Source organism: Crinia signifera, chromosome 4 (assembly GCF_055691185.1).
Source record: "Crinia signifera chromosome 4, ASM5569118v1, whole genome shotgun sequence".
Taxonomy (NCBI): domain Eukaryota; kingdom Metazoa; phylum Chordata; class Amphibia; order Anura; family Myobatrachidae; genus Crinia; species Crinia signifera.
In genome coordinates, this window is record NC_139220.1 from 25,465,981 (window position 1) to 25,610,159 (window position 144,179).

The 144,179-nt window shown below is 45.7% G+C and overlaps 1 protein-coding gene across 12 annotated transcripts; it reads right to left on the reverse strand.

The window, feature by feature from the left end:
• Nucleotides 1-2,189: 2,189 nt before the first annotated feature.
• On the reverse strand, nt 2,190-97,910 carry TCF7 (transcription factor 7). Of its 12 annotated transcripts, none has more exons than XR_014473328.1 (13): nt 97,416-97,910; nt 96,589-96,655; nt 91,616-91,722; nt 36,845-36,977; nt 32,212-32,302; nt 26,990-27,076; nt 17,110-17,208; nt 16,545-16,707; nt 15,142-15,249; nt 14,223-14,271; nt 12,078-12,164; nt 9,832-9,904; nt 2,945-3,110 (listed from the first exon to the last, which is right to left on the reverse strand). XR_014473328.1 is itself a non-coding variant. In XM_083181438.1 (12 exons), the coding sequence occupies exons 1-12, from the start codon at nt 97,611-97,613 to the stop codon at nt 2,775-2,777; spliced, it is 1,488 nt and encodes a 495-aa protein (XP_083037564.1). In that variant the 5' UTR covers nt 97,614-97,910; the 3' UTR covers nt 2,190-2,774. The 12 variants fall into 12 exon arrangements, 10 of the variants coding, with proteins under 10 accessions (XP_083037564.1, XP_083037565.1, XP_083037567.1 ...); XR_014473329.1 differs by having other exon boundaries at nt 3,026-3,087; XM_083181438.1 differs by lacking the exon at nt 12,078-12,164 and having other exon boundaries at nt 2,190-3,087.
• Nucleotides 97,911-144,179: the final 46,269 nt, after the last annotated feature.

Consider the following 144,179-nt stretch of genomic DNA (forward strand, 5'->3'; position numbering starts at 1 on the left):
TCTATTTCTCAGGAAACGAAAGTCAGAGATTCCTGCTTTGTAATAGGTGAATAACAAGACTTGGGCTGTACAAAACAGGGTAGTGCAGCATGATTAATGTTTGGTTGCGCCGTAAGTTTGTGCGAATATCCCCTCATGATAACTAATCAAGCTTAAAAAAAGTAGAGTTTTCAAAGAAAAACTATTAATAAAGAGAATATGATTTAATACAAGGGCAGTTGTAAAGCTGCATGAGCGCGGAGTTTGAATGTGATGTTCGCAGTACTATACAAGCGTCCTCTTGTGATTTTCAACCTTGTTCAACGATCCCAGATGCTCTTCTAGACTCTATCTAATACATAAGAGTAGGCACTGTACGAAGCATCAAGACTAGGCGTGGCCAAACTGTGGCCCTCCAGCTGTTTTTGAAACTACACATCCCAGCATGCCTCGCCATAGTTTAGCATTCCCTAATCGCAAAACAGTGGCAAGGCATGATGGGAACTTGTAGTTTCACAACAGCTGGAAGGGCCATAGTTTGGTCATGCCTGATTCTAGGCGCATCAATGCAAAATTAGCTGGTCTTGTACAGGGCATCCAGGTGCTAGAAACCGTTTCCCTAAACCTGGGTCTATAACAAGTGTCCAGCCATGTGACAGCCCATATAAGCGTGGTCATAATAGAAAAAGTGTTTCCAGACACTGAGGGTGAGAAATACTAATACTTCTAAAACAAACGAGAAGGGATGTTACAATAACCAATCAGATTCTGTCTATCAAAAAAAAAAAGACAGTTAGAATCTGATTGTTTGCTCTGGGCAACACCTTCATTTTTTTTTTTTTTTGAACAAGCTTTAGCAAATGTACTCCTAACTTTTTGTACAATGACTAAGGTAGCACCTGCTAGTGCCAGTTAGACTCTATGGCAGGCTTTCCCAACCACGGTCCTCAAGGCACACCAACAGTGCAGGTTTTGTAGATATCCAGGCTTGAGTACAGGTGACTTAATTAGTACCTGAGTGATTCTGATTAAACCATCTGTGCTGAAGCCTGGATATCACTAAAACCTGCACTGTTGGTGTGCCTTGAGGACCGTGGTTGGGAAAGCCTGCTCTATGGGTATGGATTGAATGGTTGACCTGAAGATGGTCAACAGTCATTAGGTCGACACCACTAGGTTGACATACTGAAAGGTCAACATGGGACAATATCGACAGGTCATTAGGTCAACACAAGCATTATGTCAACATGGTCTTGGTCGACAGTCAAAATGTCGACATGGGGTTTTTCTTTTTTCTTACCCGAATGTTGACATGGACACAGGTTAAAGTGTACCGCTGCGCTCGCCATGCTTCGAGCACGGTGCCTCGCTACGGTTGGCACACTATTTTATTCTCCCACCACGGCCTAGTGGATGGTAGGGCATGAAATACCGCCTGTCAGCACATGTCGGCTCAAAAAACAGTGAAAAACACCATGTTGACCTTTTGACTGTCGACCTAGACCACATTGACCCAATGCATGTGTCGACTTTGTCCCATGTTGACCTAGACCCATGTCGACCTTTCAATATGTCGACCTAGTGGTGTCGACCTAATGACTGACGATCATCTTTAGGTCGACCAGATGACCATATCCCGAATCTATAAACCCGCCAAATACTCCTTTCAAGGAAATGCTGTTGGGGGACATTCAGACTTAGGCGGAATTCAAATCATCAGCATCATCGCAATGTGCCATTCCGGGAACCACACCAAAACCACATTTTCCACCACACCCCATAGAGATGAGCATAGAACTTTGCGATGTTGGCACAATATACCCAGCCGGACACCACATGGCATGGCAAATGAAATCACCTTAGATTTTCCATCCAACTGAATAGATCTTATTTTCCTTCCCAAAATAATATTGTCAATGCCTTGTTGGTCATTTGAACAACACGGACCACCATTGGCTAAAGCGGTGGTCCTCAACAATAAAACCCGAACTGTCAGTGTGCCTTGAGAACCGGAGTGGAGCTAAAAAATAGGTACAAGGGGGCAGATGTATTAAGCCTTAACAAGAGATAAATGCAAGGGTGCTAAGGAGAGATAAACGTCAAGCCAATCACCTGCTAACTGCCATGTTACAGGCTGTGTTTGAAAAAAGTCAGTAAGGAGCTGATTGGCTGGACGTTTATCTCTCCTTATCACCCTTGCATTTATCTCATGTTAAGGCTTAATAAATCTGCCCCAATGGTTGTTGCCAAACCAATCATTTCATCTCAAATAAGAACAACAAAACACACTTGGATTAGGTAAAATCCAATAAAGATACAAACCCAATTAGGAGACAATGGGAGCGAAGGGGGCTTTATACTAATCTTACAATTTTTATGCTGTGTGGAGTAGCTCGCCATATTACCGTATGGCACAGTGCATCACAACCAAATACATACTTCAAGTGCTATTTCTTTTTTTTTATATAATAAATCTTGTTTGACCAGTCTTGTGTAAACAATACTGCAAAAAAGTATACTTTGGAAATTAAAAACTGAAATACGAGATAATACTAATAGATTGTCTTCTGTAAAACGCTATAAAATGTATTTTTGAAAACTTAGGCCATTGGCAGAATTATAAAAAAGCTTTGATCATCGTCCTCTCCATCAATCGATTGTTTCTTCCCGATTTGGCTAAAGGTAGACAAAAAACACGGTGCTCCGCCTGCAGACAGTCTTCGTACCACTTTCATTTAAAAAAACAAAGGCATCCGATGCAGCATTAAAATTGTCTCAAGGGATCATCGAAAATGCTACGTGGTCCCGATGTTGGGACTGGCTCCGGCCGTGGACTCTTCAGAAGCATCAGGTAGGTGAGGCGAGACCACACCTTTATGTCCCGTGGGTATGTGTGTGGCTTCGTGAGACTCGGGCAGAGAATAGTTTTGCTCACGTGGTGCAGAGACGGCGGGGCAGGTAAGCTTGCTGGAAGGATAAGCTGGATTGGCTATGCATTGAAGCGCAGTCACTGGGGAAGGAGGAGAGTCTATAGCACTTCCATCTGAAGAAGCTGGGCTGTCGCAGCGTCCTTCTCCTTGTAAGTACCGAATGCACTTCTTTTTCCTCCTAAGAACAGTGAAGAGAGTTATCTGTAAATAAAGGGTGAATCCATCATTTTAATATTAATATTTCACAAGATTTTACAAATATAAAATATCCAACGGCCCGACTGAAAAAACATTGCGGGAGGTTTCTCAAACCTTCTATAGAGGACAACCAGATTCTATCATTTCATGAAGTGTACTAGCTAAATTCTGATTGGTCTCTGCAGACACCACCTCCACTTTTCCTCTTTGGAAGGTTTGAGAAATCCCATTGTAAGACATGGAGGGGTCTATGGAGAGAAAAAGACCAGCCAATCAGCTCCTAACTTCCATTTTACATTATTTGTAAAGACAAATAGGAGGTAATTGGTTGGTACTGTATCTCTCTCTCTCTCAACTTTGTCTCCGAGTTTTAGTTAATCTGCCCCCAACAGAAAAAAATAAAAAATTTACTTTAAAAAAAAGAGTGGACTGGTTTCTCTCGATGAGAAGTTACCCAAAAAGAAAAACAACTGCGGTGGAATAGTGAAACCAACACGACAGCCTTGGAGTAAAGATAAAGGGAGGAGGAGGAGGAGGTGACATGTCTTCATGAAATGTATAATACATACACGATATTTATAATCTCATTGACTTGGAACTGGCAGGGTATTTCTCTAGGGAAGAGGACAACGTTGTGTAAATCATATTCTGAGCGCACAGAGTTGTTTTGACTCCCAAGAAAAAGCCACTGGTATAAGTCCGCAAACTAACAGTATCGCCCCTCTACCAGTGCCGTTACCCCGCCATAGCCCTCTGTGGATATAAAAGGGAGAACAATGAGGGGGGTAATGCTGAAGCTCATTTCTATATGACACCAACCCAAACGCCCTCTGTAAAGGCAGCCGGGTGATACAATGAGATGGCAGGTTCATTATTTATAAATGGTTATTGTAGTTGTTTCTGCCTCTGCTGTATCTAATCCACTCTCATTTTGTGGGCCCCATAGCAACATATTGAAGGAGCCCCTGTCCCAGTGCTTCTTGAGAGATGCCTCTACACAGCAGTTGTTCATGTTATGCCCCACTGTAGTGCCCTAGTTTACATGATGCCACACAGTATCCCGAATTCAAATTATGCAATACAATGTCGTCAGTTCATCTTTTGCCATATTACAGTGCCCCCTGTTGATACTGTGCCACATTAGAGTGCCCTCCAGTTCATATTACGCCACATTACAGTGCCCTAGTTCTGCTTATGTAACATTATAGTGCCATTCAATGAGAAGGTCAGATTATGACACATTACAGTGGCCTCTAGTTGATATTGTGCACATTACAGTGTCCCGTCTCATATTATGCCACATTACAGTGTCCCGTCTCATATTATGCCACATTACAGTGTCCCGTCTCATATTATGCCACATTACAGTGCCTCAGTTCTTCTTATGTAACAGTATAATGCTCTTCAGTGAGCAGACCCGATTATGACACATTACAGTGGCCTCTAGTTGATATTGTGCCACATTACAGTGTCCCGTCTCATATTATGCCACATTACAGTGTCCCGTCTCATATTATGCCACATTACAGAGCCTCAGTTCTTCTTATGTAACCGTATAATGCTCTTCAGTGAGCAGACCCGATTATGACACATTACAGTGGCCTCTAGTTGATATTGTGCCACATTACAGTGTCTCGTCTCATATTATGCCACATTACAGTGTCCCGTCTCATATTATGCCACATTACAGTGTCCTGTCTCATATTATGCCACATTACAGTGTCCCGTCTCATATTATGCCACATTACAGTGCCTCAGTTCTTCTTATATAACATTATAGTGCTCTTCAATGAGCAGATCAGATGATGACACATTACATGGGAAATGGATATGCAACCTTATAACCTGGGCCCCATGGCAATGGTGCATCTTTGCACCCACTATAGTTACAACACCATCAAATCACAAACATTAATTCCCCGCCATATCTGGTCCACAGGAACAAAGTTGCTGTTACCCAAGGCAACAAACTGAATATGGTGAGTAGATTAAAGCAAAGGTCTGATTGGTTCACATGACCAAAATGTGTGTTTTGGTCACATATCCGGCATGTGTCGACAATGTTCCAGTCACCATGGTGCTGACACGAGTGAAATGCTACTTAGAGCATGAAACCTCTGAAGGTGATATAGACACATACATTCACATTTCTGGGAACGAATATCCTTCTACCTTTTCTAAGATCCTGTAAAGCAGGAGTGATAAACGCTTCCCCACATACAGCTAAATGTCCCCTGGCCTGTTCGGGATTCCTCTGGAGCCCTAGACTCCGAAGGTGTACTGGTAACTGCCCAGAAGCATGGTCTGGTGATGTCACTGTGGGAACGGCCTGTGGGCGGTTCAATTTTATAGACAAAAAAAGGTGTTGCACACACAGCGCTCAGTGTATAGCCTTAAGACACAGTAAAAAAAGACAGAGATATCAGTGGCGTAGCTACGTTTTGGGCGTTTCGATAGTCTTCTTCAAGAGTGTATGCCCTCTCCTGAAGAAGACTATCGAAACGCGTTGAGTGTTTAGTGAAGACTCCCCAGGAAGAAGAGGCTGTCTGGCGATCCACCTGGTGTACAGAAGAGGTCATCCATCTTCTGGTTCCGGACTGGTATATGGACCTATCGATGTTGTTTGTGCCTGATCCATCTGACTGCTAGCAGCTTTGCCTGAGGGGTTTATCACCTATGCTATGTTAAAAGTCTACCATTTGTAAGTGCGGACTTATATTAAATTTCATTTTTAACCAAGGATAATCTGCACTATGTTATTTCTCTATTCCACCCACTCACATGCAATGTGAGATTTGGTGGTTATCTTTTCAGATATTAATCCTGTTACTGAGAAATCTCCAGTGAAAAAACCTGTTTGGAAACAAATGGTGATATCTCTGTCTATTTTTACTGTGTCTTAAGGCTATACACTGAGCGTTGTGTGTGCAACACCTTTTTTTGTCTATTGTATTCCTATGGTGGTATTTTCCTGGATGTTATACCAGTGGTGAATTCACACTAGCTGCACTCTGTTTTAATTGCGCACGCCTGGTTGGTATGCCCTTGTTGTTTCTATCTACTGGCGGTTCAATGTTGGCATGTAAACATAAGTGGGGGGATCTGGGTTGGCATATAAGTACATATAGGGTGCAACGTAACTAATTGAAATTGCATCTCCGGGTCATTTTCTCGATATAGCATTCCAGGCAAGGGTGTACCTCCCAGAGGCCTCTGCTTCCAGTGAAGACGTTTGGGCTCCCCTGCTGTACAGACGTCACAGTCAAGTAACCTTTGACATCATTTCTTTGACAACCTATCTAAAGCGAGTACACGGGGCTTGGCTAGCGGCAGGATTTCCAAATATAACTGCTGCTCAAAGTTTTAAACTGAGCTTATGAGCTGACATTCGTCCAAAAGTAAGACCATTAGCAGCTGGGACATTGTTCGTTTTTTTAAAAAATAAGGATGGGCGGGATGTACTAAAGTAAAAATTACACTAACTTTTTTGAGTTTTTGACACATTTACATTTACCAAGCTCTGGATACTTTCCAAGCTTAATCCTAGTAGTCTATGGGCTTCTTAACGCATTCTACCTGAGAGGGATCTAATCAGATCCCTCCCAGTGCCCTCCACAGCACATGCATCATCTAGCACTTAAATTTTAATGGCATTTCTGTGTACAGACCAGCATTATTAACGCCGGTCTGTACCAGATAAGTGGCGGATTGTATCGCATCCTGCCCAGTATATCTGTCTGCTTCTGCTGTTCACGCAGTTCTATTACAAGATCCTCCGGGTTTCTCTTCTAGGCAGAGAGATGCCAGACAGCGAGGGGCAGTCTAGCACCAGACAGCTTGCCTCAAACATTCACCCTGCAAAAACAATTAGTTAGCGCAGGTCATCAAAGGAGATAATCCTCTGGATGTCTGAGCAGGTTTTACTAGCTGGTAACAACAGAATGACATATCCTGTCATTTTATCAGCAACATAGTAATTACATCGAAATCCCGGTGGACAGGTTCCACCTGCTGAACACACGGATTAATGAGCAGCGTTTAATCAGGAACCGATTTAATGACATGAATAGAGAAAAACATTGATCAGTATGAGGAATGCTTGAATCAAATGTTGCTACAACAAACAGCAGTGACCGACAATCACAGCTGAATGACAGGGAGGTGAACTAACCCAGGGCTCCATTCAATTAGGGGTCAAGTGTGAGATGTGCCATTCCTGGGGAGTTTCTATGCCAGCAACGGCACCTGAACCTACGCCTCTGATTTCAGCCCAAATTTGCCCTATGGGGTAGTGAGCACTTGCGCGTGAGTCCAGACAGCCGTAAAGTGAGGAACATGCCTGAATCAGTCCCTATGTACAGTGTCTCTCAGACAATAGAGCCAATTAATTAAGCAATTTGTCCCCATTACCGGTATCTGTTACCGCTGCAATTTGCAGTAGTAACGGAATAACTAATGAGAATTTTCTTTAATGTTGACATTACAATGTTAACAAGTGAAATGTCAACATTGTTGGAATGTCGACATTAGTTAGGCTGCAGGCTGGAGGGGTTAGACTGTGGGGGCCCATTTTTTATGTCAGTCCTGACCTGGGTTACCAACTCATCCCTTTAATCCGGGACACATATTAATTACATAGGTTCTGTGGCAGTTTAAAAGCAGGTGAAATGGAGTCTTGAGGTGTGGCAGTTTAAAACCAGGTGAAAGCCAGCCACAGAACCTGTGTAATTAATATGTGTCCCGGATTAAAAGGGATGAGTTGGTCACCCTAGTCCCGACGGATTGGGCAGATCGATAGATCTGCAGATATCTCTATTATACCCCTTTCACACTCGCAGAGACGGGTCATACCTGGGAATGTGTTCCCGGATGCTTCCCGGGACTCTACCCGGGAATGTACCCTTTCACACTGCACTCAGACCTGGGATCGACCCGGGACAGCCCCATTCACACTGATCCCGGGAATCCCTGCAAATACATATGCGTGTCATTAGAAATGGACCCCAGGCCTCTGAAAGATGACATCAGCATTTGTGGGCCCAAGAAAGCTCCAATCAGCAGCTTTTTAAAGTCCCGTGAACCCAATCCCGGCTACGGGACCATTCACACTGACCACATCCCAGGTAGATTCTGGAATCTACCCAGGTCTGGACCTAAGTAGCAATCCCGGGATGTTCATCCCAGGATACTCTTTTAGGACCCTTTCACACTGAGCTAAATCCCGGGTTGATGCGCTTTCATGTGCAAAAACCCGGGATATTTTTGCAAGTGTGAAAGGGGTATTAATGGTGAATTGCAGGGATTCTTAAATTGTCCAGAAACAGCTGTTCTCACCCTACATAAAGCGAGCTGATTGGTGTGATATACATGTTAATAAAAATGGCAAATGAACACACAAAAGCAAGCGATTCCTGTCATGAAACATTTAGCGCAGACGCTTTCCCAAATAATGAATATGCAGCTCTGATAACGGCTGAATTTTTTTTTTAAAGCGGCAATCATTTACAAGACAACACAAAGCCGCTTTAAAAAAAAAAAGTCTGAGTTCAATTGACTACCTGAACCTCAGACGCTATTGCATCCTGCACCCAGTGTGGAGTAAAGTGAAAACACGGAAGACTACCAAAGGAATTGCCAAGTCCTTGCCCAAATTTTTCTGAGGGGGCCCAGCAATGCTCCTGATAGTGGCACCCCCTTCTGCAGCTAAATGCTGCTCCATGACTCGTTTAACATTATCAGCTGAAAACAGGAGCTTGCGCAGTCTCCGGCATTACAGCTTCTCATTGGTCCTCCTGCTCACACCCTCAGGTCTGCAGCCATTTTAGTGGCAAAGAAAACATTCTCCATTTTAGGTGAAAATGCAGCTTTCAACTACAGCTAATCACACTGTACATTAGGTATCACAAAAAAAATTTAGTAGGAGAGATGTATCGAACATTGGAAAGAGATCAAGGGCTTTGATTCAGATTGGCTCCATAAGCAGCGTATTTTTGCTGCCTGGCGAGTATGTATACACCTCCCTCCACCCTCCCGGAGATCAATCAAAATCAATCAAGTACAAGCCAATCAGCTACCATTTTACCAGCATTGGGGCAGATGTATTAAGCCTTAACAAGAGATAAATGCAAGGGTGATAAGGAGAGATAAACGTCCAGCCAATCAGCTCCTTACTGAATTTTTTCAAACACAGCCTGTAACATGGCAGTTAGCAGGTGATTGGCTGGACATTTATCTCTCCTTATCACCCTTGGATTTATCTCTTGTTAAAGCTTAATACATCTGCCCCTGTGTTTGAAAAATGACAGTTAGGAGAGGACTAGGTGGTACTTTCTCTATTTCTACTTCAAGCATGTCCAAGCTGTTGTGAAACTACACACCCCAGCATGCTTTGCCATAGTTTCAGTAATTCCTAATAGCAAAGCTGTGGCAAGGCATGATGGGACTTGTAGTTTCACAACAGCTGGAGGGCCATAGTTTGGGACATGCCTGCTCTACTTTATCTGGCTCCAAGCTTTGGTACATCTCCCCCATATTCGATATATATTCAATACAATTATTTACAGGTACATACGACTTTTGGCGTGCAGCGCTATTAAAAGCCAGGCAACAGGTGTTAGACATTGGCATTACGCTCTACGACAAGCAAGCACTGTTAGACGAGAGCGTGCAAAAGAGTGAAGGAAGGAAAGCTACGGAAGCGGACACTACGGTTCGTCATACACACCTGCATGGGCCGCACCAGTCCGTTTGTTGGTTGAGGCCAAAGCGAGCTCTGCATTTCTTAGGGGAGCCAGGATCTGAGTATAGAAACATGCGCAGGGGGAGGTATAGGCACACAAAGGAGGGAAGAAAAGATGCAACATATAATTTAGCCACTTGAAACCTTAAGACACAGACATAAAGATGCAGAAACAACACCGTAAACTTACCACTAATACAAACCTTACTCTGGAAGGGAAGACATGAGCGCAGTACATAGGAATGGTCGGTATTTATAAACTACGTACAACACAGGTGCGGTAACCCTACAGCGACCAATCAGACATTTGCTTCTAGTTAAACTGGTGGTTTTAGACCAAACCGGGCCACATTCATCCCATTTATGGGCCAGAAAATGGCTGCCAATTCTATAGTGGCTGGGTGTGCACACTAGTCTGGCCCCATTGGACCCGAAACAGTCGGCATGAGAACCAAGTGGCCGAGGAGGACTGATCTGCCTGTATATGGGCACCCATTCTCTACATGAGGCCAGTAAGTGACCTAGGACTTTTTAACTTGTGTATGGGCCTCCTGTTTCCAGACTGATTAGAACAAGTTTCTATGAGTTACTACACACTGGGGTATATTCAATCACTGTCGAAACTGCCGTCTTGCCGAAAAGACGTCAGTTTTCAACATGAATAGATCGGGGTTCCGACCTATTCAGTGCTGGCTGTTTTTTTGGGGCAGGTTGAAATGTACCGACCTGCCGCAAACCAGGTGGATTGACAGAATAGCTGCTAATCCACCTGCTTTTGATGGAAACACAATGTTTCCGTCATTCTCGATGCGACATAAAGAGATGCCGGAGGACTGAGGTGGAGAGGACCGCGCTGGGTGAGCAGCAGCTTACACAGTGCCGTCCTCCTGTCCGCCGCCACCTGCACCCTCCAGCCGACTCCCATACCCACCTGCCGACTCCCATACCCACACGCCGCCAGGCCATGTGAGAGCAGCTCAACCAGCACTGTGCAGGCTCAGTCCTGCTGCCTCACGCCATCTCCCGCCGCTGCACTCACCGAGTCCCCATGCCAGCAGATCAGCAGCCAAATCTGGCCAATCAGCAGCAAAATCTGACGTCGGATTTGGCTGCTGCATTGAATAATGGATCCAGCATCAATTGAATATATACCATTGTTTTTGTTAGTAAATAAACCCCCTACAGTTGGGAAGGCATAGGTACATTACATTTTGCTTAACTACATCTAGGACTGTTTTAATAAAGTGCCAACCTGTTCTCTACCTGCCTCCCAAGAAGTTCAGAGCCTTGGAGGACGATACCCTTCTTCTTTGAAGGACCTTAGAACGTGGGGCCCTGATCATCTGCCCAGTTTGTCTATACATTAAGATGGCTCTTGTTCTTCTGTCCTGTTCTATGGGCAACTGCAGCACCTGAGGACTTAGATAGTAGGGCCTGGCGTAACAAGGTGACATGGAAGGTTTTGCATTTCTTTTGAAGTATATTAAAACCTGCTTCATAGTATTCATGACCGATGTCCCAATCCACCAAAATAGGAGATCAAGTGCAAGGGTCCAGAAGCAAAATCTATGCTGGTGCTACAAGGCCAAGGACCACTGGTGATGTCAGGTGTGTGTGTACAACAGTTTCTAGAACATCTAGTATACAGGGGGTTATTCAAACCTGATCGCAAGGCTGCGACTTCACAGGCTAGGTTGATAATCAATGAAACTGCGCATGTCTATCGTGTGTAGTATAGATGTGCGAGACCAGCCAAAGTTTAAATCCTGCATGTTTTAATCACTGGCCATACTCAAATTGATTGACAGGAAACTGGCATTTGTCGGTGGTAACTGGCAGTTTTGGGGAGTGTCAGGGAAAATGCAGGAGTGTGCAGGTGTTTGAAGGGAAGTCATGTGACATCAGCCCCGGCCCCGATCAGCCTGTTTCTATCGCAGCCGCTGAGTAAGTCCTGGGTACCGCACAGACTGCGCACACTGGAAAAAATCGTAGGCTAGGCGGCATTGTCCTGATTGCAGACCTATGCAATTGAGCAGCCAAATGATCAGTGCTGAATAACCCCCAAAGTGTCTTAAAAATAATCTTTTATTTTTTTATTAAATGTTACAAATTGGATAGCTTTACTTTTTCTTGGAAGTCAAAACAACTGCTAGCATATACAAGTTACTCAGTTGGTGCTGCCATATGAGTGAGCGCCTCTGTCACAATGTATACCTCAGTAGAAATGTTACCTGATTACCCCTCCAATGTCATAGTGCAGGGGTTTTCAACTCCAGTCCTCAAGTACCCCCAACAGGTCATGTTTTCAGCATTTCTGTCTGTGGAAACAGGTGGGATAATTACTGACCCAGCAAAACAAATCAACTCACCTGTGGACGATTAAAAGAAATCCTGAAAACATGACCTGTTGGGGGTACTGGCCTTGTACTAGATTACATATTATTGTTATAAACCCCAGTCAGGAAAGACTTGTTTAACATTGATGTATAGTAAATATACATCATCCATTTAGTAATAAAAAAGTAAGGATACCCTTACTTTTGTTTGTTTCTATGCGGTCTGTTTTGTTTAAAAATCATGATATCACTCCCCAAAACTGCACTGAATGTTCTCAATTCAAATTTTTGTGTATTTGAGATACAGGAACGGCGTGCTTTGGTGTTTTAACATTGCTCTATGATGTCATAATCCACATCACTGGGGCACATATTATGTATACACACACGTTTCATATATCCTAAAACTCTGGGTTATATTTAACCACCTGAAAGCATTTTACAATAGATATGTGTAGTAAAAACACACTTACATAATTAAGTAATCCATTGACAAATAAAAAATGCAAGGGTTTTACCTGACCACTTGTATAATGAAAACTCTTAAGCCGGGTACACACTAGTACAGGACAGGCCAAACTGTGGCTCTCCAGATGTTGTGAAACTACAAATCCCAGCATGCCTTGCCACAGTTTTAACAGTCACTTACAGCAAATCTGTGGCAAGGCATGATGGGATTTGTAGTTTGACAACATCTGGAGAGCCACAGGTTGGCCAGTCCTGCACTAATAGATAATCTACAGACGAATCGGGCAGCGTTCTCCGTACATACTGCCCGATCCGTGGTGATTGACATCAAAACTGGGCAGGCGTATTTGCATGAGCCCACCCACTGACCTGTCAATCACCGGTGGCTCCTACAGCGGCTGTACAGTCGGTCGATGGATAGCCTGGACACAGAGAACGATGTGCCGATATATCTGCGATATATATCTGATATATCATATGGGATGTACTGAGCATTGCATTATGGATGTGATACATCCAGACAGTTATTGGGTACATACCAGCGTTAATAACGCGGTCAGAATCACAAAGGACAGCTGTCCTGATATAAGCTGTGCTTTGCGATATAAGGGCGCTGGGAGGGATCTGATTTGATCCCTCTCAGTGCACATTGCGAAAAGCAGCCCATAGGCTTCTACAAGACAATGCCATCTTCAGTTGCCATTGCCTACCAGGCCTAATCTATTGAAAATAGAATAATCCGGAGCTCGGTACATGTGGGTCATGCGTCCAAAACTTTAAATTTACCCCATTAACTTTGAATCTGTTTACAAATATTGCATATTGGCCCGTTGTGCTCTCCGTGCTTCCATGTATCATCGTTAACAGTTTATTGTGCATTCTTAACCTGGGAGGTGCCGGCATGTGGTCCCTGGACTTTGTGCTCGCCCTAGTGTTATACATAGGACGGGAGTAAAAGCTTCCTCGCTGTATAAGAAGTTATTGTGATCACCTTGGCGATTTATTATACAGTTACGCCTCTTGCTGTTTCTGCTGAGAAAAAAAGTGCCGGTAGTCACGTAGGGGGGAAATTCACTAAGATGGGCATTCTGTTTCACATGGGAGGTTCAAATCAGACGCTATCTATTATCTTCTAGAGGGTGCTAAATAAATAAGAAGTAGCTTCTATGTGAAACAGAACGCCCATCTTGAATTTCTCCCGTTATGTTACAAATAGATTTATATTAGCTTCCACGCTCCGGATACACATTACAGCTCTAGTTGCGCCCGTCCACAACTCATCACTAACAACTTTGGGATACTGAATTCCGGGAGGACAGAGAGGGGAGGGGTAACAAATGATGTCACTGCATCCCCGTCCCTGCAGCAATTCTAGGCATGATGTCATGGAGGGGAGGACCACAGATCATAGAGCCACGCCCCTTCCCACCTATTTGGACCTCCCGCTGCACCTTCAGATAGAAACCTAATTTAAATCTTGGATACACATTGCATTTAATTATAGAGAGATCCACATTAAGACATATGGAAAACGTCTAAGTCGTACGATAACGTTGGACATGAAATCCTCACCTGAGCTGGAATCCTGATGTTTTTCTCTGGTTCTTCGTTTCTTTTTGCCCTGTAAAAATGAACAAGAAATATGTATTTGCTGTGTATATATTGTTCTGGATGGCCGGAGTTAACAGCATAGAGACCCAAGTCATGGCCGGATCCGGGGGAGGGGGGGCACTGGGGCGATCTCCCTGGGTGCCGGGGGGGTCCCAACTGTCAAAGCACCGACAGCTGGGTTCCCGACAGCCACCTGCTATTTTCCCTTGTGGGGGTCCATGATCCCCATAGAGGGAGAATAGAATAGGTGGTGAGCGTAGCGAGCCACCGTGCCCGCAAGGGGCTTTGTTGCGCTCGCCCCGCTATCTGAGTCCGGCCAGTCGGGATCCCGACGTCGGGCTAATGACTGTTGGGATCCCGACTGTCGGACTCCTGTACCACACCCGATCCCCCCCCCCTAGACTTGTGTGGTTGTGATCACTATCCCCTGCTATTTGTATTCCCTGTATGGCAGCTTTACCAGGTTCAAAGATCTGACATTGATTAAGCTGTCTGCTACAGTCTAGATTGATTGAGTGCCGAGCTGATGATAAGCGCGGGTGCTCTGAGACCGCTGGGCAGTGGCTGCTGTGCTGTGAGTCAGGATTAACAGTTAAACCACCGCCCTTAAATGAAAAGTCTACATCCACTCCTGACCTAAGTACAAATTCTGCCTCCGCTGGCATGTGGCGTACTGGGGTAAGTGTACAACTCCCACCTGTCCCGGGTTTGGGACCACTACTGTACATTCACTATCAATGGATGATGTAGCTGGTATACAATTTAAATAAAGTTTTTTTTTTTTTTTTTTTACTGCTCTTTTGAGACAATCTATATTACACACGCCAACTGTATAACACACACACATATCCCCAAGGCATGTAAAAGATACAGTACTCACATAGTTATCACGCGCAGACCAGCCCGGATACAGCTGCATGTGGAGTTGCCTCTCTTTCCTGGCCAGTTCATAGTACTTTGCTTGCTCTTCTCTTGATAATGCGTGCCACTGAGGGAATACACGTGAATAAGTCACGAAACCTCCAGTATATTGGGAAATTCTGCAGCGTCATAGCAATATACATAGCTGTAACTAGGGGTGTGTGTGACCCACAAAGCCACACGGGTGCAAGGCTGAGGGGACGGCAACCTCGCAGCACCAGTAGTAACCTGTATTTGGCTTATCTGGACGTTTACCCACCTTGTGTAAAGGACACGCCCATCCTAGTCCCGGCCTCTCTTCCTATCAGCTTGACAATAGTGTCCTGCTATGGCCATTGGGTTGCCCAGAAAAATCAGTGAGTCCAGGGTGAGATTATTGGACTGCGAGGGGGGTGAGATGAGCCGCCATTGCTGGTGTTTCCACACCGTTTTAGCGGCAACTCTTACAGCTAACTGAACCCTCCCTTTAAATTTGATTCAAGTTCTAAAAACTTGAATGTTTTTATTTGCTGTTAATAAAGAAGTTGTGACACATATCCAGAGGAGGGGCTGCAGCACAGTTAAAAATTCAAAAAGGGGAGCCACACCCACTGCCACCAACTGACATTCCGAAATGACTCGCTGGCAGTTGGTGTTTCTCCCCTATTTGAATTTCAAACTGTGCTGCAGCCCATTATCTGGAACCACCGCTGCTTATATCTGCTATTGGTTACCTGAGCACCCAATGACTTCACAATAATAGGAAGCCTTAGGGATCATGGATATAACAGGGCTTATAGATATTTAATGGTGCTCAGTCACTAATAATGGGTGGGGAGCAGGGCCGGCTCACTCACCTGCTCCCAGCTTCTTCTAATTCTTCCTGCTCTCCTCCGCGGGAGCTTTGCTGCTGCTTCTGCTCAGTACCGCCCTCCAGTGCCTAAAGCCGCCTAGTGGTGGCGCCGGCCCTGGTGGGGAGCCAGCAGTCTGCCCATTGTGTTGGGTGTTGACATCTGATGGGTACTAGCAAGATGACACATTGCACCGAAACGTATCAAAGTATAGGGTTATATTTGCAAAATGGACCCTAAAAAGTTGCGTTTGCCTTTAATCTACATTGGGTGACCTCTATAAATTTCATTTAGGGATAAATGGCTATGGAGTAACATAGGGGAGGCTCCTCAGGAGAGACTGCAGTAAATTCAAATAGGGGAGGCCCAGCAACGGCCACCAAGTGCCATTTGACTCACTGGCAGTGGGCGTGGCTCCCCTATTTGAATTTTGGACTGTGCTGCAGCCCCACCCCTGGATCCGCCACTGGAGTAACCATACAACCAAACGGTCAGACCCATAGACCCTCTCTCCTTGGCATCAGAAACTCACCCTCCTTCCCAGAATTTGATTGATAGCTGCGCTCTCTTTTAACGTGCACTCAGCGATAACCTTTGCGCGCATCTCCTTCATATATAACATGAAGGCATTGAGGGGCTTCTTAATGGTCGGCTTCTTGGGCTCCTTCTCTCGTTTTGGTTCCGAGTGAGGTTTCCTGGTCACAAAGCAAAGAACAGGGAAATGTTAATGAGGTCGGGAAACCCACATTAGCTCCTTTCTCGCTCTTTATGTATCTATTACATTCTATACTCTGATCGCTGGAAGCTGATTGGAGGATCTCTCCCCTATTAATCTATCATTAGAAACCGAGCACCGATATAAATGTCACAGCAGTGCAATAAAAGAGATTTATTATGGCTTTCTCTTTTGATCCTCTGTAAAGAAAAAAATAATTATAAAAAAAAAAAGGCAGCGTGGGAATCCGCCAAGGTTTGATTGATTATTATCCGGCTGAAACGTCATATAAGAAAAGGTGACTTATAATTTTTTAACACTATCATTGTTATATAACAAAAAAAAAAAAATCGCTAAAAACCGTCCCGCTATGTGTACTCACATATTGCGTTCATAGCAGTCCATATCTTTATTCCCGATTGCTCCATGAGGGATTACTGTTGTGTGGACCCCAGAACTAAGCATCAGCGGGTGGGTAAACCTTGTGACGACAAAACAATTAGGTTTAATTCACATTTTCTGAAGTTGAATGGCAGTCCGCATGCTGATTGGTGGAAGACTGGAACTATCCACCAATCTGAGTTCAAAATTCTCTACCTGCCTCCCTGAGTGTACTCAGTCGGTAATTGGCTGTCAGCATGTATGGCTTCAGCTATGCACCAATCACAGTGATGCATTTCTGTACCCAGCCGAATGGCTGTCAGAATGCTGACTGGTCGTTGGCTGCAGCTATACACCAATCAGAGTTCTGACAGACATTCTTTTTTATAGATTAGGGATCTATTATCCTGAAATGTTATAAAAAATGTTCTGAAAATCATAAAATAAAAATATTCCTACAAACAGTCACTGTGAGGAGCACTGCTAAATTCTAGAATGGTCAGGGGAATGATAAGTGAGTGTGGTCTACTACAGGGGTCATTTTGTTAAAGCACCATGCTACGGGATAGTTAAGGTGTGCTACTCACGACTGTAAATCATTTTGTGTACAAATGTCTAATCTTTTTATATGATATTATATACTAGTTTCTCCCCCGTTAGACCTACCTCGCTTCTTCTAAAACAGTCTCTAATCTCCTAGTGGTCTGTCTGTATATATGTCATGCTGTCTCAAAGGCAGGTTCATCTGCAAAGCCGCTATTTATAATATAATACGTCTGGCGTTTTTTTTTAATTTCACCTTGAATTTTGGTAGTGGAACCTTCATACTTATTGCACTAACATGGACCAGTAGAAGCCACCTCATAAATTGGTCCTTCAATAAACTGGAGGAGTTTGTCCATCTGAACATGACACGCCCACTTCTGGCAGGCCAGCCCACTGTTACCTCCCAGGCAACGCCCACTGAAATCCACTCTCCCTGCGTTCAAATTCGTTCTCAGGGAGAGCATGCGCATCAAAAATGAAGCTCTTGGTGAGGACGCAGATGATGTGAAGGAGGCTGGCTACCACAATGATTTTGGTAAGGTTTCCATATGTTAAACGTTGTTGATCAATGGGAGAATCCACCGCTAAACCTGAAACTATGTAATGGGTCCTAAATGTAGGTTTGAATATTTCCATTCATCTCAGCCGACACCTGGAGAGCAGCTGCGGAACACGCCAGTGGCTTTTGGAATTGAATCAAAGTAATTTATCTTTAACAGACAATAATCCAAACATTTTGGAAAGAATCATACATACATATGTACAGAGGTTGCCACCGGCAATCACCAGCCTACTTCTGTCTAGACTAGCTCGAGAAGTTCTAAGTGGCACTTAGACAGACACAAGAGAAGCATTCCAGCTGGGTGACATGAATGTCATACAGCAATGCAGCTACACATGTACACAGCCATGATTATACTGCGCTACAACGCGCCACAACCAAGGAGGTGTTATATAAATAAGAAGTAGAATCTTACTGGTTGCTATAGACAACATCCTATCTTTAATAGAACACCCATCTTAGTAAATTTACCAGCCAGAAGGGACGATGGGAGTATAGGGGTAGCAAAAGTGGGTGCAGATGGTGCCTTTGCTATGGGGCCCATATACATAGGGGGCCTGGTTCACTGCACCCAAGTCATTTAGTTCTCTACAAAGCTACAAATCAGGTCACTACAGTGTGGTATAATATGTACTAGGGGCACTGTGTGGCATAATAACAACTGGGGTCTCTAGGTGGCATAATATGAAATGGAGCAATGTGTGACAGAAGAGGAACTAGGGAACTATTATGTTGTATTGTCAGATAAGGGGTTTTAACACTTTTGAATGAGGCATATTGTCATATGTATGTTTTCAGTGTGTAATACATTTCTTTCTTAAAGCATATGCTAAAAGTTGAGAATTATGGTCACAAAGGTTATGTTTGTCACAGTAAATGTAGGACACATGCCGATGTAATAATGCTGCAGCGTTATATCCAGTCAGTGCATTATAAGTACTGTGGTACTGGATGCTATACGAATCACTTTTAGTGCTAGGATTCAACACGGACTGTGACATTTATAAAAACTGACCACAAGAACTTAATTTCCCAACTTTGCAATAAGAGACAGAGGGTGACATTCTATGGGATGAGATAAATGCGCATGTTTTTTTAGCGCACCACATCGCCGCAAATCGCACTTTTTCAAATCGCACTTTTCAGTCAAAATTCTCATATTTAATGTGATGCGTTTTGGAGGCTGAAAAGTGCGAAGTGGTGCGATTTGCGGCGAATTGGTGCGCTGTCTTTAGTCCTGAAAATGTGCGATTTTCATGTCTGAAAATCGCACGTTTGCAGGAGAGCGCAAAGTAAAAAAAAAAACCGAGCGCGGGGTCCCCCGCCCGAGCATAACCAGCCCCGGGCTCATTGAGCCGGTGCTGGTGACATAAAATCAGGGTCCCCGACAAATCGGGGTCCCCTTGATTTCATGAAACCAGCACCAGGCTCAAGGTCCGGCGCTGGTTCCCAAAATACGGGGGACAAAATGACTAGGGGTCCCCCGTATTTTTAGAACCAGCTCCGGACACAATCAGCCAGCAGGGTAATGCCACAGCGGCCAAAGCATTAACCCCCTGGCTGGTCAGCATGGGCAGGGGTCCTGGGGAAGTGGGGACCCCCCAATGAAGGGGTCCCCCCCCTCCAGGACTTACCAGCCCATGCTGATAGTCCGGGGCTGTCCCCGATGCCCCTGGGCGGTGGGCATCGGGCTGATGAATTGTGTAAAAAAAAGAAGTAAAACTATTGTTTTCTATTGGCGAACTATGAGTCCCAGCAAGCCTACCCCGCATGCTGGGACTTGGAGAACCACAAGTCCCAGCATGCGGGGCATTAAAGGGCCCGCTGGCACTTGTAGTTCTGCAGTACAAAAAATAGTTAAAGAAAACACACTGACACCCTGAAAAATAAAAGTTTAATACACACAGAACACACACACACACTGATACTTACCTACCTTGAGCCCGTAGGTCGGTCCCTGGATCCTGGGTCCGGGCTCCGGGGCTCCAGGGCAGAAGAGTCCGGTTCCGGGGCCTTGGTCCTGGTTCCGGGGCTGGTCCTGGGGTTCCGGGGCTCCTGTCCTGAAGAATCCGGGGTCCGGGATCCGAGGTAGTCCCCAGGGGTACCTAAGGAAGGAAATCCTACTCACCTGGTCACCGGCGACGACCTCGGCATCCTCTCCGGCTGAAGCGCTGCTCCCATCTGGTACCCGGCTTACAGGACTTCACCGGCGCAGAGATGTTTCTTCCTCGGCGTCTCTGGACAGAATGATTTCTGGCCAATCAGGAGCCGACTTTCTCGGCTCCTGATTGGCCAGAAATCATTCTGTCCAGAGACGCCGAGGAAGAAACATCTCTGCGCCGGTGAAGTCCTGTAAGCCGGGTACCAGATGGAAGCAGCGCTTCAGCCGGAGAGGATGCCGAGGTCGTCGCCGGGGACCAGGTGAGTAGGATTTCCTTCCTTAGGTACCCCTGGGGACTACCTCGGATCCCGGACCCCGGATTCTTCAGGACAGGAGCCCCGGAACCCCAGGACCAGCCCCGGAACCAGGACCAAGGCCCCGGAACCGGACTCTTCTGCCCTGGAGCCCCGGAGCCCGGACCCAGGAACCGACCTACGGGCTCAAGGTAGGTAAGTATCAGTGTGTGTGTGTTCTGTGTGTATTAAACTTTTATTTTTCAGGGTGTCAGTGTGTTTTCTTTAACTATTTTTTGTACTGCAGAACTACAAGTGCCAGCGGGCCCTTTAATGCCCCGCATGCTGGGACTTGTGGTTCTCCAAGTCCCAGCATGCGGGGTAGGCTTGCTGGGACTCATAGTTCGCCAGTAGAAAACAATAGTTTTACTTCTTTTTTTTTTTACACAATTCATCAGCCCGATGCCCACCGCCCAGGGGCATCGGGGACAGCCCCGGACTATCAGCATGGGCTGGTAAGTCCTGGAGGGGGGGACCCCTTCATTGGGGGGGTCCCCACTTCCCCTGCCCATGCTGACCAGCCAGGGGGTTAATGCTTTGGCCGCGGGACCTTATATAATAAGTGTCCCCCGGCTGTGGCATTACCCTGCTGGCTGGTTGTGTCCGGTGCTGGTTCTTAAAATACGGGGGACCCCTAGTCATTTTGTCCCCCGTATTTTGGGAACCAGCGCCGGACCTTGAGCCTGGTGCTGGTTTCATGAAATCAAGGGGACCCCGATTTGTCGGGGACCCTGATTTTATGTCACCAGCACCGGCTCAATAAACCCAGGGCTGGTTATGCTCGGGCGGGGGACCCCGCGCTCATTTTTTTTTTAATTTTAACCGTTTTTTTTTTATTTTAACACCAGAACCCTGCACAGAACATTGCGATCTGTGCAGGGTTCTGGCTCATTCGCCAAACAGACCCTGGTCTGAAATAAGTGCGATAATTAGACACCTAAAAATTGCGATGTGCAAATGCGCATAGCATTAAATAAGCGAGTTGTATAGTTTTCTGTACGAAAACATCTGGATGCGCTAAAAATGCGAATTAATGTCGCACTTTTGGTCCGCATGCCTTAACGCACATAATATGCGATTTCAGTCCCTTAGCGCATCCCATTAAATTGCCGATTTGAAGGAAAAATGCGATATCGCCATTTTGCTGTCTAATTAACGCAAAAAAAGGCAAATCGCATTCCATAGAATGTCACCCAACAACTCTAATTGTTATCATGATAAAATATAGTTTCATGTTACTCGAGTGTGCCATCTAGTGGTCATAAGATTGTAATATCACCAGTAAACATTCTATCCTTCCTTCCTTCAGAAACTGACAGATTATATTCCTCTCCCTCATCAGCCCTTCCCATCTAAAGATTTTGACAGAACTTTGTGGCAACATTTTGAGGCACCCTGAATGATCCATCTCTCCGCAGAGGTTGTTCATTTTAATGCCCTACACAATCATTGTTAATGTTATGCCTTGTAGTAGTGCCAATATTAAGACACACTGCTCCTTCAGATCACATTATGCCAAATTGTAGTGATCTCTGCTCAATAAATATGCTACACACGATACACTGCTAGTAATAAAGAACAGTGTACAAACTACTCATCAAGATCAAGTGTATGCACTACTATGTGGCATAACATGAACTGGGGGCACTACAATGTGGCATAGCATGAACTGGGGGCACTATAATGTGGCATGACATGAAGTGGGGGCACTACAATGGGACATGAAATAAAGTGGGGGCACTACAATGTGGCATGACATGAACTGGGGGCACTACAATGTGGCATGACATGGACTGTGGGCACTACAATGTGGCATAGCATGAACTGGGGGCACTATAATGTGGCATGACATGAAGTGGGGGCACTACAATGGGGCATGACATGAACTGGGGGCACTACAATGTGGCATGACATGGACTGTGGGCACTACAATGTGGCATGACATGAACTGGGGGCAGCGCAATGTGGCATGACATAAACTGGGGGCACTACAATGTGGCATGACATGGACTGTGGGCACTACAATGTGGCATGACATGAACTGGGGGCACTGCAATGTGGCATGACATGAACTGGGGGCACTACACTGTGGCATGACATGAACTAGGGGCAGCGCAATGTGGCATGACATGAACTGGGGGCACTACACTGTGGCATGACATGAACTGGGGCACTACACTGTGGCATGACATGAACTGGGGGCACTGCAATGTGGCATAACATGAACTGGGGGAACTACAATGTGGCATAACATGAACTGGGGGCACTACACTGTGGCATAACATGAACTGGGGGAAGTACAGTGACATGAACTGAGGTACTGTGTGGGATAAACTGGGCACTACTATAGTGTGTAAAAAGAACTAGGGCACTGCTATAAAAAAATAAAAACAATCATTGTGGAGGGGCCCCATGAAAATGTTACTATGTGGACAGTACTAGATATACCACGGGCCCTGAACATCTATACAGACTAAAAGTTCACCTCAGAAAGAAAAATATAGAACAAGACGGGTGCTGTATATAGCTAACAATGGCTAGTCGCAATCTTTAGCTTGATAGCTGATGTGCACAATGTCGACATTGACAATAGGTTGACACAAGCAAAGGGTGAGACATGAAAAAGGTCAACTTGAGTTTCCCCCCTTTTTTTGGTGTCAGTGTCTACAACTGACCAATTTGCTCACCATGTGCCTCACTGGAGTCGATGTGGATGGTAAAGTATAACATTTAAAAAAAAAATGGCATGTCGCTCTTTTCACGCGTCAACCTCTTCAATGTAGACCTTTTGCTTGTCTCACTCTTTCTTTTGTGTCAACCTTGTGCATATCGACCTTTTGGTGGTGATCACTTGACTGTCGACCTTGACATGGTCTCCCACAATCCAAAAATATACTGTTAGGCTAATTGGCTCTTAGCAAAAATTAACCCTAGAATGTCTGTGTGCGTGTACATGTGGTAGGGAATATAGATTGTAAGCTCCACTGGGGCGAGCCCGCGAGGGGCGGCGGTACACGTCCTACGACCTTTTATACCCCCACTATCCACGTCGGCGTGGAGTTGACACACTTTATAAAATCAACTCCACGCCGACGTGGATAGTGCGGGTATGAAAAGGTCGTAGGACGCGTACCGCCCCCCCCCCCCCTCGCGGGCTCGCTGCGCTCGCCACGCTTCGGGTTCACGTTTATACTGGGGGGGTGGCGTGGGGGTGCATTTAAGCATTGTAAGCACCCATTAGGGTGCTTATACAATTTAATATCGTATATGAGTCAAAATCGCATCGCATCGCATGCCATCGGGTGTATGGCATGCGATGCGATAAAAAATCGGGCGACTAATTATCGTGGGCGCTGTGCTAGTACACAAGTACCGAAACTGTAAATAAATAAATAAATTGTCTGCCAGCCATCCGGATACTGAACAAATAACTGAAGGTGTAATACCACAACATGCCACAAGATGGAGATACTGTACAAGTACTTAGAAGAAAATGGAAAAAAGTTAAATGCTTCAGTCAAACTATTTTCATTGACTTTCCTTTATATCCTGCTGCTGTTCGCAAAAAAGGTAATCACTGGTACCCACACTGCTGGATATTACCATACCATAGTTTAAACATGAAGCATTAACAGCCATGGTACAACAGTGACATGGACATATATTTATATTTGCTTAAGCACATGGGCTAACAATGAGCCGTCCTAGTTGTGTTATGAGCTACCAGTAACAATAGATTAGAAGAAGCCTTGGTAACAAGACACATATGTATATGTTGGCGGGAATGTGCCCCCGGGCTACAATGTGCTCTGATGAATGAAGTACCATATGCAGATCCCCCGGGCTGAGAGAGCAGTGAATAAATTACATAGAAAAATCGCATCGCATGGCACTTAAATGGCTCATGCGTTGCGATTTTCTTACGCAGAATAGCCCACTAAGCAAATTGCTTAGTGGGCGCCATGCTAATACACAAGTACCCTTTTTCTCTATTGCTGCTTCCTTACCTACTTCTACACACCCTGGGCGCCTGTATCCGATCCACAGAGCAGGGTTCATTAACCGGCGGCACAATTCATTCCCCAGATGTGGCGGTTTGCAAACTCCTTAATCCCAAGTGGATCAGGCTGGATGTTACACACCCGGTTGTACAGCTTCCATTTCCCACACAGTGCTAAGCAGTAATGGGTTCAATCCACTAGAACAGTGATGGCTAACCTTGACATTCCCGCTGTTGTTGAACTAGACATCCGAGCATGCCCTGCATCAGTTTTAGCATGGCCAAAAAGTAAAGCTGATGTAGAGCATGCTGGGATGTGTAGTTCAACAACAGCTGGAGTGTCAAGGTTAGCCATCACTGCTCTAGAGGCAAGTCCCAAGCTATGACTCTCCACCAGTATCCAATTCTTCAAGGGTTCCACAAAAAGTCACCTCTTCAGGCAGCTTATCAATTCCCAGAACCAGCCACAAAACCTTCATATACTGTTCCTATCCAATCACATTCTCACTGTACAGTGCACTCATATCTTCTATCCTCCTGACCCATGGCCAAACTGCTGGAGGGTGTGGATTGTTAGGTCTACAACAACTAGGTCGAAAAGCATTGGGTTGACAGGCAGCAAGGTCGACATGGGTCTAGGTCGACATGGGTGAAGGTCGAGAGGACATTAGGTCGACACAAGCATTAGGTCGACACGGGCAAGGTCGACAGCCAAAATGTCGACATGGGGTTTTTCACTGTTTTTTTACCGGAATGTCAACACAGTCGACATGGACACAGTTTGAAGTGCACCGCATCCCCTCACATCGCTCTTGATGCTTCTGGCACACTATTTTATTCTCCCACCATGGTAGGGCATGAAATAACGCCTGTCAGCACATGTCGGCTCAAAAAAACAGTGAAAAACCCCATGTCGAACCTTTTGAATGTCAACCTTGACCATGTCGACCTAATACTTGTGTCGATCTAATGACCTGTGGACCTAGACCCATGTCGACTTTGACCCATGTCAACCTTGTTGCCTGTCGACCCAATGACCGTATCCCCTGCTGGGTCACCGTATCATACAGCCTAACGTTATGCAATAGATAGCACCTACCTTTGTGTATCTATACCTACTTCCCTATAAGATGTCTGTCTGTTATTACCTAGTTTTGCCCTATCACTGTTGTTTCCAATTGTAAAGGTACGGAATATGCTGTACTCTATAATACATAAATAAATATTGATAACTACTAGTTATTTTTCCTTCAATTTCCAATTGCATCCTCATTTTCCCTCCGATACATGCATTGCTCGGTTTGCAGAACCAGACAGGGGCCAGATGCACTAAGCTTCAAAAGTGATAAAATGGAGAGTGATAAACAACCAGCCAATCAGCTCCTGCCTGACATTTTTCAAACACAGTCTGTGACATGGCAGGAAGGAGCTGATTGGTTGGCTGTTTATCACTCTCCATTTTATCACTTTTGAAGCTTAGTGCATCTGGCCCAAGGTATTTGTCACTTTCAGAATTAGTAAGTTTTCACTAGGATGTGACTAAATAAATGACTTACACAACAAGTAGATTACAGTACATTCTAGATGTGATAGTTCCTGGTCCCTGCTGTATTCACAGGGGTAAATTATTAAGATGGGACATCTACTGAAGATGGGAGCAACCAAAGCAACCAATCAGATCCTCTCTATTATCTTCTAGCAGGTGCTAAATTAATGAGAAGTAGAATCTGGTTGGTTGCTAGGGGCAACATCTCATCTTCAGTAGAACTCCCATCTTAGTAAATTTACCGCTCAGAGACAGGGGCCTTAGACTACTAAAAACAGACCAAGGGTCAGATGCACTAAGTTTCAAAAGGGATAAACTGGAGAGTGATAAACAGCCAGCCAATCAGCTCCTACCTGCCATGTCACATGCTGTGTTTGAAAAAATGTCAGGCAGGAGCTGATTGGCTGGCTGTTTACCACTCTCCATTTGATCACTTTTGAAGCTTAGTGCATCTGGCCCCAAGTACTATAAAGTCCATTTCTGGTGATGCACAAGACCAAACAGGCGGCGCGGGATTGCTGGAAGCGGCACCTTGCGCGGCACACTGCAGGTATCAATGTTCCACAACATTCATTTGCAAAAGGGACGCGACTGAGACGCGACATTCTCCTGAAGACGGACAATAGGAAGACACGGATACAACACGTAAAGCTTGAGAATCCTGTTCCTCTGTAGCTCGCAGGACCGACGGCAGCGACGGAGAAAGCTGGAGAGCTGTAAGCTTGCGAAGCTGTGAGCACAATGAGGCGCGACCTCACCGGTCTGATACTCACCTGGAATACGGGGCCCCTGTAGAGAGTGCCGAGGGATAGGGCTGTCTAAATCCACAAGAGGAGACTGGATAGACAGGCTGGCTTTGCCTGCGAGTGGAGGGGGAAAAAACAACCCGTGGGGTCAGTTTCAAGTCTTTTCACATGATGTACCACGGTAATCACTTTTGAAACATTACATACACGTAGACCGTTATATTATTAGGTTCACTCTCTATTAATCAAGAAAGAAAAAAGAAAAGAAAAAGTATAAAAGTTGCCCACAGCCAATCAGCTTCCAGCTACCATTTATCAAGTACCTATAGAAAAATAGCTCGAATTTGATTGGTTGCAATGGGCATTTCACCTCCTGTCCTCCTTAGAACACGTAATACAAGTCCCTACAAATGATTTATTAAACCCATCCAACTATCCACATATTCCCGGTGCCCTGTTCTATTCTGTATTACTGGTTACCCCCTGCTGTACAAACCTGTGATTACATTTCTGTTTTCTCGTAGACACAATTGTTTCGGCTCCATTTATAGGGGTGATCCTCATCTACTAGCAGTACTGCGAGTTCTGCCCCATCCCGATGATTAGGGGGGCATGTGCAGGCCTCCTGTGCGTATGCACGGGGCAAGGCCTCCACGCACCCCGGGTCCCGCCCAGCGATGTGCCACAAAATATTTCAGGTTGCAGCGCCATGTAGCCGCCCCGAAAATGGTGTCCTGACCACGCCTCCTAACTGCTGCAACACCGTCCAGCTGCCCATCAAACTGTGATTGCACTTTGATCTTCGCGCAGAAGTGCCAAAATCGCTTCTGTGGCCTGTACTGAATCAGGCCCATGGAACAATCCACACATGTAGGTTTTGCATTAAAGACACGGCAGATAAAGTACCATAAAGTCCTTTTGCTTACTACTTATCGCAGGGACGTAGGAAGTCTTAAGACTGAATCGTGACAAACAAAAGTTGCGATAGAGGTGGCGGGCAGACTTACCCCAGGATCGCATCAGCACAGAGCGGACTCGATCTGTCGTGCCATGTGTGCCGCCAGGTTGCACAAAGCTATCCAACAGCCACATGCGCCAGATTATAAGGCCACGCGTAAACATTACCTACAGAGTAGTACAGCGGGACATGAGACAAATATAACACTGTACATAGTGTGGCCAATCCCGGGATGGGCGGGATCCTGGGATTTGGCCCCAAAATGTCCGTGATTTCAATTTCGGGATTAGACTGCACATGTGGTCTAATGCTGGTCAGCGCCTTACTCAGACGCTGCCCGGCTGTTCCCGACCCTGGCGTGCGGCCTGCGCAGCGTTATTAGGTCACAGGTCACGCTGTGCAGGCCGCACTGCTGTACCGCCCAAAGCCGCCGGAACCCTCTCACAGCCCGCTCCCGGCTCCACTTAAGAAGCTCAGCTGCCCGGCACCTCATCGTCCGGCACAAAACCCACCCACTGCCTTCACCTAATCCCCCGCTCCCCCCAAGTAAGTTAATGTGGGGGATGGGGTGTTTTTCTTTTAGGGATGCCAATCCCGGAAATCCTGTGACGGAGCATTTTTCTAAACCCGATTCCCGGGATTGAAAAAATTCCCCCAGGATTGGCATCCCTAACTGTACACCTGGTTCCTTTGCCAAATTAATAATAATAATTAATAATTTATAAGCAGCAAAGCAGGTCACCGCCATAGCAGGCGTTATTACACCATACTTATGGCCACCTTAACATACGAGCAAGCTAGGTAGATTCCCAGGGCCCCATGATTCTAGGGACCTTGGAGCATGGGGCAGGCTGCCTCCAGATCTCCCGGGCCTGGCCACCCTGTGAATTTCACCCAAACAGAATGGCCAGCAGCATTCTCTGTGTCCCGGGCTGCAGCCGGACAGCAAATGGCTGTGAGCTTGCTGATTGGTTGTTGCTTGGAGCTTTCCAGCAATCAGCGTGCTGACAGCCAATCACTGTATGGAAGCCTGCTGTGATACGGCGCAAGACCACAGTAAGGGTGTTATTATTATTAGATTTTATTTATGTCTGTGAATGGGTGAGCACGAGCCCCAGTGCGTTGCTTCGCCCAGGGACCTCAATGCTGCTAAGACGGCAGTGACCGTGCTGTAGAATAAATTCCGCGGTGCCCTCGCAGCATCATGCCGTGCATAGTTTTACACTTGTAAGTAGCAGTATTCCTAAGAGCCCTGCCAGTGTCTGCCCATCCGCTGCTAGCAGGAATGCAGCCTGGGTACAAACTGTCACACAGCAATCAGTCCCACACTGCTTAAAAGTTAACGGTTTATGTTGTAATCGCACCAATACCAGCCCAAGCACTGCAATACATCAGATGCCTTTGAAGTCCCACATTCCGACCCCAAAGCAGGACAGAAACACACCAAGTTAATCCAGCAGTGACATTTGTTACTCCGTGGGACAAATTATTACAACGCAAAAGGATTAGGGGCCTCACGCCTTGTCCCTAAATGAGTCTGGCGTGCTAATTACCGCAATTGGAAACTAAACTTGATGAACGAGAAGGAAAGTCTTATTTTCGGGTCGAGCTTTTAAAGGCTATAAGAGTTTTATGCAGCGACAGTGGAATATTACCGATCGGGGACTGAATTCTAATGCCGTAATGCATTATAATTCACAGGCCTGTCCTCTTTCCTTAGCGAGGTCTCCTTATATATATGGATTTGGTGGTAATTCTGTTCCTAGGGTTTAAATCTGTCTACATGGGAATAGGAAAGTGAACGCAGCACATGATTGGATATGTAAGCACTCAATCAGATGGTGCCTTCAGCACACACCTCCTGTAATAGCATACTAACGCTTGGTACACACTAGGAAGGCGGATCAGCTGTTGGGCAGATTCACCAACCTACCTGACAATTGGTAAGTGCATACACACTTACCAATCGGCGGCCCGATGTGACATCCCTGACGTCACTACTGGGCAGACATTTATGTGTGCCCGCCCAGTTGTGATGTCAGTCACTAGCTGCCTCCCCAGCAAGTGTACGGGTGGTAGGCTAAACGCCTACCACCCGTACACGGCCATTGGCTGTGCAGAACAGCCGATACTGTATGTGTGTAAACAACACCGTTCACAGACATATCACTGGAGGTAGACACCCGCCGACACTCCCGGTGTGTACCCAGTTTAAGAAAGTGGTTTCCAAACTCGCTTCTAAGTCAGCATTTTTGAACCAGTGTGCCGTGGTATACTAGCGTGCATTGAGCTGTACTCAGGTGTGCCACCGTATCTAGAGATGTCCACACCTGTTTACAACCACCACCACCACCACCAGTTATTCACTGCTCTCTTGTTTTCATATGAGCACTAATCTATTTTTGTTGCATATGGGGACCAATGTCATTGTTTTTTTCATATGGGAGACAATGGGTTTGTTTGTTTGTTTGTTTGTTTTTCCTGTGGGAGCCAATGTGTTTTTTCCTGTGGGTTTTGTTGGTGTGCCTTAGTGATTTTTAATCTTGTTTGGTGTGTCGCGAGTTGAATAAGGTTAAAATTAAATGTCCTAAGTGATACTGAAGAGAATTATCACTTTGCCACCAGGTTCCGGTCCGTCCCGCACATGCGTAACCTGGTCTAACATGCACACTGCACGGGAAGCCCGGACTAATGGCAGAAATTTAACCCTTTCAGAATTTGTTAAAAAAAAGGTGTGAAAATTGACAAGCAAACATTTTTATTCATCAAAATGACCCGTAATCTTTACCTTATACCGGAAACTTAATTTTTTTGAAATTATATAACAAATGTGAGTTACGCTGGCATTTTTAGTGGATATTTTGAACATCTCTAATTGTAATATAGTTTTTAAAGAAAATAAAATAAATAAATAAAATAATAATAATAAAGCATTCTCTCTGCTAGCACCATCCTCAGGTGGCTACACGGTATATGTAAAGTCACTGTCATTGCAAAACAGTGTGCAAATCAATCAAAGCCGGCAGACTTCAGAAATATGGAGAAGCCCTATCTTTGGCGGAAACACCCGTTATCACCGGAATTAAAGCTTTCACCTTAAGATAAATAAATACCTTATTCCCTACTTGGTTGAGCTCCTGATGTTCTGCATTTCAGAAGTTCCTAAAAATTGTGAGTTCTTGGGAGGGTCCCTGACTGTCCTTTTCCGTGTAATTGGATATTTAAGAAACCTGATTTCTTGCCTAGGGCACCACATTGGTCAGAGCCGGACTTGAGTTTCATATCATCTGTTCTACATAAATAGTCGCTGCAATAACCAATCAGCGGGCTACTGCCAGGCAGCAGGGACATAGAGAAATAAAGGTCCTTCTTCATGATGTCAGATAGCCCCAAGACCAAAAGCTTTACATATATATTGCAAATATCCATAGGACAGTGCACCCAGGTAGTAACGCAGCCTTTAGGAACACTTTCAGCTGTAGGGCCAGAAGCGCTAAGCTTCAAGAGTGATAAAACGTAGAGTGATAAACAGCCAGCCAATCAGCTCCTACCTGCCATGTCACAGGCTGTGTTTGAAAAATGTCAGACAGGAGCTGATTGGCTGGTTGTTTATCACTCCTCCATTTTATCACTTTTGAATCTTAGTGCATCTGGCCCGTAGTTATGCTACTGCCTTATAAAGTAAAGGAAAACTTGGCAGAACCATAGTGACAGGTTTCTAATGAGGGTACACACGGGGCTATTCTGAGTAACTTTCTGTTTTTCCATTTTGACTGTAGTGAAAAGTCGATTCAGGTTTGATCCCGATGCCGGCCCCGCAACATCGGAATCGAAATGCAGAACTAAACTGTGCACGCAAGTCCATTTCTGCTTCAATCTGCTACATCAAAATGAGGGCCACGCCTGTCAGGCCCCGGCGGCCACCGACATCAAATCCCGGCGGCCGCCACATTGCACCGCGTGTACACAACTTCAGGCGCAGATTGAGCTGAAGTATAATAACATTACCCATATAGTCGACATGCATTAGGTAGACAGCGGGCAAGATCAACAGGTACAAAATGTTGACAGGGAGAAAATATTGATATGACAACCAACGGTCAACAATTTTTTTAACTTTTTTGGGTGCCATCTTGTATGTTTCATCATATGTACCAATGCTACATTACATATCATACAGTAATACGCTACCGACACCCAATACCCACCAATGATAAATACGCCCATTAATCCGTTTCCAGTGTTAATGTGGTAAATATGTAGGAGTGACAAATGGAAAGTAGACACTTACCAGCCCATTGAAGGGGAGATTTGCCCAACTCCTCCTGGAGATATTGGGTAAAACGCAGGAATATCTGGCGTTTGGGAGGACCTCTGTGTACCTAGGTGGAGGAGTAACACGTTATATAATGAGATCACCATCAACTGGCATGCAATTATTATACACAATGGGTCCATTACAAAAAACACGGGTAAGGGTCAGGGGAGGCACAGTTCAAAATTCAAATAGAGGAGCCACACCCACTGCCACCAACTGCCATTCCAAACTGACTCACTGGCAGGGGGTGTGGCTCCACTTTTTACTGTGCTGCAGCCCCTTCTCTGGAGTTGCCACTGGTAACAGCCCATAATGGATAATGAATCGGTCCCTTATCTTTCTCCAAATCTTAGTACATAGACCCCGCTGTGCCTCAAAAATAGGAAAATAACATTTATATAGCCATGAAATAACAACAACTATATTTAACATTTCTTTACACTTAAACCCCTCTTTTGTATTTTCTTCCTGGAAGGAGTCACAAAGTTTTATCGATGACGTATCATACACCGGTTGTATTTATACTGGGTACTTGTGTAGTTTCACGGCGGCAGTTACGTCGTCAGCATAGTGTCCCTGTCAGAATCAGCGTAGTGTTCCTACGGCCGCTTAGTGCAGTTAGCATAGTCAGCGTCCCTGTCAGAAGTAGCGTATTGTTCCCACGGCTGCTTAGTGTAGTTAGCATAGTCAGCGTCCCTGTCAGAAGTAGCGTATTGTTCCCACGGCTGCTTAGTGTAGTTAGCATAGTCAGCGTCCCTGTCAGAAGTAGCGTATTGTTCCCACGGCTGCTTAGTGTAGTCAGCATAGTCAGCGTCCCTGTCAGAAGTAGCGTATTGTTCCCACGGCCGCTTAGTGTAGTTAGCATAGTCAGCATCCCTGTCAGAAGTAGCGTAGTGTTCCCACGGCCGCTTAGTGTAGTTAGCATAGTCAGCGTCCCTGTCAGAATCAGCGTAGTGTTCCCGCGGCCGCTTAGTGTAGTTAGCATAGTCAGCGTCCCTGTCAGAAGTAGCGTATTGTTCCCACGGCCGCTTAGTGTAGTCAGCATAGTCAGCGTCCCTGTCAGAATCAGCGTAGTGTTCCCGCGGCCGCTTAGTGTAGTTAGCATAGTCAGCGTCCCTGTCAGAAGTAGCGTAGTGTTCTCACGGCCGCTTAGTGTAGTTAGCATAGTCAGCGTCCCTGTCAGAAGTAGCGTATTGTTCCCACGGCCGCTTAGTGTAGTCAGCATAGTCAGCGTCCCTGTCAGAATCAGCGTAGTGTTCCCGCGGCCGCTTAGTGTAGTTAGCATAGTCAGCGTCCCTGTCAGAAGTAGCGTAGTGTTCTCACGGCCCCTTAGTGTAGTTAGCATAGTCAGCGTCCCTGTCAGAAGTAGCGTAGTGTTCCCGCGGCCGCTTAGTGTAGTTAGCATAGTCAGCGTCCCTGTCAGAAGTAGCGTAGTGTTCCCGCGGCCGCTTAGCGTAGCCAGCGTTCCTGTGAGAGCCAGCGTAGTCAGTCAGCGGTACGCAATGATCGTAGTCATCACCTTATTACATTGTATCAGTTATGGCTGCCGACAAATTAACTATCTTTAACCAGACGGAGGAGGAGTTGGTGAATTTCTTACAGCGACACCACTTTCTCCCAGAGACAAAGACATGTGCAAATGGGCATCCAATGAGACTGAATGTCAAGGAGCGGATGTGGCGCTGCCACATAAGAAGCTGTGGAAACAAGGTTAGTCTCCGGGCCGCACAGTGGTTTCAGGGATGCCATCTCACATTTATGACGCTTCTACGTTTCGTGTTTTGTTGGGCGGAGGAGCTAACAAGTATCATATTTTGTGAGCGCCACCTCTTAATTTCGAACAAAACTACCGTGTTGTATAATAACTTTATGCGGGAGGCCTGCACCATGGATTTAATGTCACAGCCCCAACGCCGGATTGGTGGTCCGGGCAAAATAGTGGAGGTGGACGAGAGTCTCTTTGTCCAGAGAAAAAGTAATGTTGGACGCGTGCACCCTCAACAGTGGTAGTTTGGAGGCATATCCAGAGACACCGGTGAGTGTTTTATAACGCCTGTGGACAGACGTGACGCCAGCACCCTGATGTCCGCCATCAACAAGTATATAGAACCGGGTACGACTATATTTTCTGATTGCTGGCGTCCATGTAACACTGAACAGCTGGAGCAGGCAGGGTACCAGCATCCATGGGTAAACCTACCGGTATAATTTTGTGGAACTGGGGTTCATACCCAAAACATCGACGCCTTTGGGGATCTTGCAAGTGGCGTAACAAAAGGCAAAGGGGCACTGCGCGCCAAAATCTGGACTCCTATCTTCAGGAATTTATTTGGCGCAAAACTGTCGGAGCAGAAAACGCTTTCCGGCGGATTCTATATCCCCTAACTCTGCTCCTAAAGGCTGACAAAGCAGACGACACAGATGCAGACACAACTGCAGCTGCAGTTTCCGTGAATGCAGAAACTGAAGAATAACTGTTTTATTATTTTCTTGGTCTTGTTATTTGATAATATTGTACTTTGTGAAGCATTTTTTTTCTTCTTTATTATTCACTAAAATCCAGTTACCAGTTAACACATGTCGTCATTACTGTCTCAGATGTATGCTATGGCAGGTGTGAATGTTTTCTTTAAACACCCCCGCTGTGTGAGAGGCGCTCACTAGGATTGCCAGGGTCGCCGGGGAGAGAGCTGCAGCTCCCGGGGACAGTACGGTGACTACGCTGCCTGACGGAGACACTACGCTGACAACGCTAGGCAGCCATTGGGCTACGCAGACAACGTAGCGTAGGCTGCCGCCGTGAAACTACACAAGTACCTTATACTGTTATTAGACCGCATAGTTTACTCACAGGGGTTTATTTTCTAAAATAGGAGTTCTATTTAAGATATGTTGCTATGGGCAACCAATCAGATACTGGGCCAGATTCTCTAAGCTTCAGAAATGATAAAATGGAGAGTGATAAACAGCCAGCCAATCAGCTCCTACCTGCCAAGTCACAGACTGTGTTTAGAAAAATGTCAGGCAGGAGCTGATTGGCTGGTTGAAGCTTAGTGCATCCGGCCCTATATCTATATTCTTCTAAAAGGTGCTAAATAAAGAAGTACATTTTGCTTGGTTGCTATGGGCAACATCCCAGAAACAATGGAACTCCCATGTTAGTAAATATCTTGGATTCTCCTGCTGGTCACAGCCGTGCTGCTGCGGGCCAGAAGGAGATAGAGCGCAGAGTACCTGTGACTGTGTCAGAGGAAGCACATTTGCATACATGCTGTATACAGTAATGTACAGAAAGTACCTGGTGTCAGGTCTGCTGCAAATCACATAAGCGGCTTATACAAATCCCCTTTAGTAAAAGTGACCACAATAACCTGCCTACGTACAGGCAGGCGCGGCTGAGCAGTGTATGTGAAATCCACGGGCACACCAAATACACAGCCGCCCCCGAGAGCCTGTTTCCTGTGTCATACAGTGCCTGTCAGAGGATGACTGGTCGCTCTCAGTTTTGGTAAGAGGCACTTTCCATTTTCATCACCGCATGAAGACTCAGCTCCCCGCCCGCTGTCACAATCCACTTCCCATCTGCAGCCCGTGCACCGCTCATTATGACTGGGTGCTGGCTCGCAGGCTGTGTACTGTCTATATGACCAGAATCTATCCCCAGATCTACCCCGAATGCAGGGATGGAACCGCAGGCCAGGTATAGAAGTGCAAAGGAAACATTTGTCTTTCTTATTAACCCCCTCCGGGAAGCCAAGGCTTGCACCTTGCAGGCAGAAAGGAGGTTTATAAGGGTATGGGTCACGGGGTCGACCACTGAGGATCGACAGGCCATTGGTTGACCGCTGAAACATGTCGACAAGGTCTGAAGATCGACACAAACATTAGGTCGGCAATGGGCTGGTCGACAGACAAAAGGTTGACATGAGTTTTTCCCGTTTTTTTTTGTCATCCGTTCGCCATGCTTCGGGCACACTATTTTATTCTCCCATCACGCCGAAGTGGATGGTTGGGGATGAAATACCGCCCGTCGGCACATGTCGGCTCAAGAAAAGGTGAAAAAATCATGTTGACATTTTGACTGTCGACCTTTCCATTGTCGACCTAATGCTTGTGCGACCTTCCGACCCTGTCCACCTTAGCCATGTCGACCTGTTTCAGGTGTCGACCTAAGGTGTAGACCTTCAGTGGTCGACCCAATGCATGTCAACATTAATTGGGTCAACCTATTAACCGTATCCCATTTACAAAGGTCTACATGGAAAATATCGACACATGAGAAGCTCAACATGAGTTTCACCTTTTTTGGGGTCAATGTCGACACACCTGAGCATGTGGCTCAGCTACTATCTATTATCTTCTAGAAGGTGCTCACTAAATAAGAAGTAGATTCTGATTGGTTGCCCTTAGCAACATACTATGTGAAATAGAATACACATCTTACTAAATTTTGGCCTTTTTGATGGTTGACGATGCTCCCCCTGCTATTTTATGGCTTTCAATGCGAATCAAGAGAAACTGGTTCTCTGGATGTGCCTGCCTACATGATGACACAACTGAGTCGGCATGGCCGGACATTGGTACGGCTGCATTATGCGGCGGTTACCTTGTTTCTGGTTGAGGTCTGCGGGAAGGTGCGGCGAGTGCGAGCTGTGGCTGAATGGCTCGTTGTTGTACGGGATGAGAGGCGTAAGCGGGTGGACCCCGTGCGACGGCTGCACCACAGGAACCTTTGAGGACTGAAAGACAAAACAGAGAGAGTTAGGTCAACACATGAAATAAGTCGACGTGGCTGAGCTCGACAGGGTCGGAAGGTCAACACCAGCATCAGGTAAATGCTTTGCAATACAGAAGGTTGCGGGACAATAAGAGAGTGGGGGCGAAGCTTTGCAGAAGTGTCAGGGGCGGAGCTAAGCTCCTTGCCCCGGCACTTTAAAAAAAAAAAAAAAATTCCTTGCTTCTGCATCATCGATGGTGGGAATCCATCTGGTTTTCCACCATAGACGGCAAAATTATTTAAACATTGTTCATAGACCATCGATGATTTTGAAGCACCAATGGTCAATGGCCATCCCGAACCACAATTCACTGAGCCATAGGGAGATAAAAGGACATAGTTCAATTACCGAGAACAGTCTTTATCAATGGGGCCCTGTTCTCTACTGCAATGTTCTGTGCACTGGTGCGAGGACAGAAGAACTCAAATGGAACTATTCAATGGGTCATAATCAGGCCGCTGCATATATGTAGTGTACACAGGAAATACCCACAATTTGCCCCGTGTGTCAAAATTCGGTGAAAATAATTTGATCATTAATTAGCATTTTTTATTTTGCAAAAAATAAATCACAATTTTTATTGATTTTTATGGAGTTGAGTTTGGCAAGAAATGGCAGAAACAGCAGATTCCCTGGGCCGAGGTTGTGGTGAGCGCACGTGCATGACAGCTGGCGAATCAGCATGGAGATATCCAGCGTAAGAAATGTTTTACGTAAGGATAAACCACCTGATGACATCATCCCAAACCTGGCACGTAGAATATACATTACTCATATATAAATCACACCAACAAAGTCACACTTTCCCCGTAAGATAATAGTACAGAAAAAGGAAATCAACAGAGAAATACTGTACGTATGAATCACATATAGAGGCTGATTCCGCCCCGTTCAGAGGGCTGTGAAATTGCAGCCCTACTGATTATCGAATGATCATGCATGAGGATGGGGCGCTGTGGCAGGCGTGGGGTCCCCTTGTGAACAGACCATGTGATGGCTAGTCTGCACTGGCCGTACGCAAGGTGACTGACATGCGCCGGGCGTTTGGGGGCAGAGCGCCGCCGTTTTTTCAGGAGTGCCCCGGAAAACACAGGCATTGCCTGGCCCAATGAGAGGGAAGGTTGACAGTCAAAAGATTGAAGTGGGTTTTTCACATTTTTTTTTTGCCCTGAATGCTAACACAGTCGACATGGACACTGTATTGGTGCACCGCGTCCTCTCGCTGCGCTCGCACACTACTCTATACTCCCTCCATGCCCTAGTGCAGGGGTTCCTAAACTCGGTCCTCAGGACCCCACACAGTTCACGTTTTCCAGGTCACTCATTACTCACTGACCCATTTTAATATATCCACAGGTGGCGTTAATTATTTCACTGTGATTCTGTGAGGAGACCTGCAAAACATGCACCGTGTGGGGTCCTGAGGACCGACTTTGAGAACCTGTGGATGGTAGAGCATGAAATACCGCCTGTCAGCACATGTCGGCTAAAAAAAAAGAAACCTGTGAAAACCCATGTGGACCTTTTGGCTGTCGACCGTCCCCATGTCGATCTAATGCTTGCGTCGACCTAGACCCATGTCGACCTTTTGAGGGTGTTGACCTAAGGCCTGTCGACCTTCAGTTGTCGACCTAATGAATGTCCTTCCTGTGGTCATCATGGTGACCATCAGTGGCGTAGCTACGTTTTGGGCGCCCCCCCCCCCGTCGCCGCCCCACCGAGCACCCCTACCCCGCCGCCCATGCAAACCCCCCCTCAATCCCCCACAGCCTTACCTATCGCGCTGGTCCCGGCGGCTCCGTTCTTCTGCTGAGGACCACCAGAAAATGGCCGCCCCCATACAGCAGACAGTTTCAGAGAACTGTATGCTATATGGGGGCGGCCATTTTGTGGTGGTCCTCAGCAGAAGAACGGAGCCGCCGGGACCAGCGCGATAGGTAAGTCTGCGGGGGATTGAGGGGGGGTTTAACTATAGCACCGCAGCCCCCGGCGCCCCCACATGCACAGCGCCCCCCCGCGGTGGCGGGGGCTGCGGTGCTATAGTTACGCCGCTGGTGACCATATACCGTGAGTAGGGGGGGGGGAATCCATTCGAGGGTGAATATTTCCTCATGGGTGTCTTACAAACTTTAAATGGATGTGGACACATAATTGTATGCGTTGCTGAATACATTTGAAGACATAGCTTTATGTAAGCACACATTTATGAGAAGACATCTATGAATTTCACAAAGGTGTATTAGCCAGATCCATTACCGCTTTGATACATATATATATATATTCTTAATAAAGATATCCTTCTAAAGCCTTATTTCACCACATCAAAGGCTTCCAAGGTAAAAGCAGAGAGGATTCTGAAACAAGCTTTGTTGGTGCACTGCATCAAGGAACATCTCCCTACGGGCGTCTCCGTGAGGGGATTACCGCTCTTTTATTCAATGGGGCCTGAAGAAGATTATCTCAAGAAAGTAAAGTGGAAAAAGTGATCCTCAGGTCTGTAACCTGAACACATTAGTGCTGTAAGTACATTAAAACACCCGCTCACCCAGACCTGCTCAGCCCCAGCGACACAAACATTTTCCTTTATTTAAAAAAAGCAATGTTTTTTTTTTAAAGTCTTCTTTGTCAAAACCTTTGGTTTCCCCGGAAAGTATAATTGTTTTAGGGTTCCGTTCACTTTCTAGGGATTAGGTGAGATACTATTTGCCGTCCCCTGAAGGAATATGGTTTTCTGTTGTGGCCTGAGGCATTGTGCACGTAAAGGAGCCACAGAAGGAACCAAAGGCTGAGGGTAGGTACAGATTTTGGGCCACTCCCATAAAATTCATGGTTACTGCCCGTTGTGACTTACTATGGAAAGTCGTCCACCCCCAGGGGAAAAAGTATGTATCCATTTTTAAATTAAAACTTCCAGGTGTTCTTACGAGATGAGAGCTGATAGGATACATCCCATTTGTTTAGGACTATTAACCAGTTTGAGGAACTCTAAATCCTCTATTATTAAGCCCCCTTCTAGTGTGACCCAATGCCCATTGTTTCATACATTCTGGCGCGTTTCTTTACAAAGACCATATGATTTCATCAGCTCGATCGGAAATCTGAATGCCTTTATTATAACCAAAGAGGGCATTTTTTTTAACTTTTGTTCTTTTAAGTGAATACTAGTTAACAGCCTGTCAAAATGATGTCTTCTGCAATGTACTTTCACTTTGAGCTGTGACCGTTTTTACCTTCACTTTGAGCTGTGACAGTTTTTAGCTTGCACACTACACCCAACGCCCAGTCCCTATCTGCTCCTACCTCCAATCTCTGTCTTCACAGCTCCCTCTTTCCATATCCAGCAAGTTTTAAACAGAACTGTGTCCCTGCAAAAATTGCTTTCACTTTCCGTTATGACATCTTTTAGCACATAAAAGGAGTCATTTGGTCTGCCGAGCGGCCTCTAGTGGTCACCGGCGGTACTTCTCCTCATAGAGGTGAGGAGTAGTTAGAAAACAGCCCGGAGTGACTTTACATTTATTAAAATAGCGATGCCTCGTGTGATTTTGTTTCATACTTAACAGGCCAGAGATGAGATGTACTAAGCCTTGAAAAGTGATAAAGTGGAGAGTGATTAACAACCAGCCAGCTTCCAACTGTCAAGGTACAAGCTGGGTTTAAAAAATGGTTTGAAAAACGTAAGTTAGCAGCTGATTGGCTGGTTGTCTATTACTCTCCACTTTATCACTTTTTGAACTTAGTGCATCCCCAGATGTACTAATCCTTGAAAAGGTGATAAAGTGGAGACTGATCAACTACCAACTGGCTAACTGTCATTTTTCAAACACGCTCTGTAACCTGGCAGTTAGGAGCTGATTGGCTGGTACTGTAATGCTGGGTACACACCAGAACGACCACGATCTGTTGGAGCACGCGATCTGCAAACGATCTGCTCGCGATCTGTACCCAATCCAATGTAGATGACAAATCTTTAGCGCAGCAGATAAAATCTCCAAAGCGACCAGACGTCCGGCGGGGGGCGTGCATCGGATCGGAATCCCATTGAAAACATGCCCAATGGAGCCCAAATCGTTCTGGTGTTTACCCAGCATTACACTGGCCACAGCTTAGTACATCTGCCCCAATAACTGGTATAAATTCAAACTGAAACTAACTTTATTCAGGGTTGCTGACTTTTACAATCTCCTCTCCGGGAGAACCCCGGAGAGGAGACTGTCAACATCACTTCTGGGGGCGGGGCCTGATAGAGACATCATCAGTCCCTGCCCCCAGTAATGCAAATACCGCAATATGCGGGTCTCCTGTAAAGGGGCGGGGCTAAACATGTGTGATTTGCATATGTAGCCCCACCCCTTCCGCCGAAATGCCGCGAATTGCGGCAATTTAAAGCTTCCGCCACCAGGTACATGGGGGGGGGGGGGGGGGGGACCGCCGGAATCCGGGAGGGTTGCCCACCTTTCCGGGCAGCCAGGAGGGGGACCCGATTTATTGCATATGCTGTAATATCCCAAGTGAATGCTGTGCTAGAGTATAGTTAGTTATTAAATAGTGTGTGTGTTATTATCATGGTTATTATTTCCCAGGTACACTCTAGCAAGGGGAAATGAGTTTTAATTCCTTGTAGTTTACCGGCACCGGAAAAGCTGTTTTGCCTTATGCATGTTTCTGTAATGAGCTCGTTCTAGCTGATCATTACAGAGACATGTACAAAAGCCCGACATCAAAGGAACAAGAGAGGTCATGAATTATGGCTTGGGTGACAAATCGTACATGTTGGCTCAAGTGTCCCTTCTCCGTAGCGTAACAGGAAACAAAGATGTCTTCGGTTAAACTCATTTTACAGTAACAAACAAAATAATGTAATAAAACCGAATCTGCAGCTTTGTGTCAGCACCGATGAACCACATGACTGTCAAAACGTTGAAGTTTGGTAAATTCACACAACGCATATACAACGGGCTAAGCTATACTGCACACAGCGCTGTCAGCAGTCCCTATGATCTTCACACTATTCATTGGGTTTTAACCCTTTGAGTGAATTTGTCAAAATAGGGGTGAAAATTGGCAAGAAAACATTTGTTTTCATCATAATGACCTGCAATGGTTACTTATATAGGAAATAGAATCTTTTTTTTTACGCAACATTTTTTATTTGAATTTATATAACAAATGTGAGCGACGCCGGCATTTTTAGCGGATATTTTGCACATCTCTCACAGAGATGTTGGAACTCCGGGGTTCCCCTGCCGCCCCCGCCCCCATTGACAGCAGTGACCAGGCAAGCTCGGGGATGTTCAGGGCTCTCCCGAGCAATGTTCCCTCTAATTTTAACAAGGCTGTGTGCGGCAAAAGATTTTGGCTGTGCAACTTTGGAAGGAAATTGAAATTTTTGTGCGTCACTGATATATAACTGGAAAATGACTTCAGCATTTGTGTTAACTTTACTTCAAAATGATATTAAACATTCAAAACACAGCACACAATGTAATTAATGGGTGAAACACACATTAATTGAGTCCACAACTGCAAAAATGGACCACTGCTGCTTTGTGCGCTCTGTTGTAATGTCTGTGCGCAATCTCGTCGAGTTGTGTGCGCGCGCACACGCGCACAGCTTAGAGGGAACACTGCTCCCGATCAGTTCCGAACATCCTCGAGCCTGCCTGCTGGGACAGGGGAGCCCTGGCATAAGATGGCCGGGATGGGGAGTGACGGAGTCAGGACTTTCTGGAAGTGAGCATGTGGGGGGAGTGACAGGTGGGTGCTCCAGTGGCGCACAGATGGAGGCACCACTGGCGTACACCTACTGTATCGTGGTATGCCCAGGAATTTTCCAAGACAGCCTGCTGCGGCAGCACTTCTGAGCCCGTAAAATATCCGGGCATATCACTGAAGTGGTTAAATGATCACTTTCAGATTCCAATACATCCTAACCCGTAACTTATAGCAGTTTCATATTGCGACAGTTATTTCCAGGATATAGGGGAAAAAATCTATTACTATGTAACAATCTACATAAACAAAACAACGACTGAAAACTGATATATGGAATAAGACGTGGTAGACTAGGCCAGCTGGAAGATCCTTCCTATGCCAGCACAGTAAGCTATATTGTTGTTGGCAGATAAGGTTGCAATTTGTATTTTTACCCACTGCATGGCTGGCTCATATGTACAGGCTTGGATGCTGAAAACGCAAGATACAAAAAGTGCTGACAGCTGCAATGGTTGGGGCAGAAGTGGGACTGACCTGTGTCTAGCAGGCAGACAGTGAGAGCTGAGACTGTAAAGGTCCATACACACTGGGCGACTATATGGACAGCGATGATCGCGTTCATCGCTGCAGGGAAAGCTGCTCAGTGCATACACACTGAGCGGCTTTCCCCCTGCCTGGCGCCGACGGAGGGGGGGGGGGGGGGGGGGCGGCGTTGCATAGGGACACCACTAGTAATGTTGGGGCCCGGAACTGAACTTCAGCCCGGGCCCCCAGCGGCACCCCCCCCCCTCGCGCACACCGGCACCCTGCCTCCCCCAATTACTTACCAGCGGTAGTGTCGGCGGCGCAGCAGCATCTTCTCCTGGGACTCGGGGCACTCACTGCACAGTGCAGCCTGCAGAGCGCCGAGCCCCTCTTTATCCTAGGCTCGGTGCTCTGCAGGCTGCACTGTGTATTGTGCGAGCCTGGCCGCCGGCGCCAGGTGGGGGCATTTGTGTGTGTGTGTGGGGTGCCGTACCACTGTGGGCAGCTGCCCGGGCCCCTCCAGCAGATGAACGGCTTTCCCGGTGATGTTGCGGGAGCGCGCAGCAGCGCTCATCGCCGGGCCATACACACTGAGCAGCGATGAGCTGAAATCCGCTCAAACCTACTGTTTTGAGCGACTTTCAGCTCAAAGTCACCCAGTGTGTATGGGCCTTACACACAAACAAGGGACAGATATTAAGCTCATTATATAATATGTATGAAGCTTCTCGCATTACACAAATAGAAGATAGTCAATATATTAAGAAACTGTCCAATTTTATTGTGGCCAATAGCTCAATGGCAACAGACACGTAATGATTTCCTGGCAGTAACCATGCCTTAGAAATGAGGGTACCTCTCATTACCGGTATGCACCCCAAGGACCCCACCCCTGTATACCCTGTGTACTCAACAGAAGATTCTACAAATCATAAAATGTTTTTGAACCACTTTGTTTTCAGGGATGGTGCTGTTTTAAAAGTAGAGAAGGCTAATCAATTTGAAGAGGATATGGGCCAGATTCTCTAAGCATCAAAAGTGATAAAATTGAGAGTGATAATCAGCCAGCCAATCAGCTCCTGTCTGACATTTTTCGGTACTCTTTACTTAGAAGGGCGCCCATCTCGGCCATCTCGGGCATTGAATGCACTAAAAAATTAGGTGCGATGCGACAGACGAGATGCCCGAGATTTCCCATAGGGAACAATGTTAAATGTCTCAATTGACCCGATTTTCCTGTTCAATGCCTCAATTGACCCAATTTTTCCATAGGAAACAATGTTAAATGGGCCACAGAGGCCAAATAGGCACCCTGAAGTGAATAATGGCCACCCGAATTGTTAACGCCACCCCACGATCAACGTCAACCCGAAGCGTGGCGAGCGCAGCGAGCCCGCGAGGGGCGGCGGTACGCGTCCTACGACCTTTTCATACCCCCACTATCCACGTCGGCGTGGAGTTGAGAATAGAAAGTGTGGCGAGCGCAGCGAGCCACCGAGCCCGAAGCGTGGCGAGCGCAGCGAGCCCCGCGAGGGGACGCGGATACCTTCACAGGTATCCGCGTCCCCTCGCGGGCTTCACAGCTGTCCGCGTACCCTCGCGGGGCTCGCTGCGCTCGCCACGCTTCGGGCTCGGTGGCTCGCTGCGCTCGCCACACTTTCTATTCTCAACTCCACGCCGACGTGGATAGTGGGGGTATGAAAAGGTCGTAGGACGCGTACCGCCGCCCCTCGCGGGCTCGCTGCGCTCGCCACGCTTCGGGTTGACGTTGATCGTGGGGTGGCGTTAACAATTCGGGTGGCCATTATACACTTCAGGGTGCCTATTTGGCCTCTGTGGCCCATTTAACATTGTTTCCTATGGAAAAATCGGGTCAATTGAGGCATTGAACAGGAAAATTGGGTCAATTGAGACATTTAACATTGTTCCCTATGGGAAATCTCGGGCATCTCGTCGGTTGATCGCACCCGATTTTTTAGTGCATTCAATGCCCGAGATGCCCGAGATTTTTTACTAACGATGCCCACGATCAAAATCGTGGGCGCCCTTCTAAGTAAAGAGTACCCATTTTTCAAACACAGTCTGTGGCATGGCAGGTAGGAGCTGATTGGCTGGCTGTTTATCACTCTCCATTTTATCACTTATGAAGCTTAGAGAATCTGGCCCTATATCTGTCTATCACGACATATTTCCGCTTGGATGACAGCAGGGAACGAGGCACTCTGACATACACTACAACAATTTTGCACAATTTCATTCGATTACGACCTTTCAGCCGATATATTGTTTAAAAAGTGTCAAATCGTATGTGGTTTCCATCCGGTCCAATCCGTGGTCCCGTGAGTATCCCGTGAGGAGCTCCTAGATCGCTCTTACTGCACCACTGATTTATCGCAACCGCATGGGATCGGATGGCAGAAGGAGTGCTTTTTATGCATGTGATATATCGTATGATATATATTAGAGGAAGTTTGCCTGATGCTTCCAGAGACTCTAGCTAGGGATGGCCATCGACCAGCAATGATTCTAAATCATCATTGGTTTATGGCCAATGTCAAATACTTTTGCCATCGATGGGAGAGAACAATGGTTTCCCTCCATCAATGGCAAAGCAAAACCGATGTTTTGCTTTTGTTGTTTTTTTCAACGTGCCGCGACATGGAGCATAGCTCCCCCCCCCCCCTGACACCCGTGAAGCCCCACTCCTGTGTTTTGATAGGCCCACAGGCCAATCAGTAAAAAAAAAATGGATGACCATCGATAGGTTAAAACATTGATGGACATCCATTGCATATTTTAACACTATCGATGGCCAGTTGCACTATGGCCATCGATGGCAATGGCAACGGCAACGATGATCATCCCTACCTCTAGCCCCCTTATCCAGCCCATCAGACAACAAAGTGCAAAATATCGCATCCGATATATCGGGCGCCGTGAAACTACACAAATACCTATTCAGTTATGTGTGTGTGTGAGCGTGTCACACCTCTGTACTCTGATTGCTGCATCTCACACCTGTTTTCCAGCCTACACTCCTGGAGGTTTATAGTAAATATCATTCCCACCAGCGTGCCTCTAGCCAAAATCCAGCTATCTGCTAATGGTCTAATCCATTGCTGTTCGGGGTCTGATATCCTTAAACCCTGCAATATTTGGAGTCATGTTTCAGTGTGATGGAATCTGCTTTTGCTGCTAGTTATTTAGTACAATCGCCAGAATTACTCAGCAAAACGTTAAAGGAGGGAAAGAATAATGCAGCAGCCAACTGCTGCCCCGCAGACCATTGCAGTGTCTGATAACAGTAAGATCCATCTCTTGTGGGGCAAGTGGTATCAAACGCAGATTACTAATGCTGATCAATGCTAACCCTACTCCTGGCTATTACTGGCATGGTCAGCACAGATGGTGTAATGGTTAGCATTACTGCCTCACAGCGCTGAGGTCATGGGTTCTATTCCCACCATGGCTCTAACTGTGCAGAGTTTGTATAGTCTCCCCGTGCTTGCGTGGGGTTTCCTCCGGGTACTCTGGTTTCCTCCCACAATCCCAAAATATACTGAAAGGTTAATTGGCTTCCAACAAAAAATAACCCTAGAATGTCTGTGTGTGTGAGAGTACATGTGGTAGGGAATATAGATTGTAAGCTCCACTGGGGCAGGGACTGATGTGAATGTTAAAATATTCTCTGTAAAGCGCTGTAGAATATGTGTGCGCTATATAAGAAACTATAAATAAATAAATAAATGGTCAAATTAGACATGGCCTAGCAACATTAGTCTGTGTTTCAGCAGCGCTAGAATCAACACCGAAGCTGCCACTGCAGAATTTGAGGGATCCCCTTTTTTGGGATGTGTTTAGCATTTGGGATACAGCATTTTACTAAATATATTTTTCTCTTGACTAAAGGAAACATATTGGGGATGTATTGAGCGTTCCAGTGGCGCAAACAGGGGTGGGGTAATCAGAGACGTGGAGACATCTTATAGGCCGGTCGCTGAACGGTTTGCACACACAGACACTTAATGGCTGAGACTGGAGATCATACTCTGACGGAGATTCTGCACGCAGCATTATAAGCGGTATTTCAGCATCTACGGACAGTAACAGTGGGCGTCCCAGTGCTAGCTAGGTCGGACGCATCACGTCACAGCAGTGTGAGCGTCAAAAGACATGGACAAGGTCTCACAGTGTTTACAATGGAACGGAACAGGAGTCGGCCACACCATGGAAATATAAAATAAACAAATACCATAATAGGCCCATATAATATATATATATATATATATATATATATATATATATATATATATATATATATATACATACATTGTGGATTTTCAAACTGACGTAAAAACATATTGCAGTTTTTTTAAATTAGGTTTTCCTAACTGACATTCCTTTGTTTAAACATCCCATCCTACCCATAGGGGTGTCCGATTTACTTGACCATCGATTGACGGTGCCATCAGTGCTTAACCCTAATGACATGAAACCATCAGAGAGCCATTGAAGATTTAAATCGTCAATTAATAGTATTGCCCTGGGGTACTGGGGAGTGGCTTAGTGGGGCAAGACTAAGCTCCTTGTCCCCTGCACCATATACAAAAAAAAGGACAAGCTGCCATCGATGGAGAAGAACCACTGGATCTACACCATCGATGGTTGCTACCCATCAATGGTCATTCCTACCAAGTGAGGCTCTCTGTCCACCATTCACTCGATCCTCACCGTAAATGACAGCACTGTAGCCAAAATATTATTCATTGCTCGTTTGCGCAGAGCTGACAAGCGCATACTGTCCATCCAATCATGTGGCCAACAACAAAGAGGGAGATGAAAGCCCTCTAGGAGCACAACAACCCCTTTTGAAGACACCATCAATCACATAGACTGTGCATGATGTTGGTGCACCTAATAGGGGTCGCTGTCCCTTATGCAAAAATATCGCTTAGTACCTTTGCCAGTTGCAATTAAAGAGAGAATTTCTCTGTCGGAGCATGTTCTGTGCATTGTTCAAGACACACTCCGCATTCCAAACCAACAAAGGGTTGTGGTGCAGAAAGGCCATCGACTAATTAGGGACATCATTAGGCTGAAAGAAAGGAGCCTTGGGTGGGGGGAGGGGAGGGCGCGGAATACCAGTAGTTTTCCCGGACTGCAGTTCACTATTTGTAATCGCCAATAGATTACACAATGTGGCTGTGAAAGAAATTAATACATGTAAGCTAAAATGAGTAATGCAGCTAATACAATAAATAATGTTGTCAAACAAGGCAGTAAATGAGTTTAATTGCATCCTTACTTTGCACTGCAGCTGTGTAAAGTGCTGCAAAATATATCCCCTTTTCTTCCATCACTACCCCCACAAATCTCCCTTCCCATCAGCAGTACTACGACTGTATCTCCTGTCTTTCACACCACTGGTTTGGTGTTAAGGAGGAGAGCGGAGGTGTAAGGAATCAGAAGCTGCTTCAGGTACCTTGGCTTGTGTAGGGCTTGTAAATTCAGTAAGCCCATCTTGATATATATCTGTCATCTTACAGGTAACCAGTATAAGGAATGGAATGAACAAGTGAATTTGCATCTAGCTAACATTTGTAGTACACTAACTGGGTGAGGAGCAAGAGGCATGAAGAAAGTAGCAGAAAAGACAAAAGGAGCAGGAAGGAGAGGAGTGGAGAGGTGCAGAGAGGAAAGGAGTGGAGAGGAGTGGAGAGAGAGGAGTAGAGAGAAAAGTAGTGGAGAGGAGTAGAGAGAAAAGGAGTGGAGAGGAGCAGAGAGGAAAGGAAAGCAGAGGAGCAGAGAGGAAAGGAGTGGAGAGGAGCAGAGAAGAGTGGAGTGGAGAGGAGCAGAGAAGAGTGGAGTGAAGAAGAGAGGAGTGGAAAGGAGCAAAGAGGAGTGGAGAGAGAGAGAGAGGAGCAGAGAAGAGAGGAGTATAGCAGAGGAGTGGAGAGGAAAGGAGCAAAGAGGAGTGGAGAGAGAGAGGAATGAGGAGCAGAGGGGAGTGGAGTGTAGAGGAGCAGGGAGGTGGAGAGGAGTGGCGATGAGTGGAGAGGATTGGAGAGGAGCAGAGACGAGCAGATAGAAGTGGATAGGAAAGGAGCAGAGAGTAGCGGAGCACAGAGGAATGGAGAGTAGCAGAGCAGAGAGGAGTGTAGTGTAGAGGAGCAGAGAGGAGTGGAGATTAGTGGAGAGGATCGCTGAGGAGAGGAGCAGAGAGGAGTGGAGGGTAGTGCAGCAGAGAGGAGTGGAGATGAGCAGAGAGGAGAGGAGAAGAGGGGAGTGGAGGTTAGTGGAGAGGAGAGGAGCAGAGAGGAGTGGAGCAGAGCATGGCAGAATGGAGCAGAGCAGAACGTAGAGAAGTGGAGAGGAGCAGAGAGTAGAGGTGCAGAGAGGAGTGGAGAGGAGCAGAGAGGAGTGGAGCAGAGAATAGTGGAGCAGAGCGTGGAGGAGTGGAGCGAAACAGACCGTAGAGGAGCAGAGAGTAGAGGTGCAGAGAGGAGTGGAGAGGAGTAAAGAGGAGCAGAGAAGAGCGGTCAGGAGAGGACCGGACAGAAGAACAGAAGAGAGGAGAGGATCAGGGAGGAGTAGGTGGAATCATTGTTTATAGAACAACAGAAGGAAAGGAATAATTATAAATACATCTGCTATGACTTTTGTGTCTTGTTAATGCGTGAATGAAGTATGGACCCACAAATACTTCAAAAGTCATTATTAAGTGTAACCAGTAACAGTTCCTCACAGCTCATGATGAATCTATATACCCACACTGTGAAATGACATGTGCAAGTTGGACTAATTATTACCATCTGGCGATGGGGTCGGTTCCTTAATAAGGAAAACAAGTAAGCGTAGGAGTATTTTCTATATAAAAACTTTGACAGACCACAAATGTGACTGAAAGTGTCGATTATTAGCCATTATTGACATAACCAGCATTCGTGTGTGGATCAGGTCAGTGGTCACAAATAAGATCACCATGATTAACATAGCTGGGAACATCCTAAGCCACCTGATCGGGAGACATTTGGTAGTATGAAGCTATATGCGGCTATTCAAGTAAAGTGGATTTGGTCATCTGACTGTTACGAGCGAATCACATGACATTATTTCATCCAATCTCTTGTCAGAAAGGGGCTGGCCTCTTATGACCAAAACAATATTCTTGTTCAGAGAATCTGGTTAGTTGTGGGGCTCTATAACGTGGCATCGATCCTCAACTATCATAGCTATAGCGACACTCCCCCAAAATGCATCAGGCAGGCGGCGGATGGCTCAGGGAGATTCGTGTCACTCTTCCAGGTGTCCAGGAGCACCAGCCGAGATACGGGAGTCTCCCAGTAGTAGGGGGAAAGTAGGCAAGTGTGGTACTAGCTAGTTAGAAAACACAGCTAAAATGTCCAAGTTGTCCAATTGAAATAAGCTAAAATATATCCCACATTCCCCAGTGAAACAAAAGAATACAAACAAAAGAAAGCATAATAACAGCACATTTGTGGCTGCAGGCAAAGCGAGTTGCAGCAAGAAGCCTCTCTTCTCTTTCTGCTTTGATTTATTGTCTATGTGGTTGCTTTTACCACTTTCCCATGCATAAAGTAGGTCTGCGTTTTCTAGTCCAGCATTCGGATCTAAGGTTACTTAGCGGACCTATAAAATGGACAGTGTTCCGGCATGCCACCAGCGTGCACACAATGTGGGCTGCTAATCCCCCAGTTGTGTTAGACACCAACCCCTTAACAGGCCTTAAAATGACTTATTTTATGTGTACCTGACAGAGGCCTGTTCCTGTCAGGAGATCAGATCCCCGTTAAGCCCCTTGTTTGAATTCCCTGTCACATATTATCCCCTCCCTGAAACATGGTTTGAAATCTTGATTAGATGTCTTTGATTTTAAACAGCTTTTAGGCATAAAACGAGGCGCTACCGGCTGCCGGGATTAAGGCGACGGACCCCCCGGTACGTTTTGTCAATCTAATCGCCCTGCAGTAGAAAAGTGTTCTGAGGCATACACACAGAGATTTTTGTCAGCGATCTGTTCGACGGGTGCACGCATTAAGGACAGCGGGCGGGGGGGGGGGGGGAGGGGGGGCGGAGAGGGGCGTGGAGTGGCGGGTGGCTCCATTAGCATATGAGAACGCCCAGGAAGTGACGCGGGTGCGGGGGGCTGAAATCACCGAATGTCAGTTGCCCACCCATTTCCTTCCCAGCGTGCACGCATATGGACATGTTCGGACCGACCTATCACGCACATTGGATTATGGTCCTGATTCTCGTTCACTTGCAAAAGCAAATTCTCTCTCTAATAGACAAAATCATGTGCACTGCAGGTGGGGCAAATGTAACATGTGCAGAGAGAGTTAGATTTGGGTGGGGTTTGTACTGCAGCCAGTATTTACTCTTCACGGAGAAAAAAAATTACACTCAAATCTAACTCTCTCTGCACATGTTACATCTGCCCCATCTGCAGTGCAGCATGGCTTTGTCCATTAGAGAGAGGATGTAATTTTGCAAGTGAACCAGAATCAGGCCCACAATCCAATGTGCGTGATATGACGGTCCGAACATGTACGCGGTCTTAAGGGCATATTCAATTGGACACCTTAAATACTTGTTTCCTATTGAGTGTTCAAGCAACAAGTAACGAACTGTCCAACCAATCTTTTCCTGTCATTTTTCACACACAGGGCCAGATGCACTAAGCTTCAAAAATGATAAAATGGAGCATGATAAACAGCCAGCCAATCAGCTCCTGTCTGACATTTTTCAAACACAGTCTGTGACATGGAAGGTAGGAGCTGATTGGCTGGCTGTTTATCACTCAGTACATCTGGCCCACAGCCTTAAAATGACATCTAGAACTTGATTATTTAGTTCATTATTTCTCTCAACTTAATCGCTCTTGAAGCTTAAATACATCTCCCCCATAGTTTTTAGCACACATTTATATCAACAGAAGTGGGAGAGTCTAGTCCAGGACAGGTCAACCTGTGGCTCTCCAGATGTTGTGAAACTATAAATCCCAGCATGCCTTGCCACAGTTTTAACACTCCCTTATAGCAAAACTGTGGCAAGGCATGATGGGATTTGTAGTTTGACAACATCTGGAGAGCCACAGGTTGGCCAGGCCTGGTCAGTCTGTCAAAATGTAAGCTATATTTAACCACTGTAAGCTATATTTAACCCCCATCTACGGGGGGAACTCAAGTGTTTTTTATGCCGGCAGCCACTAGGTGGCCCCTAACGAAGCAATTCAAGTGTTTTAGCCGCACAACGCAGATGCACCAAGCTGCGTATCGTTAAACAAACATATAATTCAGCCTGGAATAGCCGTTCAGGGACTTTCCCCAAGCCATTGGTGTTCAAAGGGTTAAGCCCTGCACTGGAGTTTTGATAAATGTACGGCTTGGCACTTTTTTATTTGGGTTATTACCAAACCAGTCTGACAGATCTCATCCGTGAGAGAATATATTACCCGAATTAGTTTAGGGGCGGCATTGCAGTACTCGCTAATGAATAAAATCCTTTATCTTGTCAACGCTGCCCCGGGACACGATGAACCGGCACCCAGACAACGGTGCTATGATTCCAGCCATGGCTGATACGACCCATGTATAATATCCAAGTACAGCTGCGCCACGGCACGCCCCCGTCGGACTGTATGGGCGTTTTCTCCTTATATTTCCCTGCAAGCAAAGGAACCGCTCAGAGAGAAATGCCTGTTCTGCAAGGACATAAGCGGTCGCCCATAAAAACAATTCCATATGGAGTTTTCATGATCAAAAGGAAAGCAAGGCCATTGTTAATGATATACTGACAAATGTTGCCAGTTCAGCAACCACAAAGCCATACCATGTAATCTGGCTTGACTACAACCACGGGTTGGTGGTAGGCAGAGATTAAAACCAAATGTACGCTTAAAAAATAGAATATAAACGGCGCAGTTATTTATCTCCTCTTGACATAGTCGGTAGGAAAATAATATGAGTCTTGCAATACCCATAGAGGTGGTGACCTGCGCCTTGAGTCTGGGCTGGGAGTTACAGCTATCAATGCCATGCTTAGTTGGCCTTTAGCCGTTTACTTTCATTTTCTTTGGCACAGCTTTGGTATGTGAGGAGAGAGATTCAAGCAGGCATTGTAGTCGTTTGAAAAGTTTCATATCTATATAGATAAAAGGCTAACTACGCCTCACCTCTATGAGATAAAGTACCGTTAGTGGCCACTAGAGGCCACGTGATTTACCAAATGACTCCTTGGTGTGCTAAAAGATGTCATAACAGAAAGTGAAAGCAATTTTTGCAGGGGCACTGATCTGTATCAAACTAGCTGTATAGGGAGAGAGAGAACTGTGGTACTTGTGTATTTTGGCGGCGCCCCCGATGTCCGTCGTACGATGAACGTATCGCATCGCATCGCATGCCATGCACCCGATGGCATGCGATGCGACGCGATTTTGACCCCCTATACGATCAAAAATCGTATAAGCACCCTAAAGGGTGCTATTGAGCACCCTAATGGGTGCTTACAATGTAAAATGCACCCCCACGCCACCCCCCCACGTGGCGAGCGCAGCGAGCCCGCGAGGGGCGGCGGTACGCGTCCTACGACCTTTTCATACCCCCACTATCCACGTCGGCGTGGAGTTGAGAATAGAATAGTGTAGCGAGCGCAGCGAGTTACCGAGCCCGAAGCGTGGCGCGCGCAGCGCGCCCCGCGAGGGGCCGCGGATACCTTCACAGGTAAACGCGTCCCTTCGCAGGCTTCACAGGTATCCGCGTCCGCTCGCCACGCTTCGGGCTCGCTGCGCTCGCCACACTATTCTATTCTCAACTCCACGCCGACGTGGATAGTGGGGGTATGAAAAGGTCGTAGGACGCGTACCGCCGCCCCTCGCGGGCTCGCTACGCTCGCCACGCATCGGGTTCACGTTTATAGTGGGGGGGTGGCGTGGGGGTGCATTTAACATTGTAAGCACCCATTAGGGTGCTTAACATTGTATAAGCACCCATTAGGGTGCTTATACAATGTTTAATCGCATCGCATCGTATGGCATTGTGTGCCATGTACAATGGCATACAATTTCAAAATTGTATGCCATCGTGCACTGTCGTACGATATTGCGTCGCATCGCATACCATCGTATGCGTTATGGTATGCGATGCGATGGGCGCTGCCAAAATACACAAGTACCAGAACTGTGAAGGCAGAGATTGGAGGTAGGAGCAGATAGGGGCTGGGGGTGGGGTGGACAGTTTGTGGGCTCAAAACAGGCACAGCTCAAAGTGAAAGTAAAAACTGTCACAGGTCAAAGTAAAAGTACATTGCAGGAGCCGTCATGTTGACAGGCTTTTCACTAGTTTTAAATAGATGTTCACTTACTGCTTTTGGGGCCGGCCACTCTGCTGCACCTGCGTGTTCATCAGACCAGCAGTTAAGGGATCCCATGGATGGAGGGGGACCCTGACTACTCTCAGCAGAACTCAGGGGTAGACCCGGTGACCTCCTCCTCCCTGGCAGCAGTACTTCCCCTTCCGGGTGCAGGGCAGAGGAGGAGGAGCACGGAAGTCACTGCAGCCATCTGCAGCAGGAGGCTCCCGGGCGTAGGAGGTGACAGGGACCCGCAGGGACGTCTACATACCTGAAGCATGGTTGTGGTTACAGTTTAAAAAACATCCAAAAATGACACCCAAAAAACGCATGTCTACCATTGTCATGCCAACAATGGACCCTATCGACCTTTTGTACCTCTTGACCTGTCCCACGGTCGACCTTTTGCCTCTCTTGACCTAATGCACGTTGATCATATAATAACGACCTAATAACTGTGTAAGTAGACACTGTAGATCTCCTATCCTACACCCAGACAGTGGCATGAAATGCAATCAGTTACCAGCTAATTCTAACAAACCGTTCTACATGGGAATTGTAGACGTCTCGCCCTGCACTGTGTATATTGTGGGTCACGGTGAGTAACCACAATGAGGCAGGGGAACACTGACCACAAGACACCGACTGCGCACCTCTCTACTCTTCCCCAGGAAACAGACTAGCCGCTGAGGTTGGGCCCTGTCGGGTGACCCATGGTCAGAAATGGGTCATGTTGTCAGAGATGGCCCAATACAGGCAAACAATTCTTAGTAATGAATGACCGCTGCACACATCCGACCCAATTAATTGGATGCGCGCAGAATATTTGTGATTTAAAGGCTCGCTTCTCGGAAAACGATATAAGTCAGCCCTACTTTATATAAAGTCACCGTGTGGAAAATAAACTATTACGTGTGATATTTAACTACATAACATGATGCAAAACACTGTATATACGCTAGACCAGGCATGTCCAAACTATGGCCCTCCAGCTGTTGAGAAACTACAAGTCCCATCATGCCTTGCCACAGTTTTGCTATTAGGGAATGCTAAAACTATGGCAAGGCATTCTGGGATGTGTAGTTTCACAACAGCAGGAGGGCCACAGTTTGGACATGCCTGCACCTAGACGATACTTTGAACAATTTGGCTGATTCCGGCGGTTCAGAACGACAAACCGTTCAAATCGTCTAGTGCACAGGTTCACAAACTCGGTCCTCAGGACCCCACACGGTGCATGTTTTCCAGGTCTCCTCACAGAATCACAAGTGAAATAATTAGCCCCACCTGTGGGTCTTTTAAAATGTGTCAATGAGTTGTGCGTGCACCTGACGGATGACCTTGGAAACATGAATCGTGTGGGGTCCTGAGGACCGAGTTTGAGAACCTCTGGTCTAGTGTGCACCCACTATCTTGCTGCGAATGCCCACTCCCATGCGTTGTCAGCAACATCCTACGTCGTCTGTGCATGCAGGGCGACGGAGGACATCGGCAGCGAGGGCCATGCGGCGGGAATGCAGTATGTGCGGTGCCAGCACTCACTTACATACACTTGCCGATGCCGGGTCCTATCACCCGCGATCTCGCTGGGTTTACCCGTCGCCTACTGTAAACCCAGCTGTACTCACGCAATGGTCAATGCATGGAAAAGTAGCGACAACAAGATTTTCTTCCTATTGCCGATGACTCCTGTATGCAAATTAGAGTGAGGGGGGCAGGTCTAGCAAGTTTTCTAGCAGTGTAAAAAGAAACATGGCTGTCTTCACAGTGCTTTGTAGATCGGAGAAGGAAATCATTATTTCCGCATGTCACAGAAAACATAGACACAATTTTTATATCTATCGGAAGAAAAAAACGTTGTTCAAAACAAGCCGAATGATAATCTATCATTATTACTGCACGGTGGGCCGTCCCTTTAAAGACTGATGACTTCCTTTGATGTGAAGACACCACTCTCTCTCTGTCATTAACCATCCCAAACCCAAATTAGTATATAAAGTTATAGACCGCATGATGTCTAAACTTGTTTTAAGCTAAACAGCGCTCGCTCATACAGGACACAATGCACACTGGGATGTCAAAGTACAAAAAAAAAAAGTTTGCTAAATACTACAATTAAAGTCGGTGCTTAGTGAGGAATGCATAGGGGGCACCTGTGGTGTTCTACAGGTTCCTAAACTCAAATTCAGGGGGTGTCTGCATCAAGGGTGGCTTGTTTTCGACGAGGATCACAAAAACAAACCATCCTCGCCATTTAATCCCCGCACCGGCCGCTCGCCCTATTCAACGATCTGGGGACTCCCCACCTATTTTGATAAAGTCACTTTGCGCTCAAAGGGTTAAGACAGGGGATGGAAGGCAAAGGGGGGGGGGGGGGTGTCTATTAGACTGTACATACCTCCCTCCATTCCAGAAGTGACCAAATACTCTATGGCAGCGGTTCTCAAACTCGGTATTCACGGACACATGTTAAAAGATCCAAAAGTGGGGCTAATTACTTCACTTGTGATTCTGTGTAGAGACCTGGAAAACGGGAACTGTTGGGGGCCCAGAGGACCAAGGGTGAGAACCACTGCTCTATAGGGACTTCCCTAGTATATGATTGGCGTCACCTGTATTGGACTATTCAAGTCATAAGAGGAATTTCAACACAGGTGACTGCAATCATAAATAAAGAGGGAAATCCCGGTACAGTGCATTCAGTCCCTCCTGGAATGGGTCTTATATGGTTTGTGTATATTAAACTTATATCAACGGTGTTGATTAGATTTAAATTAATAGTGTAATAAGCCCTGGATAATGTTTATAGGAGCACCTCATTTGAGAAACCATTAATTTATAAAGTTTTCATGTAGCGGAACAAAGACAACTTCAACAAGAGTAGCAACAGCCTCTGTACTACTTACACACCATACTACCGGTTACAAAGGATCCAGACGACCAGACGGGTAGGAGGAGAAGCTGGTATCCCTGGGTCACTTACAGCTCTCTCCCTCTCTCTCTCTCATCATTATCTTATAAAACCTGAAACTCCTGTGTCTCTACCTGCACTGCATACCGTTCTGCTGGCATACTGGCTGCCTGGTTCTGCTGCTGCATAAGAGGGAGAGCTAGTGATGTCAGTGTGCTCTGGCTGTGGGGCCCTCTGACAGAGGGGGTGCCCAGGATACAATATACCCTGTGTCCACCGCCTTTAATTTGGCTATGGTAATAAGGAGATGTAGGAATCACACTCACACCTCCCAACATGGCCTGGTTTCAAAGCGGGACACTGTGTGTGCGGGCTAACCTTTTGGGGGCCCATTTTTGGCAATGTGGTTGCCTGGCCAGCGGCTCTGTCCCAAAAAACACGGGATGGTCCCACGAAAATCGGGATGGTTAGGAGGTATGTACACTAAGAGGAGGGGGTGATATGGAGATGCAATTATGATCGTCAGGGAGGTGATGTTCTATGACGTTGTAGCGATTACATACTAAACATGCGCTAAGGAGAGTGCATTAATAAGAAGTACTGAGCATACTTTATACAAGTCACATTCTTGCAAATCCGAAAGTGCATCACTTGTACAAAATAATAATCAAAGAAACATAACAGCGGTTACCCTCAGTGTTAATAGATGCTTCTATCTCACCACAATAATACACTACACACAGGTGTGTTTGCGGTTACAGCACAATTGTTTGTATCTGACTCCCTTCCGCCACCGATTAATGTTTACTGAGATAACATCAAGACACCGTGTATCGGTCAGAACCACCTACAGAGGAAAAAACACTAAGAGAAAATATATTCAAACTAGTTAAAAGCCCATTAAAATGATGACTTCTGCAATGTACTTTCACTTTGAGCTGTGACAGTTTTTTACTTTCACTTTCAGCTGTGATAGTTTTTTAGCCCACAAACTCTCCACCCTACCACCAGTGTCTATCAGCTCCTACCTCCAATCTCTGTCTTCAAAGTCCCTTTCTCCGTATCCAGCAAATTTGAAACAAATTGGTGTCCTTGCAAAAATCACTTTCACTTTCTGTTATAACATCTTATAGCCCTCTTTCACATCGCAAATGCCGGTTCGTCCCCAGGGTTTGGACCCGGTTCTGACCTGGTAGTGACCCGGCATTTGCGATAAAGTATGCCCTGTCAGCACCCGGCATATTGCCGGGCGCTGATGTCAGGCAGGGCGAGGCAGGGCGGAGGAGGAGGGGGGAATCCAGGTCGTTAGACCCGGGGTTCTCGTTCAGACTGCCAAGCAACCAGGCTCCGATCCGCGTATAACACTGCTTTTACCCCGGGTCCGATTGTCAGATTGCTGGACCCGGGGTATTGAAAATGGCCCTTTCACACCGCACGCTCACCCCGGTGGACTGGGCAAAAACCTGGGGTCCACCCCGGATATTTGTGCGGTGTGAAAGGGGTATTAGTTATACCCCTTTTACACCGCCACAAAAACCTGGGTCAGCGGCGGGGGGGTCAGAGCCGTGTCAGCGGCGGTGTAAATGGGTCACGCAGTGTCCTGACCTGGGTTGAACACGGCTAGGACCTGGGTAGAGGTCAGTGTAAACGGTCATCCGACCTGGCTCCTGTTTACATCAATGGGGGAAGCACAACCTGTGGACAGCAGCATCCGCAGGTTGGATAGGGGCACACACAGCTTCCCCCAGTGTGGCGATCAATGGTCCCAGCGGGTGTGATCGCGGTCCCAGCACTTGGAGATGATGTCATCTCCAAGCTCCGCCCCCCTCTAGACTGCGGGTAGGCACCGCAGTGTAAACGGTGAAAATCCCGGACCTAGCTTGGATCTGTGTTCCAAATGCCGGGTCGGATCCGGGATTTTTTGTGTAAAAGGGGTATTAGCTATATTATGGGGCAGTACGGATGGTGTAGTGGTTAGCATTACTGCCTCACAGCACTGAGGTCATGAGTTCTATTCCTACTATAGCCCTAACTGTGCAGAGTTTGTATATTCTCCCCATACTTGCGTGGGTTTCCTCCGGGTACTCCGGTTTCCGCCCACAATCCAAAAATATACTGGTAGGCTAATTGGCTCCCAACAAATTAACCCTAGAATGTCTGTGTGCGTGTACATGTGGTAGGAAATATAGATTGTAAGCTCCACTGGGGCAGGGACTGATGTGAATGTATAAATATTCTCTGTAAAGCGCTGCGGAATATGTGTGCGCTATATAAGAAACTGCTAATAAATAAATATTTATATATTGACAATTTTAATGCTGTGTTACAGGAACAAATAAAGGGGGTTATTCTGGTTCACTCCTTCTGGCAAATTCCTTCTTAGATGGACAAAACCATGTGCACTGCAGGTGGGGCAGATGTTACTTGTGCAGAGAGAGTTAGATTTGGGTGGGGTTTTACTTCAAAGTGAGATCTATATTGCAGTGTAAAAATAAAGCAGTCAGTATTTACCCTGCACAGAAACAAAATAACTCACCCAAATCTAATTCTCTCTGCACATGTTACATCTGCATCTCCCCCATACCCCCCCGTAGTGCACATGGTTATGTCCATCTAAGAAGGAATTTGCCAGAAGGAGTGAACCAGAATAACCCCCAAAGACTCACGGTCCCATTTATTTTATTTTTACTAGAATAATGTTTTCACATCCTTTTCGCACTATTGCAGAATCAGCTGAAAGCATTAAAGGGCTTTTGGTGCAGTTTTCATAAACCCTTTAATTCATTTTTATGTGATTTTTTTTTTTTTTATAATGGGAAATGCGATCTGAATAGAAGAAAAAAAGTGATAAACAATGCCAGCTCCAGCTGGCGAATCACAGGGCTCATATGCAAATCGGGGCTACGGCACAGCTTTCTGCTCCTGGGCAGAGAAAGCATTGATGGCAAGTTTATGGTTACTACAAGTAGTACCTGTTGCACCAGTGATACAGTTAAGAATGTGCCGCCCTATCCAAACCCTATGGGTGGGATGCAGCAACGCCGAAAATGTGTCTAAACATCCAAAAATGCTGTTTTTGAGGGTTCAGCTGTTTTTCCTAAAAAAAGGGATCCAAAGGGATCCATTGGGATCTCAGCACCCCTGCGGCATGTGAGAACGCCCAGCTTTCTCATGGGAACGCCCATAAAATGGTGGCGTTCCCATATGCTGATGGCTACCCCACGCCCCTCTCCGGCCCCCTGTCCTGGGTGCATGCATCCAGCTATCCAGCAATGGTTCCACGTCATTTAGGTTCCGCTGTAGAATGCAGAGGACAAATGAGCCAGTCTCATCTCCCATTGCCGACAGTATCTTTCCTGACATCCAGTAAGAGGGCGCATTACAGGGTGTTGTGCATTTGGGAACAGCTCCCTGACAAAGACATACCAGCTGCCCTGACACCAGTGCGAAGAGCCAAATAAGGGAGAAATGACTGTTCAGAAACTGCCAGAATATAATGAGCCAGTCAGTGTGAAATCCCAGGGGATCATATGGATGTAAGATCCTGGATGAAGACGACAGTGATAGAAGTTTCTATAACCGGGATTATTACACAGGAGTTTGAAGATAAACTGAAATGACAATAACTGCCACATCCGTGGGCTGCACAGGTATTGGTAGGCTAAGGGGTTAATTACTAAGAGGGGCGTTCTATTGAAGATTCTGTCTATTATCTTCTAGAAGGTGCTATATAAATAAGTAGAATAATCTTCGATGGATCTCTAATCTTAGTAACTTTTCCCCTTATTCTTTATTCGTTCCTACTGTTTTATTGTCTTTTCAACCCTCTTTGCCTCTTTTCTGGAGACTTCTCTAAAAAAGTTTAGCAAATCCTGCAAAATTCTAAAAGGTAGATCACTAAAAAAAAAGTGATACATTAGAGAGATAAAGTAGGGATGTCAATATCGAGGCATTTTTTCAATTCCGGGAATCAGGATTGAAAAATGTGGGTGGGCGGGAGCAGGGCAGACATCCTGCAGGGCAGACATCCTGAAACAGGAGCGGGCGGGTGGCTTCGGCGGTGGCAGCTGCAGCAGCAGCAGAGCCGCCCAGGGGGTCGGCCGCCCGAAGCTGCAGACAGGTCTGCTAGGTAAGGGGTCACTCTGGAGCAGAAATGGGCGGTGCGGCCTGCTGGACTGCCCATACCTGCTCCAGACTGCAGGCCTGGGATCTGGAACTCCTGGGCAGTGTCCCATGCGCATGTGATAGGCGCATGCACAGCTAATCCCAGGATTGGAAGTTTTAGGGAGCGTGGCTATCCTTTAGTTGACTTATTAAAGTCCAAACAGAGAGTTTTCTGTCCCTTCCCCGAGAACAAGCACTGGCACCAGTTCCCAGGAAGAGAAAGTGGTCTGGGTTAACTCCTATCATCCAAAAAGTACGGCCATCAATCGGATGGCCAAATCCCATTTGCCAATAGTTAATACAGATAAAACACTGAAATCTTTACACCAGAAGAAGCTGATGTGCGCTTACACCAGGGGCAAGAATCTTAAAGATTACCTTGTTAAAAATTATGTGGTGGAAATTGTGCAGCCCACCACGCACTTTTTAGGTACCCTTAGAGTTGGTTGCTTCAAATGTAGTGGCTGCACTACGTGCAGCTACATGGTGACGGGAGATCAGTTCTGTCACCCATATTCTGGGAAACCTTTCAAAATTAGACAACGGGTGTCCTGCTCGTCCAACTATGTAGTATACCTTATCAGCTGCCCGTGTGGCCAACATTATGTTGGGTAAACTCAAGGAGAGAGCTGCAGCACATCGCTCAGCCATTAAACATGCGCTCATTGCAGGGGTTGGGGACAAACCAGTGTCCCATCATTTTGTGCTGGCCAAACACCCTCTGACATCATTAAGGTACAGAATAATAGAACAGATTCCCAATCCCAAACGTGGAGGAGATAGGGATATGTTGCGTTGTCGGGCAGAAAGCAGATAGATACACCGTTTGGATACATTGGCCCCAAGAGGCCTTAATGAACATGCGGGGTATTCATATTTTCTGTAAGGGAATTACAGGTAGTTAACCTGTAGGAGTATCACATCTGCTGTTCTGCAACGATTGTAACATATTTTTGGTACTGTTTTTTTTAAATGTTGCTATTTGAGTGTCCATACACATTGATTGCCCAGTATTATAATCTTAATATTTATGTGACTTAACAGCAGTAGACTGTCACTGTATATTAGTATAGCCATCATGGGATACGGCTAGCATACTTTGTGATTTGGTGAACTCTTGCAATTTTAATACTTTTGTATGTTTTTTATATGTATCGTATTGGTATATATCTGAATGATATTTATTCAGTCTAAACACACTGTCATCAATGTATGTCAGAATATGATATACATTGTCTTAATCACTGTTTTTTTTGCATTGTAGTGTGGGGAGATATGTGTGCCCTTCGCGGCTTCAGCGACGTTCGGTCGGGGGTGACGTAACATTGCGGCGCCGGGTAAAGGTAAAGGGCCCGGAAGGGCTTGAAATATTGGCATAACCCTGGCAGTCTGTGTTATTTATTCGAGTGCCGCTGTGTACCAGTCTACTCTTTAAATCTTCATTGATTCTCTATCTGGAGGGTACCGGTTTGTTTATCTATCTGCTGTGACTCTAAAGGAGTGCCACACTCATCAAAATACGATATATATATATATATATATATATATATATATATATTTGCAAAAGAAAGAAAGAAAAGCGCACCAGTGAGTTTCAAATGATGAGAAAATTTACTAAGTACATATGCTCACGTACATCGAGGTAAAGGACAATCAGTTTGCCAGCAGTTAAAGACAATGCATCGACTGGACCAGACGGTAGCCGGAGGAAACCTCAGATGGAACACCGGAGAAGGGCACACGAGCCAGACCGCTCTCACCGCCGTACTCAGGAGCCAGATCACCGGACCGCTATCACTGCCGTGAACCTAAGCAAGTCAGCAACACGCTGGAGACCGATGGACAAGGCGACAGTGCGTCGGGGATCAAGCCACGCCCACTGCGTTTCGTCACAGATTGGACTTCATCAGGGAGATTGACGTTTACCTCGATGTATGTGAGCATATGTACTTAGTAAATGTTCTCATCATTTGATTTGGTGCACTTTTCTTTCTTTCTTTTGCAAGTCTACTATTGGAACCTTGGGGAGGATCTTTCAAAAAAGTGGCACACATCGAATTATCTTATTCTGGACATATTCTACAATATTGAGGACTTTGCGCTGGGTATACTTAACCAACAATTTCAGTCGGAGACACACTGGCGCTTATAAGATGAAATAGTACTTCCCTTCAAATGTATGGTGCTCAAATTGATCCTCAATGAACAGATTTGGTAGATCCTCATGGATAGGATTCTCATGTGGATGTATACATGAAAAAAGTACATAAACAGAAATGGTGAAGTATGTACGCTGGGTATACTTGTTGCAATATATATATATATATATATTTATTAATTTATTTATTACCAGTTTCTTATATATCACGCACATATTCCGCAGTGCTTTACAGAGTATAGTTGAACACTCACATCAGTCCCTGCCCCAGTGGAGCTTACAATCTATATTCCCTACCACATGCAGTAGCCCACGCAGGGGGGGGTTCTGAGTACCCAGAAACCCCCCCAGGAGTCTATGGACCCTAAGCTTAAAGCTGAGGGTCCCCTCTTTCCATGGGTACAAGAATTTTAAAATCGGCCTTTGGGAACCGGAGATATCTGACTTCAAATTAGTGGTCCCCATCAAAGCCTGTTAATTGCTCTTTCCAGTCAGATTTTTCAGGTTCTGTCTGACTTAGAGGTTTTCTGAGGGTATATTCCAAAAGCTGGGACTATCCCACTTTGAGGGACACTAGTAGCTTGTCTCTACTGTTCCCAGAACCAGAGATATCAGCCTTCGAGCAGCTGGTTACTCCACACACCGGGTATGTAGTTTTATATACTCGTTGGCAGATTGGCCCTTATTCTGATCGGCACGGTACGGCCCGCGTGCGGCCGTACCGCCGATGTTTTTTGTCTGCACATGCGCAGAGGTCATTCTGCGCATGTGCAGCCCCCTTCGCCGCAGACGGATTTCGTCCGCCGCAAAGGGGGCGGATAGGGGCGTGAGGGGCTTCAGCCCCTCATTTCCCTATGTGTACGCCCCGCGTTTCATGGGCGTTCCCATGCAAACGCGGGGCGTATGCATGGTAATGAGGGCATGACGCCCTCATTACCATGACATGGGGGCGGAAAGCTGACGTCGCCGGATGTCAGCTTTCAGCCCCCATACAAGCTAACACACGGACGATTGTCCGTGTGGTCTTAGCTTGCGGGAGCTGCCGCGGCGTGCGGGCCTGCCTTCGATGGTCGTCGACCATCGAAGGCAGGGGGCAGCTCCCACCATGGTGGAGGCGTAGCCTCCACCATTTTTGTGCGGATCGCCAGCCGTCCGTGTACGGACGGCCGTGGCGATCCGTCTGGTGGGCGGCCCTTGGTTTGTGCGGTCGGAGCCCCGTGTGCGGCTCTGACCGCACCAACCAGAATAAGGGCCCTTTGCTCTGCCTCCTGAACTCTCATCCCCTAGTCCCCAATACCATTTGGTAGGTGGGATTCTCTAATTTTTAATTCCATTCAAATCTAAGTAATCTAGTTCTAGTGGGAACAGGAGATATCTGCAGTCAAGCAAGTTGTCCTCCCACCAGAAAATTATGAATAATAAGCCCACTCCACTATACACCCATCCTCTACCACCCTGGAAGTTATGCATCAGGGCCCCTTCCTTCATTCAGTCCAATGCCCCCTTCTCCCACCCCATCTCCCACCATCTGTGCAGTAAAGGGGTAATAAGTGGAAATTACTGATCCAGGCCCTACATGCTGAGCGGTTGATATAATACCCCCTACCACCCGTGGGACAACAAAGCTTCCCCCACCCCTACCGCCGGAGGATCGGTAGGGGCCCCAATACATTGCTATGCCTAGGGGTCTACACCGCTGTTATTTTTATATGTGTGTGTGTGTGTATATATATATATATACAGGTCGAGTATCCCGTATCCGAATATCCGTTATCCGAATTATTCCGAAATACGGACATTCCAGAAAGTGAAAAAAAAAATTTTTTTTGCTAAAAACTCACTGGGGACATATGTAACAGCATCACTGGGGACATGATATGTAACTGGCACTATATATGTGCAAGACAATGATTGCTTGGCATTCAAATTCAGTGCTGAGATAGTACACAAATTTTGTTTCACGTTTTGAAACCTTGTTTTTTGAACAATTAAAATTTGTTTGTATGTATTTTATGTGGTAATAAAATATATTTGTGTGTATATTATGTGTTTATACAGCATAAATGCAAGATACTTCAAAATACATCATTGAAATATTAAAATATTCCGAAATACGGAATAATCCGTTATCCAAAATTCTCCTGGTCCCGAGCATTTTGGATACGGGATACTCAACCTGTATATATATTTATATATATATATATATATATATATATATATATATATATTATTTTTATTATTATTATTATTATTATTATTTATATACATTTGTTCTATCTATAATACTTTAACTGACCCGGCATATACTGGGTCACCTAAGTGTCCATCTCCATTCTTTGCTCCGCCCCTCTGGAAACCCCCTTCTGAAAATCCTGCGTTTGCCCCTGACATGTACACACACACATTCATACTAAAGTTAATTTTATTAGTAGCCAAATAACCTACCAGTATATTTTTGGATTGTGGAAGGAAACCAGAGTACCCAGAGGAAACCCACGTAAGCACTGGGAGAATATACAAACTCAGCACAGTTAGGGCCATGGTGGGAATTGAACCCATGACCTCAGTGCTGTGAGGCAGTAATACTAACCATTACACCGTCTGTACTGCCCGTGTATATATGTATACTGCCATCACAGTGATGTTAGCGCCTGCTGCTGCTTCCTACTTCAGATGCACTACAGTGCCCAGCGAACCCTGTAGGCTGCCACTGTATACCTCCAATTGGTGAAATGACTACTGTTTAAATTTTGCATAATTTCCTTAAAATAAATGAAATAACTTTCTGTATCAGTTACTACTCAATACAGATTTTTTTCAATTTTAAAATCTGCGTTAAATGTTTTTTCCTTTTTTTTTACCATGATCCCTTTACAAGTTTTTAATTATGCATGTAATAATACAATTATAGTAAAACTAACACAAGGTTATTTGCTAATCTCCTAGTACATCGTTTCAGAATGCAAATAATGCGCACAGATAGTTTCCGAGAAGCACTAATCCAGGAATGCATAAAATTATAGGTTAGAATTTTAAAAATATCTAAATGCTGGTTGACTAAATTGACTGCAGTTGGGAAGCTTTGGAAGTTTCTTAATCTTAAAGCAGTAATTTAAAAATAGTATTAACCATTGCAAGGAGCCTCCAAGTCAGTAGCTCATGTAAAGATGTGTGGGAAATTCCGCAATCTGAAAAGAGCGACTACAGTACGTTCAAGGACGGCAATCTGCAATTAATGATCGCTTCCTAATTAGAGAACAGTGGGTTGGCTTAAAGTCTGTGATATGTACCATCAAACAGATATTCCGGCCCACATATGGGGATGAGCTCATTTGTATGCAGTATATAATTAACGCAAATTAAATCTCTTTCCGATAAATCGCTTCTTGTCCTGAGCAACAGAAAATGATACATATGGGATGTTGGAAAAATGCCCATAGCTACATACTCTGGTCCCAACCAAAAGCAAGGCAAGGCCAAGTCCTACCGGGAGCCTAAGACCTTCTAACGGGAGCATAAGACCTACTCCTACCATGCGTTTAAGACCTCCTACCGGGAGCCTAAGACCTTCTAACGGAAGCCTAAGACCTCCTCCTACCAGGAGATTAAGAACTCCTACCAGGAGCCTAAGACCTCCTACCAGGAGCCTAAGACCTCCTACCAGGAGCCTAAGACCTCCTACCAGGAGTCTAAGACTTTCTATCGGGAGCCTAAGTCCTCCTACCGGTAGTCTAAGGCAAATACTTTAAAGTCACTATAAATCTATTACTATTTTGGGATGTCATTTGTTGGATCGCTAGCTATTGTGCATTGTTTTGTCTTCCCCCAACTTTCCCCCATCTCCTGTTGTTCCTACCATCCCTCCCATATCCCCCTGCTCCTCCACTCTCCACCTATTCTTCTATCCCCCCGAGGCTACAAGGATTCCTGTGTCTCCAGCCGCAAGATAGGTAGGTACGTGCAGTGTTGGGTTACCAACATGGCAGCCGTATTGATCACCTATGGGGGGGGGGGGAATACTGTGGTACAATGATAACTGGGGGCACTACCGTTTGTTTAACACATTAATTGTGCCGGAAGTATTTACACAATATCCTTTTTTTAATAACTGTGCCAGCATATCACATTGACAATTTTATGGGTAGGAGGGCTGCCACAAATGAGTTGGCCTAGGGTTCCCGCAGACCTTAATCCAGCCATGGGATGAAGCATTACATACAAAAATTTTGAGTTGTATGTAGCAGGGTCAACAGTGCGGTATGTCATGGCAGGTGAGTGGCAAGCCCTCAATATACAAAATCTAGTTCAATCGTGGCAGTCAATCCTCAAATGCAAATCAATTCCTTGAGGTTACCTCTTGGATCCCAGGAAGTATTTTAGCCCTTCACATAACTTCTATCCCTCCTGCTGCCTACCACTAACCACACACCCTAACCACCCCAATGCAATTTATCCTACCTCCGGGATCTGTAAAGATACAGACCCTCTCTAGATCCTGCTTTGGTATTACATAAACTTTAAATCAGCATATAACGGTATCTCTACCCGACCATCCAAAAATGCCAGCTCCAATTATTAAAAGTACAGTATATAGTATGGTGCAGTATATTAAATAACACATGGAACCCATGTAGCCTCACACATTGGGCTGAAGTGGACCACTGCCAAGGAGTACTTGACCCCCTGAGGACTTTATCAATGCATTTTGACGCACTAGGGTGTCCTAGGCCTCAACAATTATGCCCTATAGGGAGTTTCCTTTTTTATCAAAATCTAGGTATATGCTACAAGTGGGCAAACTCTGGCAGTAACAAATTGTGGCGAGGGGGGTAGAACCATTGAATTATTGGCCACTTAGCATACCGAGTCATGGCGCCAACATGGAAATGCCGATTCTTCTGCTTTCACGGAATGCTCAGTCCCTTAAAAAAAACGTATGTTCATTTTATAAAGTAAGTAAACATGTTTGTAGCTCTCAACAGGATGAAACCTGGATTTGAAGTAATGGGCAAACAGACCACAAACCCACGTCTTCTTTGTGCTTTTTTTTATTTAATACTCTGCTTAATTACACAGGAAAGACCAAAGCCCTTCATCCATCAAAACTTTCTGCCTAGACCAAAAGGAAAGCGGCAGAGGAACTATAATTGTTACAATGATTTACATGCAAATCATTTAGTCCGTTTCAAAAAAGGGATTAACGACTTTCCGTTTTAAAGCGTCATTGGATTTGATATAAGCCTCACTTCAGGCAGCAATTAAGCGCCACGCTGGTTGTTAAGTGCAAGTTAGAAATCATTTTTGGAAGATTTAAAAAAAAAAAAGGTTCTAAAATAAACAGCCATCAGGCTCGTCATAGAATATAATAAACGCTGCTTCTAGAGCATTAAGCTGCCCTGTATTCGTATATATATATATATTGTGCTAATACATCAAGACTCGGGGGCACTCGCAAAGTTCAGTAGCTGCTGCTAGAAATGTAATTGGTGTTTTTAGGACTTGTTTCAGACAACTATCAGATGCTTATTATATTACTGTTTGAATGAAGCGTACCGCCAATCTTCAGACCTGACACCTTGATAGTAAGGGTAGAGTGTGACGCTATTTTAAATGGAAAATAGGAAAGTACCTAAATGACTCAGTCGCTCAGCAATGTTGGTCAGTGCGTCGTTTGCATTTGAAAAGAGAACACATGTAAAGTGTTGTGGGAACTGTATAGAGGTGGGGGGGGGTAACTGGGTACAGGGGAGGTTATGTGGGTGAGTCAGGAATCTGATGAGTTTGTCTGAAGAGGTGAGCTTTAGGGGAAAACCGGACTGCATGTAGGCTACATGAAAACCTTATTGTGCATTGGATTGACAGAGGGAGCCTAAAGGATCCGTTTGGTAGTACAAATAGTCTATTTTTACTTGCGATCCATACCCCACAGGGCTGCACATCGTTATGGCAAGCCCCTTATTACGGTGCGATTTTGGCTAACTTTCCTTATGATGTTGACTATAGACTATTCTAGTCAAAATTGGAAGGAAAGTTAAGGCAAATTCGCACCATGTGTCGGCCCCTTTACACAGAGTGGAGGGGTTGAGTCGGAATATATTCTGAGATATGTGAAGAGATGGGTGTTATCGTAGTTGTTCTGGTAGCCTTATGTTTAAGTAAATGCATTTTACACTGAATGCGCTAGTATAGAGATGCGCGGTGAATGACAGGGCAGAGCAGTAGAATGCTTTGTGAGGAAGGTCAGTCGACTGAAAGGTTTGTTTAGAAGACCAATAAGGAGGCAATAATTACTGTGAGTGATAATGAGGACATGAGAGAGTTTTTTGTTCAGAATCTTTTGAGATACAGCAGGATTTGGATTCTTAAGGTCTCCATACACTTATGCGATGTGATATATCGTCAACTACCCGGCGGCTAGGATCGCATACGATACATCGTGTTCGATCCCAGTCATGACTGCGAAATACGGTGTATCCCAGTCATGACTGCGAAATACGGTGTATCCTAGTGGCAGCCATGACGATCTACGGATCGATCTGATGCGCACTAGACCTAAAATAATGTAACTTTTGCAACACAAAAAAACAAAATTTGGATTTAAAATCTGAATTTCAAACCGCAGGAAAAATTGGATCAGGGATTCATCAGTAGATCCAGCCCGGGTTTTGGTTCAGTTCATAACACAGGATTTCTGGAGGACCGAACCGCACATCTCTCTATTTATGATTCATCTCAGAGCATTTACTGTAGCGCAGGAGATAGCCAGGATTTTTTTGGATTTTGGAATATTTTTTGTTTCATACTTACCAGGTCCCCTAGAGCTGCCCTGATGGTCCCCCAACGTCCACGGCGGCCTTCAGGATCTTCTTCAGCGGCAACTCCGGTCCCAGGGGTGCAATGCACGCAGGTGCGCCGATGACGTCACCGAAGCACCCACACATTTGCGCAATGCACCCCTGGGACCAAAGATGCTGCTAAAGGGGACATCAGGGGACGAGGTAAGTATGGAAAAAAAGGGGCTGGGGGCCTAAGGGAGACCTGAACTGTATGTGTGAGTATACTGTATATATATATATATATATATATATATATATATATATATATATATATTAGCTAAGCCCGCTCGAAGCAAAAGCTTCAAAAGCCAGTCTGCTACCTTGTGATTGCCTCTGTGTTTCTGTGTGTGTGGTTGCCTATGTGTTTTTTTGTATGTGTGAAAGAGAAAGAGATGACAGTGTTTCGGCTACCCACGGACACTAGACAAATATATATAAGATTATAAAGGCTCAAAATCGGGTTCATCAACAACTATAGACATAATAAGGAAAATACAATTGGATAAAAACAAATATAAGTATCTGATCATAAGTTAAACCACTTGAACCTTAGCAATCCAATCAAGACAATACACAAGCATCTATCGTTCTTCCCCACTCCTTCCTTTCTTGCTTTGATCTACTAAATTGGTTTACCCTGCACTTATACTGCATAGTACAGTGCATTAGAATTAATTGCAGCTCAGCATGAGTGTAGCACTTGGCAGCCCTATCTGTACACTTGGGTTATGTAAAGTGCAATGGAAAATGCTGCCGTAAGTGAAGGGTAATTTACAAGCTGCATTTACTCTCTGCTCTTTTGTGTACCATACAGTGTTTGGGTTAATGACAACAGGGCAGCTGTTTCAATGTTGCTAGTATGTCACATAAGCCATAGTACATTTGTGTTGGTCATACATGTATATTGTATTAACCCAGGGTTGCCTACCCTCCCGGAATGGCCGGGAGAGTCCCGAAAATCGGGTCCGGTACTTGTGTACAATCATGGCTCCCATCGTATGCCACCGCATGCCATATGTAGTGGCATGCGATGCGAGTTTACTGTTTTTATGCATTTTTGTTAAAAATCGCATGTGATGCGATCTGATGCGATGCGATGTCATTTTTCACTGAAATTATGGACATGAGTTAAAATCATGTAAAATGCACCCCAAATGTAATTTTTCACACTGTACCACCCCCACCCCGAAGCGTGGCGAGCGCAGCGAGCCCGCGAGGGGCGGCGGTACGCGTCCTACGACCTTTTCATACCCCCACTATCCACGTCGGTGTGGAGTTGAGAATAGAAAGTGTGGCGAGCGCAGCGAGCCACCGTGCCTGAAGCGTGGCGAGCGCAGCGAGCCCCGCGAGGGGACGCGGATACCTTCACAGGTATCCGTGTCCCCTCGCGGGCTTCACAGGTATCCGCGTGCGCTCGCCATGCCGACGTGGATAGTGGGGTATGAAAAGGTCGTAGGGCGCGTACCGCCGCCCCTCGCGGGCTCGCTGCGCTCGCCACGCTTCGGGTTGGCGTTGACAGTGGGGGTGGTACAGTGTGAAAAATGACATTTGGGGTGCATTTTACATGATTTCAACTCATGTCCATAATTTCAGTGAAAAATGACATCGCATCGCATGAGATCGCATACGATGCAATTTTTCCGTATACGATGCCCATCGTGGGAGCCGTGATTCTACACAAGTACCTCGGGTCCCCCTCCCGGCCTCCCGGAAAGGTGGGCAACCCTCCCGGTTTCTGGGGGACCCCGCCCGACCCCCCCCCCCCGTTCGCGGCTACCTTCCCCTGTACCGCGCCATTTAAATAACGAGATATGCCAATCTCTGTTAAGGGGGCGGGGCTAAAGCATCAGAATTGCATCATTTAGCCCCGTCCCCTCTGTGGTGATCGGAAAAACGGGTCATTACCATAATGGGAGCGGGGCTTTGTGACGTTGCACTCAAGCCCCGCCCCCGACCTCCTGCTGCAAGTCTCCTCTCCTGGCTTCTACCGGAGAGGAGATTAGAAAAGTCTGCAACCCTGTATTAACCTTCCTCTCATCTAATGTCCGCTTTCTACACCAGACAAGTAGTGGTAAAAAACATATTTTCAATGAAGACGAGACTATTAAATTATCTATTAGAGGTTAAAAAATTACAGTGAAGAAAGAAAGACATTCCACACAGTGGGCCTGATGTACTAAACTTGAAAAGTGATAAAATGGAGATTGATAAACCACCAGCCAATTAGCTCCGATCTGCCATGTCATATGCTGGGTTTGAAAAAATGTCAGGTAGGAGCTGATTGGTTGGTGGTGTGTCACTCTCCATTTTATCACTTTTCATGGCTTAGTACATCTTGTCCACTATTGCCATCTTACCCAATAAGCCAGTAAGAGGTGTAGATGGGGGTCAGCTGCCAGACAAGGGTCAACTGCAAGGCTTAGTTGGATAGCCCAATGCCAACTGCTCAAGGATTGGAGGCCATGTGCCAACCCCATGCCAACTGCTTGAGCCACAAAGGGGGGCAAATGCCAGATCAATGTCAAGAGCTCCAAGCTTAGATGGAGAACAATTGCCAGCCCGATGCCAACAGCTCAAGGACTGGGGGCCAATTGCCAGCCCAATAACAACTGCTCAAGGCATAAAGGGGCCGAAATGCCAGCTCAATGCCAACAGCTCAAGGATTAAATGAGGTGCAACTGCCACCCTAATGCCAACAACTCAAGGCTTAGATGGTAGACAACTGCCAGACCATCACTAACAAGTCAAGGTGTGGCCTGAACTTCTAGGAAGGCAAGAGACTATCCAACTAGGAAATCACCATCATAGACCATCAGCTCAGCCCCAAAACTCCACCTTTTACTGTAATAGGACCACACAAATACCATAAAAGGGGGCATAATTAATCCTTTATATTTTTAACTCCTGCTCCTATATGTGTTTCAACACGGCCTTAAAAATTTCTTCTGTCTTCCAAAATTGTCCAGCCCCAGTTAGCGTTTTGAAACGTATACAGCTATTTTACCATTCACTGGGATCAAATATACCAAGCCAACCGGGAGATAACTCAGCATTTCTTTCAAATGCCTGATTTGAGTGGACTCAGTTTATATTAAGCGCACCTTCAACATCGAAGTCATGCAAAGTTTATTCAGTCAAATTGTAAAATTACTTTTTGTCACGTGTGCTTTTAACTTGAGAGATTAAAGTCCGGATAATTTAATTTATTCATAATGAAACAGAATACATATTAAGCCTAAATTATTATTATATCATAATATACCATAAATAGAATTCAGTTTATGTGATAGATTTATCAAGCTTCAAACAGTGATAAAGTGGAGAGCGATAACCAGCCAATCAGCTCCTGTCATTTTTCAAACCCAGCCTGTAAAATGACCGGTTGGAGCTGATTGGCTGGTGTATTATCACCCTCCACTTTATCACTTTTTGAAGCTTTATACATCCGGGTCTAAGAGATATATAGGTTGAACTTGTCCTGCGATTAAGTTTCTTTAATTTGCACGCTGCATGCGAAGGGTTAAACGCCGGCAAGGCCCAGATTTCAATATATATGATATATAGACAATGACATGCCTAACATACACTTATAATTAAATTTCCCAAAATGCTCTTCAGCACAGCGCCATCTGTATTGAGTAAAACCTCAAGCCTAATGAACTTCATTCCAGCTCATTAAGACAACAATGTCATTTTACTAAACCCCTATCGTATGACTTTGTGCCTACAAACATTTCTAAAACCCCCCAAGGAAAACATTTCTTAGATTTTTTTTAAAAATAAAAATTACACTCGGGCCTCGGTAAAAAAATAAAATAATATATAGATAAATGAATCATTTAGTTTTTTAGGGCAGGATGCACATTCCCAATGTAAGATCAATGTGGACAACAACTTTTTTTGCATGTGATATCAAAGCAGGGGATTTAAAAGTGTTTTTTTTAAATGCCACTGTTTGTTATAATTTAAAATATCCACCTAATAAACTTTCCAATTAATTAAAAAGTACAAAATCAATCTTTAAAAAAAAATAATAATAATTTTTTTATAATAATATATCTCTTTATAAAATAAAACAACTGCATTTTAACTTTGAATTTAAGGAAAGTTTTTGAATGGAAGTCGGATGAATTTCTAGTTATTAGGTTCTCAATATATGGAGATGGGGGCCGGACGGGTTCCCGACAGTCATGATCCCGACAGTCATTTACCCGACGTCGGGATCCCGACTGTCAAAACGCCGACAGCCGGTTGCCCGACGGCCACCTGCTATTTTCCCTCGTGGGGGTCCACGACCCCCATAGAGGGAGAGTAGAATAGGTGGCCCGCGTAGCGTGCCCGCAGTGTGGCGAGGGGCTTTTTTGCGCTCGCCATGCTGTCTGACTCCGGGCAATCGGGATAATGACTGTCGGAGTCCCATACCACACCTATGGAGATGAGGGTTCAAGAGCTCTACAAATAAATAGTGATACACTACATTTAAATTATCCAGAAAGAATTCACGTCCACAGTTTGTTTTTGATCTGTTGGAGCTAACAGGAGCACCCTAGCAGACACATGGGTGGGCTGAAGGACAGGGTCACCCTCACAGCATATAATTACATGGTTCCAAGCCTGTTGGAGGGGTCTGGGCCAGCTGTTGAGGATAAAAAATGCTCATTACCGACAGATGTCAACAACACAATGTCGACAGGACCTGGAAGACGACACTGGAGCCACCGCTGGGGCCGGGGTTACGGTAAGAGGCTACTAGACCACCAGGGATGGTTTATTTACAGTCCGTCATGTTGGCCCATTGACCGTTGTCACGTCAAACTGGCCCCCTCTGAAATACCAACCCAGTATTTAAATTAGTTATTTCTAGTAAAGTCAAAATCGGTGATATCCAAAATCGCACATTGGCAAAATCGGACCGTGTGTATAGTCAATATCAGTGGGCTCCAGAGAGTTCAAGAAAAATCGCATAGTCAAAACTGCCCATAATAGATATGGCTAACACTATTGTTGGACTTAATAAGGAAAGCCAGGATGGGAGTCATTTATGACACAATAAAATAGCAAAACGCAAGTGTGACCTTTGAAATAATGCAAGTTTTCCAATGTTAGCATGCATATTGAAGATGGCATCTTTTATAATATGCAGAGAGAGACAATTCTCATGCATAATCCAAAAATAAACCAGTAGGTTAATTGACTCACAGAAAATGCGTAATTGTGTGTTTATACATGGCCAGAATGGATGGGCCAAGTAATTGTTATCTGCCAGCAAATTCTGTGTTTCTAGAAATGTTTATATTAATAATCAAGTAATTGCCAAGGCAACATGAACAGAGATAAGTATCAGCCAATCAGCTCCTAGCTGCCATGTTATACGCTGTGTTTGAAGAGTTCAAAGAGAGTTGGAAAGCTTCTTTATCAGGTCATATTGGACAGAGCCACCACAGCAAATAGGAAATAAGGTGCTCACTGAGGTCGTGACCTAGGAAGCAGAAGGGCAAATACCAAGTGCAACCTTGCAAAACATCCAACCAATCAACTTCCAGCTATTATTTTATAGAATATATTTGACAAATGATAGGTAGCAGCCGATTAGTTGCTATTTGCATCTTTTTCATTGGTCAGCTATAAAAGTTTTGATTGGTTCAAGGACACTAAGCACATATAGGCATACATGTTATCATGTATGTAATATATGTGCCCTCATCACAATACGCATGGGGTACCATAACAACACACTCTAAAGAGTACCCCCGGACTCCTGTAAAACTAGCCAATGGGAGTCCAGGGGCAGGCTTAAAAAGAGTTATGTGTTATGGCTTATGCGGATTCCTGGGTGCCATGTGTACTGTGATGCTAATCCCTGGGGAATCCAAAGAGCCCATATATTACATACATGATAACACGTATGTATATATGTGCTAAGCGATTCTCCCCCACCCTGCCGCAACAAAACTGCGCTGTAGCCATTGGTGCTCCCAATCAGGGGCGGATCTAGACTTTTTTTTATAGGGCGGGGCGGATTAACAATTAATTATGACTCACACCACAGCAGCCACTGTCCAGGGGTTTAAGAGCGCCCAGGCTCATCTGCACCTCAGCACTCAATAAATCTAGACTGTACCAGACAGCATAATCAATGCCAGATCTTTGAACCTGGTAAAGCTGCCATACAGGTAATACCAATAACAGGGGATAGTGATCACAGCCACACAATATTAGAAAAGGGGGGGGATCGCCCCCTGATTTCCTCCCCCCTGGATCCGCCCATGCTCCCTACTAAGGTCAAATCTTCCTTAATCAGACAAGCTGTGTCTTTATATACGCATGTTTTTAGACATGTTTGGAACTTTTAAATTGTTCATCTTTTAATCGACTTTTAACAGAAAAATACAAGTTTTAACAAAATCTACTGGATGACATAAAAACAAAAATGTTCAACAATTTGGATTACATAAAAATTCAATGACAAAACAATGTTTTTAATTTCATGAGCATTTCGGCATTAAATGCCTGGGATCTATACCATTAATAACTTGCAACTGAAGCCCGTCAGTAGAAGCGGTAACTGGTTCTGTACTTAATATTATTGCCCTTTTAAATCCTGCAGCTGAACCTGCAACGGCTTTGGAACAGAAGGCTTATACCGGTGCTATCATTTTAATGCATAGTAATACTGCTGGGCATTACACACACACTGCTGGTATGTTGGCATTATTGATACAGCTGGCATAATAAATGTGACACTGTAATTAATGCTGACGTTTGATTGGTCATTCCAATTTCTGTTGGTTTATGACTTAGCCCTACTGCTAATATTATATACTACTGGGTAGTATTACTATCCTATATAAACAAAAAGTCTAAAACACTGCTCCTCACCTCTATAGGGGGAATTCAAGTGCTCTGTGCGACAGCAGCCACTAGATGGCGCCCAATGGACTTATTCAAGCGTAACCTAATATGGGTCGACGCAATGACCCATACCACCTCAGATGAATGCAAATGCATTGTTTCTGATTACCGGTACTCCTCACCTGCATGTCAGATACAACCTGCAGGCTACTGGTCGCCTAGGAAACCCGGAAACCACATTTCAACAAGCGTTGCAAAGATACAAGTTGCTTTTCTAGCATTAATTTCTCGGCTCTGATGGTTTACAATGCGGAACCTTTCGCTTATACATGGTCTCTGATCTCCCAACCGGAGGGGCAGGCGAGCTGTTAGTAGTGGTCAAATTACGAACGGGCGGCGGAGGCATAAATGATAGGAAGACACCCAAAACAAACATGGTTACAGAGTTCAAAGACCAGCCTCATTCTAGACATGGACACAGAACAAACCCACTCGGCGATCAGTGAAATTTCGACTACCCCAGCATCCTCTGAGCGTGTCTATTTATAGGGTCCTCCCTTTCATGTGGTAACGTGATGTGGATTTTACAAGAGTGATCTTAATGGGTTTCAGATGGTTCACAGGCAAAGAACAACTCATTTCTATGAGAACGAGCTGCCTGACGGATACGCCGCTAGGAAGCAGGAGCTATTCTGTCCTTAAACCGAAGTATAATGGGGTAATATTTCCCGCCCATGTATAAATGTCACGCAACAGCACAAGCAAAGGGATTATGCGATTTTCTTAGATTATTCTAATTGTTTGGGGTCAATATATTGAGAATATCATTAGTGGTACATTATAATATAATAATGTGTATACATATGCGATCAACATGTTGGCACTGGGGTTAATCTCTGTACAGTGCTGTGAAAGGAGATTCGATAACTGCGGAGGCCATCTGAGGACAAGCAACCCCCCCACCATGCACAGAGAACCAGAATTATAGGATACGAGTTAAAAGCCCATAAAAATGATGCGATTTTGGCCCGATTTCACCCGATGCCGGTGGATTGGGCCAAGAACTTGGGTGAAATTGCCCCCAATCACAGGTGTATGAAATCTGATCCAATGCACAGTTCCGTGCGCATCGGATCAGAGCCCGAGATCATACAGCCATCAGCGGCACATCGGGACTGCTTTTTTATCAACCGCTGGGGGATGCAGAAAGCCGGGCGGTGGAGGGAGCTGAGAGCGGGACTGAGGGAGCCAGGTGAATTTAAAAAAAAAAAAACATACAAATGATTAGGCGGCCACTGATTGGCTCTTTCTCTAGCTCACACTAGATTGCTTAGAAAATGCATAGCGATAGTGATGTGTAGCGTTGCTATAGACTGGCGATTAATATCCAGCATGCTCGATAAATCTAGTTAATCGCCGGACAGGGCCAGTGTTCTCAACGGAGGATGTAATGCCACCCAAGTTCGATCGCAGTGCGGGATGCCAGCTGAACTCGGACATTTAATAATGACTTGTAAATGATTGCCCCTTTAAAAAAACATCCGAGTTCAGCCGGCATCCCGCACAGCCGCCCAATTCAGGCGGCATTACATCCCGCCCCTTATCTCTCTTCGCTGTATCACTCTCGAAAGCTATGAACAAGGAAATGTTACAACAAAACATGCGTCAGTTATCTTTTATGGTGATTATAATATTATAAGATGGTATCTTATGGAGTTGCTATTGCTCAGTTTGGTATTTCTCAGCTGGTTAGAGGGATTTAGAAAGTTTTCATTTTCAAATGACTCAAATATGCTGTGTGGTTTTGGAGCTCACATTTTCCTTTTTAAGAGTGCCACATCCCTGAATCGTTGTTTATTCTAAAATATAGCGTGCCAATAGCAAACCACACTGAGGAGAAAACATAATATATAGCTTATTGACGAAATAGCTAGGGGTAAGATCACCATGCCCTTCTCCCAACTAGCTCTGCCCCCCCCCCTCTTCCCCCCCAGGTATATGTTGAAACATTGCTGAAACAAGTAATTGGAGTTGATCGTTTTATTGACACAAGAAAACTTCTTGGTTAGCAAAACAAAGGATAAGTAGAGTAAAGCTGGGTACACATCTATACAATCCCTGTTTTCTTTAGAGCGTTTGATCGACCATACACTCGATCGGCCGTCCACAAACACCAGCCGATAAGCGCGTACACACCTTTACAATTTTACTTGCGACGTTCGATCTACTCCCATCCGAACAATCGCAAGAAAAAGATTGTACCACCGTACACACTCTCTCGATTGTCATTACATGATGGTTAACAGCCCTGCTGCACAGGTATTTGTAGTGCCACGTAAAAAATTAAGTCCGGCAAACCGCTCTGAAGAACGGTGTAGCTGGCCATCTACATGTAGACAGCCGGTGGGGTGACTAGGGACAAACGTATGGCAAACCGCTATAAAGATGGGGTGCACGTCTACATGTAGACCAGCGGCAGGGTGACTAGGGACAGGTGTACGGCAAACCACTATAAGGATGGGGTGCACGTCTACATGTAGTCAGCCAGTGGGGTGACTAGGGACAGGTGTATGGCAAACCACTATAAGGATGGGGTGCGCGTCTACATGTAAACAGGCGGCAGGGTGACTAGGGACAGGTGTATGGCAAACCACTATAAAGATGGGTGCGCGTCTACATGTAGACAGCCAGTGGGGTGACTAGGGACAGGTGTATGGCAAACCACTATAAGGATGGGGTGCGCATCTACATGTAAACAGGCGGCAGGGTGACTAGGGACAGGTGTACGGCAAACCACTATAAGGATGGGTGCGCGTCTACATGTAGACAGCCGGTGGGGTGACTAGGGACAGGTGTACGGCAAACCACTATAAGGATGGGTGTGTGTCTACATGTAGACAGCCGGTGGGGTGACTAGGGACAGACATACAGCAAACTGCTATAAAGATGGGGTGCGCGTCTACATGTAGACAGCCGGTGGGGTGACTAGGGACAGGTGTACATGGCGTTCCAGCTTTGGGAGTATAGTCGCAAGAACGGCCAGCATATTGATCGAACGTGCATACACACTGCACTTTTGTTCTGATATGGGCCCGTCTGGTCGGATTAATATTAAACAGCACTGAACCTTCGACCGACCGTTTATCGATCGTACAGCAGGAATCGGGACAGCGTACACACCTATACAATCGAACGGCCGTTCGTCCCAGATCGAACGAGTGACTCCTAGATCCCTTTCTTGACTTAAAGGCAGGAAAGCAATGTAGCAAAAGCAATGGGGAAGGCTAGTCAAATGCTTGGTTGCATAGGGAGAGGAATCAGTAGCAGAAAAAAAAGAAGTAATAATATTTTATAGGTCATTGGTACGACCTCACCTAGAGTACTGTGTCCAGTTCTGGAGGCCATATCTTCAGAAGGATGTAAATACATTAGAGAGTGTACAAAGAAGGGCAACTAAAATGGTGCATGGCCTACATTACAAAACTTACCTGGAAAGACTAAAAGATCTTAACATGTATAGTTTGGAGCAGAGAAGGGAAAGGGGGGACATGATAGAAATCTTCAAATATATCAAAGGTTTTAACATTGTACAGGAGGGAGGTAGGTTCAGGGGAAATGATAGAAAAAATTACTTCACAGAAAGGGTAGTGGATAAGTGGAATAGCCTCCCATCAGAGGTGGTAGAAGCTAAGACAGTAGAACAATTTAAACATGCTTGGGATAGGCATATGAATATCCTTACAAAGAAATAAGGATCGAAAAGGGTTGAGATTACCTGAAGGATAAAAAAAGGGGCAGACTAGATGGGCCAAATGGTTCTTATCTGCCGTCAAATTCTATGTTTCGATGTTCTATGTAAATATGTACATGGGAAGGTCGACAGTCAAAAGGTCAACACATATTCGACATGAACACCGTCTAAGCTTCGGGCACGGAGCCTCGCTACTCTCGGGACACTATTTTATTCTCCCACCACGCCCTAGAGGATGGTAGGGCATGAAATACTGCCTATCGGTACAAAAAAAAGGTGAAAAACTTGTGTCGAACTAGGGTCCGGATACCATTGTTTACTTATTAACAGTTTCTTATATAGCGCACACATATTACGCAGCGCTTTACAGCGAATATTCGAACATTTACATCAGTCCCTAGCCCAGTGGAGCTTACAATCTATATTCCCTACCACATGTACACGCACACACAGACATTCTAGGGTTAATTTGTTGGGAGCCAATTAGCCTACCAGTATATTTTTGGATTGTGGGAGGAAAACCGGAGTACCCGGAGTAAACCCACGCAAGTACGGGGAGAATATACAAACTCTGCACAGTTATGGTCATGGTGGGAATCGAACCCATGACCTCAGTGCTGTGATTACACCATCCGTACTGCCCCATGTGATATTATGTCTGTGTCTTAGCATTAGAGTCATGGCTGGACACCATTCGGGATGTAGGGTGCTCATAGCCAACTTCTAAAGACCAATCTCACGCCTGGTGTCGGAGATTCCCCACTGCACAAACGTTCTGCAAAGTAACACCCCTTGGCTAGAGTTGAGGAACCCTCGTTCTTCAATGTGTTCAGCAGGGTTCTGGCAGACACATCTGTCACCTTTAGCACTGATCATCCCTCCCCGCAGCAGGAGAGATCAGACACGGCAGCTCCAAATGAAAGGACTGGGAACTCCACCAAAGAAGTAATATTGATTTTTGGTGGAAATCCCCTATAACTGTTTGGAACATATCCACGGATACATTGGCACCGTTCCCACCAGCCAAAGAAGAAGTGCATCATGTTAAAATCTTCCCTCCTGCAATTTAAAAATACATTTTCCACACCTTGTCGTTGCAGCAGCGGTACTCCCAAAAATGACGGTACCTTTGATCATCACATGACAGATATCAAAGGGCAGACCACGCAGGCTCGCAGTACATCTTTCAAATAAAGGTCAAGAGGGGATAGAGAAACATAAGCCAAGTCTATTACGGAAAGATGTGGTTAAACAATGTTTCCTTAAGTGTATTATTCCAATGCACTACGCTGGAGGTCATGTGACTAGGTCATGTGACTAGGAGATGCCTCTGTTGTTCTGAGAAGCTCCTGTTTGTCCTGAAATATTTTAGACGCACAACACTGGAAGCTTTGACGTATACAAATCAGATAACTATGAAACTCATCATGGGCTAATTCATTTCATTTTTGACCTAATTCAGACCTGATCAGAAAGGGGCCAAATTCGTCCCCGTTCCGATGGTGGGGGGTCTGCCCATGCACTTATGCATGTGCAAACCCACTCAAGGCGTTCGCACGGGTAGAGGAGGGTGGTCAGAGGCATGAAGCGGGTGGCTGCCATCACATGACGTCAGGGCCCGCCCCCTTTTCTTCGGATAGCGGCTGTAACATAAGTCAGTTCTGACTGACTTTTATTACCGAAGGCCGGAGAAATCATTCGGCGGTGAGCGATTTCTCCTGCTAGCTTGTCCTGTGTTTTTGATGTCGAACTAGACCATGTCAAGGTTTTTGATGTGTCGACCAATAGCGATCGTCCTAATGACTGTCGACCTGGACATTGTCGACCTAATGACCCATCGGGGGAAGGGACTCGTATGTTTATTCAGGAGAACGCCATTTTTTGTTTAACGTACTGAAAACTGATATCCAGGTGTTAGACCGGGTACTCGGTCAGCGGTCACAACCCCCATGAAAGTGGTTTGGCCACGCCTACGCAACGCCGCATCTCCGCCCATTGCTGTCCCTCAGACTGCAGTCTCACTTTGCAGAGTGCCACAGCAGTATGAGCCGTCACAGATGCACACTGCGGTGGGCGCGCATGCGCCGTTGTGTGAAAAATCAGCGGTTGTGGTGCACGGCCTGCCCTTCCCACATGCGGGCAGAGACTTGGGGGTAAATTTACTAAAAATTTGAGTCCTAGTGAAGATGGGATGTTGCCTATAGCAACCAATCAGATTATATCTATTATCTTCTAGAATGTGCTAAAAAAAATGTAGAATCTAATTGGTTGCTATGGGCAACATCACATCTTCAATAGAACTCCCATCTCAGTAAATTTACCCCTCAATCAAAACTGTTCACACAGAAAGGACCCAGAAAAAAAAACGGTACAAAGCCCTTTTTGGCTGGTACAGGCCAAAAAAAAATGGTACTGTATCGGCCAAAAAGGTACAGTTGTAGGGTGTGCATGATTATCTGCACCTGTTATGGGGCTGGGGCAAGTTTCAATGGTGCCCCGCAGTGACTGAGTGTTTAAAGGGGCTCAAAGTGGGCGTCTCCATCCTTGCACAGGGAGAGGCACGGTTGTGCGCCAGGGAGGGGCTTGTAGCAGAGCCTGAATACAGACGCAGATACAATGCTGGAAAAAGAGGCAGACAGAATCATATTTATGTTAAGATGTAAAGGCCCCCATACACTAGCCGATTTTGGTCAGATTTCGGCCAGATCAGTCGGATCTGGCCGAAATCGGACCAAAATCGGCTAGTTTTAATGTCCCCTCAGATCCGATGCGCGGTCCCGACTTGGGACCTAGTGGGGCGGCGCGGCGGTGGAGGGAGGAGGGGGGGCTGGGGACGCTGCGGGGGACACAGGTGGCATAGAGCCGGGCAGGGGGACCCGGGAGCTGTCAGTACTGAATAAAAAAAAAAAGCCCATACAATGAATGGGCGGCCTGTGATTGGCTGAGCGCTCTCTCAGCCAGTCAGCAATTGGCTGAGAGAGCGCTTAGCCAATCACAGGCTGCCCATTCATTGTATAGGCTTTTTTTTCTAGCACTAACAGCTCCCGGCTCCCTCTGCCCGGCTCTATGCCGCCTGTGTCCCCCACAGCGTCCCCAGCCCCCCCTGCTCCCACCAGCAGCCCTGCTCTGTAGCCCCCCCCCCCCCCCTGCTCCCCGGGTTTTTTACATGTGATAAATCGAGACGATTTATCACATGTAAAAAATGGCACATCAAGTGCCAATCTAATCAAGCTCCCCCGGGGAGCAGCCGGGGAAGCTCAGGGGGAAGTCGGGGGTGACTTGTCCTTAGGAAAACAAATCGGGTCTGAGGCCTGTATGATTAATGCATTGAAATACTTAAAGGTCTAATTTTTTTTTATTCTGTAAATTCTGGATTAAAACCAGAATTTGGAGGAGAGGCATAAAGGGTTAAGACCAATACTCTAGGGAAGACCATATTGGCTGACCCTCTGTGAGACTCCATCAGGGGAATGCCAGGTGGGAGGTGTAGGGGGTGTGGCACACTGAACAGCATCCCCGCCCCCACTGCATGAGGTGATGTCATCCCTGGGAAAATTAGCTCACACAGGAAGCTAGGCTACTTGCTCAGGAGTCTGGGTAAGTTTGGCTAAATTTGGGAGCTTCCCTGGCCTTCTAGATATCATCATAATTCAGCACCAAATCATATTTCAGTCAAGCACGGAGAGAACATGCAAACTCCACACCAACACCATTAGTAATGAAATGACTCCATTACCTTGGTGTTGTGATCCGGCAATGGTAACCACTAAGCCACTGTGCTACCGAGTATGTATCTGAAACACGTAAAGCTATAAACAGCCCGGCTTTAGCATCCAGGTACGTTTCCAGTCAGTCACTCTTGTACAGAAGAGCTTACCGTCGACTTCACGGAGTAGAATTATTTTCCAAACTTTGCATACATTTTTCGCATTAAACATATAGTTGAGCATTAGAAAAATACGTCTGTTATTTCACACTGTTATTAATGGCGTAAGGAACAGACCAACCAGGACTGTTAGTGAATCGGGGCTGTGTACTCCCTCATGCAGGAAGTCTTTGTGGAAAATCATATGTCGCAACAGGATGAACATTCCCTGAAGCCTGTATTGAATTACACATAAACAGAACTATCAAGGAGATTTAGCAAGAATAATGTTTGAACAGGTTCAAACTTCCAAGTCTGAAACCACCTCAAAGAAGGATACACAAAATATAAAAGCAATTAATCATCCCGTTTTCCACCATGGGGGGACTATAGGTGACAGTCCCCACGGCGGCTTTGAAAGCGCATGCCTGTAATCGCGGGATTGCAGAATTATTCCAGGCTGTCCACAGAAATTATATTCAGTGGGACTAATTCAGACCGGATGGCGGGGCATATTTTGTTTGTAAATGGACAAAACCCATGCTGCACTGCAGGTGGGGAAGATGTAACAGGTGCAGAGAGAGTTAGATTTGGGTGGGGTTGTGTTCAAACTGAAATCAAAATTGCAGTGTAAAAAAATAAAGCAGCCGGTATTTACCCTGCACAGAAACAAAACGACCAACCCAAATCTAAAGGTGCCCATACACTAGTCCGATTGGGCCTATTTCACCGGCCCTGTCCTGCTGCCCGTCCGATCTCAGACTCGGCACCGCTCCCGGCGGCAGGTAACGTGGTCGCATGCGATACATTGCATGTAAAAGGTGCTTGCGATCCTGTCGCCCGGGAAGGTCCAGGGCGGCTCATGGGGAGTCAGATGGCCATACACTGTTGCCATACATCGCAGAAGTGTATGGCCACCATTACTCTCTGCACATGTTACATCTGCCCCACCTGCAGTGCAGCATAGTTTGGTCCATATGCAAATAAAATGTGCCCTGCGATCAAGTCGGATTTAGGTCCACTGCACCTTTAAATGTATAAAACCATCACAAAGAATGGACACAAAGCAAAAACCGAAAAGTGTAACAGAAAAAAAGCAGAATTAAGAAACTATTGTTCTCTATTATTACCCTTTCTTTATATATTAATTTTATTTAAAAGAAGAAAATGGCAGTACATGGTATAGTTCAGGGGTGGCCAAATCTATCCTCGGTATCTACCAACAGGGAACTTGTGTAATATCTGGGCCACTACTTAAGGCATGCGATGAGACGCGATGGGACCCTATTTTCAGGGTTTTTGGACGTTACTGTACTGCTTTCCTAGCACGGCGCCCGTCTCATTGATTGTATGCCTTAAGTTTAAGGTACTTAAGGCATACAATCAACACGATGGACCCGATTTTTTAATCTCATGGATCTTATGTATCCATAAGATGCATGAGATAAAAAATCGTGAGCCCCCAATAACCATTGTTAACGCCACCAGCACTATCAACGCCAACCCGAAGCGTGGCGAGCGCAGCGGCACGCATCCTCCGACCTTTTCATACCCCCACTATCCACGTCGGCGTGGAGTTGATTTTATATAGTGTGGCGAGCACAGCGAGCCACCGAGCCCGAAGCGTGGCGAGCGCAGCGAGGGGACGCGGACTACTTTACATGTATTCCGCTTCCTCGCCACGCTTCGGGCTCGGTGGCTCGCTGCGCTCGCTACGCTATATAAAATCAACTCCACGCCGACGTAGATAGTGGGGGTATGAAAAGGTCGGAGGATGCGTACCGCCGCCCCTCGCGGGCTCGCCACGCATCGGGTTGGCGTCAATAGCGGGGTGGCGTTAACAATGGGGGGCCATTTCACCCATGAGGGGGGGTTAGCAATTAAAATTGGGGTTTTGGGGCCTTTTTACATTGATTCCAATGTAAAAATCTCGTCGATTGCATCATCTCATGCATCTTATGCCGCACAAACACATAAGATGCATGAGATGCTTGAGATATCAGCCGCACACATACAATCTAGATCGTGGGCGCCGTGCTAGGAAAGCAGTACCGACGTTCCTTGTACAATGTAAAATTCGGTCGCATCGCATGCCATTACAATGGCATGCGATGCAATGCGACCGACCCGATTTTTACTGTTTTTAATGTTAAATGGCCCCCAGACCCGATTTTTAATTGTATACCCACCATAAAGGTTAATTAATAGGTAAAATGCCCCCCCATTGTTAACGCCACCTCACGATCAACGCCAACCCAAAGCATGGCGAGCGCAGCGAGGGGCGGCGGTACGCGTCCTCCGACCTTTTCATACCCCTACTATCCATGTCGGTGAGGAGTTGAATTTATATAGTGTGGCGACGCTCGCCACGCTTCGGGCTCGGTGGCTCGCCACACTATATAAAATCAACTCCACACCGACGTGGATAGTGGGGGTATGAAAAGGTCGGAGGACGCGTACCGCCGCCACTCGCCACACTTCGAGTTGGCGTTGATCGTGGGGTGGCGTTAACAATGGGAGGGCATTTGACATAGTCATTACCCATCAGGGTGGGTGTTCAGTCAAAAATCGGGTCTGGGGGGGGCATTTAACATAGGAATCAGGCATCAGGGTGCCTGTACAATTGAAAATCGTGTCCAATCGCATGCGATGCAATGTGACCGATTTTTGATTGTACAATGACATAAGATTAAAAAATCGGGCGCCCAGATAATACACAAGTACCACCAACAGTTGATGTTTTCCATACCACCTGTGGATCTGTAGAATGTGTCGGCTAAGAATGCAGCACATGTTTGAAAGAGTGACAGTTAGTAATTACTACACCTGTACACCAGCTAGGTAGCCTGGAACATGTGACTGTTAGTAATGACTGCAGCTGTGTACCAGCTAGGTGACCTGGGGAATGTGGCAATAATGACTACACCTGTGTACCAGCTACAGTACTTGGTCTGAGAAATGTGACAGTTATTGGTGAGCCCCAGCTAAGTGCACAGGTGTACCTGTTGGTTTGGCTATCCTTGGTGTAGATCAGTGGTTCCCAACCTTGGTCCTCAAGTACCCCCAACAGTGCATGTTTTGCAGGTCTCCACACAGAATCACAAGTGCAATAATTAGCTCCACCTGTGGATCTTTTCAAATGTGCCTGAATAATGAGTGCACCTGCCGGGTGACCTGGAAAACATGCACTGTTGGGGGTACTTGAGGACCAGGGTTGGGAACCACTGGTGTACATCATTGTTCTTCTGGGTAATTCCATCTATGAATATATGGCAAGTGCGGCACTGCTGTGACATGACTGTAATGCAGGACAGCACTGGATCACCATCGACAAGTGATACGCTACAACAGCGGTCGATGGGAACTAGTACAAAAAGTACTGTCTGCGCAATTATTTGGGCTTGCGATACAGTTCAAAGTCAAAAGTTCAAAACAAATCTATCACACCGTGTGTGGGCACCTTAACGGAGACGTTGCTCACATTAACCAATCAGACACTAGCTAACAGTTATCTGGTACAATCCATAAAATAATACCTAGAATCTGATTGGTCGCCCATAGCAAACCCTCCCCTTGACCACTGATACATCTCCAGCTATGAGTCTTATTAACTGAATACCTCAAGATAACATTTAGTATTAAAAAAGTAACAACTGTACCATATAAAGTTTAACCTTATACCAATATTTCTGAGATATTATTTGCAAAAATCCCATAGCTCTGTGCTTGGATTTTATCCTTATCTGGGATCCATAGTTCTGCCTGGATTCATTTGGGTTTATTTACTGAGATGAGAGTTCTATGGAACATGGGGTGTTGCCCATCGCAACCAATCAGAATCTACTTATTTATTTAGCACTTCCCAGAACAGGGATTTTATCACCAGTTATTTATATAGCACACACATATTCCGCAGCGCTGTACATCAGTCCCTGCCCCAGTGGAGCTTACAATCTATATTCCCTACCACATGTACACGCACACACAGACATTCTAGGGTTAATTTTTGTTGGGAGACAATTAACCTACCAGTGTATTTTTGGATTGTGGGAGGAAACCGGAGTACCCGGAGGTAACCCACGCAAGCACAGGGAGAATACACAAACTCCGCACAGATAGGGCCATGGTGGGAATAGAACCCATGACTTTGGTGCTGTAAGGCAGTAATACACCGTACATGCTGCCGCATCCCAGCATGCCCTGCTACAGTTTTGCTATTTGGCCATGCTAAAACTGTTGCAGGGCATGCTGGGATGTGTAGATCAACAACAGCTGGAGGGCCGAAGGTTCCCCATCCCTGCCCTAGAAGATAATGCACTAAGCTTCAAAAGTGATCAAATGGAGAGTGATAAACAACCAACCAATCAGCTCCTGCTTGACATTTTTCAAACACAGTCTGTGACATGACAGGTAGGAGCTGATTGGCTGGCTGTTTATCACTCTCCATTTTATCACCTTTGAAGCTTTTAGTGCATCTGGCCCTCTCTGATTGGTTGTCCATAGCAACATACTTCAATAGAACTCCCATCTTTTAGTGAATAAACCCCATTGTCTGCTTTATTCAGTGCATCCTACAAATGAATCATAATTCCTAATAACCTGCGGAGTTGGTTTATATACATATCCACCCAGTCAGCAGCTTTATTATCATGCAATGTAACGTTTCCTCAGCGCAGTCATTGGCTATAATAAGTTTTATGACTGAGCGCCGGCAGTTATAAGTACAATTAAAATATATACATCTAAATCATCCGTGTTATTGGAAGCAGATGCAGTTTAACCCTTTGTGCTGTAGAACGGATATGTCTTTTTTTTGTGTGTGCTTTACACAATATGATTTTTTAATAGTTACTTCTCCTGCTTCAGAAACAATGCCACTGGGAACAAAGGCGGATTGTACGTGGGAATTATTATATGGTAATGAATACGCACTCTTTATACTGGGCCGAGCCACTATAACGCTGTATGGACTATACACAAGTCTATAGCATAAGTTCTCAAAGTCGGTCCTCAGGACCCCACACAGTGCCTGTTTTGCAGGTCTCCTCACACAATCACAAGTGCAATAATTATCTCAACCTGTGGATCTTTCAAAATGTTTCAGTCAGTAATGAGTGCACCTGTCGGGTCACCTGGAAAACGTGAACTGAGTGGGGACCGTGTTTGAGAACCGCTGGTCTATAGGATAATCGCATACGTGACATTAACACCTAGCACTTAGCCACTGGCCCAACATCTCGCAGTGAAGATCCTTTTTGGCAGCAATTTTAGGAAGTGCTGAGCCAGGATCAAAAGATTTGCCTGAGGTGAACATACAAACTCTACACAGATAGTGCCTTGCCCAGGAACTGATGATTCATGTACCCCGTCCAAGGCTGACCAGCCACGGTGCTCATGTTTCAGCCGGGGGACCTTATATAAAAAGTGTCAAAATACAGGGGACCCCCAGATTTTTTGCCCCCCGTATTTTTGGAACTAGGTCCGACTCAATGAGCCATTTTGGTACTTATGTATTATCTGGGCTCCCATGTTAAATGCGCCCCATTTTTTCATACCCCTACTATCCAACTACGCATAGAGTTGATTTTATATAGTGTGGCGAGCGCAGCGAGCCACCGTGCCCGAAGCGTGTCGAGCGCAGCGAGCCCCGCGAGGGGACACGGTCTCATAAGAAAAACAGGAGCCCAGATATTACATAAGTACCGCCATTTTTTTATTTTTCTAAACACAAAATCGCACATTTACTCAAATTCGCACATTTTCATGCCTCAAAATCGCACATTTTCATGCTTAAAAATCGCACATTATCGCACTTAAGCGCACTTTTTGTTCCGGAATACGCCTCTCATTAAATATGCGAATTCCCAACAAAAAATGCGATTTAAAAAGTGCGATAATGGGCGATTTTAAAAGTGCAGTACAATTGCATTCTATTAAATGTCACCCTTTGTGTTGTCCCACAAAACAAGGGGTAATTGTGCAACCTGACAAAGCCACGCTGCACTCCAGGTGGCGCAGATGTAACCTGTGCAGAGATACAGCTGGGAAAGGCGTGTCTAAGCGAAACTCTAAATGACAGTTTAGAAATAAAGCTATAAAGCCTTTGTGGACTACATGCAAAAGCAGGCAGTATTTACCCTGCATGCAAATGTAAATGATACATGGCTTTGCAATCTTTGCAGTGCAGCATGGTCTGATCCGGAAGCAAATTCGCTCCTGTCTCCGAATAAGCCTTTAAAAGTGTAAATTTAAAAACTCAAATTCTCAATTAATAAGGAATAACAAAAACTTGATTAAAATTACCCAAAAGCATTCAGCTCTTTCTTTATCTAACACAGACTGTGAAATGGCAGTTAAAAACGTCGTTGCTATGGGCAACGAAGGTTTGATCCATCTCCCCCCACAATCTACAAAACGTTAAATATTACCGAAACCAGCGGTCACAGACTCACCAGTGTAGACATCGGTCCATTGGTGAGGTAGGGGTCAGAAAGCATGAGAAACGGGTAACTGGAATATCCGGAACCTTTATACATTTGTTCTTCGTGGTGTTTAATACCTAAGGTAAAGGAACACAGATCAGCGTTGAAGTCTAGTGCAAAACACATGCAGCAATCATGCTGTGAGGTAACATGACGGCGACATTTTGCATTTTATTTTCTAACGCATCTGAAACAATTGCCATAATGATCAATATTTCTATAAAGGCAGGCAGGGAAGAGCACTCCCAACATCCTCGGACTACGATGCCTGATTACATCCAACTAGTCCTCACCCATATAAATTGTGACTGCTCACTCCTTTATCATCCGCTGTCAAGACAGGATCCTTTGTTCTTGATCAATTAAGACTTATCTGTATACTTCCAGTCATTTATTTGGAGTTGTTTACTCCCTGATCACAGGAGAAGTAATGACTAATCCCCCGGGATGTCACTTCAAGGAAAAAAAAGGAAAAAAGAACAGGGTCGCAGATGACAGATCATCACGGCAGGTACAGTGGAGCTGGGTGCCGCTGGCTGCAGCCGTTGAGGTGAAAGTATTTTGACAACCTGTTTTCCCTTGTGGTATAACAGCACCCCTCCCCTGTCCCGCTGCACATAACACTTGTAGAGGAAGTGTCACACAGCTAACTGTACTTTGCAAGTGTACAGAAGACTCCGCCAGCCCACACTACTACGGTTATACGTTTATTATTGCTTCTGAACGCCCACTCAGGTTGGAGTTGAACTCTCACACTTACCTGAGGCCGCAAGTGGAAGCTAAGTGTGTTTGCTTGACCAAAGTGCCAGTGTCTATTTATTTTTCATTAACAGTTATGAATATTGGGGCTGATTCAGTGCAGTTTTGAATTGCACTGTGATCGCAAACGGCTACCATTTTTCATTTCACAGTGGCTGCCCGTGACGTCACGCAGCCGCCACTGAAATGGTAGGGACACGCCTCCGTTGTCCGGTCCTCTCCCTTTCAACTATGCATCAACCACCCGCCTCGACGTCCGCTGCTGTCAATCAAACTGTGATCGCATCATTCATAGATGCGATCGCACCTTTTGCGCACGTGCAAATCATCTGTTTGCATTGAATCGGGCCCAAAAGCTCACACTTATTACGTAGTGCTTTACATCGATTATTTCAGTTCAGTGCCAAGTGATGTTTGTTTTAGTCATAGGCCAATAAGCGTACCGGCATGTTTTTGGAGTGTGGGAGGAAAGCAGAAGACTCACAAACACACGGGGAGAACATACATACTCCACAAGGATAGTTATTTGGTCAGGAATTGAACTCCTGACTTCAGGGACGGCGGTGAGGCAGCACTGCTAACCACCGCGCTACCTGTCATTCTGTTTCATATCACTCCGTGGGGCAGATGTATTAAGCCTTAAAAAGAGATAAAAGCGAGGGTGATAAAGAGTGATGAATGTCCAGCCAATCAGCTCCTAACTGTCATGTTAAAAAATGTCAATTTTTGAGCTGATTGAAGCTGATTGAATGGATGGTTATCACTCGTTATCACCATCACGTTTATTTCTTTTTACGGCTTAATACATCTTCCCCCATGTTCCTTATCTGCCCCCATGTTCCTTCTTCATAAATTAGGTTTCCAACACATATTAAATGCGTTTTTATTAATATTAGCCTTTGCTAAAACAGCACCAATGTACTCAGCACTGTACAGGCTGGGAACTTCGGGCTCATTAGTAGGGCGTCTGAATTATTAGGTCGACACGGAAAGGTCAAAATGTACAAAGTCGCCATTGACAAAAATTCGGCACAAGCAAAAGGTGGAGAGGGAAAGGTCAACGACAAAAAGTTTTTCGCAATTTTTGTGTGGACACCAGAACACATGGACGCCCATTGCATGGGTCGCTATGTTTTAGGCTAGATTCCTCGCTCCCCTACCACTGCACTCGGTACACTTCACCGTTCCGAATCCAACGTGGATGGTAAAGCAATGGAAAAGTCCAAAAATATCCAAAAATCGTGGAAAAACACATGTTGACCTTTTCAGGTGCCGATGACCACCACCATATTGGAATTTTTACGTGTGTCGACCTTTTACCAATGCCGACATTGTACATGTCGGTCTTTTTGTGTCGACCTTGTTCCATTCTCATTTGCCTCATAAGGGACAAGCTGCTCAGAAGTCAGTGAACCTACATGGTCGTATTCGGACCAGAACCATTTAGTCAAGTTTTTCATTTTATGTGGGGCCCCCTCCCCCCTAAAAATATGGTGCCAACATCTACACAGTAGATAACATAAACTCTTACTTCGTTCGCAGCGCTGCGTGTCATTTTTTGTTCGCATATGCCACCGCCCCCCCATTCGCAGTGCGAATTCCCCGCACGGCTGCGAATGAATGTTCAGCATAAACATCCATTCGCCAAGCCTATGAGGAAACACCCACATCATTCGATGGGTCGCCGACCATCGAATGATGTGGAAGGTGCATGTATATCTAAGTGACAGATTTCACAGGAACTGGGCGGGCAGCTGACAGCCGGTGATGTCATCTGCCCGACTCCTGCACCCGTGCCGCATCACAGAGTGATCTCCATGGGAACGCACAGCGTTTTCACGGGAACATCCAATAAAAAGCTGGACATTCCCATGGGCGGATCCCCCATTCCACACACAACCAAAACATCGGTCCTCCGTGCGCATGCGTGCGGAAGACCGAATTAACCACAATAACCCCCTCTGCGTGGAGCTCTGTAAAACGTGCACTGTTGGGGGTACTTGAGGACCGAGGTTAGGAACCACTGTTCTAAGCCCCTGCGATATGTGATCATCAGGCCTAATATAACCTATTCAGCAGTCACAATTGCAGAGTGGCGAAGACACCTGATCTAATACGCTTGTAAAACACATTTAAGAGCAGACAGCCTAGTAATGCGCTGCCTGGGAATGCGCTGGTACAGGTTATTCCAGTAGCATCTTAAATAAAGTTTAGCCGTAATAGGTCCAGGACCTGTCTTTATTTTCACATAAATAAAATTGAACAAGTAAAACACGCAGGGTCACACTTTGGGCCCGATTCAGGCCTCTTTGCTGAAAAAGCAATTATCGATAGTCCGCGCATGGAAACGGTATGCAGTGCGCATCATCCTCCAAAAGGCAGGTTAGCCTTCACTCAATGCTAGCAGGGTGGCTGACACCCTGCGGGCATTTGGGGGCATACTGCCGGCGTTTTCCGGGCATCCCCCCAAAAAAACGCAAGCGTTCCTCGGTCAGCAGCGAGCAGGAAGAAAATCTTACGATGGTGAAGGATTTCCCCCCTTTGTGAATGGCTGCGTACGTGTTCACAGCCGTGCACAGGGCTGGGGGGAGTGCGGGGGTGCATATGTTCGGCAGCGCGGTGTCTACCTGCTCGTTCAGCTCTGGACACTCTCAGCCCAGCAAATAGGACTGAATGAGGCCCTTTATTTTATTACTGTCATTACTGTAGCATCAGTTACGCATTTTTCCGAAGATAGAAATGAAGTCGCACACTTGGGGACATACTAGATTGCTACCTTAGCGTTCATTTTGATGTGATCTATAGATATTTTGGGGTAAATGTACTAAAGTTTCTAAAATTAAAAGGTGACGTAACTGGAATCTACTTAGGCTGACTTCCTGAGTTTTGGGGGGGAATTCAATTGACCGTGACTTGTTCACCCGACAGAATTGCTGCGACACCTGTTGCACTTTACGCCAACAGGAAATCGTTCAAAATTGTTTGATATCAAACGGCATCGAGCACTTCTGGACAAATCGGGCTCAGCGATTGGGGTGAATTTGGCTGCCGTCCCCTGACTTTAAACGCTGCAGAAACAGCATTCTGCTCCCTTTGTCCACAATTGTTGTGTGCAATTAGGTATAAGGTACTTGTTTACCAACCTGTTAGGGAGGTCTTCACAGTAAATTCCTTATTGAAATGAACAAAAACCCTGTAGATCCTTATTCGTAATTCCACACTGCACAATGCGCATCGTTCCGCTAACTGCACCTGATTCTATTCAAAAACTCCAAACAGCACTCAAGAAAATCCCCCCCCCCCCCCTGTCATAGGCCCTTATTCTGGTTCACTCGCAATGGCAAATTCCTTCTCAAATGGACAAAACCATGTGCACTGCAGGTGGGGCAGATGTAACTTGTGCAGAGAGAATTAGATTTGGGTGGGGTTTTACTTCAAACTTCCAAGTGAGATCTATAAAGCAGTGTAAAAATAAAGCAGTCAGTATTTTCCCTGCACAGAAACAAAATAACCCACCCATATCTAAATCTCTCTGCACATGTTACATCTGCCCCACCATTTGAGAAGGAATTCGCCTTTGCGTGTGAACCAGAATAAGGGCCATAAGTGTATGGTAAGAACTCACCTGTGTGAATCGGCAGAAAGGAGCGAATTAAAAAATCCCAGATTCACAGATCCCGATCCATTTTTGCTCGGAATCAGCAGATTGAGGATTTCCAACATCGATGCTTTGCAGAGTGACTATAATGTGTTATAGGATATGCTGCACCTTTAATGTTGTTTTGGCGCGCAGCGAGGGCAAAAAGGGAAGACTTGCGTGCAATCATTTCGGAAATGAATAAAATAAGTGACTGCCGATCTTGTACTTTAAGTGACTTTCCGAATACCCGACTATCTTTTTTTTTCTTCACAGTACAACAAAAAAACTACAAAGGCAGGGGAAAAGTTCTTAGCGTCAACATGGCGCGACTTAGTGAAGCATGTCAGTCTGGGATGTTCCCTGCCCTGCGCAGAAGGTTCTGTACAGCTGATTGCTGTAGGTCCTGCCTGAGCTGATCCAGCAACTGCCCCCTGTGCTCACTCAACCCTCTGACTTCCCTGGGTCCTGCATGAATAGGAGCAGAGGAGGAGGAAGGGAGGGTAGTCACTGGGGCTGAGGAAGGGGGGTAGTAACTGAGGCTTACCCTCTTCCATGTGATCTGCCAGCTTCTCTTGGAAAACTCTCTGAGCATCTTGTGCACGCCTGATCGCCTGTGAAAACAGCAGGAATTCAGAAACTTTGTGTGTGTCTGCCATACAGCCCCCATACACACTCTGTCCTACAGCCCCATACACACTCAGCCATAAAGCCCCATACACACTCAGCCATACAGCCCCCATACACACTCTGCCCTACAGCCCCATACACACTCAGCCATACAGCCCCATACACACTCAGCCATACAGCCCCCCATACACACTCTGCCCTACAGCCCCCATACACACTCTGCCCTACAGCCCCCATACACACTCTGCCCTACAGACCCCATACACACTCTACCCTACATCCCCTACACAATCTGCCCTACAGTCCCCCATACACGCTCGGAACTAGAGATCCCCCATACACAATCTGCCTTATAGCCCCCATTCACTCTGCACTACAGCCCCCCATACACACACTGCCCTACAGCCCCCATACACACTCTGCCCTACAGCCCCCCATACATACTATACTATACAGCCCCCCATACACACTCTGCCCTACAGCCCCCATACACACTCTGCCCTACAGCCCCCATACACACTCTTCCCTACAGCCCCCATACAAACTCTAGCCAACAGCCCCATAAACACTCTGCACTACAGCCCCCCATACATACTATACCCTACAGCCCCCCCCCATACACACTCTGCCCTACAACCCCTCATACACACTCTCCTAGTACAGCCCCCATATACACTCTACCTACAGCCCCCCATACACACTCTGCCCGACAGCCCCATATACACACTCTCCCCAAACTCTTACCTCTGGGTGATGCCCTGGGGCACTGCCAATGGGTCTAGTTTCAGACTCATTGACCAGGGAGGACTTGAGGTCTGCCAGGTCCCTCTCTGTGAAGGCATTTTCCTGGATCTTCTCCTCCTGGTCCCCTTCATCTTTGAAGGAGATCATCTCGTCGTTGGCCCCCAGGTCATCCTCTCCACCGCTGCTCAGCTGGGGCATTTTGGGGGGATAGTTTGCTCCTGGGCACTTTTTAAGGTGGCAGCAGTCTATGGGGGGGCTGGCAGTGCCAAAGTGGGGGTCAGTCCCGCTGCATTAGTATAAAAAAGGGGCAGCGGGGCTGGGAGAGGGTGAAAAGTTTGCAGGGGGACAGAACTGAGGCGGTGGAAGTAAATAGAGAGAGCTGTGTGCAGCCAGCAGAAGCCTGTGATCGTCTGAGGACAAGGGGAAGGCTGAGAGCGAGCACATCAAAGCGCACCGCCCGCTGATTGATAGCTGCACTGAGCACCCGGGGGCTGAGCAATGTGAGAGAGAGAGAGAGAGAGAGAGGGAGAGGAGAGAGAGAGGGGCACACACACACACACACACACACACAGTCACACACACACAGACCCTGCTGCTGCTGCTGCTGCTGCTGCTGCTGCTGCTGCTGCTGCACGCTATGCTCCCTCCATGCGATTTATGTTGGGTTTATGCTGCATCTTTTCTGTTTTTCCCAGTGAGTCATTTGTTTTGCAGACAGAGCTGACTTTGTGGCGGATTTGTGTCCTCTCAAGTAACCTGTGGCTCACTGCAATGTATGGAAACGTTCACATGGCTCCGTATTGTGTTATCCGGTTGAGTTGTGTTAAGTGTGTGTGTGTGTGTGTGTGTGTGTGTGTGTGTGTGTGTGTGTGTGTGTGTGTGTGTATATATATGTGTAATACAAACTTTCCAATAACAGATTTTCTCTCTCTATCTCTCTCTCGCTCTCTCTCTCTCTCTCGCTCTCTCTGGGGGTGATTCAGGTTCAGCGAGCCTGTGAACGCTGCCTGCTGGGCGAGCGAACTCCCCCCCACAACGTGCGAATGTGTGCTGATACATCCATTCACATGCGGCCGTACAGGCGAAAAAATAATTCTATAGTCCCCGACCATCGGATGATTTTTCGCCCGCTAGCAGGTAAAAGTCTGATCTGACTATTATCTGCCCCGGAGATGGCCAAACAGGAAGCGGGCGCTGACATCATGTGACCTCAGCCACTCACCCCCGCCAAGGCTTCGACCCGCCTGCGTTCGCTTGGGGACACCAAGCATTTTTCTGGGCGCACCCACCATCCCCATGTGCCCGCCCCCCTCCGTACGAAGGCCTCGGTGACTGTGATAGCCGCTGATAGCGGGCGTTCGTACAGCGGCCCTGCACATGCGTATGTTTTCCTATATGCAAGCGCAGAGCAGCACTATCGGTCCCCGGTGCGAATACTCTAGGGGCCAATCCTTATTGAATCAGGCCCTATATTCAAAATCTGTCAATGGAAAGTTTGCATGTACACACATACTTCACACATCTCAACACACACACACACACACATATATATATATATATATATATATATATATATAAAAGTAACGTAATTATCTCACAGCAATACACGTATTTTGACGTAGAAGCGTATTGCTGTGAGATAATTCTGCCGGACACTCGGAAATGATATATTATATTATGGGGGAAATTTACTAAATTTACTGTATATTCTACTTCACGTGTGATGTTGCTATGGGCAACCAATCAGAATCTACTTCTTGTTTATTTAGCACCCTCTAGAACAGGGCTGGGCAATTGCGGCCCTCCAGATGTTGAGGAACTACACATCCCAGCATGCCTTGCATCAGTTTCAGTATGGCCACATAGCAAAACTAATGCAAAGCATCCTGGGATGTGTAGTTCCTCAACATCTGGAGGGCCGCAATTGCCCAGCCCTGCTCTAGAAGATAGTAGACAGGATCTGATTGGTTGCCCATAGCACATGTGAAGTAGAACACACATCTTAGTAAATTTCCCCCCTATATATTTTATTAAAATTGTAAATATATCAACTGCGGCTCTTACCTCTGCGGAGGAGGCGATGTAGGACCCCCTACACTGCCGCCACCAATGTCCTTGTGGTCCCTGCCGCTGTTGCTGCCAATCCCGGTCCCAGTGTCGGGACCTGCGCACGCGCAGTAGCTTCTTCAGTATTGCGCATGCGCTGGCTCCCAGCCTCTATGGGCTGCTTTTGAAGCAGCCCCCAGATGCATATTCAGGGGAACCCGGTTTTTATGGGCTCCCGCTCAGCAGCCCATGTAGAGGCGTCCCGGAGGGAGGAAACACCTCCAAATGGGACTTCCTTGGGTGACTGGCAGGTCAGACTTCTCTGAACTGTTGAGACCTGGATGCCCTCCTGAAGTGACGAGCTGTAGTCCCCAGTACAGTACAGTAATAGTATCTTCTTAAGCTGGGTACACACCAATAGATATATCTACAGCCGCATCAGGCAGCGCTTTCTCCTTTTATACTGCCCAATCCGTTCGAACTGTCATCACCACTGAGCTGTCAATCATCGGTGGCTCCCGGCAGGGCTGTACGGCTGGTTGGTGGATCGTCCACACACACAGCACAAAGCATCGGCTGTGCTGCAGAGATGACACGATGGGGGATAGCACATCAATACGAATACGAAGTGCCGTATTTTCGGGATAGTAAATGTCAAAAATAAGTATTTCTGGATACAAATACACCTATTTTTTTACAAATTTCCTTTAGTAAATTTCCCCCGATATATCTGTGAACGATGCCGCTCCCAGATATACCGCTTGTACACACTGCCCGATGGTGCATCGATATCTCGGCTGTTCAATCCAATGGCTGATATATCGGACGGTGTGTGCCCACCTTTAGACAGTATTTATATCGGTCCTTAATTGTCACATATGGTAATATGCATTCATTTGCTAGATACATTTTCAGCTATTTGTGGATATTTTACTTTTTTTGGGGGGGTTGATGTGGCATGCAGGTTTACACCTGTTGTCATGGCTACGCCAGCGTGATGTCATCACGCCGCTACCCAGAAGTCAAAGGGGAGCTCACAGCCCGCTGCACCAAATGTCCATAAATTGTTGGTAAGTGTATTGCTCTATTACTCCTGACAACAAATGTTTAATACAATTGTAACACTGAAACTATATATTATGCCTAAGCGTGGCTGATTTATTATACATCCTGTGGAGTGCCCCCGAGTGTGTATATATATATATATATATATATATATATACATACAAATCCAAATCCAGATCCTGATGAAGGGGGATGAAACCCGGAAAGCTTGACTGAATACACTTAAGTGACTTGAAAATACATTCCGCTTCTGGAGTGCTATTATTGCTGGATTTGTATGTATTTTTCTTGGGCATCGGAGCCAGGTACTACTTTGTATTGAGTGCCGGCTGTCTTAGACTTCTATATATATATATATATACATATATATATATATATATATATATATATATATATATATATACAGTAGGAAACTAATAGCAGCACTGAACATTTTTAAGTAGCAGCCAACCAGCTCTTATCTGCCATTTTCAAACACAGCCTATAACATGGCAGTTAGGAAAGGATTGGCTGGTACTTTATCTCTCTGCATGTTATTTATCGCATGCAAAGACTCCCAGGGAGCTGCTGCAGCAGTGGTGGTGGGGGGGGGGAGAGAGAATTAAACAAAAAAAACTGTCAAACGACTGGTCGGCCGCTGATTGGCTGAGAGAGCACTCTCAGCCAATCAGCAGCCCCTGTATGGCCATTATTCTGGTTCACTCACAAAGGCAAATTCCTTCTCAACTGGACAAAACCATGTGCACTGCAGGTGGGGCAGATGTAACATGTGCAGAGAGAATTAGATTTGGGTCCCACTCGGACCAGGCTGCGATTAGCAGAGAGCACTCCCTGCATGATCGTCAGTCCTACCTGGCTTCTATAGGCTGCAGGCGATGCAGTCCATAGAAGTACCCACCGCCGGGGTCTGAGCATGCCACGGATCATTGTGAAGGTGCCCGGACCAGGCTCTCCGGGGCTCTACTCTCCAGGTAGCACAGGTATCTGCAGCCCACCCTCCTCCATAGAAGTAGAGAAGGAGAAGAAGTTATAAATAACATCGGTAGTTGTCTTTCCGACATTGGCACTACCACTGCAGGCTGTATATATCTGGCATGATGTTACATTATTTTTATTAGCTGCTAGCAAGCACATAGTTTTGGATTCATCCTCTGTCACCATTACATCACAGACCTCAATGACATCACATATGGGGGTGTGCCTAATTAGGCCACACCCCCAAGCTCTTGTACTGTACTAGGATTATCCCACTTTATGACACTGAGAGCCCAGCTCTGGGAGCAGATAAAGGGATTATGGTGAAGAAAACGCATCAGAGACAGTCAAGTCCCATAACCGGTTTTCCTTTCTGCATATAGTGAAGTTGCAAAAAAAAAAAAAGTGGAAGGTCTGTTTCTAAAATCGGTTCTGTTCACTCATTGGGGACGATTCAGGGTCGCTCGAATTCGGCCCCAGCCCCGGGTTTTATGGGTGTCTACATGAAAGTGCTGGGCATTCCCCTGGGAACGCCAGCAAGCCCATGCCTGCACGGGGCGACTGACATCACATGACGTCAACGCCCGCCCCCTCTTCGTGAGACACAGATGGAAATAAGAGGTGGTTCAGACTGACTTTTATTTCTGGAGGGAGAGAAATCATTGATGGTTGGCGGCCATCAAATTATTTATTTCCCCTCTGCTGGCTAAGCATGGTGCGGAGGGGATTTGGTGGTGGGGGGGGGGGTGTCAGGTGTTCAGCAGGAATGCCTTAGAACATAGATAAATTTCCCTGATGTTAGAATTTGAAAGGTTTGCTCACTTATCAAATTTCAAAATTAACTATTCGAAATCTGTTGCCTTGAATATTTCTGCACCAGACAATTTAGTCGAGGGATTCAAAAAGGCGTTCTCATTTCAATGGCGTGATGACCATATTAAATACCTGGGCATCCAGCTATCAAAAAATAACGCCAATCTCTTTCAGCTCAATTTTCTTCCATTACTGACCAATATAAAAGCAGAGTTCGCAAAATGGTCGGCCCTTCGACTGTCTTGGCTGGGCAGAGTGAAAACGGTAAAGATGAATATTCTTGAGTATTGTACTTATTGCAGGCCCTCCCGATCATGATCCCACCCTCCTTCTTTAAGGAGTTACAAGGTATAGTTGGGAAATTTGTCTGGGGTAACTGCAGGCCACGAATCTCCCAAAGAATCCTCATACAAAGCCGTGACAGAGGAGGTCTGCAACTTCCTCACTTTCTTAGCTACTACCACTCGGTACACCTCTCCAGGATTATGGAGATGACGAGGCCCCTACAACATAAGCAATGGCCTGCCATTGAAGGGCATGCGGTGGGTATTTCCCCTCGGGTTGCACCTTGGCTTCGGAAGATACCCCTAACTCGACATCCAACTTTAACCCCCACACTTCAATGCTGGGTAAGGTATAGAAACCTCCCCTATTTTAAGTCAGGCACTTCACTTCTTACCCCCTTAATAAATAACCCTGAGTTCCCTTCGGGGAATGCCCTACGGACTCTACCTGCGCGATACTCGATAGATGTATCTTACTTAGGACAGCTAGTAGATAAATCTGGGTTAAGATCCTTCTCTGATCTGCGCTCCGACATTGGCCTCCCGGCGAACCTCTTCTGGCTTTACCTTCAGATCAGACATTATGTTTCCTCCCTTCCCGTTCGGGAGCAAGGTTGGGAACCCACTCCTTTTGAATTACTTATTCTCTCGCAGGAGTCCCCAAGACACCTGATCTCTAAATTATATCAGATATGCCTAAGTAAACTTGCAGACGACAGGCCTGCCTATGCTGTGGCATGGAACAAGGAGCTGGGTCGGGATTTGTCGGGAGACCAGTGGTCCAAGATCTTTAAGTATATTTTTGCTTCCTCATCTTCGATACAGACACTAGAAACCCAATATAAGATCTTGTCGCGCTGGTATAGATGTCCGTCGACACTGCACCAAATGAATAGAACGCTACCCAATCTCTGCTGGAGGTGTAATCAGTCTCAGGGCTCACATATACATATATGGTGGTCCTGCCCATCTATCCAGTTATACTGGCGCCAGATCCATAGTCTAGCGGAAAAAATAACTAGTGTTTCCTTACCTTACTGCCCGGAGTTCTGGTTATTTAACCTCGTAGACCTACCCATCTCTAAATTTAAAAAGTCCCTGATTAGGCACTTACTGAATGCAGCAAGGGCGGTAATACCATGTCACTGGAGGTCTTCGGAACCTCCCCCTGTCTCCCATTGGTTCCGTAGAATTGACCTATACATGGCCATGGAAGATCTAACTTCTTTCCTGAAGGATTCTACACAGACTTTTGCTGCCACTTGGTTGAGTTGGCTTACCTTCAAGGAATCCCCAGAGTACGCTACTATAGCCTCGGCAGGACAGGTCTCTGCCCCTACGTGAACCCTGGGCGGTCTTCCCATACCCACCCCCCCTCTCTCTTTCCGTTCCGTCATTGGCATATATTCAATGCCGTGGGCGAGCGGTGACTGCGAGCAGGACTTTTTGCTCGCAGTCACCGCTCACCCTGTCAGTATTCAACTGACCCCCCCTCATTCGCAAATTCGCGAATTTGCGAATGTGCCTCCAAAAGCTGCAAGAGCCGAGGCTAATTACAGCGAGTTTGCTGCACTAGCCGCGGCTCTCGCAGTTTAGGGGAATCAGTTCTGTGACTGCGAGGATTCCCCCGGAACGTTGCATAGTGCGAGCGGCCGGCGCGGGGGTTAAACTGCGAGGATCACTAGTTTTCTGTGATCCTCGCAGTTTAACCCCCTCGCCGGCCGCTCGCACCGGCATTGAATACTGCACATTATATGTATTCAGCCTTCAGTGGCCTGATTGGCCGTATGGACATTGCTCGGAAAAAAAATCGTCATCTAGATCCTTGGGAAGGAAACGCTTGTTTACTGTATTTGAGTTTTGCACTGGATCATTCAAATGTTTTATACTGTACTTGAGTGCACTACTTTGTTCTACACTGAAGTTTGTACTGAAGACTGTTTGTATGACTATTTCTATATTCCTAATAAAAACTGATTGCATAAAAAAAAAGAACATAGATAAATGCATCGAGATGTATTTTATAATAATAATAATAATAATAATAATAATTTTGCACTTATAAACGAGTTCCCATATAATCCATACGGAGTAAAGCTGTAACCCAATCAGGTATATTAGCCGAGACGTAACCCTGGGAGGCAATGGAGTCATCTGCCGCCGGGCTCTGCTTCCAAAGGGGCACCTCTCCTCCCCTGCAAGTTTAAATCAGTTAATTGAAAGCCATCCATATCGCTTCCGTGGCTGACTACTCCTCCTAGTAGGACCATACACATCACACTGTCTTTATTTTAAACATTACATACATACATACATATATACATACGCACATGCATACATATATTTAAATAAGGTGCTGTGTGTGTGGGCGGGGGGGGGGGGGGCACCATTAGTTATCTTGCCTCCGGGCAACTTACGCCACTGCATATTAGTCACGGATGTGTACATGGTTGGAAATGGTCTGTACACAGATTACAAGGTGTACCTGTTTGCGAATGCAAATGAGTGATCAGCGAATCATGTTCCCACAATTTGATGCATAAAAGCACATTGAAGAGGTTCAATTGTTGTCCAAACTAAACAGCAGAATGGGGAAGAGATGGGACCTAATGACACATAGGGTCATAGTTGGCTAACAAAGCACATTTGGTTTGCTAATGAATCATGCTGCACTGCAGGTGGGGCAGATGTAACATGTGCAGAGACAGTTAGATTTAGGTGAGTTATTTTGAGTCTGTGCAGGGTAAATACTGTCTGCTTTATTTTTACACTGCAAATAGATATCTGTTTGAAGTACACCCCCCCCCCCCCCACCCAAATCTAACTCTGCACGTTACATCTGCCCCACCTGCAGTGTCCATTAACAAACCAAATGTGCTTTGCAAGCCAATCCGAATCTCCCTCATGGATCATTCTGAAAAGTGTATAATTGATATATCATTCAATTAATTACATAGAGGGTACCCGCTCCATAAACCAGGGGCCAATAGTGCATTGGGAACTGTCTTCTTGGGTGAATTCTGCCTGCGCTGCATTGGGGCAGTGTCCAGCACCCCATAGCTGGGTTACCTGCTTGGAAACCAGTCAGTGTTGGTGACATCATTCTCCTGGAAATTCCCCCAATATGGAAAGCGGAGTTGTAACCCACAGTGGTGTTGTGGCAATGTTCTAAGCCTTAGAGAGAAAAAGTACCAGCCAATCAGCTCCTAACTGTCATGTTTCAAACACAGTCTTTTAGTGTGGCAGTTAGGGGCTGATTGGCTGGTCATTCATCACTCTACGATGTTTGCACAACTCCCCCTAGATCACTAGCAATAATAAAACAAGGAATGTTGATAACTCAATGCTTCTGAGAACTCAGACCCTATGATCTCCGGCCCCAGGCAGCACATAATGTAAGGATGTATTGGTTGTCCAGTTTGTTTCTCCTGTCAATTAAACCTTCTGTGTGTAGCTTAGTCCAGACAGCCCTAGTAAGTGATACCATCAGGAATTCGGATATAGGCCTCATTATCCACATAATCATTGATTATCCAGATGATATGGATGTCATAAATTGTAAAATCTCAATTAACCTTGAAAGTCTGCAAGTTGGGAGGCCGGTTATTGTCTGAGAGAATTCTCTCAGCCAATCAGTGGCCGGCCAGTCTTTTGAAAATATTTAGTAAAATTCTGCTGTCGCTTCACGCACCTGCACGCTCTCCGCCGCTGCCCGGACCCCGCCGCTGCCGGGACCAACCCCGTCACTGCCCAGACTGACCTTGCTCGATATTGTAAATATAACCAAGATTGGGAAATTCTGGTGTTTGCCCCAAAAAAGGGGGGAGGGATTAGGAATTCCCACGTCACAAGTAAATTAAGGAGTACTCCTGGGTTTCCATACAGTGGATTTTGGATGAATGGTATAGGCTATGTATTATTGGAAGGGAATCGGACTTTGGAGTTAATGAAAGATCGGGGGTGGAAGGAAGGAACAGGGCAGTAGAGAACCTGACTGGGCCCAGGTACTTTTCAGGGGGTGTGGCCTAATTATGGGAGGCGTGACTATCCACAATTACAATAACATAAAGAAAAAATTTACTTTAAGCACCTCCCTGCTCACACTGCAGTTCAGCGTACAGCAGTAGCAGGAAAAAGACCACTAGGCGCCGTTTGTACACACAAAATTACAATTTAATAACAACTTAATAACAATTCACAATAAAATCAGTTAATTGCATGCATGCAAGCTAAAAAATATAAGGGTACATTTATATACCACAACAATAAGCGCTTGAATTTAAACGGCCTTAATAATTACCAAGACTGGTCCCTGGGATGCAAGAGGATTTGCACGGATATTGCAGCAACTTGCTGTCCGTCCCAGATGTGGGATAAGTGTCCCAACAATTGGCAGGGGGGAATTTTGGAACTCACAGTGAGTTTAGCTGAGTGTATAATTTTTGTATTTACACCTGTGAGCCCCTGTTGGAAGTAATGGGGCAACTTGTAGCACTCTGTTAGTATGTGGGGTCCAGAGCAGGGGGGGTGGATGGAGGTGTGCACAGGTGCAGTACTTACTGACTTTCTCAGGTGGTATCAGTCCGTCATCAACGTTGTTATCCAGCGAGTCAACCACTTTGTGTGCACGGAGCCTGCTGACACCTAGCGGCGCCTGACTGTCCATCTCAAAGCTGTAGCACCGGTCAGCGGGCCGAGTGCAGGCTGGAGTTGACTGGTCACAGTGGCTGTGTCCTCTCGTGAGGTAAGATCTCTCGGTGCACTCCTATTTCAAGGATGACTGCGGGACTGGGCTGTGTGTGCACTCCGCCAGTCCAACACCTGTGCTGTCGGGACCGTGATGCAATGACAATTTAGAAATTGCGGGTGTCAAAGGCAACTTGCAAATCTCTCCAGTCCTCAGCCTCAGGTGGTAAGGGTCCTCAAAAACGCGTTTCGCCACACTCAGGGCACAGGGCAGCCATTTGTTCACAGCACACAACAGTCAGTCCCTAGCGCTCATATCTTGGTTCTTTACAGCATACAGCAGTCTTTGCTGGGTTGGGAAGAGCTGTTGCAGCCAGGTTATGGGGGCCCAAATGTGCCAGGGTTGCCTACCCTCCCGGAACGGCCGGGAGGATCCTGAAAATCAGGGTCTCCTCCCGCCCCTCCGGAATCCTTGCTGTCTCCCGCAACCCCCCCTCGGCGGGGGATCCGTAGGTCCAGGTGACGCAAATCGCATCTTTGTATCGCTGCCCAACACTGTGTAATGCCTAAAATACCGGCATTTCATGGCAGGAGGCTCCGCCCTTTCCCTTTCGCATTTCTTCAGAGTCCCCGCTCCCCTGCCTCAAGGAACTGGCTGCCCTCTCCCGGAGAGGCAAGACAGAATAGAATAGAATCAACTTTATTGGCCATGTGTGCTGGCGCACACTAGGAATTTTTTGTGGATTACAGTGCAGCATCAAGCAGGGATGAAAAGGGGGGAGACATTACATATATTACATAAAGACATTACAAGCATTTCATTTCTAGCTACGACTATGGTGGTCAAGTCGCCAAGTAGGGACACGTTGTTTGGCTGTTGATATTGGGATTGCATTTGCTTTGATTGGATTGTTCAGGTGGTGGACGGCTAACGGAAAGAAGCTTCTTGCGGATCTGGAAGTTTTGACGGGGATGGACCTGAACCGTCTTCTGGATGGTAGGATGTCGAACAGGTTGTGACCAGGATGCAGCTTGTCATTTGCGATCTTCTCAGCACGTTTCCTTACCCTGGATAAGAACAGATCCCTTATCGGGGGGAGGTCGGTCCCTATGATCCTTTCCGCAGTCTTCACTACCCTCTGCAGTTTTTGTTTGTTGTTCTCGCTTGCGCCACCGTACCAGATTGTGATTGAGGAACATAAGACAGACTCCACGATGGCGGTGTAGAATACGCACAGCAGCTCCTGTGGGATGTTGAATTTCCTGAGTTGCCTCAGGAAGAACAGGCGCTGTTGGGCCTTTTGATGTTTGTGGTTAAGTTTAATCCCCATCTTAGGTCACTGGACATGGTTGTCCCTAGGAATTTGAAGGAATCAACCCGCGACACCACTGCGTTGGCTATTGTTAGCAGGGCTAGTGCATTTGGTTTTTTCCTGTAGTCGACCACCATCTCAACTGTTTTGGTGGGGTTTAGATCGAGGTTGTTGAAAGTAGGCAACCCTGCAATGGGCCCCTCCATCAGACCTGAGCCCGGGTAATTATCTCAGCGCAACTGGGGGGTGGGGGGGTTTGGCGAATGACCTGTTCGTGGATTTTAAGACAAGTAATGACAAAGCAAGATCAGTAACACAGGCTGTTTCCCCTTTCCTCCGTGTAATACAGACAATTAATTTGATTGATTGCACTAGTGTGTACTGAACTACAGGTTTTCATTTGGAATCACCCCTAGAATCACACTTGACAGGACACTGGATGTCCAATAAATTATTAGACAGGAAACATGAAATTAAGATCTTAGCAGTCACAACATACACTTTACTCCTCGCTGGAAGGCTGTCAGATTTATGTACAGGAGAAAAATGAGTCACACAGTATAGTAAATCTTACTAAAACTCAGATACTAAACAGTCTAGATCCTGCAGATAAACATGATGCTTGTGTTCTGCATTCATGCATCCAGCACAGAAATCCACACAAAAGCCCCAAATTATCTGTGAAATCGCAGCTACGCAAAATAATCCAAAACACTTATCTAGCGGAGCATCTGTTTTGGGTTGGAGTATAATGTTCTATAACTGGTTTGCAAATAATTAAAATGATATGCGCTCCATGTGTGTAGCCTGAAATAACACTGCAGCGAACTTACTAGATTGGCTGAAGTCTACGCCAAGAAAAAACACTACACTACAACGACACTAACACAGTATATAGAGGGTGCTAAAAAAAAAGAAAATGTGCGTTTATCCGTTTATTGCAATAGCATGCATGACCCAAACACTGTTATATATTGAGGATCTGTTTCCTTTGCATTCCTTTGCTTTCAAAAAAGGGCAACATGTGCAAAATTTTTTTTTTTTTTGCCCAGATTTGCCTCCTCTGATACTCCACGGGGAGGAGCTAGAGAGAGTCTGGGAGGAGCCACAGTGCACATGTGATATCCGCCCTCTACTCAGCCACTACTCAAACTCAGCCACCATTGTAGAAGTGGCCATGAGTGCTGGGACTGAGGGTGCATGCATAAACTATTCAAGACCCTCTAATACCGCTTTCACATCAGTAATCTGGGATATTGAACCTTTACACACTGAACATGGGTTGCCCATTATATGCATTTAACTTTTTTTTTTTTTTAACCCAGGATGACCTGGGTTATTCACTTTGGTGCTTTCACAATGCACCTCAACCCAGGTCGACACAGCCCTAATCCAGGTTATATATATAAGGCGTATAAGGGGCTTGGCATGACTTATATGGCGCAGAGTTTTCCATTAACCATGGATGTTTGGCAAACATAAACGGTTTTCCCATAGTCGGGGGGAGGGGGGGTGGGTAAAGGTTTCAAAGTGGGTTGTGATTTTTTTTTTGTAGCAGTCAGTGTCATGCAGACTTTCAGCTGTGATTGGCTCATGGAGTCATGACATAGGCAGCCCAGGGTCATTGTTGTTGCAGGTAACGATGGTGTCATCGACGGAGATCATCATTTATTTGATGAACAACCATACCATGATGTGATAGAGTTTGGCTGGATTTAAGGTTGTATGACAATGCAGGCCGCTATACTATCAGGGGAGTTATCCACTTGGGTGCTGTCCCGCAGGGCCTGGAGGCAAATGCTGATGAATAAGAGGTAGAGGTTAAAAATAAATTAAAAAAAAAGTCAGAATGACCAAATATGTGCTCTGTGGTCGTATGCGAGTAATTGCAGAGCTCCACCTCCCAGGAAGCCTACCCATATAACCCAGCAACCATGCAACGTAGACCACAGGTCCATTTTTAAAGGGACTAAAACCACAGCAGCAGCGGAAGACGGTCCCCTGTGGCCCTTATTCAGATCTGATCGCAGTACAAATTTGTTCTCAGAATGGGCAAAACCATGTGCACTGCAGGTGGGGCAGATGTAACATGTGCAAGGAGAGTTAAATTTGGCTGGGGTGTGTTGAAACTGAAATCTAAGTTGCAGTGTAAAAATAATGCAGCCAGTATTTACCCTGCACAGAAACAAAATAACTCACACAAATCTAACTCTCTCTGCACATGTTACATCTGCCCCACCTGCAGTGCACATGGTTTTGCTCATTTTGAGAACAAATTTGTACTGTGATCAGATCTGAATAAGGGCCAAAGAGTCTGGGGAAATGATTTTATCATGCCGCACTTTACTGCCACCCGTTCCTCATCTCATTTCCCGGTTTTGCTGCACTGTGCATATCCCACGTGTGCGTTTTCTTTTTTTTTTTTGAGCGGCTTACAGGCAGCAGCGATTTAATAACAGTCAATTTGTATGGCTTATCGTCATAAATGTGTTCTGTTTGTTTTCTTGTCTTCCAACAATACCTTAATGAATTGACAAACATTTTAATTGTTAATCTTTTCCCCCCTATCCGCCTAGCAGCTGCATGATAAATTTGTTCAATTACTTTGTAACGTGACCCCTTTTCCCTGTTTTTTTTTTTTTTTTAAGCCGATACTCTTGTTTAGCATGTGAAAAAAATGGTCTGAGAGCCCTCCCAAACACAGATAAAACCTTGGCAATGAGTTGGAAACCTGTTGTAAGCTCTGATCCAGAAAACAAAGAGCCTCATTAATGCAGAGATTTTGGTGAGTGCTTTGATGTTCGCTAGCGAGTATTCACTCTTAGTACCATTTGCATTTAAACATCATCTCTGCTTCCTTCGCCTTAAGCAATTTAGGAGTAAAGTATAGCTTCTATTTAAAGAAAGCCACTGTGGCAAGGCTCAGAATACAAATATCACATCATTTTCCCTACTGAATACAAGACTCGTAATTATGGTGGTTCAATAAAACAATATTATGCAATAGACTCACCGGAGTAAACAAGTGGCTAAAGGATCATTAAACCAATGCCGCCGTTTACTGGGAAATTATCGGTAATTTCAGTACAATCGCTGTTTGCCTGTATCTATATTAGCGGTGTACACATTTGCATATCTTAAGCCTCTGTTCGGGTGGAAGTGATGTTTATTTTCCTAGAAGATAAGCACAGGACCTATACAATCCTGCAGCTTTACCACTGGCGGACGGAGGCCTCGGAGGTACATTTTTACCCCTTTTTTACTGACTTGAAGAACCAGTGTTTTTGCACATGAACGCACAATAACACGGGTTTCTGTTCAGTGGAACGGAGCCCCCAAAAAATGAAAACCTGGTCCTAGTTGCCAGTCCTCCGACCTGGGACCTGTTTATCGCATGGATAGAGACGTTGACTCCTGAACCCTAGTGTCTCATTGGGAAACGCGACAAATGGTGCTCCGCGATGGTGTGCGCCGGAGGTTGGGGTCAGCCCAGCAGCTGCCAGAGTGCTGGGCGTTCCCTTATCATGAGCTGGGGCAACTTTAATGAGGGGGGTGGCCTAACGGGAGCGAGGTCACGCCCCAGAGGTTCCCGATTTGCTGGATTTTCCAGCATTCGGTGATGATATCATCCCTTCCCTAGACTGCACCTGTGTACAGTGTAAATGGCACCGTCCGGGGAATATCTTGGGTCAGCACCACAATGGGAAAGAGTAAGTACCAGGTCTCGGGGCTTTGATGTAAAAGTGGTATTACTAAGGGTCAGTTTGGTGTTTTTGGGCAATTTTCCATCCAATTTGCAAACCGACCAAACAAAGGATGGAAGAACAATCAAACACTTCTTAAAAACAATTTAGAACATCGGCCATCAATGTTTTAGCATAGACTAGGATCTCTCAAGCCCTTGGGTTTCCTCTTCTGTCCGTGTAGGCATCAAAGTATCTTCAGAAATATAATAAACACAAGTCCAAGCCCCATATACAGCCCTGGATTCCCCTGTGGGGTAAATTTAATAAGATGGGAGTTCTATTAAAAATGGGAAGTTGCCCATAGCAACCTATCTGGTTCTATCCATTATCATCTAGAAGGTGCTAAATAAATAAGAAGTACAATCTGATTGGTTGCTACGGGCAACATTCAATCTTCAATAGAATTCCCATCTTAGTAAATTTGCCCCTATGCACAGTGATGCGTATAATGACAGATCATTCCGGTCACTGTCATAGGAATGTATGGGGAAGTGCTGATTGGCTGAAAGCGTGGAACCCAGCTCTGTCAACCAATCAGCGGTCCTCCATTCATACCACATAATATCTGCCACAGAGATTACTGGCAATAAAATGGTTTACAATACAGGGACAATTTTAAGGAATTAGTGATGCCTATTATTCACTTTGTAATCTGTTGCCACTTCATTTGCAGGCAGCAGTAAAGTAGTTAAACGAAATTCCAAACTTCAAATGATTGTAATTTGCTGGTTTGTAAATAAATAATGTCATAGCAGAAAGTGAAAGCGATTTTTGACGGGAAACTGATTCACAATTGCTAGGTATGGAGAGAGGGAGCTGTGAAGACAAAGATCGGAGGTTGGAGCAGATAGGGACTAGGGGGTGATATAAATTGATGTGTGTATGTTCCCTATGGACTCCAAAACGGCGTGACCGATTTTGATGAAATTTTCAGGCAATCTTCAGATTGGCCCAGCGGGTGATCCTGTGAAGTTTGGTAGCGATCGGATCAACAGAACTTTTTTGTTTGTTTGTTTTTTGGCAATTTTCACCAAAGTTGTGCAACGGAACCAGATTGACCATGAAAAAATTGTCACCACATTTAATCGAGGCAATAATCATCGGTGGCAAATTCAAAGGCGAAGACGTACTGATTCCAGGCATACCGATGATTTCCAACAATTTACCATTGGAATTCAAGCGGCTCCAGTTCCCTTTGCGTCTTGCCTTTGCTTATTACCATCAACAAAGCACAAGGCCTATCGTTGACTATTGCTGGATTCAATTTGGAAAATTCATGTTTTTCACACGGCCAGTTGTATGTTGCTTGTTCCCGAGTTGGCACACCGAAAATTGTAGTTTTTACTCCAAATAAAAAAACACGAAACATTGTCTATTCTCTGGCCTTAAGATGAATTAATAAAATAAATATAATTTCCCATTTGCCTTAAATACTTGTGTTTTTTTTTCCTTTGGCGTAGCAAGGCACTGTACCTATAGATATCTGCTAAAACTTTGTCACATGTCACGCGTCCATCCACCAGAAGTCATCTGGCTATAGATAATTAGTGCTTCCCGTGCGAAGGCGGGGCGGGTTGCTAGTATATATATACTGTATATAAATATAGTGCTGAAAACGAAAGCCTGCGGAGGCGAATCTGTATTGTCAGAAACAGCCGCTGGTTTGATGGATCCTCTGCCGTTCCCGACTATGAGCGCCCGTTTTCGCCAAAGCCGGGGCTTCCCAACTGGCGGGATATATTCCGCCAGTTGGAAGAATGGAGCCCACATTGAATAGGTCGAATGACATTCGACCTAGCAATGTTGGAAACGGACGATATTTCGGCCTTGCAAAAATAGCGTCCGGGATTGAATACCCCCCATAGAGGTTAAGTTCTAATTCAGCAGGCGCCGTAGTCTGGTTCATCGTGATTGCATCTGGATTAAGAACACCAGATCTTACATATTTGACTAGAATAAAATGAATATCCAACATTAACAACAAAACCATCCGAACAAGTTGCGACGGGAAAAACCAAGTATTTGTAAAACGCCATAGCATCCAACAAGAAAACGGCTTAGTCTGTGTTTGTTTTTCCGCTCCCGATACACAAACAGGAAATCAGGCTCGATGAAAGTCGGATGTCAAAATACATATTAGTAAGAATTTCACCTAGGATTTGTCTGGAATAAGATCAAAGCTACTTAACTGCTGAAACCCAGCTATCAGTCACATTGGTTCAATCAAGAGTCCAGTAAATATTTATATGATATTTTAAGTAGGGATCTCTGAGTAATCCCCCGGCTTCTGCTTCATTGTCTAGCGCACCAGTCTGCTATGAATCACTGCACATCAGTCTACCGCATTTCACAGTTTACTCATCAGTTCACTGGACAGTGATCAAACACAAATATCTGTTCACCTTCCTCCTGGTTGTTCAATAGAGAATATTTCTCTGTCTCCATAGTAACCAAAGTCGGACACCTTTTGCCGGTTAAAAGGGATGTTTGAATTACCGTTTCGATGCAGACAATACCGGGTGCATTTACTAAAGCTTCTTGAAATGAAAAGAGGTCATCAGATTCTGTCTATCGTTTTCTAGGATGCAATAGAGAAATGATAGACAGAATCTTATTGGTTGTTATGGGAAACTTTTTAAAGGTCGACCATTATTGGTCGACAGGAAGAAGGTCGCCACATTAAAAAGGGTCAAAATGGTCAAAATGGTGACGTGGAAAAAGGTCGACAATTTTTTCAGGATTTTTTTTTTTACCGACTTGATCATATTTTTCCATCCCAGTGGACATAGAGGGGCATCGTGACCCGAAGCACGATGAAACAGTGTCCGCGTCGACCTGTGTCGACATAGACACCAAAACCGTGGCAAACTCACGTCAACCTTTTTTCATGTCATTTTCTATGTAGACCTTTTGCTTGTGTCCCTTGTTTGGCCATGTCGACCAAAATGCATGTCGACCTTTCCCATGTGTCAGCCTTCTGCCTGTCGACCAATAGTGATCGACTATGTTAGCAAAGCAAAAACAGCACACTGGGTAAATTCATGCTGCACTGCAGGTGGGGCAGATGTAACATGAGTTAGATTTGGGTGGGGGGTGTTCAAATTGAAATCTAAATTGCAGTGTAAAAATGAAGCAGCCAGTATTTACCCTGCACAGAAACAAAATAACTCCCCCAAATCTAGAGGCCCCCATACAAACAATACTGCTACTTCTCCAGCCCCCCTTGAACAGAAACACCATGGGGGTTATTCTAGTTGAATTGCTTTCCTGCGCGTTCGCTCAGGGGAGTGATGTTTAGAGACTGAGCATGCGCATAAATTGGTATGCACTGGTGCAGCCTCTTTGTGTGAGCGGGCATGGCTGCGGGGGGCGTGGGGATGCGGGCCAACGCTGGGCGGTCCCATGGAGTTTCAACCGTGATGGGGGCTCTGGGGGAGAGCAGCTGACCGCTCGCTTCCCAAACAGGGAGCCCGCAGATCTAAGACACCAGGAAACGTTCTACCCGCCAATGTGCAAGGTGTGTTAGTTGATTTGTCCAAAACCAACATTTTTATTTTATTTCAAAAGTTGCTGCTTTAGATCCCTCGGCAAACTGTTCATCATTAAATTATCAAAAAAATGTTGACATAATCAGGGTGTGAGGCTACGCGTCAGGGCGTAAAGAGATAACCACTTTTTCTTCTTTCTTTTAGATCATGGAGAAAAAAAGTACAAAGACAAATAAATATTTGGAGATAGATAAGAACGCTGCGGTTGGAAAAGAAGTGTAAAAACCAGAAGCCGAGGAGTATTATTATCTCCCGACACTGAGGTAGTGGTAAAAGTGTGGGAGACCCAGAAGATCCCCCTGGTACTGGGAATGGATCCAAATCTGTACAGTCACCATGCCTTAGCTCATTAGGAAATTCCATCAGACCAAGAGATATCGATATCGCGGATCTCCCACGTTCTGCAACAACCGGGCAAGTGACGCCATCCAGCGTTGCTCATCCACAAATCAGGTGAAGTCATGGAATAAATATATATATATATATATATATATATATATATACACACACACGCATGGATCTATAATGCAGGGCATTGTTCTGTGCTTGCCCATGGGATGGTACAGGGTCATTGCAGCAGTTGTGCCTTCCCCCTGCACTCACCAGAGACTGCACCTGTGTGTGGTTTTACTAGGATGTAAATACAGGATACAATGGGAGGCAGTAGTCTCCGGGGCACCAGTCCTGAAGGGGGCACACTGGCTTTTCCATTGCTCCAGGTTCTTCTTTTTATGCCCCAGAGCACGGAGTACAGGGGGCATGTGCCATGGTCCTCCCTGTCTGGCTAGGGGCTTGACATGGGTCAAGGTCGACAAGCAATAGGTCAACATGGTCTAGGTCAACAGTCAAAAGGTCAACATGGGGTTTTTCACTGTTTTTTTTTACTCGAATGTCGACACCGCCGACATGGACACAGTTTCCAGTGCACCGCATCCCCTCGCCTCGCTTGCAATGCTTCGGGCACATTATTCTATTCTCTCACCACGCCCTAGTGGATGGTAGGGCATGAAATAATGCCTGTCGGCACATGTCGGCTCAAAAAAACAGTGAAAACCCCCATGTCGACCTTTTGACTGTCGACCTAGACCCTGTCGACCTAATGTTTGTGTCGACCTAATGACCTGTCGACCTAAACCCATGTCAACCTTGACCCATGTCAACCTAGAACCATGTCGACCTAACGGTGTCGACCCAACACTTGTCGACCATCTTGCTGTAGACCCAATGACTGTATCCCAGTGGAAGATGCTATTACGGGACTTTGTTACACTATTATAAGTTCATAAATAACTGAACATTTATAGGTATCCTCTGATTGAAAGACACCGCTTCTAAATGTACGCTCCTCCTTCCCTACCTACTTATCTGTTTTGTGTTTATTTCCCAGGGTGATATAATACCGAACACCGAACCTGATATTTAGGTGGGATCAAACCAAAAAAAGAACCCATAACTGTGCACCTGGACAACCCATGTTGCAATGCAAGGGAAGGAAATTCATTTACATTTTTTTTTGCATGCAGGGTAAATATGTGGCCAACATATGCAAGTCATCTTTACCATTACACTGCAATTTAGATTTCAATTTGGACGCACCCCTTTCACATCTACATCTCTCTGCACATCTTAAGGGGCCTACACACGGGGAGATGCTGAGCGGTGCTAGATTCTAAGAACGCTCAGCAGGATCACTCAGCACACAGCGATGTGCACTGAGCGATCGGCCAGGGTGAGGGTCCCTACACACGGAGTGATGTAGGGGCATTTTCAAAGCAATCTAGTTATATCATACTTGCCTACTTTTAAAGTCTCCTCTCTGATAGGGATGGCCATCAGTGCAGACGCCATCGATGGTTGCCATGGATGGTGATTCTGCACCCAGCCATCGATAGTGGTAAACTATTTGATCAATAACCATCGATAGTTTTAGCTATCGATGGGCATCCATTATATTTGACTGAATGGCCCGTGGGCCAATCAGAACTCAGAGGGCGGGACTTCCGGGTGTCGGGGGCTATGCGCCGTGTACATGATTTTGCCTAGTTACTTGCTCTTATTTCCTGTACTCGCACCTCAGAATCAGCCCCTCGGTCATACTATTTCTGTTTGTTTTCTACATGAATTATGTATTTTGAGTACTATTACTTCACAATGAAATGGAGTACAGGTCAGAGCACGGGACAGCTACCATATGTATCGCAAATGTCTGTACGCCGTTGCCAATGTTAGCCAACATGAGTTGAGGCAAGAATGTGAATTGCTCATTTACAGTAAGTGCTTGTACATTGTAAATGCTTGCAGTAGTTTTATTACACCAAGCGTGTGTAAAGGAAGACCGAATACTTTGTGCGCCCTCTATTGACACAGTGTGGTACTTCAAGAAGGACAGATGTGGACATCGCATAGGAGTTGATACAGAGGTATTGGGATGCAGTGGATCTGGGCAAGTATGGGCCTCCTCCTCTCCTATAATGCCCCTGGTGTGAGGTGCAGAATGTGAGGTGAAAAATGGTGTTTCCTCCACAAACTCATTTGCGATCCAATTATAAACTCGCACTGAGCCAGTCAGAGTAAACTCACGTTCTTCTGGGTAGGGAAAATATTTATTTTAAGGTTTAAATGTGGGGAACCACTTGGAACAACCGACCCGCCCCATGACTAATTAGGCCAATGTAAGTTTCCAATTAACTTAATTAGTCCAACTTGTTGTTTTTGTTTTTTTAAATGGAGTAAAGATTCCTCAAAACAACTATTTGGGAAACACCAAATTTAATCAGCGTATTTATTTATTTGAAAAATAACTGCTTTTATCTTTTTTTTTCGATTTTTTTTTATTTTCCTTTCCGCTAACAACCTGGGTCTGTAAACGAAACTATCACTTTTGGGGTCCAGAAAAATCACCCCACTTTGTCATGCACTTCTCTTAAGGTCCATACACACTGGGTTATTTTGCCCAGCGTGTATGCTGACCGATAATGGAGAAAATCGCTGGGCTGAAAAACGCTCAGTGCATACACACCGAGCGTTTTTTTGCCCGCTTTAGCAATTTTCCCCGGGGTGGAAGACTTTCTGTAGCAGTCCACTCTGTCGCTCATCTGCTTGTAACACCAGCAGAAGGGAGGCCGGGCCAGCAATGATGCCCCATACAAACGAGTAAACTGATCAGACATTTCGCACCTCCCAGATGCGAGTACTGTGACTAGGCATTTTAATTGGATTGGAGAATTCTTGTGCGAACTCTGCAGCTAATTGGACTTACCACTATATGACTGTACATGATCTACTCCGCAGCAGTGCAATCTTTTGCTAGACTGTCTATTTTTCCTGTACACCTTCCAAATTTGCACATCAAATAAATGAGTTCTTTTGTGAAGGTGTTATATAACGAATTTATCTCAAGTATAAATTCGCTTCAATGTTCTGAGAAAACATATGACTTCAAAAAGCTGTTTAAAAAAAAAATCTAAAGTAAATACAATAAAAACATGTCTATATTACATTTTGCCTAGTGATAATGATTAGAGTAGATCTGAGATTTTTGTAACTTGTCCCGATCAAAGGATTGAGCCTCAGCAGAGGTTCTGTGGCCTTTTAGATGTAGTCTGCGATGAACAGTGGAAACGAAACAAAGACAGTATGAGGGGGAAACAGGGCTGACTTCACCAACAGAGATTAAACTATCACTGCAAGCACATTAGATAATCTAAGTAAATTGTGTTTTTTTTGTATAACTCCATACTTTATCTATTCTATAATATATAATATAATAATATAATATAATATATTTTTTTAAAACCCTCTATCGGCTAAGGGTCGTGTTGTGTCCATTAAATACCCCTAAAAGAGGTACTAAACAATAATGTAATAAATAAAGACTAAGGGGTCCATTATTTATTGAATATTTGTGGTTTAATGCCTGAAAACTCACTTTTTCGAGGGTTACCTGCAAATATTTAGCATCCCCTGAATTTATCTCAGAACCACCGCAGCAGATATCTCCGATACCTGCCCTCGATCCCTCCATTCTTGCCGGCAGACACAACCCCCATGGGGGTAAGATTCTGCTAGATTTACCGACTTCCGTAATGCAAAGCATTTAAGGTGGCATTGGCCCGTTGTCTATGGGCTACCACCGCAATCTTGGCCTTAGCCCGCCCTTGGAATAGTGTTTTTTTATTGAAATGTAGGATGGATAATGCCCATGCTGCCTAAGACTAACAAACCACCCAAAAAAGGTTTTCAACTCAGCCGTTAACTACTATGATGGTGACGCTGCCCACAGGGGTGTGGTATGACTCACCGACAGTCGGGATCCCGACAGTCATTATCCCGACGTCGGGATCCCGACTGCCTGGCCTCAGACAGCGTGGCCAGCGCAACAAAGCCCCTTGCGGGCTCGCTGCGCTCGCCACGCTGCGGGTACGGTGGTGAGCTACGCTCGCCACCTATTCTATTTTCCCTCTATGGGGGTCGTGGACCCCCACGAGGGAAAATAGCCGCCGGCCGTCGGGAACCCGGCCGTCGGTGTTTTAACAGTCGGGATCCCGACGTAGGGTTAATGACTGTCGGGATCCCGACTGTCGGGACCCCGTCCGGCACCCGCCCACGCTAGAAGTGGTAAAGTCAACTACCGACTGAACAATTTTTCTATACTTGCGGTGCTTATCGTCACAGAAAAATCAATTTCTATAATATTTCATGAATAAACCAATATATATATATATATATATCTACATATATTTTAAGAAAAAAAGAGCTGCATGTCTTGAACTCGCCTGAGGAAGCGAGTTGTAAACTCATAAAAATGCGCGTGTAGAACTAAAGAATAATATAATTATAATAGAAATAACTGTATATGTTGTTTAATAATGTTTTCATTTATTATTAATATTATTATTATATATATATATTTTATATATTTTTCTTGATAAGCGCACTGTGAACCTATTATTCTAAGGTCAACTACCGGTTAACAAAGGTGAGTGCACCCATATTTGCTATTGGTCTGCAGTTCTTCCCCACTCAAAAGAGCCAATATGAGGGCATATCAGAAATCCAGCCCTTGCTTTTGGCTAAAAGGTTTCAAATGACCAACCATTAATCCCCCGCCATGAGGTTTAGTCCTCTACAGTCTTATCCAATCCTTCAGGTCATCATTTTGCACTTATTCATGTATTAACATTAGAGATGTAGGCACTATCTACAATGCTATCATGTTTCAACCAGTGTCTCCTTCCAGCCTGGAGCCTGCACGGTCTGCTACCACCGCACATCCCATTCTTAATACTAAGAGAGGTCAAGTCGGCTTTCCCTATGGATCTTGTGATTTTTAGCCATAGTCCAAATATTGGAGCTGGCATGTGCAATGTGATTTAGGGTCATGCGCACCACTGGTAATTTTGCAAACAAGAGTGTAAATGGGCAGCAATGGGGAACTTACATGCAGGGTAAGTGTTTCGCAGGTGTGTTGACCGTGGCCTTGTTAATGGAATTGCTGGCTATTATCGGAGGTGAGGGTAGGCAAAGATCCGGCTGTTGTCAGATAGGCCAGAATAGGTTGGTGCAGCTGTAAACGGGTAGCGATAACTTTCACAGGTAATGCGTTTTACATCAATAGTGCCACTTGTTTAGGAATGCTGCAATAGATTCAATGTGAAGAAGAAGTGGTTTATTGGGTACACTGCACCGCTTACATCAATGGAAGCCACATGGCCTGTGTTTAGTAGATTTTTGACATTTGTAGATCATTGTTATTTTTTTTTTTATTATTGTTTTATGTCTTACTTGTGTAAGGGTTGGTACTGTCGTTTTTATTATATTTGTCTTTTCCTGTCTTTTCTGTCTTATTTGTTTCTGTTTGTAAGGATGGCTAGTGGGAAGTCAGTGGCTTTAAGCCAAGGCTAGCATTGAGATGCAGATGATGAGGATCCTGATAGATATTTAATTAGTGCTTGAGTGCGTTTCATCTGCTGAGGGGCAAGACTTTCATAAGGGACAAAACTTCTTGGACAGTTGCAGCCACCAGACACATTCAAGAAGACTCACTTGACAATCCGAGCCCAGCCAGGAAGTAGGGGAGATGGTGTTTTGAGAGCAACTCTGGATTGGCACTAAGATACCTGTTTTTAATACCTGTGTTTGACTTATGGATTTGATGTCATGTGCCAAAAGCAAGCTGTACATGAGCAACCAATTAGGAGCAGCTGAAGTGGGTGCTCCTGATTGGCTGCCAGGCTGCGAGCACAGGCGCCACGTTTAAAATGATAGCACGCTGACAGACGCATCTGAACTGCAGCAATTGACTAGAAGCCATATCCAATATCAGCTTGTATCAGCAGTGAGATTCCGTGACCTCCTATATGTTTATGCAGGTGATATATTACCAGTTGGCATTGTGTGTAAGGGGCACTACTGTGTGATGTAATGTGAATAAGGGACACTACATGTGGTGTAATGAAAATGCGATTATGCCCATTTCTTCAGTGGCCATGCGCCTTTTTCCCCCAGTGGTAGTGGGTGCATTGGAGTGAAATTAGTTCTACCACCTCTCCAGGACCACTTTAAGCACTGTTACATACAATAGGTGAGAGGTAATAACTGGGGTATTAAAAAGTGTCACATTGGTTAAAAAAAAATAATAATAGGTGCTAACTTGTAGTCCTGGTTGGAGTACTTCCCATTATGTTTAGAATTGGGGTGTGCAGTCCAAGATACCCCCCATCCCCATGTTAAAGAAACGGTCGCAAGATTGCATAGTGACATCTTTTACAAGGGTACTGCGGACACCCAATCCACAACTGTCCTGTTATCCAATGCACCATTGTATCTCTCTCTCTAAGATTCGATATGTAATAGATATGTAATAGAGAACAAAGAGTGGTTGTGAATGGTGCCGTATCAGATACGATACCGGTACTAAGTGGAGTGCCCCGGAGTTCGGTTTTGGGGCCCATTTTGTTTAACATTTTTATTAACGATATTGGGATAGGGTTACTCAGCAATGTATCCATCTTTGCGGATGATACAAAACTTAGCAAAGTCATCAAATCATCAGAAGATGTCACCATGCTTCAAAATGATCTTGCAATTCTAGATGAGTGGGTAAAAAAATGGAAGATGAGGTTCAATGTAGATAAATGTAAGGTTATGCACCTTGGGAGACACAACCAGTGTGCAAGTTACAACCTTAGCGGAGAGGAACTGGGTAATTCCATACTTGAAAAGGATCTAGGAGTCCAAATAGACAGCAAACTGGGATGTAGTGCCCATTGTAATGTAGCTATAAAAAAGGCCAACAAAATTCTGGCATGTATTAAGAGGGGAATGGAAACTAGGGACTCAAGGGTAATTATGCCACTGTGTAAAGCATTGGTGAGACCTCACCTCGAGTACGGAGTGCAGTTCTGGGCCCCACACTATAAAAAGGACATCATAGAATTAGAAAAAGTCCAAAGGCAAGCAACAAAGCTTATTGGGGGAATGGAGAATTTAAGCTACGGGGAGAGATTAAGCAAACTGGGACTATTTACACTAGAGAAGAGACGTTTAAGGGGGGACATGCTCAACATGTACAAGTATATCAAGGGCCAATATAAGGAACTGTCACACACCCTCTTTTCTACTAGAAAGGAATCTAGGACACGAGGGCACGAGTATAGATTAGAAGAAAAAAGATTTCATTCAGCTAATAGAAAGAATTTATTTACGGTCAGAACAGTCAAACTCTGGAACTCTCTTCCCAGAGAGGTGGTAACGGCTGGCTCATTAAATGCGTTCAAGGCAGAGTTGGACAAACATTTACTGGAGAAAAACATCCATGGGTACAAATAAGAAATATAATCTGTCTGTAAAATATCAGAACCTACCAAATCAGCAATGGATATCTATACCAGGTTGAACTAGATGGACGCAAGTCTTTTTTCAGCCTTACCTACTATGTAACTATGTAACTATGATACATCTCCCCCTATAGGTATGGAGGGAAATACACATGGAGGAAATTGAAAGAATCACCCTTCAAGGTTCTATCTGCTTTACATTAGATTTTTTTAATTTATTTTTCTCCTAATATACTGCGCCCTCCAACCTAATTTATGTCTGAAATTAATCACGAGAGCTGGAGGAGATCTGCTCAGCAATCATCGCAATATGGTTCAGGCAATTAAGACTGAAATGGGATGTAATTAGAGGCTTGGTTAAAGAGCAGTGATCATCTTAACTACAGCCCGGGAAATGCCTTTGTTGTGGAGAGGAACCCGACCATTATGCTCACCACGTTTCAGTTACCCCACAAATTTTCAGTTTGATGTTATGTTGAAAGCTACAAGCAGCTGTATGTTTATTTAGGTGAAGTTGTGGGAAAGCAAAGGAATATACTAACTGCAGTATAAATCAATGGAACTGTACTGAATATGCATACATTATACATCACCGGGGCCATCTTAATGTATAGGCACAGCCACAGTGGGCAGCTGCCCAGGGCAATATGATACTAGGGATCTCTGAGCAGAAGTAGGTGGTAGCAGTGGTGCAAGTAGAAAAAAATGTCTTAGGGGTACTGTGCTGGGCGTGGTCAGGGGCGTGGTTGGGGCGTGGCCATACGACACAAGGGGGAGTGGCTACATGACAAACCTTTATGCCCCCAGTGCCAGATATGCCCCCCACAGTGCTAGGTATGCCCCCAGTGCCACACATATATGCCCCACAGTGCCAGATATGCCCCCACAGTGCCACACATATGCCCCCACAGTGCTAGTTATGCCCCCAGTGCCAGATATGCCCCCAGAATGCCACACATATGCCCCACAGTGTGAAGTATGTCCCCAATGCCAGATATGCCCCCACAGTGCCACACTTATGCCCCCACAGTGCTAGTTATGCCCCCAGTGCCAGATATGCCCCATGCCACACATATGCCCCACAGTGCTAGTTATGCCCCCAGTGCCAGATATGCCCTATAATGTCATACATATGACCCCAGTGCCAGATATGCCCCCACAGTGCAAAGTATGCCCCCAATGCCAGATATGCCCCCACAATGCCACACATATGCCCCCTACACTGCTAGTTATGCCCCCAGTGCCAGATATGCCCCATAATGACACACATATGCCCCCACAGTGCTAGCTATGCCCCCACAATGCCACACATGCCCCCACAGTGCCACACATATGCCCCCACAGCCCACAGTGCCAGAAGCCAGCAGCAGCACAAGTAACTCACCCTTCGGGTGTCCGGGTCTACTCCTCCCCCGCCGCCGCTGCTGCTTCTTCCGGGGACAGGGTAGCGCAATGCACGTCTCTCCTTCCCCGGCTTCACTGTGTCCGGGCCGCCAGCCAATCATACCTCGCGGGCTGGCTCCTGATTGGCTGCCTGCCCGCGAGCTATGATTGGCTGAGAGCCCAGTCACATTGACACAGGGAGGGGAAGGAGAGATGCGCGATGCGCTCCCCTCCCCTCGGCTCCCTTCTCCTTGGCTCCAGTGTCGGCGAGGAATCAGCTGTGGCGGGGCGGCGGAGGCCACGCCCCGCCACTTAAACACTTTGCAGGGCATTTGTTATGGCGGTACGGGGTACCGGCACAATATATTTTACCAGTACACCGTACCACCCCGTACCGCCATACTTACAGCCCTGGGTGGTAGTGACACAATCAGAGCTCTAAGGCATCATCCTCTACCTGCCATTCTGCCATTCAGCCTTGAGCCAGACAGTAAATGGATGTCAGCATGCTGATTGGTAAATGGCTGTAGCTATCCACCAATCAGAGTGCTGACAGCCACGGACTGTATTGAATCACGTGAAGAGATGGTACGGGAGCACAAGTCCCCTTGTGCAGAGGGGGAGAAAGGTGGGAGAGAGAAGGAGTGAGATGGGGGGCAGATGGAAAGAAGAGGGGATAGAGCGAGAGAGAAGGAGTGAAATGGGGACAGATGGGAAGAAGAGGGGATAGAGCGAGAGAGGAAGAGTAAGATGGGGACAGATGGGAAGAAGAAGGTATAGAGCGAGAGAGGAGGAGTGAGATGGGGACAGATGGGAAGAAGAGGGGATAGAGCGAGAGAGGAAGAGTAAGATGCGAACAGATGGGAAGAAAAGGGAATAGAGTGAGAGAGAGGAGTGAGATGGGGACAGATGGGAAGAAGAGGGGATAGAGAGAGAGAGAAGGAGTGAGATTGGAAGAAGAGGGGATATAGCAAGAGAAAGGAGTGAGATGGGGGACAGATGGAAAGAAGAAGGGATAGAGTGAGAGAGGAGGAGTGAGATGGGGGACAGATGAGAAGAAGAGGGGATAGAGGGAGAGCGGAGGAGTGAGATGGGGGACAGATGGGAAAACGAGGGGATAGAACGAGGGAGAAGGAGTGAGGTGGGGGACAGATGGGAAGGTTGGAGGACATGAAAAAAAGCCTGAAATGCTGGGAATGATAGCTAGTGACCCAATTAACGGGATGTGACCGGTGCAGGATGCGTGATGGGTTACGGGTTGGGCCAGGGAAGGGAGGGGGTTTAGGTTTAGTCACTGCAGGGGGGGGGGGTCAGTTTAGGCTGCACCATTGTTTTCCAGGAGTGGCAGGGCCAAGGACTCCACCGCAAGGTGATTTCATTGGCCTCGCAAGCCGGTCTTCGAGCCTTAATAAGGTTAGACTTACTGAGGCTACAGTCACAGAGGACACCATGACGGATGGTCACAATGTTCCTCTTGAACTGTGATCGCATTGCAGTTCCATGCCATCGTAATTGCAGGCAAGGGGTGGTGTGCGAGAAAGGTGGGTGGGGCACAAAGCGTCCCGTGAGGGCGCCTGTAAATGGGTAACTATGCTAGAGCAGTGGTTTCGTAAGTAAGGGTGTCAAGCCCAAACAAAAATATGATAGAAAGGGGGTGTGTGAAACCGCGCTTTTACCTACTAATATGCAACAGGTCAAGGTAAAAAATATACATTTATTAAAAATACACTTATAAAATATCCTGCATATAAAAGTATATGAAATAGCTGGTACTGAATGATAAATGATAAAAAGTGGAGCCGTGATAGTCACCCAATTTTCTCAAAGATTATAGTCTCAGTGTCCGTTCCTATAGATCAGTGATTTTCAACCTTTTTACCTTGCGGCACACTAAATAGGACTTTAAAATTGCCAAGGCACACCCTAAGATCCCCACAGGCCAAAACACATTGGCCACCACAGGAAAAAAACAAACCTATTGCCCCCCACATTAAAAACAATCACACTGATCCCCACAGGTAACAAAAATAAAAATACATTGGCCCTTTAGATGAAAAGAAGAGACCAGTAAATAACATTTGAACTGGTGGTGGCTGTAAATGAGTTTGGGCATCTCTAGATCTGGGGGCACACTTGAGAACAGCTCAAGGCACACTAGTGTGCCACGGCACACTGGTTGAAAAACACTGCTATAGATGCTTCCTGGTATTGTCCCAATAGATGTTTGCCGATACTGGACAGTTAGAGTGATGTATTCCTCCAGCCTAGGGAGCCCCTGTTGGTATAGGGCTCAACCTGGTTTGTTGGTACAGTGTCCTGGTTAGGTACGGCTGCTGGGATATTTGTTCTGGAAAGCTGGTCCGGTCACAATGAGATGGCTGAGTCTGGGTTCCACTAATGGGTGTCAGGGCTCCACCGCACCTATAGGGTGGTGTGCTCCATCTCTTGCATTTGCATTGAACGATTGCCTATGCTAAACTGCTACGAGCAGCTTATCATATGCGATTCATGCTGAATCAGGCCCTTTATCCATTGTCTATATAGAGTGCTAAGGCAGTAACAAATACCATTAACCACAAGTTACACAAAAACAATAATAAGGGAGAGTGCAGCATTTGTTTTTGGGTCGAGGCCACCTCCGCGGATTCTCACCCTGTTCTGCAGATAATATCAACAGTACAAAATACGCCTCACAATTACTGTGAAAAATGTGCACGCGACCAGTGGAAAATCACTTACTGTTATTTTTTGCCATGTTGTATTCGGCTGATAACACCACAAACACCCCCAATGCCTCTGCAGCGACGTGTTTGTCACATCTATTGTGGTACCCAAACCTAACCGTGATATTTTCTGAAAGGTCACGTCGAGTACAGTCTGACAACTCCTATTGTTTGCCCTTTTGTTGCAAGCAGTGGTTGTTTTACAGGATTTGCATATTAATAATTACAGTATACTTATAAAGATTTGAAAGAAGAGTAGGCACAGATACTAGACTCAGAACAGCAGTAACGGCAATGTCCCATTGTGATGGCTGGGAGGGGGGTAATTGCATCATTGCCATGTGCCATATACCGGGCCTTTCAATGGGCCTGTTTCAGACCGGATGCTTATTTGCCGAGCCCAGCGTACAGGTATAGCCGCCTCGCCACAGTAAAATCTCACCCTGTGGAACCCTGCGAATTGCAAATCCATCATGATCGAATGATATTTCCAGTGTGTGCAGTCTGTGCGTAGCCCAGCACTTACTCGGCAGCTGCGATAGAAACATCCAGATTGGGGGCGTGATTCTCTAATAATCCTGCAGCACATCACCGGCACTCACATTGTTAATAATCGCATATGCAGTAACATATGCAAATATTAACGCAAAGGTGATGGCCGGCGGTGTGCAGCGGGTCCCCCTCCCTCCCTGAACCCTCAGCCGGCTGTGAGAGGGCTCCTCTTCCTCCCTGCACCCAGAAGCGGTGCAGGCAGGAGGAGATCAGTGGTCCGGGCAGCACTGCAGGAGGCTGCCCGGACACAGGTGAGGGGGGTGCGGCGCAGATCGGCGGGGGCGCGCGGGGGGGACGCGAAGGGAAGCCCATAGGCTTCCATGGGGTTACGCCATCTAGAACTGGCGTAACCCCCCGCAGTGAAGCCCCGGTGGTGGGGCTGTGCTGCATATGAATATGCGGTAAAAAACTCAGAAAACTGGGTTTTTACGGCATTTTGTGTTTGATGAATCTCGCCTTGGGGCTGGAGCTGCATTGCATGGGAGACCGATGGGTGTTCGCCTGGCGCACGCACCCAAGATTGCAGGCGGGGGATGGCTGGCAGCGGGATGGGCGATTCTCCCACAGAACACCCAGCATTTCATTGGCGTTCCCATGAGAACGCTGGGCGTTCCCATGCAAATCGCCCGTTGACGACGGTGCGGGGGGGCAGGCAGCTGACATCACCGGCTGTCAGCTGCCCGCCCACTTCCTAACGAGCGTGCATGTATATCTAAATGACCTGAGTCACTTAGATATGCGCGCACCTTCGACATTATTCGATGATAGGGGCCCATCGAATGATGTGGGTGGTTCCCGCTAGCCTGTGAATGGATGTTCATGTTAAACATCCATTCACAGGCGGTGCGAGCGAACCCACAGTGCAAGGGGGGGGGGGGGCTAGGCCCGGCACCCGGCAGGCGGGGTCTGGAGGTGGTGGTGGTGGTGGTGGGTGTGTGTGTGTGTGTGTGTGTAAGGGGAGGGTAGGTGGAGGGGTTACAGAGCTGCAGTAATCCAGCCCTGAACAGTGCATTTCACAATCATAGTTTGTACCTGAAAATGTCACATCGCTGCTTTGAAATCTAATTTATTGTTCTAATTTCACCTGGGTGACTCTCACGTGAGGAATATTTGGATGGCTGTTTCGGTCTGATCTCCGCAGATCTCTTTGATTTCCCGACAACACAAATGCTGCATAATGCATGACTAGGCCGCAGCACAGACAGGGGTTCGGTAATTATACTTATGATAACCATTTAAACCAAGTGATCTTTCGCGTTAATGAGGCTCTCACATCCTTTGCAGTTAAATCTGATCTTTTCAGTCTGTATTAATATTCCCAATCTTCAAAGAGCCGTAGAACACCTGGTTTCATTATATCGTGACACTTGCTAGGCAGATCATTATTGTTACAGAAGTGTAGCAGCCACTAAAAGGATCCCGGTGAATGGTTTGGTCTAGTCTAAGTAATTGTGCTATCAAAGGGAAGCAAACTTCCATTATTCCCTCATTGTGCTGTTTGCTGATGAATAATGTAAAACGCTTGTTTCTTTCCGTGATTTTGTTAGATCATTTGCTCATTATAAACAGGGGATGTGTAAGAAGATTTAACATATCATAGTCAGGTTAAAGGGAACAGGAATTGTCCCAATTGGTCGTCCGATCATATTCTCTTATTTCCATCCTGGGGAACGTTTGGCTTATGCCGTATATATACAATTATATGATGTTAATTACATTTTCGTAACATTGCAATTCTAATGTATCTTGGGGCTGATTCGGGATCGCTCATTGCGACCTGAATTTGGCCCCAGCCGCGATGGTCAGGGTTTGCCCGTGCGCATTTTGGCAGCAGGCAGTGCCGGATTAATCATGGGGTGACAGGGGCGGTCGCCCCTGGGCCCCCTGCTGCAGAAGTGGCGGGTGGGTGGCAGGCAGTGGAGTCCGGCAGCGTGGGGCGGGCAGGGGGTCCCTGCGGCAGCTGGGCAGTCAGCAGTGGGGTCCCTGTGACTGCCCATCCGCCGCAGGGACCCCGCTGCCTCCCCAGCGTTGCACGGACCCCGCTGCAGTGCTGCCTGGATCCCCGCTGTCTGGCCCAGGTACCACCTGCCTCGGTCCAGGGGGGGGGGGGCAATTTTGTTGATAGTCATAGACCATCGAATGATTTCTCTCCCCGTCGGCCGCATGCGAGGGAGTGTGTTTGCGTATGCATCCACTCGCATGGTACCGAGGGGATTTGGCGGCGGCTGGGGGGGGAGCAGGCTATGGCCGGCAGCGTTTCTGGGCTCGTTAGGCAACAAATGAATGCTGCCTGGCGAGCCAACCTGAATCAGACCCATATTCTTATATAGACTAATAAAATGATTCGTACGCGATGAACAATATGCGACACTGACGATATCGGAGGGGCCATGAAAACGGACGACCCGCGGGTGACCCGTGAACAATAGCGTTAACGATATCATCAGTGACGCACCGGAATTCAGTCACTGACGATATCGTCAGATTGGACTGTATGTTCAAATGATCGGGCATATCGTTACCGATCCGCGGGAGTCTGCATCGTTAACGATATACTGGGTACACACTGAACGATATGCACAATGATACCATGAAAGATATCGTGCATATCGTTCAGAAAAATCATATAGTATGTACACAGCTTAAGGGGGAGATTCAATCGCCGTCGAGCATCTCCCGTGGGGGAGATGCTCGACGGGCCCTATTCAATGCTGTCTTCCCCGACAGCAGTGAACAGGGTTTCCTGGCAGAACGAGCCCGACATCTCTAGCTGTCGGGCTCGTTCTGCCGAGAACAGCAGGGAAGTGACGAGCTGCCGGCTGCAGCTCGTCACTTCCCGGCCGCAACTCGCGGCCACGCCCCCTTCTCGCCCCGCTGCAGGCGGGACATTGAATCCCGCCTGCATGTTCTCGGTCGAGCTAACCGAGAACGGGACTGGGTCACGGCAGGCGAGCAAGCTCGTCTGCCGTGACCCGAACATTGAATACCCCCCTTAGCCTCAAAGAGAGATAATTTGGAGAGCGAGGTAAAGTAACAACCAATCAATCTTTCTGTCACTTTACAGGCTGTGCTAGACAGGGTATCGACAGACTGGGACTCTACAGTGTACTGTGCGAGCGTGTCAAAAAGAAGGCGTGGTCATGGTTGAGGGGCGTGTCAATGGACCCTGGATTCGCTGCTCGGCCAATGTGGTTTTTCTCTATGTCACCTGACTGAAGTGCGAGAAGGGCATTCTGGCCCTGGTTGGGAGCTGATTGGTTGGTATTTTATCTCTCGTCACTTTATCTCTCTCCACCGCGGGCCTGATTCTATGTGTGCGCATCATATGCCAGTATTGATATGTAGCTGTATGCAACCATTTTGCAGATGCGGCTGTGTGCGCACATACCAGGGGCGCACGCGCTGTATATCGACAGTACTTTACTACTCTCCCAGAGTTGACAGGAGGCTCATGAAAATTTCAGCCCCCCAGGAAGAGTGAGCAAGAAACCCCCTGGCAATGAGCATGTAACCCCAGGCAAGTAGCATAATTAACCCTCAGGCGTTTAGTACGAAACCCCCTGGCAACGGACTCAAAACTGCTGTGAACGAGCACAAAAAACCCCTGGCAATGAGCATGTAACACATGGCAATGAGCATGTAACCCCTGGCAATGAGCATGTAACCCTTGGCAATGAGCACATACCGTAGGTAAGAAAAATGATAATTAGTATATGGGGGAGGGGCCCATCTGGATTAGCCTAGGCCGGGCGTCTGGATCCCTTGGACCCTGTGCATACTGTTACATTGATGAAAACGACCCTTTATTATTTAGAGTCAGAATCGGGCCCACCAATAAAACCTGTTTGTTACAGTATACAGTCATTTTGGTTTAGAGGAACTCGTGATCCTTTTGTGTTTCCAGCAGGTAGCTGAGCACCTAATGCATGTGAAAAAGCCACATCAAAATGTTTTTTTTTTTTTCTTTCTTTGTGTTCTTCATCCTATTTTCATGTGTACACCTCTCACAACTGCAGCCTGATAAGGATCTGACATGAGGCTTGTGCAGAAAGCTGAGCAAAACAAACCACACGCTACCTTTTGGGCATACCAAGATTTGCTGTTACGGTTAGTCACATCTTCCAGTACCGGCAGAGATCAGACAGGAAACAAGAGGGTTTTTTCTCTCTCTCTCTCCTTTGCCCTCTAACGTCAACAACTTTTCAATGTTCGATGCTCTACCGCTGAATAACAGCTGCCAGGTACCGGGAGCCTATCACCTATAGAGAAGCGGCACGCTTTATGTAACACAGCTGCGGCAGCGAGGCGCCTGACCTGATTTCTCTTGTTGCAGAAATTCCCAGAAATACAGTTTATAGAGAGATCATAAATGTATGTGTGGCCAATGCGTTCTGAAACCCTGCAGTAGATAATTCTACCTGGAGTAAGCGGTTTCCTTTTACAGATGTGTCCTTTCGCGCCACACAGCGCACGATGGTGGTGATTCTGGTTGGCTCGTAAGCTGTGAAGATGGCAGCTTACGGAGCACCAGAGATGCCACCGCCCCCTTCATCGCAAATACCCCATACCTGCCTACTTTTTATCAGCAGGACGAGGCTATGTGTCGGGGGCGGAACGAGTCCGGTGCCACGGGTCCGCGGATTGGGGAGGGGCTAAACTGACAGGAGAAATCGTTCGATGCTCTCCTGGCTTTGCAAATAAAAAAGTATGTCTGAACTGAGTTTTATTTGTGTGCAAAGCCGAAGCCACCTGCCCCAGGCACACACCGTCACGCCCGTGTACCCATGGGAAGCCCAGAGTTTTCTTGGGGACACCCATAAAACACCGCTGGGCAACCCCCGTCCACCCCCGGCCCACCCTAAACCTTGCAAACTGCTCGGCAACTATTGAAGAAGCCGTTCGCAAAGGAGAGCTGCATATATATATATATATATATATAGATCAGGGTTGCCGACCCTCCCGGAATTTGCGGGAGTCTCCCGAAAATCGGGTCCCCCCTCCCGGCCCCCGGAAGGGTGGGCAACCCTCCCGGAATCAGGGGGACCCCCACTGAGCCCCCCGATCGCGGCATTTAAATGCCGCAATCCGCGGGTCTCAGAGGAGGGGGCGGAGCTAAAATGGCACAATCGTGTCATTTTAGGCCCGCCCCCTCCATGGAGATCAGTTTTTTCAGCTATTTGCCGTAATGGGGGCGGGGCTTAATGACATCACTGTTAAGCCCCGCCCCCAAACTCGTCATGAAAGATTCCTCTCCGGGCTTCTCCCGGAGAGGATTTTATGCAAGTCGGCAACCCTGATATATATATATATATATATATATATATATATATATATATATATATATATATATATATATATACAGTACCATGCCCATGCGCGGAACCCCAAACATCAGAACAGGGCCGAATTCCTCCCCGTCCACTGAATCAGAATCACCCCCGATGTGTGGTGCAGCTTAGATGCTCCACCCACAGGTAGAGATTCATAACTTTAAGGACTTTTTGGTATCATAGCCGCACCCAAACTGCTTATAGAGTCATGGACAGTCAGATACGAAATCGAGAAAAACTCGTCAACGTGTTCATGTATCGGCTATTGCCATGCCTACCCAATGGAGCTTACAATCTACATTCCCTACCACATGTACATGCACACACATTCTGGTGTTCATTTTTTGGGGAGCCAATTAACCTAAATATCTAGTTTTGGATTTTGGGAGGAAACCAGAGCAAATCTACGTAAACACGGGGAGAATATACAAACTCCACACAGCTACAACCATGGCGGGAATCAAACCCATGACCTCAGTACTGTGAGGCAGTAATGCTAACCATTACACCGTCTGTGTTCTCAGAATAAGTCTATGTACTGCAACAGAAACTCGATTTACCGTTAGATGCTATACAGTAGCTTCGTGCATACAATGTGGCGGAAATGGTTGAAGGTAATATCACATATGATACATGTTCTAATGCATTTCGGGGTCTTTGTACCGCAAGGACTTTAGATCTCTCAGGAACATCTGACTCTCTTTCATCTTGTGTTATCATCTATGCATCAAAGTGTCAACATTATCTAACATTATCTAGCGATTCCGTGGTGTTACCCGAACGCATAGGAAGCTGGCATATTTTATGATAAAGATCCAGGGTCTGCAATCCCATTGTTGTTTGCAGACACTGAATGTATTTGCATCGCTGTGAGCAGACCACCTCTCTCAGTATAGCAGTAATCATTATCAGTGCGCCATTGCACTAGCCCCATTCTCTTTTCAAAAGCTCTGTACGAAAATGGCGCAATTACTGTACCTACTTTGTAAGCCTCTTCTCCGGGAGAAGCCCAGGGATAGACACTGTAGGGCTCTTAAGAGGGCGGGCTGAATGGTCTCCTCATTTGGCCCCGCCACCAACATAGGGAAACACTTGCAAGTCCGTGGCAAGGGGGAGGAGCAAATGAGGCTTTTAAATATTAAGCCTCGCCCCCAGTGACGTGCAGTGGTGGCTGTGTACAGAGAGGCACTATCACAGCCACCACCCCTATCTCCATTAGGCCAGACTTGCCTATTTTTGAAAACTACTTACATGTTTGCAGGAAAATGCGGTGGCATCTATCAACACCTATGGGTGTGTCTAAGCATATTCTTTCTATAGAACTTCAGTAGCAATATATTTTGTGATATATTGCAGGTATTGTTAGTATTTGTTACTAACATTGCTCCCTGCAATACTGGAATTTTTTTTTCATCCGTTATTGTGATTATTTTCTCCTCACTGAGCGCAATATACATTATAATTGTGATGCCTGCAATAAAATCCAAATCCAACTTAACCTTGTGTGAATTCTTACTTCATCTCTTTTTTTTTTTCGTATTGTACTTTTTGTGTGTTTAACTACAGATTACTAATAAAACATTACACAGCTTACACACACTAGCAACTGATAAAAAAAGACACAGATCAAGGGAGTCAGGCAAAACCTATTTTCTACTGTCACGGGTACCACAAGGTTTTTCTGAGAGTTTAATGAAACTGGGCAGAAGTCCTGCTAGTGACGCCCAGAAACTCCTTGGTCGAACCTAACCTGCAAAAAACAAAAGGGGCAGTTTGATTTATAACGCAGGGGAGCAGGAGAATTAAATGGGACTCTCTCACAGGATCCAGGAGGGTAGGAAACTATGCATTAGGCCCGATGCTGAGTTGAAATTACATCAGTCCGCAGAGCGCAATTTGCGAGTTTTCTCACTTCACATGACCGAGAAGATGTGAGAGGTTTTTTTTTCTTGACAAGATTGCACTCAGTAATACACTTATATGTCCTACATCAAAGGCATGAGGGTAATTAGATTGTGACAATAAAAGTGCAAAACCAATGCCACCAATTAGCAAGGGTCTTTTGCAGGTCAGAATATAAAATAAATGATCTAATTGGTTGCATTTTAGCAAATAACCCTTGTTGCATAAGTTATTTTCCATTGTTGCAAACACATAAACATAATTTTTTTTTTTTTTTAATGAATCTGAAGACATTTTACAGGTCCCCCAGGGGTCAGAACACCAAATACCTGCAACAGTAAATGACCAGGGTATTATAAAAAAAAAAAAAAAAGTGCTGATGGACTAATATGTTTGTTTCCCATTTGATCTTAAAACTGATTACGTTTGAGACATGAAAGGGGCATTTCTTGGCACGGAGGCTTTTTCTGGGCATATGTGCGAGTAAATATGCAAAATTGTCACTTATGTCATTTGTAGGCAGCAGAATGAGTTCTGAGAAAGCTTCTTTTATACCAGGAAACTCACTTTTCAGCACCCTCAATGTCATGGTGTTTACCAAGCCCCAGCCCGCGTGCCAATGTGTGAGATTGTGAGAATAAACCCGATACAACGCAACGATGATCGACATCAGCACAATTACTAATTAAGTTTTAAAAAACGCATTTTCTTCATTTAATTATATAAAACTTAACTCACCAAATGAAAACATAGAAATAAAGACAATTACCACATAGGAGGTCTATGCACTCAGCCTCGGAGAGTGAAAAAGTGGACAGTGATAAAGTATCGATCAATCAGCTTCCAACTGCCATGTTACTGGTTGTGCCGGAAAAAATGACTGTTAGGGGCAGGTTGATGGATACTTATCTCAATACACTTTATCTCTCCCCCAAGGCTTAGTACATAGACACCATAGTACTTATAAGGTACATCAATGCAATTTGTATTATAGAGATACTGTGGATCTGCTTCGATTCTGCAACTTATGTTTTGTTTAAGCATATACTGTATACCAGGGCTGGGCAATTGCGGCCCTCCAGATGTTGAGGAACTACACATCCCAGCATGCCTTGCATCAGTTTCAGCATGGCCATATAGCAAAACTAATGCAAAGCATCCTGGGATGTGTAGTTCCTCAACATCTGGAGGGCCACAATTGCCCAGCCCTGCTGTAAACGTATGTATTTACCTATAGATTGTAAGCTCTCTCGTGCAGGCCCTCCAATTACTCTTTCTTCCCTTATATTCAGCTCTGTCTCCCTCCCCGTGTTATTCTCATTGCCATCATGACCATGAGGGAGATTCTCTAAGCTAAAAATGTGGTAAAAACCCCGTTATCTGGGTTTTTACCGCATTTTGGGATGCTGTTAGCATCCCCCGCCGGGTTACCGCGGCGGGGGGCATCGCCAGAAAAATCTGGCGATGCCCCATAGAAGCCAATGGGCTTCTATCGCAACCCTCCGCCGCCCCGCGCCGACCCCCCGCATCGCCCCCTCCCCCCTCACCTGTGTCCGGGCAGCACAGCGCAGTGCTGCCCGGCCCTGTGACCTCCTCCCTGCACTGATCCTCTTCCGGGTGCAGGGAGGAGGAGAGCCCGGCGCAGCAGCAGCAGCGCCGGGTGTGGGAGGGAGGGGAGAGCCGCTGGGACCTGCTGGGACCCGGCGACTCTCACCGCAAAGGACAGCTCTTAACGCAAGAGCTGTCCTTTGCCTTAATTATCGCATATGTTACAGCATATGCGATAATTAAATATGCGATGGGCGGCGAAGGGGGGCGGAGATTCTTAGAGAATCTCCCCCCATATCTGCGGTCCTATCAGCTGTGGTAAAGAATCAGACAACACTGATTTTCTAGCAACTACCATGTATAAATCATTTGTATTATTATTATTATTATTATTATTATTATCATTAATTTAATTTATTTATTCCCAAGTTTGTATTGTTGTTTTTTTGTCTGTAATGTTATATTCTATGAATTAGAAAAATACTTACCTGATAGCAGTTGGGATTCCCACCATCGGTAATTCTAACCATTGGCATCCCCACCGCTGGACACCCATATGTATCCGTAAAGGTACTGAGGTAAATTTACTAATACCCCTTTCACATCGCACAAATAACCCAGGTCAGACAGGGTTGCCGTCTGGTCAACCCAGGTCAAGGTGCGGTGAGAACGCACCACACCGAATAACCCGGGTCCACCAACCCAGCATTTCGACCCAGGTTATAGGAATAGTTAAACCCAGATCGTCCTCAGTATAATGGAAAAAGTGGTTCCAAAATATAATTTTTAATAGTTTGCGTAACATATCTAATAACTGGAATCAATTATTAATTTATTGATTGATTGATTTGATATGTTTATTTTTAATTTTTTTTAAATGATGACATTATATGTAGCACTTGGTGGTAATGATTATTTTGTGTATTCTGTTTATGGAAATCTGAAGATGTCGCTGTTGCTGCTGCAGACCATAATGATACTTTGCTAATTACTATAATCTCTAAATAAGCATCAGCACAGTAGAGATGAGGCAACACCCATACTGTCCATTTCTCTAAGTTCCATTATATCTTTATACAGGTTGAGTATCCCGTATCCAAAATGCTCGGGACCAAAATAATTTTGGATAACGGATTATTCCGTATTTCAGAATATTTTTATATTTCAATGATGTATCTTGTGGTAACTTGCATTTATGTTGCACAAATACATCAAACACATGAAATACACACAAATATATTTTATTTGTGCATGAAACAAGCTTTGTGTCCTATCTCAGATACTGAATTCGAATGCCAAGCAGAGGCGGATTGGCCCACCGTGAAACCGGGCCATTTCCCGGTGGGCCTGATCACAAACGGCAGCATAGCCCAAAACAAATATGGCCGCCGCATATATGCATATATTATATGCACATATGCGGCGGCCATATTTATTTTGGGCTATGCTGCACTGAATGCATACCCTCCAACTGTACCGATTTAGCCGGTACAGTACCGTTTTTTAATGGTCTGTACCGGCTAAATCGAACTGTACCGAATGTACCGATTTTTTTAAAGCCGGCTCTTCCTTCTCTGGGAGTTGTAGTTCCAAGTGCTTGCTTCAACGCTGGCTGCTCTAGTTCCTGCAGTGTGAGCCGTGAGGGGGGAGACTACGTCTCCCGAGGTGCCCTGCGGGGGGACTCAGCAGTCTCAGCGTGCCCGCCTCCCCCCTGCTAACATGGCTGCGGCCCTGCCGCCTGCCGGGGGTTCTGAGAGTCCACACACACGTGTGGAGGTGCCGCGAATGACAGGGGCTGCTTTAACAGTGAGGGTATGCCAGCCCTGCTCCCTCTTGCTGTGAGCCGAGAGACGAGCACTCAGCCCTCCCGCTACCGCACATCGCCGGGGCGGGGACTGAGGCTGTGCTGGACTGGGGGAAGATAAGGTAGGCGGCAGCAGCAGGCTGTGTAAACTACACTATGTGGTATATATGAAGGCTGCAGCTTTTATTTGGCTCTGGGACTGGCTGGCTTTAAAAAAAAAAATGCACATTCGGAAAGGGGGTGTGACCACGCCCACTTTTACCCGTTACCACGCCCACTTTAACCCATGGCCACACCCCCTTCCCGAATGTGTACCGATTTCTGCCGCACAGATGTTGGAGGGTATGTGAATGCTGAATGCTTTTGTTCCCAATCCGCCCCTGATGCTAAGCAATCATTTTCTTGCAAATATTTAGTGCCAGTTACATATTATCATGTCCCCAGTAGTGTAAGTTACATATCATATCCCCAGTGGTGGCAGTTACATATCATGTCCCCAGTAGTGCTGTTACAGGTGTCCCCAGTAGTGTAAGTTACATATCATATCCCCAGTGGTGGCAGTTACATATCATTTCCCCAGTAGTGCTGTTACAGGTGTCCCCAGTAGTGCCAGTTACATATAGTACCCGTTATCGGGTTTTTACCACATTTCTGTATGCTGTACTGTGCCTCCGCAGAGACGGATCCCTCCCAGCATGCCCTGCTGCCGGCGTCTGCGCATGCGCAGATGGACTCCCGGGTCACAGACCCAGAAGTCCAGTGCCGGCACCGCATCGCAAGGGACAGCTCTTATCGCAAGAGCTGTTCCTTGTGTTAATAACGGCATATGTTACAGCATATGCCGTTATTAATAATGCGATGTCCGGCGAAGGGGGGCGGCAAATTTTACAACATCCCGCCCCATGTCCCCAGTAGTGGCAGTTCATACCTCCCAACTTCTGACGTCCCCGAGGAGGGACGTAGCTGCTACACGCCGCAGGCGCGTTGAAAATTATGGGGGTGTGGCCTAATTCCGGGGGCGTGATCTATACTCGCGGCTCTCCCGCGAGGCCATGCCCCCATTTTGCCGCTATGGGGGCATGACCCAGAGGCCCCTGGCTGCGGGAATAGACGCTGTGCGCATGTGCACAGCGTTTATTCCCTGCTGCTTAGCAGCCGACAGGGGGGACTCCCAACAGCCCCCCTCACCGCGGGACACTGCCGGCCACGGGAGGGACAGCGGGACAGGCCCTGATAATCGGGACTGTCCCGCTGTAATCGGGACTGTTGGGAAGTATGCAGTTACATATCATATCCCCAGTAGTGCTGTTACAGGTGTCCCCAGTAGTGCCAGTTACATATCATGTCCCCAGTAATGCCGGTTACATATCATGTCCCCAGTTGTGCTGTTACAGATGTCCCCAGTAGTGCCAGTTACATATCATGTCCCCAGTAGTGCCGGTTACATATCATGTCCCCAGTAGTGCTGTTACAGGTGTCCCCAGTAGTGCCAGTTACATATCATGTCCCCAGTAATGCCGGTTACATATTATGTCCCCAGTAGTGCTGTTACAGATGTCCCCAGTAGTGCCAGTTACATATCATGTCCCCAGTAGTGCCGGTTACATATCATGTCCCCAGTAGTGCTGTTACAGTTGTCCCCAGTAGTGCTTTTAGCAACAACAACAACAAAAAATCATTTTCTGGAATGTATGGTTTTTGGAATAATTTGGATAACGGATATTTGGATAACGGATATTTGGATAACGGATACTCAACCTGTAAATATATTTTTTTCATATATTTGTTTCCACATTTGGCTCCAGGTTGTAACAGAAGCAACATAATAAAAGATTCCTATTAAATAAATAAAAAATATTAAGTTGTTTTATTTTTCTTTGTAACTTGTGACTGTTTAATATTACATTTTTTGCAAGATCTAGATTTTTTTTTATATTATGCGTGCTATTCTGTATTTTCACAAGTAATTTGCCTGCTTTGATCTGCACGTTTAATGCTTTTATGTGTAACTTCAAAACTCCAATTGATTGATCTAGGTTTTCCCATATACGATTATAGTCACTGTTTCTTGAACAGAAACACACACAGTACCATATATTGTTACAGTGTCTTTGCATTTTAACCTGTGAGTCTAGGAATTGTGTTATATTCATACCGTTAACATCTATGTTTGACGCCAGGATGACACCACTAACCAATATAACACTGCCATTATCTTTATGACATAACAATTATATTAGATATATATCTAATATAACTGTATGTCATAAAGATAATGGAGGGTTATTCTGGTTCACTCGCAAAGGCAAATTCCTGGACAAAACCATGTGCACTGCAGGTGGGGAAGATGTAAGTTGTGCAGATAGAGTTAGATTTGGGTGGAGTTTTATTTTAAAGTGAGATCTATATTGCAGTGTGAAAATAAATCAGCCAGTATTTACCCTGCACAGAAACAAAATAACTCACCCAAATATAAATCTTTCTGCACCTGTTACATCTGCCCCACCTGCAGTGCACATGTTTTTTTCCATTAGAGAAGGAATTTACCTTTGCGAGTGAACTAGAATAAGGGCCAATGTCTGTTTATGATAAAAAACATGGGGCCAAATGTAATAGGGTGTGCAAACCAGAAAGTGAGAGATTTTGGTAGAGTTTTACCTATTTTTTTGTAAAGAGGCATTTACACTACAAACCAGGTTGCTTTTTGCCATGTAATTGATTGGTACTTTAAACAAAATTGAAAACCTCTCCCAAAATCGCTCACTTTCTGATTCTCATGCCCTATTACATATGACCTACGTTACTACATACAGATGTGAAGAACCTGTAATCTTACCGATTTTTGGATGGACCCAGGCGCCTTCATAAACTCCCAGATCTGTTATGCGCTTTGCAATTAAAGTCACATTGCAGCAAATTCTTTGTGTTGTTAATTTTCAATGTCAAATTGTCAAATTGTCTATTGACTGTTTTTTTTTACAGGTGTAGCTTCATTTGCAAACCAAGTGCTCACCAGACATTCACTTTTTTTAAATTAACATTAAAATAGTCTATAAACAGCACATACATAGTATATAAACTGCAATAGTTTAAATTTGGGAACAATGGAGCAGATGTAATAAGCCTTGAAAAGTGATACAGTTGAGAGAAAGATATTGAGGTAGATGTAGAAGTGATAAAGATGTAGAAGTGATAAAATATTGAGGTAGATGGAGAAGTGATAAAGTGGAAGATGAACACACCAGGCAATCAGCACGTAACTCCAAGTTACAGGCTGGGTTTAAAAATGACAATTAGGAGCTGATTGGCTTGTGCATTATCACTTTCCACTGTATCACAACTTTATCACTTCTCCAAGTTTAATACATCTGCCCCAAAGTACCAACCAACCACCTCTTCCGCCTCTTTTCAAACACAGCCTGTAACATGGTTGTTAGGAGCTGATTGGCTAGTACTTTATCACGCTATCATTTATCACTTTGCAAGTACATCTGTCCCATTGTGCATAATAAATTAGTTTTATAACAAAATATCAAATATACAATTATAAATAATAGATTCAAGCTAAATATATTCCCTTGTGTCTTTGAAACATTAATATATAACATAAGAATGGATCTTCTTTGTTCAGATGGTCTAATTATATGGTACAAACTAGGATATGATATCGCTACTCCCTAAAGTATAAAGGAGCAGAGTTATAAAGCCTGTTGAAGTGATAAAGTGGTCGGTGATATCGCAGCAGCCAATCAGCTCCTGTCATTTTTCAAACCCAACCTATAACTTGGCAGTTAGATGCTGGTTGGCTGGTGTATTACCACTGGCTGGCAACTTTATAACTTCACCAGGCTTAATGCATCTGCCCTTCAGTTACTATAAGACGGTACTAAATGGAGGAAGGTTACGACTTACCTGCAGCTTCTCGCAGCAACTGTTTCCAACTGTTCAACCAGACCAGTAACTGTAAAGTCTCCAGAATTTAATTTATTTAGAACAGCTGATGTCATATTATATGATACTCTATAGGAAATGCAGATGCTTAGCTGTAATGTTACTTTCAGTTACCACATCACCACAGACGTTACAGGATCAGATACATAAAATGTTTAATTCTTTCGTTTTCATGTTAATCGTGATATCATTTGTCATTTCTCACAGGATCAAGCACAAATGTATGTTATTATTTCTGTTATTATAACCAAGAGGACGAAAAAATGTTTCGCTGGACGATGAAAGATGAAAGATGAAGATATTGAAAGACGATGAAAGATATTGGAGAGAGAGAGATATTGGAAAGACTGGACGATGAAAGATATTGGTGACGATTTCCTGTGAACTTCTCCAGTGTCCTGGACGAAAGATATGGCACATACACACTGAACAATCTGGCAAAAGACGACCGACGTGCAATCTAGCTACAGTCTATAGTCGACGAACAACCTTGATGAACAACGTCGTTCGTAGCATAAACACTGAACGATATTTTGACCAATATCATTCAGAAGGGCCAAAATGAACGAAATTGGTCAAAAAATGATAGAGTGTGTATGAACGTTTAAGGGTAAGTTTACTAAAGCTTATAAAAATGAGGTGTTGTTGCCCGTAGCAACCAAACCGATTCTGTCTAGCATTCTCTAGGATGCAATAGAGAGGTGATAAAAATAATCTGATTGGTTGGTATCGACAACATCAAATCTTTAAAAAAACATTGGGAAATCGTGTGTAAGCCCATTAAGCAGCGAATTTCCACTGCCGATCGAAGCTGAATTACCCCCATATTCTGCAGAGCTTTACAGTGAATATTTAGCCATTTACATCATTCCCGGCCTAGCGGAGCTTACAATCTATGGGGTAGATGTATGAAGAAGTGATAAAGGAGGAGAAGTGATAAAAGGCCAGATGTATCAAGCTTTAACTGTGATAAAATGGAGAGTGATAAACCACCAGCCAATCAGCTCCTGCCTGTCATGTTACAGACTGGGTTTGAAAAAAAAGGGCAGGTAGGAGCTGATTGGCTGGTAATTTATCACTCTCCATTTTATCATTTTTGAAGCTTGATACATCTGGCCCAAAGTGCCTGGTACTTTATCACCAACAAATCAGCTCCTTACTGTTAAGTTACAGGCGGGGTTTAAAAAGGGACAGTCAGGAGCTGATTGGCCAGTGATAAAGTACCAGGCACTTTATCACTTCTCCTCCCTTATCACT

Coding starts and splice junctions, on each gene's coding strand:
- TCF7 (XM_083181438.1), bottom strand. CDS start 97,613: ATGCCCCAGCTGAGCAGCGGTGGAGAGGATGACCTGGGGGCCAACGAC. Junction 91,723..96,588: donor GGCAGATCACATGGAAGAGG/GTAAGCCTCAGT, acceptor CCTTTACCTTAG/GTATTAAACACCACGAAGAA. Junction 9,905..14,222: donor ACATCAGGATTCCAGCTCAG/GTGAGGATTTCA, acceptor TTCTATACTCAG/ATCCTGGCTCCCCTAAGAAA.